The following is a 144179-nucleotide window of genomic DNA, read 5'->3' as shown; positions in this document are numbered from 1 at the left end:
CAGGATGGTGGCTGCTTCTGACTGTGCCCTGATAACTAATTTCTGATGGGCAGTGCAGCCTCCTGGGTGCGCGGCTAAGTCTGCTGGGCCCAGCAGCTATTGTTAGCTCTGCTTTCCGACATGTCTAATTCAGGACAGTCTCTTAAGCTTGTGTCTGCTGTGTCAAGAGTTCCTGTAGAGGGATCTTCATCTAATCTCCTCAGGGATATTCTTAAGTGTCTCGTTTTCCCTTTTGCTCCTGCTCGGGCTTTGTCCCTTTTGATTTGCATGCCAGCTAAATTCTCAAGCTGACAGCAGTAGCTAAGAATCTGGAGGTAACTTCAAGTATCTCTTCCATAGGAGGAAATTCCTCCTACTTTCCTCAGCTCTGCTTTGCAGAGACTGAGCAGTTGCCTTGGCTAATTACCTTAATTGTTCTGCTCAAAGACAGACATGGTGTCTGTGTTTGACTCTCAAGTTTTCCAAGGCAGGAAAAAAAAAAGCAAGAATAACCTATGGTTTCACACATGCAGTGCATGTTTTAAATAGGACCAAAACTCACAACTGAGGAACTATGTCCATGTTCAGAACAGCTTCTCCTCTGCAGCAGGTTTTCCTTACTGGGAGTAGACACAGGAACTCTGTATCTCACTACATTTTCGAAGGAGAAAAGTCATTAGAAAAAGTGACATGAACATCAGATTCCTAAATGCACCCACAAGCAGGTAAGAAAGTGCCCAAAGTATCAAGGAGTCAGAACAGCAGTGAAGTCACCAGGAGGTTGAAATTACACTCCAAGATTAAATTCCTGCAAGTCTCACGAAAATGGGCAGCTGGGTTGAGGAAGGTGCTTCTGTTTGTGCCCTTATCAAAGAAAAGGTATTAGCAGAAGCTAAATCTTATGAGATGCAAGGAATCTATACGGGAGACATAATGTCTGCCTCAGTCAGGGTACACTAGAGGCAACGCTTTATTAAACACCAGGGAATATAAGCACAAAACAAGAGGTCCTGAAGAGATCATGCTCCTTCAGTTCCTTTGCTCTTTTCATGGAACATCTCTTAGTTTTTTTTTAAATTATCTTATGTGGCTGATTCTCAGCCTTACCCATCTTGAACATTATGGGCTTTTTTAAAACATCTAAACTGAAGAAGAAATACAAAGTATTATATAGGCAGTCAATCTACCTTATTCATCAGATGAAGTGTCTGTTACCACTTGTATGTTTGTCTGCTCCTTTCCACTTATTAAGTGCAAGTAATCAAAGAAAGATAAGTAGGAGAACTGTGCTAGCAGTGTTCTTACATGGGCAATTGCTTTCTGAAGATAGCATTTATTTAATTTATGGCACTACCAAACACTGCTGGCCAGGACTGATGGGGGTATTTGCAACTACATGAAATTTAGCCAAATATGTTGTTTTGCTAAGGATGAAATGCTTCCCAGCTACATATCCATTTCAACAATTTTCTGGTCCAGATCCTTCAAGTCACTTCTTATTACAGACAGACTGGAGAATGAACTGAAAGGTTTGAGTCTTCAAGGCTACACATATGAAAATCCAGTAACAAGGGATTTATTCATCTGGTTCTGATGGGGAGCCAGAAAATATTAGTAATATCAGGAATTTATGTGAGTCAAACAACACAAAGCATTGAATGAAAGCAATTTGTTCTGAGAGGAAGCCATTTTCGCATTATTTTGCTTTTGTATCTTAGAGTTGTTGAATTCGGCCCTTTCACTAAAATTTGGGTTAAGGAAAGGCAGAGATAGTGTATCTGTCTTCCTGCTATTACTGTTTGAGTGCTCACTGAAGTGGAGCTATAGCACTTTTTCTCTTCATCAGTGTCTCAGGATAGTAAGCAATAGCATTTGAGAGGGCAAATTTTGAGTTAGGTGGATTCTTCTGTGTGAATCGACATAGTTTGCATTATCTCTATGGTTGGCCATGGATAGAGTTTGAAGACAAATACAAATGTCAAGCAGATTAGCTTTTCCAGATTGGTCACCAAATGAAAACTGAATGCCACAATATCAGTTTTCTTCACACATGCTCTTTCTGTTTACATGATGGTAAACTTTGCTGATGCTTCCAATACATGTGTTTTTTATTGCAGGTTTGAAATATTAGTGTCACATCTATTAAAGTAAGCAGTAGAGAGAAGAACTAGTGAACAGCTTTGAAACAGCACAGAAAACATACTCTTCACACAATTTCAGAAGACCAAGCTCTAACCTAAAGCCACATCTGAGCATGCATTTGCAAATACCCTTCTGAAAGCTGCCTAGATCCGCAACCAGACTCTGTTTCAGGATTTTGCCAAACAAAAATTAAACATCACAAATTCAGTATTGTGAGAAGTATGAATAACCATGGCCAAAAATAGGTCTTTGGGGATATCACTCGGTCAAAGGAACAAGGCAACAATGACTGAGAAGGGAGAAACTTCTAGGAAAACAAAGAAACAGGATTCAAGGAGTAGGAATGTGTCTTCTCTTGGGGGGGAGGGGGGAACAACACAAACAAACAACAACAAAATAATCAAACCAAAACGAACAAAAAAAATCAAAACCTAAAAAAAAAAACAAAACAACAACAACCAAAACTCAAATGACTCCTCATCCCAAATACTTAAAAAAATAAAGGATTAGTAACTGCCTGTAAAATGCAATACATTATGTGCTGATGTATAAGTAAGGAATATTGCAAAGAACCAGGAACCTTGCCATTTTCAATAGAGAATCTATGGTTTCAGAAGTTCATTAATTCCCAGTCTTGTTACCATTCGTACTTCAAAAGCAAAGGCAGACAAAATAACAGCGCTCAATACTACCAGATGGATAATCCAAATTCTGAATATTCTGAAGAAAAAACCTTCTGTATACCAAGCAGTCTTTGCAGTTATCATAAAATGTCTTCATTAACCCAGATATGACAGCAACTTTTATCTCAAAGTAAGAGTAGTTCTATCTAAAAGAAAAAAAATGCAAACCAATAGATAACGTTTCAACTGAGAAAAAAAAAATCCTTTGGAACCTGAAAGAGCAGGTTTGCAGGAGACACTAGGTACGTATCAGCCAGGGAGACAAAGGGACAGAGCTCACGTATCCCGACAACTTGTTGATGGATATGCTTGCCAAAGATAATTTAGTGCTGACCACAGAGCTGAAAGCAACGAAGTAAAAATCAATAGGCATCCAAGTGGTGCTGTGTAGAGCAGTTTTACAGAGGACAGCAGACATCAAAGTATGCAGTGAGAGTGAGCTGTGGCCTTTTCAGCCCTCAGAACTGAATTAAGTCAAATGCACATGGTTTCTTCATACAATGCTAACAGGATAGAAGGAAGACTTAAGCCCATCAGCAAGAACAGAGCAACAGATAAACCTCTTTGACTAAGGCTTAGTTTATTTAGTCAGATTGGGGAAAAAACAGTCCAGCAAAGCCCCCCTGAAACCATCACTATCCCATCTGTCTGTATTATTAACAAAGACTTGTTCCAGGGCTGAGTGGTGTTAACAAGGCATCTCTGCTCTTTTGAACTATAGGAAGGTGCACAAAGTCAGAAAGTTAGAATATTTACCAGACATAAGCAACAAAAGGTGGTGAGAAATACAAGAGGATCCACTACCAGCTTTCGTTTTGAGAACACAAATGCAGACCACAAAGTCCAAGTAACAAATTTTTTTTCTCTTGACCCATCAAGAAGTCAAACCTTATCAAAATCCTGATTAAAAGATGGTGTGCATGTGTGTAAATCACAAATGTAAAGTACATTACAGACTTCTCTACTGAAGTGTGATCCTCTCTTTCTGGCTAACCACAGACCACCACAAGAAAACAGAACTTCTCAAAGTACCATAAAAAAAGGGAAGATGTGTGTTATACTGCATGCTAAAACGATGGGTGAGATCCAGCAGTAATACAGATCTTGGCTGATGCATGAGAAAGTTGGAAAGCAGACACCAAACATCATTCCCTGACAGTAATATAATAGCATGCCCCCCTGGGACTGACGCATGCAGGGTACTGATTGGCCTGCATGTCTTTTGGGGATGCGATGCTGTTAGTGTTTTTTCAGACAAAGGAAAACTGGGAGCCCTAGAACTCATGCAAAGAAAATGGCATTATCAATATAACTTTTCAGCGTTTGGACAACCCTGGGAGCTTTCATCAGGCTTCTTTCAGAAATTACAAGAATTCACATGCCATCTGTTTGTCCCTAAAAGTGCAACAACTGATGCCATTATCAACTTTTCTCTGCCAAAAGGGATGAAATTGACTCCAGCCTGCTTCCCCCATGCAAAGATTGCTTATTCCAGCATGAACTGCATGCAAACTATTAAGCGGGAATTTGGAGATGATTCCTGCAATGTGAACTCACTCTGCTGGATCCAACAAGTTATGGCTGGACAACTGATGCCAAAGGGAATTTGGACATTTAGTGGATGCCTGAATCATCATCACCCAAAACTGTCTCGAAGCTTATGAATTACAGATGTGCAATGTCCATTCCTGCCAAACTGATGAATGCTTATGCATTAGTAATGAATTCAAATGCACAAAGATATCTAAGTTCCAAGCCATACCAACCAAGTGACTGATGGTAGAAAGCAACAGAGTCTGCAAGATCACTTCAGTGAAGATTTGGCAGAGAAAGACAAAAAAAGTGAACAATCATTACCTGAAATACCATGTTCAAACAGTGTAGTGTTATACAAGACCTGTGAGGTAAATACCCAACACACTTCCACAGGGGGAAAATACTGTGTTGTTTATTGATGATGTATTTAAACTTACCCCACTTGTGTTCAGAATCTCTTTTTTTTAATCAAAAACTATGCAATCAGATAAAATGAGGACTGTCGTCAAAAACATGCTTAGCAGCACTGAAGTACCCCACTGTGAACGCTGTCACATCCAAATGAAGTCTACAGGTAGCAACACCTGGAAGGAGCTCCAGCAACAGGAACATCTGATCTTGGCTCTCCAGCTGCTGGCTGGACAAGACACTGACTTGGACTTTGTAAGATCTCCTCAAGTGGCTTCTGTTGGTAGGTGATCCAGCTGTTAAAAAAGGGTAAATTGTCCTTTTTCCCAATTTTTCCCTACATGGGAAGACAGGCTTTGTTGGAGACAATAAGCTAGTGCTATCACCGAAGAAAAAAATAAAGTGGTCCTGCTCTCTTCCTGCCCTGATCGCTCAATTCCATCGTTGTGGTACCATGTACTATCTACTGACACAAGGGTTTGTGTAGCCATGCAATGAACCAGACTGGAGAAAATAGGTCCAGATACACCCTGCCACACACACGCCCCTCTCCTTCACAGCCTCTGAAATAATCTGAAAAGGTTATTTCCAGCTGAATCTGCTCCAGTGTTACGTTGCAGAAAGGAGAGTATGGTGATGGGAAGAGAATAGCACAAGGGTGCGAACAAGCAGCCAGAAGCATAGGAAGTGTGGAACTACTACTTTTATCAACCCTGACAACTTATTCTAGCTTAAAGCATTTGTCTGACTACAACCCTGCGATCTTCCAAATAGCATCTCATTTCAGTGTGTATATTACCATTCCATAATCCTGTCACCACTGCCTGAAGCTGGTCAAAACAGTGTAAGGGAAGAGGGTTTTCTTTTTGGAAAGGAAAGGATTCTTTTTTTCAAAATCTAAACTCAAGACTTTCTTCAGGTATTGTTAGATGTGAAAAGGACTCAATACCTCAAAACTTCTGCACATTTAGATCCAATGTGATCCCTCACCCCCAAAATATGCCTCGCCTCATTGCCCCTGACAAACATTATTTCCTAATTACCAAGCACCAAAAGTCTAAATCATAGAACATCTTACTAGGAGAATGACTGAAGAAACTGAGAAGGAAAACCCAGAATAAACCCGGGAAAGCCCAAACCAAATGAAATGATTACACTTATTCAGAGAACATTTCACTCTCATGGCTTTTTGGTGAGTAATTAACCTAGCTTCATCACTCCTCTCACAAGTTACAGAAGCAAGAGCCATCACCTGTTCCTTTCTTTTCTTGAATGCCACACACAGTTTGTTGTCCAGGTCTGACAGTGTCCAAAATGTGTGCAGATCCCCACCTCCAGTGGGAAAAGCAGCAGTCTTCACACAGTCCTAGATCCCTTATTTCTGCTCACCAGTAGTGTCACAGCAACAACTGCCAGACAGAAAATGTTAGGCCAAGGTTTTAAAATAATTTTTTTTCTGTCCACTAGCCTCCATCCCCAGAATGCTTCCATTTTTACAATGTTGTAAAAAACCTTTAAACATTTATCTTATCCTTTTCATTTAGTTCTTTTGGCTTAACTTGTTAGCTTCATCTCACTTGTTTTGACTTTTGCTATTAAAATATTTTAAACACATTATATGAAACATTTATTTTTTCCATAATTTGCAATATTTCATCCCAATACACGTTAAAAATGCATTTTTGTGTATTTTAATATAAAAAGCATAAAGAAACTAACTCGACTGAAGTAAGAATTTCAAATTTATTGAAATACAAATAATCAATCTGGGAATAAAACGTGGCATACTTACTCTATGACAAACATAAATGCTTCTGCTTTTCCCACTGATTCTGAAAATAAATATCCCTAATATTCATTTTCTGTGAATACCTACTTCTCAACCCTAAGGACACTGACTTTGGAGCAGCCATGCCTGGTACCCCAGAGCCCTGTTTGCTAGCTCAGTGGTACTGTGATGACGACCCTTTGGACAAATCAAGCAGCCTGTAGTGCTCACCCTGAGCTGGCACTCACTAGTAACAGTTTGACTTGTACTTTTTTGTAAACTTGATTGCTGGGCCAAAATTTTACATTCTGAGCTGCTGTCAATCTGCACCACTCCCTGACATCTGCATACTCATTTACTTCAGCTGAATCGAGAGTTTCTTTGAGATCATTTTTGATTGTTTGTTTGTTTTTTTTACATGTAAAGCAATCGCAAGCTGATTCAGATGCTGATTTTAACTTTCTCAGCATTCAGGTGAGGAGAGAGGTCTCATTTTAATTCAGTGACTCAAACCCACCTCTTCTGTAAAAGCTCTGTCCCAGGCAGCCTACAAGATACTATAAAACCTGGAGCTCCAATAATCACTCTTCCTCACAGTCCTCTTCAGGAACTTGCATCCACAGTGCTGATAATACCAGAAACAACAAATTCTTACCCCAGGGAGAGACCTCACATTTGGGAGAAAAACAGGTAATGCCCTTCCCCTCTGCTCCCCAGCAGAGCCTCTCTTCAACAGGAGCAGGCACGCAACATTTTCTGAAAGTGACATATGTCTAATTGGCTGAAAGGTAATATTCAAAGGCCCGCTGCTCCTCTCTGAGCTCAGGGACTGCAGCTGGCAGAGTGTTAAATCAGTTAACAGTTGGGCCCATTACTGTGCTGCACCACTGCTGCTGCTGCTGCTGTTACAGGGGCTGCTGCCGAGCTTGGCTCATTGAGCTCCTCAGTCAATGGAGAAGGCATCTCTATTGTGCACCTCAAAGCATGCTCACAGCCCCTGAAAGAGAAACAGGCCCCAAACTACTGGGGCAGATCGTATGACAGGATTACTTGCTTGTTGTTCCTCTTTCTTTCTTTTTTTTTTTTTTTTCGTCTTTAAAGGACTTCTATTGGACTACAGGAAGGAATTACGTGAGGGGGAGACCGTATTACATAGTGACAGCTGGAAAACTGGGGATTGCAGACTAGTAACAGAGCTGGGTTCCTTCTGTGCCTGCTGGACACCTACCTACGGCATCTTTTAATTAATTTGTGCGGAGAGTGATGTGCAGAACTCAGGCAGAGCAAATCCTCCCGCAGCTGATGTTAGTGGCAGGCTGCCCCCCCCACTGCGGCGAGGACGGGATTTTTTCACAAAAGCACACACAACAGCCCCACTCTGCAAACCGTAGAGCGCAGCAGTGCAATCAAGTATTCATTGTTCTTCACAGGATCCAGCCATCCAGACTGAGGAAATGTGTGAGAACTGTGATTACGCAGAGCCCTCATCGTCTAACACCTTAGCCATAGAGACCTGATTCTTGGCTGGAAAAAATTGTTTTTTCTCTAATGGTGTTGCTAGGTATCACTTAGCTGAGGAACTTCCCTAGCAGCACAACAGTGCTTTTGTAACAATTTCTGATACCTACATCAAAGCATCACCAAACAGGTGATTTATATCTACCCCTCTGCTTTTTGCAAGCATCAGCCAAGGCTACGTGTACGCATCTCAGAGGCCTGTATGTGTGCTTGCAAGACAAACCGTAGTTTACCTTCCGGTGTTGTGGCCAGGCCACGGAACCAAAGACCTCCACCAGCAGTTAAGATGAGGACAGTAACTGTTACAAAGCTATCCATGTAAGATAGCAAGAGTATCACCATCTGGAAGTTCAACATGACCCTTAGTTATTGCCCTAGAAATGCTCAGACGTTACAAATTTCTGGTAAAATATACGCATCTGCCTCATCTTAACCGTGCTCTGTAGCATCTCAAAGCTTTGAAAGTATTCAGTTTAACACTCTTGCTGTTCAAGTATCACTAAATCCACACTGTAATCTATCTACTCAGCCACATGCAGAAATCAGTATGACGGTTTAACCTCAGTCTAAAAATTGCAATTCTGTCCTGTGTAGAAATAGCGCTTTCAGTTCAGAACTGCAAACTCTGCTAGAGGCTGGGTAGATGGTGGCTTATATTACCAGTTTTCCTTCATTTTTCTTGATCAAGGGAAATTCAGGTTGTCAATTCTTAAAGGAAAGTGCTAAACTCCGCATTGTTTTGATTCAAAATGTATAGAGGCCCAGGCCTGTAAAACCAACAAAACCTACTAAATTTTTGGAAGGGATTAAAAGTTGGCCCAATTTTAATCTATTTTCTGGCTCATTTGTACCATTCTGGCAATGCAAAGGGACACTGAAGTGGATTTAAAAGCAGACTGGCACCAAACGAGTCACCACAAGAGAGAGTATAAATTTAGAGTGCTCAGGCTCCATTGTGGTAATTGTGATAAACTGAAGATAAATGCCTTTATCATAACCACGATAAATGTAAGGTAAGAGACTTGGCTTGCTGCTGCACAGCACAGCACCTCACACTCACCATGGAATAGGAACCAACACAGGCACTTACCACAAAGCAGATGAGGCAATGCAAATCCCTACCCTTGCTGGCCTTGCAGTAATTTGTTCATGTGCTTGGCCCCAGGGTGAATAAAACCAGCCTATTGTGCCAGAACATCCTGAAATAGCAACATATGCTGAAGTTGTACATTATTATTAACACCTAGGATTATGTCAGTATGTATCATATCTCATCCAGCTCCACCACACGTCACGCAGTCTCTGAGCACACAGCATTATTGTAGCATTCAGTCATTTAATTAAAACAATAATTGATGTGCAGGGTGAAAAAGAAATAGCCCTTTTTCTTACAACTCTTACAGGAGCCTACAACCTTCTATGAAAAGATGGTACAGGTATCTGATAGGATGAACTGAAAAACAAAAATGGCAATAGGATTTTTGTGTGAAGAACAGAAGAAAAGAGGATTTCAGAAACATGAGAAGTGAGGGGAAGGGAAAAAAAAAAAAAAAGGCCATCCAGAGAGAAGGCTACAGGTACAGGAAGACTGGGAGAAGGCAGAAAGGACAGGCTGTAGGTGAGGCTAAAAACTTCACTTTTTACTTTGTAGGAACTGCAAAGGGGCAACATGTATGAAAAGGATTTTGGTAAAACAGAGAAGTGGCAAGGCTGCATGGAAGGGAGAGGAACGGAAAGATGGACTGGATAGTTTTTAGCGCCGGGGCGGAGAGCTCGTGGAAGTGACTGATGTCATCCAGGGACCAAAACTGCTGCCAGATTCGGCAAGGAGAAATGCCAGGGAGTACCAACACAGAAGACAAAAGACCAAGGCATTTCACAACCTGACAGTGTTTTACACTACCGAGCAGCCAGACTTTCTGCAATCTAAAGGCTGTCACTTACCTAGTTACCACAGCACTGAGCCTAACCACCACAGCCACCTTCACCAACAAAATTCACTTATCAGGCCCTGCTCTTTTCCCTTTATATTTAACATGGGAAGAACTAAAGGACACAGCCTACCCGGCCCCCATTTCTGGTATGCAGCTCCCGTTGGCACTGCGGCTGAGCTGGGGCCCTTGGTGTGCAGTGAAGGGCAATATGGTCTAGTGATCTCAGCAGGCGAGGGTTGGGAGGTGGGCATGCCTCGGTTCTCATGCCAGCTCTCATACTTCGCTTCTCTCTCTTCAAAATGGGAATACCACCTGCCAGCCCCACAGGCTTGTCATGAGGATTGATTAACGCTTGTAGACATTTTTAAGAGGGGGGGGGAGGCTCACCCGACTGAGCTGCAAAAAGGCTGCATGTGGGCAAACAGTTTGATCACTGCTGCTATGGTTTATCATCACTTTCGCTCTACGAACTGAGGCCTACAGTTGTAAAGAGACTTGCGGCTGTCAGACACAAATACAGAACCCAGTAATTACTGAACAAGTGACTCTTAACCAAGGGAAAAGCTGCCCATCTCTAGCCTTTTGCTTGGCCCCAAAAATACCTCTGTAGCCGTGGGCTACAAGTGTTTCTGAGCCATGCCGGTCACAGTCCAGGGGCTCTTACTGAACACACTTTCTAACCACCACCAGACACGTTCCTGCCCTTAGACCTGAGCCCGTAATGCCAGCAGCTGATCGCAGGTCCCACGTGCACCTGAGTTTCGCTGCAGCCTTCCACGTTCACCCCAAAACTTATGGCCTGTGTTCTGGCTCGGCCCGCACGTGGAAGGAAAAGGCAGGGACTGGGCAACCCGTGCCCACCCGGGGCTGCCATTCCAGAGCACAGATAAAAGTGAAACCTGAGCGGAAAATGTTTGCGGTGCCACTGGCAATCAAGGGCCGGGTTGTCCCAGCAACGGGAACACTTCATCAGCTCGGCTAACAGATGGTCAGTGAGCAACAGGCAGCATATGTTCCAATAAGCACTGACATCAGCACAGATGGAGGGTGGGCAGGAGGCTGGCCCTGAAACATAACCTGACATTTCCTTCTCATTTGGTGCTGCATTGTTATAACTCACACAGGAAGATTAGCAGGGAAAAGTGAATAGCATTAGAGAATCTGCTCAGGAACCGATTACTAACACTTCAGTGCAGTTTTAGATTTTTATTTAACCAGAGTGCAACATTGTTAACAACATTCAGGGGCAGAAAAGGAAAATGCAGTGGGTTTTAACGACAGGGCTTTATTTTCATCACAGGCAGGTTTTCCCAAGAACACTAATTAACAGATTGCCACCTTCTAGGACTCTAGATCTCCAGTTCCACTGATTTCTACAGCTTTTTCTTTTACTTCTTCCATCCCTCCCCCAATAGAATGCACTCAAATGCCCCACAGGATTAAACAAACCCCCACAACACATTGTCAGAAAGGGTATAACTTTCCTCAGCCCGCAAATAAACTTTAATGATTGCTACAAAAGACAGAAAAACTTACAGCCACAGAAGAAAAAGCTCAGGCATATATCCCTGCTGATGAGCTTGCAGTAAAAAAACAGGAATCAAAGGGGGCTGTAGTCCTTGGAAATCAGCAACAGATTGATCAGGGAGAAGGAATCAGTACGCAAACAGGTTGCATACAAGTTGTATATTTATAGTCTTGCATTGAGGAGAATGGGAAAGCTTGCTGGACGGTCCCAAAATGCCCCTTTGTGACAGACAGCAGGATTTCAAGCACATACATCCAAATGATGTAGGCATACAGCTTGTGTCACAGACAAATACTAAAAAATGCAACATGTGCAGCAACAACTTTTTGTTACTTTGTGAGATACCTTTAGACAACTTTTCCTCCACTAACGTGGGAAAGTTTAGCAGGTGCCTCCCTTTAACACTAGTGGGACTTGGATGTAGATCCTTCACTTGTGTCAGCAGCAGAACAGGCCCTCCAGTGAAACCAGTCGTCAGTCCTGGGGGGACTGCCAAGCTGTTTTGGGGATGGCAAACCCTTGCATCTCTGTTCCTTGAGCCTTTCTTTGGCATGTATGAATTTGCTCAGAGATTTGCAGTCTGGATAGCCCTCTGCCTCCCCCCTATTTATTCCTACATTTTCTCCTCTGAAGCTTTACCCGGCTACTACGCAGTCCTACAACCCATTCACGTAAGGATCTCTTGCCCTTCTTCAAGCTGTAATACCTGTGAGAGGTGAATACTGTCAGCTTTGTTTTGGCAAAGGGCAGCACAGGGAGTCAATTGCCCATATTTTCAAGTGGCTTCTAATTTTGCGCACCTCAGTATTTGGCCTCGGCATTATTTAGTGACCATGCACTACAGTAACAGCAGTGTCCAGTGGATCTAAGATCCATACAGACTTCTAGAGACGGGTAGGCTGCACTCCAGCAGATGACAATGGGTGGCACAGGAGGTGGTATGTCTTGAGCAAGGTGACAGGGTAAGTAAACGACAAGGAAGGTGCAGGGGAATTAACCAGGATTCCTAACTCTGCCCCATATTGCACTGATTAGACAGAATCCTCTTAGAGCAGGCCAAATTAGATACTCATCAAGTCTGAAAACATGTGCTCAATGAGCACTCCCTAACAAACAACGTATGCAAATGACTGGAGAGATAATCACATATAAACAGTGATTTCTGCAGAGTAGCGAGGTGTCCCAAGCACCCGTTCTTGTTGCTGACTTCAATAGAAAAGCATTGCAACTCTAGTAAAGCCATTTAAGGACATTTTAAACCTAAAAAGCAAGAGTCGTTGAACCATTCTGATTCATTTCAAGGATGCCAGCTGTTTTGTGCTATCAGTGACTTTCAGCCTTTCAAAAAGACAATCTGCAAGTCTGGGATTGTATGGTCAGAAGCTCACCTCTTTCAGTGTTGTCTGGGGGGGCTCTCTTCCACTCACAGGGAATGTTCTTTCTCCTTTCCTCCATCACATATATGTGAAGCTTGTGCATATTTATTAGTTCAGTGCAGCCTCACTGTTCCTGCTACACCAAAGATTTTTTATTTCAAACATCACCACTTGGTTCTTTGGCAAATCTTCAGCTAGGTTAAAGTGGCACAGCTCTTTATGATCAACGTGCTGCTTACATGGCAATTTAGGATGGGCAGACACACAAAGTCAAAATGAAAAATTCAAAGCATGTATTTTAATTGCAGCAGTAACACAAACTGTTTACAAAACAACTGTGGGGCGAGCACAAACGGCCAGTATCTTAAAGTTAAGGACATTTAGCATGACGTTTAACAAATAAAGCCTGTTAGGATCCAGGAAGATTGGTCCAGTTGTGCATAATGTGCTCTTTATCAAAACAAACAAACAAACAAACAAACAAACCCTCTGTATCTTTATTTGCACTACTTTGAACCAAAATAAATGGTAGATAGTGCACTGGGATTTAGTTATCCAACAAGACAGGCACTGAATGTGCCATTTCTCCCCATGTATATATGTACGAGGCTGAGTCTCCACAGACGTGATTTCTCTACTAAAACCAGAAGCCTAAGACCACATGCCTAATTCTCTGGAAGATTCCTGCCTCCACATACACCAATTAATGAATCAATCTAGTTAGAGATGCAGCCAGGAACATACTCTGAACAGCTCAAAAACCCACTACAGGTTATCTTTGTAACATGCTAGGGGAAATTAAGTGAAATTATAGTTTCTACATATAATGGCCTATTATATACAACCAAGATGTAGCCAACTAACTGAGACTGCCCCTAGAAAGCACTTGGTTGTCACAGTTTGTTCCCTGACACACCAAATTACTTTAGTCAGCCAGATTTAGGGTAACACCATAGTACTCATGGAACTCATACTAACACTGTCGTTGACAAAGAAGTACTTTAGACTCCAGATGGCTTACATTTTTATTGCGTTTGCCAGAACTAACCCAATACTTACAAACAATCAAATGTGGTTATATAAATGATCATATAAATGATTAATTAGGTTATTAATGTTTTTATATTAAAAGTGTAAGTAGTACAAAATTATGTTTGTCAGCTACTAACTCAAACCACAGCAGCAGAATAGCCATACTAGCTCTGTAGAGCAATCACAACCCATGTATTCCCACGATCCCAGGTCATGTCAGCTCACTGCTGCAGTGGACACTTAGCCAACACCCTCTAACACTATTTTTTGGAGTGGATCCCACAAACAAACCCTTGGATACAGCACTTGGGACAGTGAGCTAGTCTGCAAGACTGTGTGAATGTCTCAGAGCTTCTGCCCATTTGCCAGTGTGTATTAATTACCCTTACCGAGCTAATTTTCTTCCCTGGGACTTAGCTAAAATATTGTGCGTTTTTGCTTTGAATTCTATTAAATGAAACACTAGACAACAGTGAACCTCTACAGCATGGACAACTTAATCTTCTTTAGCACGGACACAAATGTGATGCACAACCCAGCAAACACAGTACCTGACTGATTTCCTGCTTCTGGGGGATGACAGGTATACTTAAAGGGGCTGACAGTGCAGGGAAGGGAACCACACAGGGGGAAAGCAGCCCACACTGAAGGAGCACCTGCCCTTGGGATGACTGGGAAAGGAAGCACTGCCCTCACTAGCCCCTGGGCCCGGCTTCCACAGTCCTAGCAATAGCAGTTATCACAATTGCCAACACAGGAACTAAGTGAGGACTGAATGCGTCTGAACTGAACTGGAAGGAGAAACACCCAAACAGAAACACTGTTCCCTACATCACTGGCCAAGTGTCGTCTGGGGACCCTGGGTAACCACCGATGTTTGTTTTTGGGAAGAGGCTGAGTTTACCTTCATACAGAGCTTTCAGTCAAGCCAACTTCCTGACTGTAAACAAGGCATGAGCAAAGTAAGTCTGATGACGGTAGTTTTAAATTGCCTATAAAGCAGTTCACTGGAAATGTTCAGGAGCCCACAAACCAAAAAAGGTTTGAGACTCCTGTTATGCTTTATATCTTGGTAGTTTTGCTGTTGACAAGCAGAGCAGGAATCTCTGCAGGAATTCCCAGGAGATCAGGCATCCAGAAAGGGATGTGCAGTGGCAAATGCCTCAGAATCACTTCAGTGGCTGATTTATTTCCTTTTCCTTCTTCTTCTTCTTTTTTTTTTTTTTTTTTTTTAATAAATACTTGAAGGTAACTAATGAATCTAAGCCATGGTGAGGGGGCACAACAGTCTTGTCCTAGCCCAGCCAGACACTGACAGCAGTCTAACAGCCATGAGAAGTTGGAAGGCATTCTCATTTCACTATGAGGTAAATTCAACCGGGTACCACTGTCATCCCCACCTCAGACACCAGGGCTGGCCCTCGTCCCGTGTACCTGGCAGTAAAACTGAAGAGCTCTGCTTTAAGCTCCTTCCCATACCCCTTACAGATGTTACCTGCCCCAGGGGTGAACATGCAGATCTTTGCATAGCAGTGAAAGGCCAGCACGGGCCAGGCCTGAAAATGCCATTCAGAGTGTCACCAGCTGCCCTTCAGGGAACTATGCTTCATTCAGGCATGCACAGGCACCTCAGCCAAGAGGTCACTGAAACTGGCACATTAATTCAGTCATCAGCACTGTGGTCTCTGTCCTGCCTGGGCACTAGGGTGCTCCTATGAGCGCAGGGTAAAACAGTTCAGTGAGCTAAAGCAGCGGAAAACTAAACCAGCCTAAAAAATAAACGTTTCTGTTGGCTCAACATCTAGATCCAGCTTAGGATGTCAAAGGAGTGCCAGTGCCAGCACGAGGAAGAGGGCAGGTGGGACAGGTAGGTATTATCAGTTGACTTTAACTTCTGTGGAGAAGTAGCCACAAACATGTCTGAGAAGTACGTGGCAGATGCTGGGCAGTGAGTCACGTCTTGAACTTAACCAAAGAAGCTGAAAAGTACTAGCACAGGCAGGACCTATAGCAAATGCGCCCTACCTGGTAACCATCTCTGACAGGACAGACAGAGCCAGTTACCAGAAATGAAAACACAACACTCAAAGGCAGTTCGCTAGAGGCTTCCAGAACCTTTGGGATATGGAGAGCGAGGGTTGTAAAACACAGAAGGATCCTTGCTGAAAGCAGTCCCTGAAGCCTAAGAGAGATCACAGCAAACGGTGTAGCTGCTTTGCCCAGCGTCCCCAGCAATACAAGGGCTTCGGCGATGTGGTACAGCACCGCTAATAGAGGGACCCCAGCAAAATTTGCTCTGAGGAAGCATAAACAGAGCAGTTCTAACGAGGCTCCTGCAATGTTAGCAACATATTTGTGCAGGGACTGCCAGTGTTTTCAAAGCAATTGCAGGTGCCTGATCTTAATGCTAGCAAGCGCTCCTTTTTGTCTGTACTGTAGCCAGGACTTGTGAGCGTGAGAGAGATTGAATGCTTTGTAATGAAGGTATATTGTAACATTTCTCTCCAGGTGGCACTTTGTTAACAACAATTAGATCCTGATTGATCTTTGAAGGGCTAATTCTTATGTGGTTTGCAAGGGTCCTACAAGGAGCAAGTGTTGAGTGGGGGCACTTTAAAAGTATTAGTGAGGAAAAAAAAAGAAGAATAGTGCCATAAGAAATTTGCAATACAATGCCTGAGCCTCCTTTGCACCCCATAGTAATTTGTTCTTATTCCTGTTATTATCCCCTCGGGCACTAATGGTCACTTTATTAATTAGTTGAAAATTGCATTCTAGGTCAAATGGCAGCTTTTTTCCCTCCCATTGTTGCAAATTGCTAGTGGTATGGCCCAGTAAATGGCAGTGTTACTGCAAAATGGGAAAGATCCTTTGCTTTTCAAGATAAAGCCCACGGACCAGCTGCACTTTCCATGACATTTCTAAGCAGAGCATTTCCCCAGGCCTGCTTTTAAGCGGTTAGAAATTAAACAGAACTCACTGTCATTGTTAAGATTTCTAATCATAGGCTGCTACTGTATTTGCTCTCCCTCTCCTCACCCTCCCCCCCATTTTAATTCTAGCTGAGCCTGTTTTCTAAGGTGCATCTCTGCAGCGCTTAGCCCCATTTTTCAGGAAAGCAGGCAGTGTGTTTAGGTGCCTTCGTTTATGGTGCTCTAATGGAAATGCTTTAGAGACATCTGCTTCAGCAGGAGAGGACAGATGCTCAGTGACTTCTGAGAAATAAGGTCCTCTCTGTGGCATCTGAAGTCAGAGACTAAAAAATCAGAAATCACTCTTGAAAACATTTGCTGGCTTCTGAATGCAGAAATAGACCTAACTACGGTTTCAGAAAACAAAATTGGAAATTACAGATTTTGTGAAAGCTTTTCAGAAAGAAAACTCCTACTGAGGACAATAGGTGTTTAGCCTTTAAACCGGAGGATCAGCCCACCAGAAGTGAACATCAAAGCAGTCTATTTTCCATTAACTACTTTCTGCAGCCTACTGTGCTGGATGCAATCTGTCATGTGAGTTTGTAGTCCGGCAGTCAAGAAACCTATCAGAAGTCAGGTCTGGGCTAATTTCCCAGCACTGTCCCCCTAACACATCTAAAAGGATGCAGTGAATCTGAAGTCAGTTGTGCAAGACATCTAAAATAAAACATAACCCTTAATTCCTATTTTTCAAGCAATTCTGGCCTCACATCCTCTTAATCCTCTTCTGTAAAGTTACCTACAAATTGATTTATTACCTTTTCTGGTGGACCCAATATAAAACCTACAAAATTCAGGAAAAAAAAAAAACAAAAACCACAACATCCTCCCTCTGGCCTTTCAGAGATTTGACTGAAGTCATAAAGAAGAGTGAGGAAACTCTGTATGGGAGGAAGATGCTACAGAGTCTCTTATAGAAACTTCGCACGTTACCCTCACATACCTAGAATTATTACAATTTGTGGATTGACACTATTCCTTTTTGAAGGATATACCACATCCAGCTCATTGAAAGGCAAATGCATCTCAATCCCCAGCATGATAAGGCTGGACACTCATCCTCTCAAAAACTAAATGCTGAGGGCTGGCACCAGCTGTAGCCCCTAGTTAGCATTACACGGCACAGTTAACAACCCCTTGAATCACTGCGCTCCGGGAGCACAAGCAACAGAAGAGGAACATTTTTTTTTTTTGGTCTTTCAGATCTTAATTTCTAAAACAACAAGCTATCAGACTTGCTGGTTTGGGCTCTCTCTACAGACAGATGGGAGTGTTCATCACAGAGAGGGAGGGAGAGGATGGAGGATTGATCAAGCAGTAACATGTTAGTGGAAACAAATGCATAATCACAGATTTGGCATTTCTTTCCTACTCCCAACAAGCAAGTGTTAGGACACAAAAGCTGGCTCCAACTAGCACTTAACTTTTTCCTTTTTTTTAATGCTATTTATTAAACTTGCTTGAAGCAAGAATTTCTTACAGAACTATTTGCTGTCAGGAGTTAACACAGTAATCACTAATGCAAATGAATAAATGTCTGTTCTCAAAGTAAAAGGCAGGTTATTAACTACTTCCATTTGATCACTTCAGGAAATCATTCAAAATGTAACCCTTATGTAAAGCATAAATCAGTCACCGTCTAGACTTGCAGAGAGGTCACGTGAAGTTGCAACATGAAAGCAGAGAGTCAATAAAAAAAAAAAAAAAACTGTATTAAGTGTTTTGCAACCACAATGGAAGTACAGTATGCCCTAGTTTTTTAAAGTGTTTTTAAAAAACAGAGCTTTTGCTCAAGATGCACTGGCCACCATCTTAATGCTCTGTACTGTTGGGTAGCACCTGTGTAACTGCTCTCTGTCTTTTCTTTGGAAATACAGTATCACTAGTGGACTTCATGGAACCTCCCCTATTTGCTGCATTGTGGAGTCTGTTCTCTTCACAAGGAATGTAGAGGAAAAATTATAAAAACACCTACAAAATACAGGCTTTCTCAAAGACAAAAGTAATGTAATTTGCCCAAAGATGGTTAAGATTCTGAGCCAACCTTATCGCTGTATTCTGTAAGCAACACATTTAAACCTGGTGATCTTTCATATGCGTATTACACTAGCATGAATCAAACATGAATAAACTTTACACAAATTGAAAACCCTCCAGCAGAATGTAGATTAGAAGGACTAATTACACCAGAAGGCAAAGATGATTATCAAAAAGCAGCACATTACACATTCGCATCCTTTTAGACGAGCTGCATCTTCATCACAAGTGAAAATTAAGGATTTCTCAGAAAGTAAATACAGAGCCTGCTGGACTTCGGCTATTAACAAACAAACCTACCCTTGACTAGAGTAAAGATGTATCTGATAAAGGTAACTCCTGAATGGTTACCTTGAGTTAAATTTCCATATGCCATAAATGTTTCTCACACAAGCTTCTCTTTCACAAGTTTCTCATCACAGTTCTAAAAATTATGATTGCTTTCACTGAACAATGACATTTTGAGCTTCCTATGGCATATTTAAAAATCACATCTGAAGTCAGAGCAGTTCATATAGTGTGGCTTTGCTCTTTAATAAGAGTCCAAAGACCAGCTGCATAGTTGGTTACCGAATGTTTAAGATTGAGTGTATCATTCTCTGTTTAAAAGCCTTCAGTTATCAAGCATTGTCAGATGCATTATATCTAGGACTGGTTTCTGTGTCTAGTATTTTGTGTGTGTTCTGGGATGGAGGACATTAATACACTTGAAATACCTACGTATTTCAGACTAAAGTTCATGCCTAGATTAGGTACATTGCCTTTGAATATGTAGCTTTTTATCTTGTGACCAGTAGTAATAATAGGACATTCAGTAAGTGATTTAATTACCAACTATGGCAGAATAAAAAGTACCAGCACAAAGATAAAAGTCTAAAAATATAAGAAGCTGTATATATCCATCTTATTCTCTTCTTTGTTTCCCTAGATAGCGTATTTTTCAGGCTTGTGAAGGTAGCAGATTAACAAATCAAATCCTTTACCTTTGTGGGGACTAGTGAGCGCTACTTCAAAACGTAATCAATGCAGAGAGTCTTTTGATGATGCTTATTGATGAAACAATTTTGATATCAAATATGAACACCTAGTGCAGGATGCAACACTGTGTGACTGAAATTCTGCAGTCAGCACAGTTCTTTGGCCCCAGTCTCCATCCCTATTTGTAGTATATAGAGATGTGGGAGACAGAGCTTATTTCAAACGTATTAGAGAATTTTCAGTTGTGCACTACCGTAACTCTTACTCATTACAAGATCAGGGCCAGTACTTGGTTTTGATTCCTAACCTCAACAACCAAATTTTTTAAGCCTGTAGGGTTTTTTTTCTTCATACAATAAAGATATATTTTCAAGGTTAGCACAAGTGAAAAACAACAACAACAACAAAAACACAACATCAAACCATTAGTCTTTAATTCTGAAATAACACGAAAAAACACATTTATGTTGATGTGTTCTCAGACAGAATGCTCTGCCAGATGCCTCTTTGTCTTTTACAGACAACACTTCATATCATGATGTGTTGAGTCCTACAGAGCCCTAAGAGAACTACAAACTTCCAGGTAAGAAATCCTAGCCTTTGAAGACACTGTAGGTTAAACTTAGCACCTTCTGCCCTACCTAGGACTTGAAAAGCAGCAGAAGCTGGCAGAGCCCTAAGAATATCAATTGCAAGAACATCTTCTTTGGCAAGAGCTTCCAAGTTTTGAACTAGCTTTACATTTGTAGCGTGTAACTTTGAAACACAGTGTACTCAGTAGCCTAATGATGGGTGAGAAAGGTCTCGATGTCAGCTGTAAAGTCTATGAAAGCAATGAATGCAAGCACTTAACTACACTGAGATATAAAAAGACACTTTGCTGGTGTAGCTATTTTCAGTTTTTCAGGCTGTTTTCATCAGCAAGCAATCCCACAGGCCATATTTATCATTTTTTACACCGTCCAATTACTACAGTACCTATTACAAACTTTCTGACCACTTGTTCTGTTTGGGTCTTGAATCCCACTGTCATGGAGCAGCACGTGCGGGCTGCTCCACAAGGGAAGGCAAAGCAGCAGTTGACAGTGCCAGTGTCAGCAGGGCAGCGGCATCACTGGTGAGGGTGCAGTCCCACAGTACCTGAACAAGAGCTGGGCAAGTCTGATAACGGTAACCATGTTCACACATGTAATCACATGTTCTTGTCCGTAATCACTGTACAAGACCATGGTGATGAGGCACGTTCACTTCCTGGGGAAACCAGGAAGTAAGATGTCTTCCTGTTGGTCACTACTGTTGAGTCACAGCTGACTGGTGTTAATCAAATTACCAGTGTTAATCAATATTCCCTGAATCTTCTTTCAGAAGAGCAGCTAATAAACACACAATTCACGTGAACATTTGATGAAAGTCAGCTGCACTTCACACGGCTGAAGATAGTAAGCAATATAGCCAAACAAGAAATAAGAAATGCTTTCCTTGCATTTTCTTTCCTTCACAAAAATAGATTTGTTCACTTCAAATCCATGCCAGTTTTTTTTTTTTTTTTTTAAACCAATTCAAAGTATCCCTGCAGTCCATATATTAAGGTTAAGGAGACACTATTAGACTGGAAGCTTTAAGGATATTTCCTTGTATATGACAGCCTTCTACAGTCCATAAGCTTTACAGTACTCTAACCAATCTAAAGTTCAGTGAGGAAAATAGCACTTCTGTGTTTCAGCTTCCTGCTTCTACTTTGATTCCTGATGGGAAAAAAAATTTTGGCTTGGAAAAAACTAATAATAGCAGCTTCTGCTTATGGTCTAACCTTAGGAGGAAAAAAAAAACAACCAACAAACTCAGAGAAACTAACAGTTCTTCAGTGGCTGGGATAATTATTACCAGCAATTCACAATATACCACAACAAGCACAGCAAAACTCCCACTCTAACTGTATTTAATTTTGTTTATTGAGGCCAACAGAAATCTTTCCCCATATCAGAACCTAAAGGAGAAATTACTAGCAAATTCTGGCACACGGTGACATTCTTTTCAAATACACCATTATACAAAACAAGATTCCTGAAACTAAAGAACTTTCCATAAAATTCAGACCACACCATTCAAAAGGTTTTGGGGAAAGAAAAAAAAAGGAAAAAAAGAGGCAGTACAATTACAGTCAGTTATAAATCAAGATAAAAAGGAAGCGGGAACATCCCTATCACAACCGGATCCTTACAACACATATCAGACACTGCATCATGTAAAAATTATGAAAAATGTGAGCAGACACAGAGTTAGAAATTCTGTGTTGCTGCCAATTTATTTGTTTAGATGGACTGTTGCTACATGCAGGGTATGAAAGAATATATTTACTGTGCTACAAACAGAAAAAGGAAATAATACAAGAAAATAATAGTTAAAAAGTTATATACATCTGACAATACTATTCACTTTGACATAACATGTATACTAAATAGGAATTAAATTCCACTGACAGTTGGCTCAAACGAATTACCTGCACAAGGCCTAAGAAAATACATTAACTGAGCAATAATGGACTAAAACCAGCAGAGTTTACATTAGTAATCACTATACCATAAGGATAAATCTAAGTTGTGAAATAGCTATAGTACTGCTTATGAAAATAGATTTCAAAATGAGAGCTAAATTTTCTCTTTGGAATATAAAAATAGCATGTTTTCCACGTGCTAAACACTTCTGAAGACATTTGAGCATAATTATGTACTATTCTAAAATCACACATCTCAAAAGTATTAAGAAAGTCTGTGTGATGTGTAAGACTAGTGAAAATCAACAGGAGATACCTGATTGCCCTACCTGTACTCTGTCTGTCCATTTACTTGTATTTCTCAGGACTATCTAGTATAGAGTGAAATCGTGGCTCCACAAATATCTGTAAAAAAGGTATCAAAGTTGTCAACAGAGAAAAAAATTTACACGTGTGCTTCAAATAGCTGTCACTTATAAAAACATGAGTGCATTCAACGTGACTGTTAGCTTTCTCTTAATTTAGAATTTCTGCCAAAATCACACTGGCCAGAGGCTCACACTGCCACTTCTATTTTGAGGCTATCTAAAGATAGGTTTAAGGTCTGACATAAACCTTAAATGTTTCAAAAATGACTCATTGCATACGGAGGAGAATTCTAGGTATTCTAAAAGAGGACTATGTATTTGACTCAGCTCTGAAAGGCCCCAAAAGAACAGGACAGCTGCAGCAGTTTTATACATATAAACTGATTTTAAAACTAATCTAGAGTGTTTCAGCAGTGTTTTTACACTTTTCTCATTTTCTGAGACTGAGGACCTATGAAAGTAAGTCAGGTTACAGAAAAGTATGACTTTTTTAACCCTGACATTAATGTAAACACTTTAAAAATACTTTTTTGTTGTTGTTCAAGACTGGGCAATTTCATCCTCATATAGCATAAAGATTTAACAGAAGAGGCATAACAGTTTTGCCAATAGAACTAGGTGAATTAATTAAATTTCTGCAGCCTTTTAACACCTAGGACTGGCTTCTGCTTTTTAGGCATGATTTTTTTATTACAAATTTTTTAATCATTGTATAACTGTGTCAATAACATTTTTATAAAGTGCTCCAAACAATACTGTATGAAGCCTAAAATACATAAGAATTGTTTTGCTACATTCCATAATTTACTCCAGTAAGCAATAGTCTACAAAAACAATGTATATAAAATAAAACCTAACTGAAAACGATGCATGATAAAATTCTGATTAGAGCCTTCCCACCACCATTACTGAAAGTTTTTGCGATCTTCAGCATATAGCCTTTCATAAAAACGTATCTTGTTCTCTTATCCATTTTCATTCACTTCCAGTAATAAGTAGGGTCATCTGGGCGACCTAAAAGACAAACAGTTGTGAGGAGCCAAATGAGACACACCAACGTCAACACTGAAAAAATTCTAATAACAAAAAAAAAAAATACAGTGAAAAGCTACAGTACTCAAACTGCTCATGAAAGACACAAATTAATGACATGCCTGAAAGGCAAGAAATACTTAGGGTAACATTTTCAGTCTCGTTTTCAGAGCGTTTTCAAAAGTACATCTTCAGATTTACAGACGTCTCTGAAAAACCTGTCCTAATTGTTAGACATTTCTGAGCCTAAGTTTTACTATGTGAGCAAGACTCTGTGGACCACATTTTTTGGTGATCTTTATATGACTGAAGATGCAGACAGGCATCTACCACAATTTTATAAAGGTTGGAGCCCCTTGTTTCTTTTTTAGAAAAATTAAAAGAAAATGTTGATATATTTGATTTTTCCCCTCTGTTTTTCTGTTTGTATTTCTTCTCTTAGTTGTGAATTTCCTTAGACACTTCAATGGAATTTAGAGACAAAAACAGGCGTTAGACAATTTCAAGCCAGATAGAAGGCACAGAATATTTCTTTTACAGTAACACAACAGTAATCCTTAGCTAGAAATATTACATGTTCTGCAGTACGTAAAATATTGATATTTTGATAAGATACACATTTCTGGTGTAATCTACCTTAAATAGAAGTTAGGGCCTGATAAAGGGTAAGATTTTGTGGTCTGTATTATGTAGGTGATTAAAGTATCATAATGATGCATTCCAGGTTCAGTGACTTATGTACTAACTACCCTGGTCAGCATTTGTGCTTTAACCCTTCCGTTATGCAAATCTTAATGCAAGCATTAAGTTCTATTGCATCTACTACTCTCTGTTAGTAAGGATCATGAGATAGTTTTCAGATATAGATCTAGTTTTCAAATGTTTATCATAAACCTGGCAGTAATACAGTTAGAAGCATGACACTGAAATATAGATTTTGTATCAGTAAAATCTAGCATTATGATCTTGAGAACTATTAACATGATACTCAACGTTATTCAAAACAAAAAGGAAAAATTAGCCGAGACAGTGGATTTTCCAACATAAGTATTAACGCCATGGTTCTCTGAGTACCTACAAAGTTTTGTTCATGTGCAACACCATTGACATTGGTGAAAGTCCTTCGAACAAAATAATTTCCAGGTCAGGAATGTAAAGAAACTTTAGGAAGTGTTCTTACTACTCTGAGAAAAGCTTCCATGTCAAAAAAAAATCTATCACAATTCCACATAAGGTATTTTAACGCAATTTCAAATAGTTCGGGTTGTAGTAGTATTAAATAAATTGTGAAATAAATATATTTTCTGAATGCTATGTCAAAGAACATGACAACTAGAAAATCTGCAATTTCTGACTCAATAACTTATGCAAGAATCAGGTCAAAACGTCTTATCCACTGGGCACACTAAAAAGTTTGCTGATTCTTACAGAGATTGAAGAATAGGAAAGTGGAAAACTTCTAAAAGCTGACTCCTATGAAAATCTGCAAATCATATCAGATTTAAAAACATGCTCTTAACATTTTGATTCTTTTTTTTTCTGCTGCTCAGTCTTTTTTGTGAGTGGGAACAGGACATCGGGCTTTCATTTTCCTTTCATCATATACTTCCTATACAAAGGAGAAGAAAGTTTTTTCCATAACTTAATCTATCGAAAATGCTGAAGTACAAAACTGAAGATAGGGCGATTCCAAAGCACATAAACAGAGGAAATCCCATCAGTTTCATAAACATCCACTTGAGCCAGCCCAATTAAAAGACCACTACAAATCCAAGAAAAGAATGAAATTATTGAAGATTACATAGAAGGATACAATTTTCAATTAGGCTGTTGAGATGCAGATCAGTAAAGAGCAAACTACAGTTTTAAGTGTCACCCACTTTCTATGTGACTTAAGTGTTGACATTCTTTCTCTCTGATACAATTTTTACACTTCATGATTTAAAATGGGATTTGTACATAACCGCCTATTTTTATTTTTTTTTTTGCTTAATGACAGCGATTAAGCAAAGTACCTCTGATTGTTTTAACTGAATGGGTATGCAAATGGAAGACATGAGAAGGATGTTGTAAGCTCTTAAAAAACCAGTTTCTTAAAAAACACAAGTACTGTGTTTTTTACACTGTAATGCATGAAGAGGGGCTTTTGTGGTATCAATTTATCAATATAGGATCTGACAGTGCTGTTAAAAACTGCAAATGCTCTGTTCTTTCATGTTCCTTTAGTATTATATAAAATGAATTTGAAATAAAGTTAATAATTAAATAAGTTTATTACTGAAATTCAATCACAAAGTGAAGCCTACCTATTTGTTAAGAAAGGATTACAAAGATAAGTCTTTGAACTAGAATTCCGGACAGGGACAAAAAGCCTAGTTCTCCTAAGTATTATTTATTGCAGTAGTAAAGCGTGACAAGACTCAGATTCTTTCTCTCCTCAGCAATGATGTGGTTCATCCCGCACATTCAGCTGAGACAGAACTGCTTAACTAAAAGAGCCAAAAGCAACAGCAGCTTTTGGCTCTAACACAAAAGTACTGCATTTTACAGGAAGGTCATTTTGTTTCACTGGCAGGTGATATTTACAATCAGTGATGTCATCTTTCAAACTTTTCAACGGGTTTCTGTAACAATGGTACAACCCTTAAAATTAAGATATAATCTACACAAGACACAAACCACAATTCAACATGGATATTCCACATGATTCATGGTGTGCAAAGTCCTATAGAAACATATAACAAAAACGTGCAAAACTTATAGTCAGGAATATCTAATGATGTGGTCAAAATACCTCAGATCATCCAGTGTCAATATCACAAAATAACGTAGATATACTTGGATGCTACTCTGCTTCAGTTGGTACCTTTAACTTAAGTTTTAGTGATTTTGGTCTCATTGTAAGCTTAGACTTAACATGACAAGGGATTAATTAACACCCGAAATACCCTCAGCTTTGAGTTATTTCCTTTGCAGTCATATGGTTCAGTTACTCTGTAAAGTTTGTAAGAAGAAACTTTCAGAGACAAAATGACCCCAGCAATAACTATCTCACTTTGATAGGTCATCACATTTATTCTTTACCAAGGAGGAAGGTGGAATCTTCTCCTCCGGTCTGGATGTCCCGATCTATATTCTCTACCTGGAGGAAGCAGGAGAGGAGTTAAATACTGTTAATTAACATTAAAAGAGGAAAACAAGAACTTATTCAGATAGTCTGCAAGGACAAAAATGTATTTATATTTTGAAAAAACAACATGTTTCTCTCCAGTTGGTATGTAATCATGGACAGTATTTTGAGATGTTGAAGGCTAAAGCATATGATGGAATTGCTCCTCTTCTTCTCCCACAGTTCCATCAGACAGAGTTCAGGTGTTTACCTTACCACAGGCAGATCAGAAAAGCTATAGCCTTGCCAAGTCCTTTCACTATTTCTAATGTATTAGGGTATTGTCAATTTTAACCATTTATATAGCTATTTCAACTGGTCCTATAGACACTATCTTTACTATGTCTTTCTCCTATCTTCAGCTCACTTTTGTGCTTTTCCAGACAGGTTTTCAAATACGAGTATGACAATCATTGCCCAAATTACTGATATGTTTAAATAAAGTTATAGAAGTATATGACAATATATAGATAAGCTTAGACTTCCTTTTGTCTATCTTTTGTATATTGATTTAGACCTAGGTAGTAATTTGTATTATAAGAGAAATAAACGTTTATCAGTTGGACTGCTGAAGAGAGTGACAGAGATACATGGCAATAGTGATTTCCATAGTTCTTAGTGCTCAGTTTATTTTTAGCTATTTGCAGAATGAGGTGACAATGTGATTCAAAACAATATACGAGTGGTCTTAACTGATAATTAATGAAGTTATATCTAGCAACAGTTTGCACTTGGTGGGCTGTTTTAGCCATGAACCTAGAATTTAGACATTCTTTGTTACAAACATCTCTGGTACCTCAGGGAATACTTTTAAATGCAAAACACAAAAACTACCAAGACCTGTAAAGCCAAATTTTTAGATGTTTTACTGCTCAATAACAGAAGCCTAACCTTAGCTTTAAATTAGATACCTAGAATCTGTTCAACAAGCATCATAACATTCAGGCACTCAGAACAGAATATACAAAACTTAGCATGCTCATTGGGAAGTCTTCTAAATTAACAAACAAGAAACGCTGCGGATAAAACTTCTACCTCTCTGAAAGGCTTTGGTGTCCTGCTCTGTTACTTGGATGCAATCTCTCAATTTGTGACACATGGCCAATAAATTTATTAAGAGAATGATTGTTTAAAAAAAGGGCAAAACAAAAAAACAAGCTGAATTCCTGTCTCTCAAAACACAGTTAGAGAATTAGACGCTAATTACAACAGATTAGAGGTTAGTATTCACCACAAAATGAGAGATACCTAAATTTGATTCTTTGTCTGCCTGAAGGTATTGAAATTATCATTTCAAAGAAATACTGCTGCTGCTTAGGTTTATACTTTCTGGTTGGAGGCACTCTTTCCTCCACTGTTAAGTCGAGCCATTGCCACGAAATTCTTCAACATTAACTGGTAAGAGTAAGCAAGGAATGCCTAATCACTGGGTTCTTTTCTGACAGAGGATATGGATCCCATGGTTACTGTTCCATTAATTTTTAAGGCATTTTATCCAATGATTTATATATTATATGCAACAGCAGCAACTATAGCAGTATAGCATGGGAAGATAAGGGATAGGATTGATAGATATCAATAATATTACTAGGAAGTTTTATCACAAGCTATCATGGAACACAATGTCTGCTTTTTTGATCCCCCCCCTTTTTTTTTCCTCCTCTCTGTGGTGAGAGGCACACGTACCAGAGACGACAGCTACATAATGAAGCAAACCAAATACCTGTCTTAATACTAAGAAACTTATGAAAAAGGGAATTCTCTCAAAATGTCAAAAGTCTTGGCAAGTCAGTTTAAAAGGAACTCTAAAACACTGCAGGATTATTTTGTAATGACAGATATATTTTTCTAATAGATCTATTTTATTTACAACAGAGACATTTAACTGCATTTATGGCATCACATTTTAAGAGTGTCCTGAGGGTAGTAAATAAGGCTTAATTTTGCCAGTGTAGAGGAACACGTAATATTCTGATAAAGGAATTGAACCATGTTTATAACACAGTTCAGTGCACTTACTATGGAACATATTTTATGGAATTCATCTAGTGGTGAGATCTCTGGAGGTGATCAGTGTGCCTACAAAAGTGATTCCTGAATAGCTGGATTTTTGAGATGGTCACAATAACAGTGATAAGTTCTGTTTTTTGCTTACGGTGAACATGAACACTATATTTTAGTATTTGCTACCTAAACCATCAAACAATTTTATCCATGAATCAAACGACAGTATCTCACTCTCAAACATATAACAAAAGCAGCTGAAACACATTCAAGACTTTACTGTATTTATTTATTAACACTCCACACTAATCGCATCATCAATCTCCTTTCAAAACTTCATTTGGCAACACAGGAGAAATTTAGGCTCTGAAGACTTCACAAAATAACGTATCTTTCTTAGACACTTCTCTTCCTTTGGGTTATTTTCTTAATCTATGTGTATATGCTTTAATTTGTAATAATGAGGAAGTAAAACTGTGTTAATATCAGCTCAGTGGTGTTATTCACAGTGATGCTTCATTGAAGCAGCTGTTCTGTTCAAGAAGTGAGAACGGTGAATGACTCAAGATTAATTTCTGTCAAGACAAAACAGGACTTCATTTTTATTACCTAAGCAATAACCTTGAAGCTGAGACCCTGATGTAGAAAATCACTTAAAATGCGTTTAAATTTATTCCCATGCTTAAGTGTGTTATTGAAGTATGAACTAAGATTTGCAACCAAAGACTTTAAACAGACATTTCTGTGCAGCTGTGCTGACTTGTTTTAGACCTGTTACAGTTTTAAACACCATTCAGCTGAGACCAAGCACGGAAAGTTTAAATATGGCATAAAAGATTTTTTCAGAACATTGTGAGTAAATGAGGACTTCAGATAATAATGCTACTCCACTTCACCTTGTAGAGTTAGTTTCTGCTAATGGTACTACACAACTCAAACTGATAAAAGGTTTGTTACTGAATGCTGCGAGCACAGGGTAACTACATGCATACAAACACAAACTGCATAAAGAAACAGAACTGTTATATTGCTGATAGAGACAATTCCAAATACACACAAAGTTTTTACCTAGTGGTTGAGGACTTCTCCAGAGGAACCCCCTCATCTGATTATGATATGGAGGAACAAAAGAACTTCTGTGTGCTTGTTGGAACCTGGGATTAAATTCTCTTTGCTGTGTTCCTGAAAAACAGTATTTACTATCCAACTTCGTATGTAAGATTAAATGAAGAAGAAAAGAGAGCATGTTCTTTTTTGGGAAACGACATTTCTTAGATTTATGCCAAAATACTTATGCTCAATTATTAGGCTGACTACAGTTTGGAAAAATAATAAGTATGGTTCTTGTCCTCATTTCCATCTATACACATCATGATTACAAGCTGTTAACAAGTGTATTTAGAAACCAGATCAAAATTTTATGACACAGATTTTGAGACTGCAGTCATTAAAATGAAACAGAAATCTCTGTCCAAATTGGAATCACAAATCATAATTAAAATGGTTAAGTACTGCTCTCAAGCATTAGCAGACACTAACAAGGTTTGGTATCGTAAATCACCAGCACCAGTATGGTGTAGTACAACATCAGAATTGGACAGAAGTGTTGTTGCAAGATGCAGAGTACTAAACTATAAGAAAATCATTCTGTCTGTTGCAATTTGCTCAATGAATTCTGAAGGGGTAATTTTTATTCTCACTGACATCATACTTGATCAGGTATTAAGCAGGCAATAAACATAATGCCAGCATAAACACTCTATCACATGATGTTCAGCTAATTCAACCATAATGCAATCATCTGCTCATGGCTGAACCAGACCAAATTTGTAGTGTTAGGTGGTTCTGTCGTGCATAGATCGATTCCTATTGAAAGCAGAACCACACCTCCACCAGTAGACGCTGAAACTATAAAGCAACAACATATACAAATAAAAAGGTCCACAGTTTATCTAGGTTATCTATCACGTATACATTTAAAAACCATCAAAAAACCTTCCCTTTTCTCACATAAGACCAAAAAGCACTCAAGTTTATAAAGTGAAGTTGACATACAAAGGGGCGCTAAAGGTTCTTAGTGTTCTGTATAAATATTATCAAAAGCTGAGGACATACTTTTGCTTAATAGAAAAGACTAGCAGATTATGCCCACAGTCTTATCTGCATTTCAATAACATACACATTCTATGTAGTAACAACATTTTAAATAGTAATAATGGCATTTTAAAATCTAATAATTACAGCGTGATTAATTCAGTGTGTGATTGAACCCTCAAAAGCCTCAAAAATCAAGTTGATCTGTGAATGATGCTGAAAACATTTTAGATGTTTTTCACTGAGAGCCAAGCAGATCAGTTGGGAAAACTAATGTCCTTAGTAAACCAAGACATATAGCTGGAAATAAATAAGCAAGGTCTTAGGCAAAAACCCTTCTCCACGTTGCCCAAAGGCTTGCCTTTGTTTTGAACTGTACCAATCAGTCTTCAATGCCTCACTCAGACCTAAGACTATCATAGCTAAAATAGCTCCCCTGAGGGAAAGGAAGAAAAAACTGAGTCATTCAATTATTCCTATAAAAATAACTTTAGTCACTGAGTAAATAGCAGTGGTTTCTGTTACTGAATAATATTTTATTTACTGCATCTATCTCACTAGCTATGTATCTAGATGAAAATATTTCATCCAAACTTGGGTAATCAAATTCATATGAATTCTGAAAAGCAGGAGGTATTCTCTTAAATCCCTTCTTCAGTTTCTTGTAGAAAGACCTTATGATTTACTTAGTTGGACATGCTTCCTAAGTAAATGCTGCTGCAGTTAAAGGATGATTGAGCTTATCAATAATATATTGAGAAAATTAACATGATGCCAACCTGTGACAAGTCCCTTCCCTCTTGGTCTGCTCTGCATTGTTCTTTTCTTCGCCATGCAAGCCTTGCAAATGAGTGACTTTAGGTTCTGGAAGGGTGCGTACAAAGACTCCTGCAGACAACAGGGTTAACATTAATGACCGTTCTGCTTTTCTCTCATCAGGTGTAGCACAAATCAATCACAGATCTAACAACCAAAATAATTTTGAGTCCACACTCATACATGCATGAAGGTACCAGGTCTTCTGGTTCACATTTTTCAGGAAAGAAAATTAAAACGTTTCATATTAAAAGTGGATTCTTGGAGAGTTGAGTAGGGGTGCAGAAAGAATGCTTTTTCCTCTCTTGGTGAAGTTTGTTTTTCTCCTCTGCTCACATCTGTAAATTACTTTCTTCCCTATTCTATTACCCTGCATCTGCAAATATACCTAACTAGACTAGATTAGGTCTATCAACAATACAATACCTCAGGCAGAGATAATTAAAGGCTCCACATAAAGACTGACAAACTGATGGAAAAACTCACCAGTGAAAAAAATCAAAGCATCTCATACATTACAAACAAAACTTAACACAACAGTAACACATCGGCCCTAACTCCAGACAATCGTTTCCTCATAAAATATAATCTAGTCTAAAGAGATATGGAGGAATTAAATAAGCATTTACCTTGTGGGATGAAAAGTTATGCTGTCCAAAGGACATGCCGAAACTCTTTGAAGACCCAATACTAAGAGATGCAATACATCTTTAACTTTTACTGGTTTCAGGGAGCATTGAAGAAGTGTCTTAGAAGTGTTAGATCTTAGAATATTTTTCTTTGCTTATTGTTTTGTATTGGGCATGTGGAAATTGTGCAGATTGAAAAGAATTACAAAAAGGCAGATTTTTAAATATCATAATTTATTTTCATAAAACGGAGCTGATTTTTATGAGGATGATAATCCCTTTTTGCAACCAACATGGTGGCTGGGGAGCAGTAAGAATGGATTACAGGATAAGGTAAAAAGCCAATAGGTGTCAAGACTGGAGCAACTAGAGAGGTTTCTTAAGCAGAGGTAAGAGTCTGAATCCCTGAACCCCCTTGTGAATTTTTCTAGCACATTTTTTGTGCTCTTTAGAGATGGAGCCTCAAACACAACCCAGAGATATTTTTTTTCCACGCAGACTGAGTACAGTCTGCAAAGAACTCCCACTAATGGGAAAATCCTTTCACTGTATTCTTGGGAGAATAAATTCAGAATGTGTTTATGAAGGTTGGATGAAAGACATGATCAAAAAAGGACAAAATGTATCACTTAAGCTGACCCTGTTAGGTAATTTGTTTTTAATTAAAAAAAAAAATGATTGCAAACATACTCCATTAGTGAGAAGCACAATAAAAAGACTAATGAAGTGATAATATCATTGTCTCACTGCTTTATGAGACTATTATATCCAATTTTCTGTGTGGATAAACAAACTAATATGATTACTGTTATGAAAAACAGAACTAGCATAATAAGAACTTGGTATATTTTTTAAAAAACAGTATGGCTATTCATTATCATCAGAAGCTTTCTATTTTTTATTTTTAACAATTTCTAAGGCTAGATAGAGATGAATTACACAAAAAAAGTGTCCACAAATATATTAACTGCATTTAATTTTAAAACTTATTTTTTTGGTACAAGAATCTGTATTAAGCAAACGCTACGATGCTCAACATTGTTTGTACCTATGTAAATATTGATGAAAATTACAGTAGAAATACAGTCTTGGTTAAAGTTATTAACTATATTTAAACCATCATAGTCAAAGCAACAGCAATTCTGAGATCTCCTGAACTCCCTGAAGTAATTTAACTGTCCAGATCTAATGTACATAGAGAAACCCTAGGAGTTAGCAAACAAGCACGGAACACCAAAAGGAGTAACGTTTTCCTCTTACTTATCTTTCCAATAACAAAACACCCGCATAGAATAACTTTTTTTTTTTCTTCCCTCTGCATACAATGCTGTAGCTATCATCAGGTTAGATTTATGGTGCTCAAGGATAGATTGCTAACAAACAAGTGCTGAAAGATCTTGGCTTCCAGCGGTACGTTTAGCTCTGCCAGGAACTAAGGACCAATTTTATTTATTAAGTTGAATTTATAATAATAGGAACAACCAATCACATACACTTGTTGCCTTGCCAGTGTCCCTAACTAAACTGGCATCTCTTGGCAATTCTCCCCAAACCAGACTCTTGCCTTTCAAACTGATAAGCTGCAAAACTATTTTATTAGTCTGGGAACACTCTCTGCCATATATGTACCATAAAACTGTACCTAAAAAATAAAAGTTATTTAAACTGCTCTAAAATTTAATGGGGCTAGACTATTTTTTCTCCACCATGGAACAGTTTATCTAGGGTTTGTTTAAACTAGAGCATCATGCTTTTTAAAAACCTAACGTAGATATTCTAGTTGATTAAGTCAACCTCCAGCTCTGTTCTAGGGATATAAGCATATTTCTTCATCTCCCTTCTAAGACATGCTAAAATATAACTTTACCATCAGGATCTTCAAATGTTAGATAAAGCATGCTAGCTATCATACTTAATATGTCTCAGCCAATATCAATTTTATTCAGATTTATATATGTATTTTAAAACTAAATCACCAATCTGAATATCTACTCAAATGGAAAAGTAACAGTTTCACAGAGATTTATGTAGTCTTCTAGTTTTCCATTTATTCTTTAGATCCTCTACTGTTCTGCCAAAGTTCTACATGAAAAACTGGATGAACCACTGGAACAATCCAAAATCTAGTGAAATCAACGACTGATCAGTGGGAACCACAACATTTGGATAGAAGCTACAGTCCTAATCATACAATTGACTCCGTATGGAAAGGATTATCATCCTCCTGCTGAAAAAGAAATATATTCCACCCACCCACATGTGTTCCACTCATCACGCCAGTTCAGGATGTAATCTAATTAGATACAAAATTGGAAAAGCAAACTAATTATACCATGACTGATATTAAATGTACGAGGTTAATATTATTGAAAAACAAAATCCTTTTTCTCTGTAATAATTTTTTTGAGCCTCAAGTGATATGTGTAAAGACAGGTAAAAACACTTTAAAAGGTAAAACTTTCAGAAATTATTAAATGATATGGGTTTTCCAGTTCCACAATGAAAACAGAGATGCAAATCTAAGGTCTTAAGAGCTATCTACACGTTAGTAAAGACCTTCCCAAGCTCCCCTCCATGTTCTCTGTACTGGTGGGCCATGAGCCAGTTCTCATCTAAGGCTTCACTGGTGCACTAATGCAGCACGGCACCTGGTCGGGTGGACCCCACCTCTGATCATGGCCACCTTAATGCATCACGTATGGCCCATAGCCTGCAAGACTGCTGCTACCTAGCTGCCTTTACCAGTGCAGGCATATTTTAAATCCTACCAGTTTTAGGTAACATAGATAGCACGCAAACGCAAATTGTACAAAACCCCAGCTTCTGAAAAATGGAATTGAGTGTTAAGTACTTAAACACACAGGAAATTACTTGATGAGATTCTATTAAAAATATCTATCTATCTATATAAACTGTCTCTGATTTCCAGTTCCCCCTGGAGTTCATCAAATCTTCATCTCATATTTATGTTCCTTAGTACCTTTGAAAATATTACTCTTACATGCTTTAAAAACCATACCTAGTATGCTTCTTTAAAATACATTCATATGATTTTGCACAAAATCTTATAGCAAAAAGATTTCACTAATATCTCAGTATTAGAAAACTGTTAGTGTAGTTTTCATTTTTTGAAATTGACAACCATTTTGATACTTCCTTGTATTATTTTCTCAGAATTGGAAACAAAAATAAAGGCAAATTTATAGCTTCCAGCACAGTACCAGTATTTCTACCTTTTTATGTTGTTTGGTGAGAAGGATGAAACAGGAATAATTAAGAGAGGAAAAATACAAAGGAAGGATACAAAGAAAGTAACAACATTAAAATTTATGTATATAAATATGGACAAATACCTTTTTTCAAAAAAAAAAAAAAATACAGAACTATCTAAGAGAATGTAGTTACTCACATTGCCTTCCAAAAGCTCCTCCACAGAGCAACTTTGGTGTGACCGCTGGTATTTTTCTTGAAAAAGTTTTCCATCAAACACTTTCCAAGGCATCAAGTCATCCATTCTGAATGGAAAGCCACAGGCACTATTGGCCATAAGCAATGTTGTAAGGCCACGAATAAAGACAGCACCAAGATGTACAGCTCTGGAGTCCACTTCCATAAGCTGTTAGCATTAAAAAAGAACAAAAAAGTAGACTTCACAAATCAGGGAACATAAGCAATTTTAACATGACATAACCATACAAACAGCAGAGCAAATGATAAATAGCCCTGGAACTGTGACAACGATGGTTTGCTATCGCACAGTAGAATTCAAAGGATACTGTATCTAGTTTTATTAAACAAAGTGAAAGAAGTTTGAGTTAACAAACACAGCATCATACTCAAGGTTTTTTTTTTTTTTTTTTTTTTTTAAAGACAGATACATTGAAAATGAAAACTGAAACACAAAAGAAATAACTATTCTCTATAGCATTCTCAAACATTAGCAGTTTCCCAAAAGAAATTCTGTTAGTGGAATGCAAAAGCATGCGCTGGGAATATAAAAAACTGATTTGCACAGTGATCCATTGCCCTTCCACAGCTTGATCAACTGATATATGTTACAGCACTTAGAAATCATTTCAATTATAAGATTTGACAGGATGAAGTTTATTGTGCCCAGGCTTCAGAAATACTTTAAATACTTGAAAATTTCCTCTTAATGAAAAGCCAAATTATTTCTCCTCAGCACGGATGTCTCAGAAGAAATACAGGCATGGTATGACAGCATCCAGAAAAACACAAAGTGAGAAACTCAACGAGACAATTAAAACTTTTGGCCAAAATAAACTTGATGGGTGAATTTGAAAACCTGTTGTGGCAGAGTATAGCAAACTGTAGAAGTCTTGAATCTATTAAGTGGGAAACTGGGATTTTTATGCATTGTGTAGGCAGCACAAAGCTCCTCAGTGGGGAATGCCTCTTCTACAGCCTGTACCAGAGCAGCCTGTCAGGACTAGGAGGGATTCACAACAATGCGGCCATCGATACGGTAATCCACAGCAGCTGTTGTACCCTTAGAGTGCAGTTTTCCTTCAGTACAAATTCTACCAGCATCCATAACAGTCCAGAACAGAAAACACAAAGAGGTGGCTCAAATTTGTCTCAACTGTGGTTCCTGGAGAGCTGCGAGTTGTTTGTCTGAAATGCATTGGAAAGCGTTGGCTCACCATTACCAACCATAATATCATCTTATACTTGAAAAGGTTCCCAAGAGACTTACAGGTATGCACACACACACTCACTGCCCTATATATACATATAAACAAAAAGATCATAGCGTACAACACAAAATATGGTATTAAAATAGATCAGAACCTCATCCCCGACACCCAAAGTCCACATAATAAAACCAGAAAACCTTTGCTAACAACACAAAGCCACAGAACATATTATGAAAGAGCCAAACAGTAAATAGTTTAGAAGAACATAGCCAGAACCAGGTCAAAGACATAAGCTTTCTGTATTATTCAATAAGCGGAAGTCAGTTAAAACACAGACAAGGGGCAGTACAGTTCTGTTAAGCCACCTTGAAGAGAGGTGTACCTTCATTGGCTAGTTTGTTTATTTTTTTTCCTACAGTGAAGAAGCAAAGGAGGACTAAGAGGTGATGATGCAGACAAAAGATACGAGGTAGGGTGTCTTGAGCCCTGCCTATCCAGAGCCCTCTTGGAAGAGGAGCTGCCTCCAGCAACTCCAGGAGAGGTATCAAGGGGACTAGCAGGGCACTGCTCCAAGGTGACACCCAGTACCTGCAATTCACCCAAGAAAACTGCAGACAACCACAGACAAACAGAAAAGGATAGAAAACAGGACCTAATTTGAGCAGTCATTTAAAAAATGAAAGGCCCATCCTTCATCTACTGTGACACTTCATACTTCAGTAAGGAAGACCTTCTCCTCCTCCCCCGTTACCCGCTTTAAAATAAAAGCATTTTCAGGATGGGAGGCTGAAACTCATTTTCAGGCTGTGAATTTCAGGAAGTTACTGCCTCCAGCTGTTAGTAATCATCTTCCCAGCTGAGACCAGTAACTACATGCACACTTAAAACTCTCTTGCTCTGGCAAGTAAAGCAGGTTTTTACAAAGCACTTTACAATGCTGAAAGGTACTTAAAAGAGGAATGTGGTTAAATGGACCAGTATTATTTGTACTAAAGTAGATTGTAAGAGTCCATGCAGACAGTCATTAGGTTGCAGCTGAGAGATGCTTAAATCACACTGACTCAGTCATTTCTGATCACCTGGCCAATTCTCTAGACCTTCTTCAGAAACTAGTTCACGTCAGTTCATGCTTTCAGATGGAAGCTGTTTGGTTTGTGACTGAAGGGAGACTTTATGAGTGCAAATCCAGTGAGGGAGAACTACTGGGAAACTTCATAACTCCCTTTTTTGTAAACTAATCCAGCCAGGGAGTTCCTTCAGGATGTATGTACCCCGGTCTCCTTTGCAATGCAGCAATAAATTGAACTTCAAATAACTTCAATAAAATGCTTTGACAAATACTAAATAACAAGTACAAAATAAAGGTGAAGTTTTGCTGTTTAAGCTATATGGAAAATGGACATATCAAGCTGAAATTAGCAGCAGAGTCCAAGAACAACAGTTGCACGCTAATCAGCTGCATCAAATTTGGCCAAATTTGTGTTGGTATGACTCATACAACCAACGTTCGCTTTAACATAGATACTATAGATATTTATTTTTTATTCGCTGTCACACAAATCAGTATCTTCTGTCATTGGATTATCAGTAAGTACTGATAACATCAAAAAATTTAATTGCTGAAAACACACTTTCCACGACTAGCAAAAGCAGGTATTTAAGCTGCTGAAAAGAAAATAGTAAATGCTGGCATATGCAGCAAGAAATTTCCCATCTTCTAATTTAACACCTGTGTACTAGATCACTATTAATTCATACCTTTTAACATTTATTAATAGAGATTTGCTCTTACTGTCCATTTTAATCCCACTGGTAGTGAGGATGTAAAACAGCTGCTAGGACAGATTACTAATACTATATATAGAAGCTGGATGCCATCTGGGCCACAAATCTTTAAGATAAAGATTTCAAATCTTTATTTTATTTTGTTCTGAAAGCTCTAAGCATACACCCAACACAAGTATGCGATTAACCTAACTTTCTTCAATTATGTTATTCACATTAATGCAAAACAACTGCATAGATATTTGCAGAACAAGTGTCTAAATGGGAATTTGAAAAAAATTGCTTTTGATGGTGATGCACAAAATAATCAAATATAGAAAGGGACTTTGAGGTCCCAGTTTGACTGCCATCTCAAGCTGGAGATCAGTGTAGTACTGCCACTGCTACCAGTTGTTTCTTCTGCCTAAGTGAGTATGAAGCCTGAGCTACCAATACAACCCCAGCTGTGCTCTCCAACTGCAGCTGAGGCACACAGGTTAAAAAGATGAAAGAAAGTTGCTGGTGACAGCTTTTACAGGTAGAAGATTTCACTGTCTAGGGACATCAGTCCAGACCTTTCCTTAAGCACTAATGTAATGGGAGGACAGGGGTGAAGGGAAGGCTTGTTTTTTTCATAGAAATCAATATTGGCAAGACCGTGGCAAGAACTATCAACAGTGATTTCTTTATTTTAATAAGACAGGAAATACATTCACTAAAGGGTAGTTTCTATTTTCTATTTCTGGCAATGAAAAACAAAGAAAATGAAAGCACAGCGAGTCTATAACAATGAGCCCGTGCACATGGCAAACCACAGACTTGCTTTGCCATGGGAATGCTCACAACTGCTTGGTGTCTGCAATGCAAAGACGTCACGATAAGTGGAAAATTCCAAAAGAAAAGAAGCCTTGCCTTCCAGGGCATTACACCCTAGAGATTAGTTCTTATTGGAAACTCTGTCTGCTCTTTTTCCTATTTTTATAAACTCGGGACCCCAGTGAATCATTTGAGATACACCCCTGTGATCCTGCTGCTGCTACTCTTACCACCAGCTGATGACATTTGTGCGAGGGAGCCCAGGGGTGCGTGAGAACCGCTCCTCCTGCGCCGGCCGCCTCTGCTGTGCTCCTGCTGCTGCTCCTACCACTCAGGGCTGGGGAAACAAAGATTACTCTTCCAATTTGCCCACATGAAGACTGAGGAGAGAACTCCAAGGCCACAGTCCTCTCATAGCAGTGCATCAGAGGTTACTGATACCGTGCTTTACAAGGCCTGAGCTGAACTGATAACCCAATTTGAAAAGAGACAGAGAAATGTAGTAACCACATCACTAATGTCAACATTTTTTACAACAATTTGAGAAACGTCTTTGCTAGAAGAGCCATCATCAGGGAGTGATCTCAGGCCATGCCTTTTTCTGCTCTGCACAGTGCTTCAGCTTATGGACCACAAGCTCAGGCTACCTCTGTGCTCGTGTGCATCCCCACTGACCACAGTGACCACAGGCTCTGCATGCAGGAAGCATTTGCTCACAGGAGCAGTTTGCAAATCTAGACCAAAACACATTTTCAGGATGTAAAAATACCTTTGTGCTTTAAGGAAGAATTTTTAGACCCCTAAGTCTTCTTTGTGAATTCACAAATTATTTCTTTGAGAGAGGAATGAACTTCTCGTATGTGCTTCAAAAGCTGCACTTTTGTGTGATAAGAGTATGGCAAAAACAACCAACCAACCTTGCAGCTCCTCTACCTGGAATGGTAGAACTCCGAAGATTTTTGAGGGTTCAAATTCTGTTAAAAGGATGAATAGGCTCTAGCACACTTAAAAGGTAAGGGCAAGTCTCTGAATATGCCTAATGTCAGAAGAAACAATTGAAGGCCAGAAGCGTAACCAGTGGTAAAGCTCTCTCACTATCTTCATTTCTAGAAAACAGGAACAATATAGATATGGTAATAACTTCATATTTCTTTACTTTACACTTCATCCGTACCTCAACGCTCCAAATACTACATTTCATTTAAGAACTGGTTCCTTAAGTAATATTTTTAATAACATTCTGGGGATATACGTTCATTATACATATATATATTTAATATTAAATCTTGGGTTAAAGTTGTTCTTGCACATTTTTCCCTAATCTGTTGCCTTGTTCCTGTGGTTATTTGAATATGGAAGATATGAATATGGTTAACATTTTAAAATATAGATTTTAAAAGATATGACTTAAAATGGCATACTTCTTTTTCTTTTAGTTTTCCTCAAAAGAATATTTGTGTTTCTGTTATAAAAAGGAAAACACAGCACTCAAGGACAGGTTAGTACTTGCTAATTTCTGCTTAAAATTAATCAATTAAAGAATTATAATTTAAAATCAATGTAACTTGATCCAAGCAATAAACCACTGGAATTCAAGTGATGGTGATCAAAATATAAGTACTTTCCTAGTTTAACCACTTCTTTTTAAACCTACTTGAACTCACTCAGTATATTATCAGTATATTACTTCATGTATTATTGCTCTCAAACCCACCTGTGTCTTAAAAGATCAAATATTTAACCATAGGCGGTTTATGTTTGAGCAATAAAGGCAGCAGGTAGATCCTATCTCAGGAACTTGTCATTAAAACAGAAAGGCCTAGCTTTGCCTGGGAGAGGCAAGGCACCTTGTGGTTCAAACATAAACAGATGAACTGTCAAATGAGGACCACTTCACTGGAGTTGCATTTGCTACAATGGAAAGAATCGCTGAGGAAATTTTTTCAGCCTAAAGACAAGGGTCCTTGCTTGAATTCCAGGTCTTGCCTTCGGCCCTTAGCATGAATTCTCAGTGCAAGTTGTCCAAAGATACTATAAATCCCATGCATGGGAACGATATGCTGTGCTCTTGAGAAAAAATAAGCTAAACCAGTGCAACAGTGGTGATTTTAAGGAGTGTTACCCTAGAGAGAGAGGCTGGCGAAGCAGTGTGTTTACTTGGCATCAGTCAGCTTTGTGCAATAGGTGGCTGGAAGTGTAGCACTTCACCTGCTTCCTTCACCTGTCAAACTGAGGGAAGAGGGAAGTGCCAGTATTTTGAAAACACGATTCAGGTTTATTCTGATAAAAGATTATGGCTTAAGTTAAGCTCTTCCTGCTTAAACAAGGCGGGTGCAAAGGAAAAGGGAGACTGGAAAGAGGAGCAGATCCTGTGAGGGCCTCTGCTGCAACAGAAACTAGCAAAACCAGTTCTTAAACACTTTTAAGTCTTCACAGTAAATATTGGGCAGTAAACAACCCAATTGTTTGGTGTTTATACCTTGAAGAAGGTTTATTTACTGGGTTTTATCAGGAGTTTGATGTAAAGTGATACACTTGTTTACAGGAGGCCAAAAACTTCAATGCAGTCAACCTAAACAAAGCTTCAAAATTGCTTTTACCTTTAAGCACCAGATGTAATAACAGCAAAAATACTACTGCTAACCAGTCTACAACCAGATAAAAATCTCCTTTGGTTGCAGAAAGACTGCTTTTTAATTACCCGTTTCATTTTCAAAAATACCTGTCTTTATCAGAGCTCTGAAGTCCTATCTACAGCACAGCCTAGCATAACTCAAATTTCCATGATGAGGAATACCACAGTAGCTAAGAAGTTGAGCCCTTTCAAGTTATTCATACAGATATGTCATGGACAGTGCACTATCACTTGTAGAAAAAAATTAAAATAGCATCACTTTCCTTATTTAACTACAACTGTACAATTGCTAGACTCCGATCTAATGATTACACAGCTAATAGCAGTCCATAATATGTGTGACATTTACAGATCATTCAGATAAACGCTGAGTTACAGTCATCAGGCTAACCAACTGATTAACTGTGACCCTGCCAGCAGCCACATCCTTTCCACAGAAATGGATTCACTGGGATTTTAACTTTAAATACGTGTTTGTGTTTTTAGTGACGTATCTTTGAACTTCTTCACCTTTCTCTCATATAGATAATATGGGATTTATTAAGTAGCAAAATGTATTTATTTGTTTGGGACTTTGAAAACTCCCATGTTCAACATATTTTTTTTCTTCTTCTTCATATGCTAGTTAAAAATCATGGAATTGCTCCATCTGCCTTGCAACAAATAAAGTTTGCCCCTGATGGGAGACAAGTTCCTGACGGGCTCCTGGTACGCCTGCACCAGGAACCGAAGGGCTCTCCGAACCTCACAAAATCTGCAGTGATGTGCTTCTTTCAGAGACTCCTCCATCCCTATCAAACCTTCCTGAAAATAGCCAACATATTCAAAAGTTATTAGGAGACCATTATTAGAGACAACCAACTTAAAGCACTGTACAAAAGGCTGCCTTCCTTTCTTAGTTCCAGCAACTTCCCAACACAAGCCTCCGAAGCCCAAATGTCTTCCACTCCCTTACTTTCTGACCCTCACTCTGTATTTCTGTATTCTACTCTGTGTTGACTAGCTCCTTGAACAAAACATTTTAAATTAGGGGCTGCATTTACCATCACCTGCCTCTTAACCATACTCCCAATCTAAAAACCTCATCCACGCCTTACCCCAGGCCCTTTCCCTTTGTTTAATCATAGCACTAGTCCATAAAAAAGGTTTAGGAGTAAAATATCTGCCACCAACACAACTGCTCTGCAGAATATACTTGGCTACCTTTGCCACAGCAGCAGATTACATTGGCAAATGCTAACTGTTTTGGGGTACAACTCTTCCATGTGCCACCCTCTGGTGTCCTCTCTTGTGGACTTTTTTAACAGTGTACTGTGAAACTGTTGCTGTGGATTAAGACATCATTGCAACTACAAAGGAATTTTGATAGGTGGGAGTTTACTGCTAAAACTGTCCAAGGCTTAATTAGCCAAGCTAGAACTTACTTTCTCCCTGGAGTCAGAGTAGATATTCAAGACTTATTTAATTGTCTCAATGTATGACCAATCCCTCTCTAATTTTTGAGTATACACTTTTTAGGGGCTTGATCTGTTTCTGTTCAACAGGAAGACTGATGAACTTCAGCACAATTTAGATCAGGCATTAATTACTTGGTATATCTGAAGCTCAGCACCTTCCAAGAAAGCTTATGACAGCTGTTACTAACGTCACATCTGGTATAAATGAAACTGCCAGTGAACCAAGATGGTTTGTACAGGGAATTCCAGGAGAACAAATACTGTTTGCCAGCGCAATAAAGTGTTTTTCTATTCCCCCCCCACCCCCCTTCCAATTTCTTTGTATAGTAAAGCAGCTGTACCACAGGATTAGTTGATACTAAGGTTCACCTTTTGAAGTGATAGGGTACAAGGTAAACAGTTCTGGCTAACGGATTTTCCAGGTGTTAAGTCCACAGGTTGAGGAAGAAAAGAGCAGGTCTACTCTGTTTCAGGACTATCTTCAGGTCCAAAACAAATCAAACCATGGATCAACACAACAGTATCTCAGGTGACCTGTGAAAGGACCTGTATCCTATATACAATAAGTAAGCAGAAAGCTATTGCTACATAGGAAAAGATCCTCAGGCATGCATTAACTGCCCTTGCTAAAACCAATACGTACATTATTTCTTATTGTGCAGGGAACCGAATGTTGCTTGTGTTAAATGTATCAGGTGAATACATAGTGGCATAATTGAATGTAATGTACCTTTTTAGTTAATATGCATATGCTTTCTACTAGTGCTGGTGTTACTCTAGACATGCTGATTAGATTCCTGAGCAATTAAATAAATCTCCCCATGAATTGTATTTAGCTTGCTCATACCTACAAATTTTCTTTGGAGGTAACAAAACCACCTTTATAGATCTGGCATTATTTTCTGTGGGTTTTGTTTTCTCACTTATAAAACTAGAATAAAGTTGTCTTAGCAAGTGGTGCTGTCATGAGGTGCTAAGGTACAACACTGGTAAGGAATATTATAATGTATACATCATCTTTCTCTTAAAATAGCTCCACTTTTTTTATAAAACATTCTTTCAACCACATCTCAACTATTGTTCAGTTAGTGTCAAATGAAATTGTCATGAATGAAATGTCAAATGAAGATGAATGGGAGAATATATGTGCAACATCTCTCCCATATGAATGTTAAGAACACAGTAAAAAAAAAAAAAAAAAGGCAAGCACATTTGTAGAGCACTTTTGATTTTAGAACTACTGTTATTGAGATTATTGGCTGCATGAGTGTTACAAGTAAAAACTAAAACAGGAGAAAAACCTTAATTTGACCAAAGTCATAGAAGAAGCAACAGATAGGAACAGGACCCTGTCTTGACTTTTAACCCCTGGACAATGATGATGTCAATCAAGAATACACTTGAAAAGAAAGAGAGCAAATCAGTTCTTGGTTAGCCTTGCTGTTTCTGATTTCTTCAAGATGAACATCTCTACCATAGCTATTTCATAAATTCCAGTACATCCTATGAAACCCTGTAACCGCATGCCTAAAGGCTTGTTTTATCTTCTCTCTCCAACCACCTATATGTGGATGTTAGATCATTTCAGGAGAACGTTTTTGCTTCTCCCAAGTTACATTTTGCCATCTGCTTCTCCAGGGCAAGGCCAGGCAGATGTGCAGCCTGCATTCCTGCTCAGGCGTGACAGGGGCACGCAGGCAGGTGCAGGCAGCCTGAAGCAGATGACAGGCAGGTGCACGGGTGCCACCGCTTCCTGATGGCATGCTCCCTTCCCTCCCCAGCTTCAGCCCCTGCCTGTCACCTGCCCTACGGTAAGTCAGGTCATCCCTTAGAGGCAACGGAGAGCAACCCCACCTCTGCCATGCAAACACCAGCTCCAGCCCTCAGGTACCGCTTCTTCCTTCTAACATAGTATGCAAGGAAGTGAAAACTATTTGTCTTGTGAGTAAACGGACACTTAGACCAATACAAACCTATCAGGAAAATATCAGTTGATACCAGAAATTAATATTTCTTTCTCTGTAGTAACTTCTTTCTTTTTTGAAAGCTGACAGTTTGCTCAATCGATATTTGGGAGATCTTTATTACTCGCACTAGCAAAAATTACATTTCATCTTCTGCAGTATTACTGAGCATGGATTAAAAAGTAACAGTAATTTCAGCTGAAATGCCAGATTACCTTTTACCTTAAAGTAACCTTTATGCTATATAAAGCTTGAAAGCAGTTTACAACCGAAACCCTGCTCCTATTTCCTTACTGTTGAAACCTTGCTAATAAGCTACATGACAGTTAAGGGGAAAACTCATAAAAAAAAGCATAGCAAGCCCATGAGATTATGGAAAAAAATGCAAGATCTCTTCCACAAAAAGGAATATAAATCCTCTGGTTTAAGGCACTTGCTCAATGATTTTCTCCATAAGCAAAGAGCATCCAACTAAATAATTTTTTTTTATTCTTATTTTTTTCAGAAGGTAGAAGAGCTGATCTGGTCATGCTGGGGTTTGTATCCGTGCCACTGACACATAACAGAATTCACACAGTTATGTGAATTTTGATACTCGAGATTATGTCAAATGTAAAAAATGTTCAGGGAAGCAGACTCTAAAAATACTAATAACTATATCCAACTTGCTAAAGAAAAAAATGGTTGGGGAGCAGGGGAGAACAGCAATCTTGTCTGAAAGTTGAATATGGCAGCCTAAATTTTTTTTCTTATATCTTTATGAATCAACACCAGCAAAGAAAGGTAGAGACAGCTGTCTGTACAACAGGACCAAGAGAACTTGGATTTCTTCAGAACTTCGAAGGATGATTCTGAAAATACCAACAGATCTAGATACTGGACTTGCAAAAAATACCGTAAACGGTGAGTAAATTGAGCTCCTGAGATATAATTCTGTTTGCACAGATGTTTAATCTGTGCAAGTTCATAGTTCTCTTACTGCCTGTTAAGTATCAGAGCCATATACACAACTTCACATTTATTAGAGAAAATAATAGGTCTCGCAGAGCAAAGGCAGCACACTGAAGCAGGCATGCAGGCCCGAGAGGCCAAAATACAGTTAACAGGAGAAAAACAGAATATGGAAACCTGAATACATTCAGACTTAATATATGGATTTAATATAAGCAGGATTCCCAGTGTGAAACTGGTTACTCTCTGAACTTGTTTAGTGGAATGTGAAAAGTTTTCAACAATTTCAGCATAATCAGGTATTCTCTTGCTGTCTTCATTTGATGCAACTTACTCTTGATTAACCATGTAAATTTTTTGGAATGCTTAAAAACCAAACTAATTTAACTACTCGAAGACTTGAACTCTTTTTATTTGGACTGATTCACTTAAGATTTTCTTGAGGCAATGAGAAGAAAGTTTTATTTCTGCAGCTGAACAGGGACTGAACCAATCTTAGCTTGAAATCACATCCTATACTGCACTTTTGTTCCAGATTAGCCCAGAACGCTGAGAAAACCTAAAGAATGCATAATATGATAGAATGGGCTCTGAAGCAATGATAGTAAACCACCTCAGCCCACCCTTGCTCCCACCTGACCAGTTACAATCTCACCAATCATCTTAAAGACAGTATTGTTGGATGCAAGTTCTGTGGGAATATGAAGCCCTGACTCAGTAAAGCATTTGGGAATGCATTAAAATTCCTCTTTAGTTAATACCAAAAATATATCATTAAAGCATATCCTAAGAGAGTTTTATCTAGGAGATCTTTACAATATTCTTACTCGTATTTTATGTTTTCCTTAATTCAATTAGACTGCAAGTAAATAATTATTATAGGAAACAGCCATATAGGTACAGTAAACATACACAGAAATTACTTTATTTCTCCTGGAGAAATTTTTATTTTGTTTTATTTTTAAACAATTGGATTTTGAAAAATGTAGTTTGCTTACAAAAGCTGTTTGAAGTCTGTCTGAACAGTATCACATCTAATGGTGTTGACAAATGTAGCCTGGCTTGCCAAATAGGTCAAAGACAAATTCTGGAATATTCAGAGTCAGGGTATTATTTATGCTCTTCTGTTTAGATGGCAGGGGAGAAAAAAAATACTGAGTTAAAAATACAGAATAGATTTAGCAATATTCTGAAGTGTGAGTTACCCTAACTAAGATACTTACACATTACTCTAAAACATACTACTTTATTTGCATGTATGTGGCTAGGTATCCCTCAGGAAAACACTTGAGAAAAAAAGTTATCTTGTGTAATATTGATATCATACCATTACCAAAGTAATTCTGCTTCTATTGCACCACACAACAGAAAATATTAGAACCTTCTACACAACTACTATTCTTGCTAAAGCTATTTCTGCCTGTCAAACTAGTTTGCTGAGTTTTTTTTTTCTTTTTTCTTTTCCTCCAATTGTTCCAAAATCTAATGAAGTAATGCTTGTTAGTGTTTTTTTTTTTTTTTTTTTTTTTTTTTTTTTTTTTGTGAAAGTCCATTTGCAATCAAATTGCATAGACTCTCTGGAACTTACCATTTAAGATTGTCCACATTTAATATCAGTAATACTGTCCAAGTAACTGAAAGCACTTGAAAATTTGAAGATATACATTTCAGGCTTGACTTTCTTATATGTCATACACAGCCAAACAGATTCTTTTATGAGTAGCACAAAAGATGTAACTAGTCCAAAGTGGCATAACTGGATACGTTATGGCATAACTGGATACGTTATGGCAAAGCTATAAAGAGCTTGCAGATGCCATAAATACCAGCAGTAAGTGATGCGTATGTCCATCACGCATCTGCTACTAACTTTTTCTTCGTGTATTATGACATACATTTCACTCTTAAAAGCATTTACAGAACCCAAGTTTCATCTATCAGTTTCCAGGCATTATTATTAATATTATTTTTTTTAAACCAAATTTTCCAAACTGATCTTTGGCTGCGACTTTCAGAAATATGTGATTCACAGCTTTCCACCTCTAATACCAGTGTTCACATATTTGAAGAAATCCTAGAAGAAATGTATTATTTCTGTTTGTAACCCACTGTGGCCTCTCCTATTTGAAGAGTGTTCTACATGCGTTAGAGGTGAAAGATGATCTATAATTGCACTTGTAAACAACGAGGGCTAGCACGATGTAAGAAACAACACTGCAAGCACGACTGCTGGTGCCTCCTTTTCTCTACAATGGCTGCAAAGTTAGACTGATGGCTCTCTGGGCTTTCTGCCAGAACAGCACACCAGATTAAAATAGAAAGAAGGGAAATAGGCAACCTGGGGTCCAAAACTTAATTCTGACCTTATGTATAAGCTCTATGGGAGGCTTGGGCAAAACAGAACGTTAATATACCATAAAAGGGATGTACAAGGAAACTAGATAAAAAATAAAAAGAGAAAAAGAATTTACAAAAGCCCTTGTCTATCATGTGCACATTTCAGTATTTTGAAACCATTGATCTTGAAAAATAACCAAATCTTCACATATAAATTTTAAGCAGTTACTTTCTGAAAATGGCATCATGTGTATTTTAGTTATATGTCCACAGGTCACTTTCTTTCAGCATGAGATAAACTGTATTTTTATGGCTTTAACCCATTTCGTTCAAACCACAGACATTTGTTAATGAATTTGTGGGCTTATGGATCTCATTAACTATGAAATATGGATCATACATCAGAAAGCAGATTTGGAATTGAAGGCTGAAAAGATCACCACATGAGAACAGGTTCTATTTACATTTTCTCTCATGTTAACAGTAGAAGTTGTTTTCTTCTGCTCAAATATATTTGCTAATGGACTCTTGTGCAGAAACAGAGCAAAACTACTTTGACCAAATCAGTGTTCTTCACAGAATTGTTTATAAGGAGTAAACATTAATACTGAATTATTACTTAAAATGTAGAGACAAGTCCAAGATTGCAAATAAGCAAACATTTTCATAAATATTTGTAGATGCTGGCTAAGTTTAATGTAACTTCTTTGAAACTTTATTAAGTTGTTCCTAGGGATCTTGCTTAACTTTTCAGAGGAGAAGAAAAAGTATGACAAGTACTCTGTTCTTCTGTTTTCCTACTATGAGGCTCGTGTATTTATTAGCTGTGTACTAGTGTACTTGTTATAGTGTAATTATTATATTTGGGTCCTCTACTGATTTTAAACATAGAAATTTAAACTATTAAATATCTATTGATAACATGTTTCATACTTATTAAAATAAAGTTATCATCATAATTCAGTTTTGCAGATCTACAAAACAAACATAGAAATGTGTAAAAACATTTTAACTATTCTGAGGTGGAATTCTGAAAAAAGACCTGCTTAAATTGCAATTCTCAGAATGCTCGCTTTATTGATCTGTGATTATTATTAAAATATTTGTATAAAATATTCTATTAGATTTGTCTCCTGTCCTTCCAAGAGAAACTTCATAGGATATAACAAAGTTCATCTACACACCACTTTTCAGAAAAACAGAAATGAGAAACAGACCATTTTTTACTTTTCCAGTGAAGTGAGATTCACCTCATATATATATTAAAGTCAATCCTACCACAAAATTACAGGATGTTTTTGATATGAAAGAGAAAAGCTTTTTTTATGGCAATACATCCAACATGACATTCTCTCATGATATAACTTGAAAATTCAGGAGATATGCATCAAACTGCCAAAGAGCAACTATTTTCCACTTGGAGATCCAAGTCATCAAAACACAGGAAGGTAGATTAATTCAAATGTAACAAGGGAAAGTTTTCAAACTGTTATTCACCTATTCACATCCTCAGAATAGAAACAGGCCAAAATCTTTCCTCATTATTCTCTTTATAGGGATTTATTCTGGCTTGAACATCTACCAAAGGTACTACGATGAATTTCAACAGAAAGCACTAGGAAGTGCTTTATGAATGACAAGAAATAGTCTGATACAAATATTTCAGCTGCATTGCGTGAATCTTTTGTTGGTTTTTAGCACAGCAGAATGCATTTGTGCATGAAGTGCTGATATAAGCAGCAGAGTGATTTAACTTTTGAAAGTACCTGCCAATGTCAACCGTAACTCAATCCCAACATCATACTGTCTGCTTCGGTAGAGTGCATGATGCAGCATAACACCAACTTCATGTTTCATGTACTTTTATGCCAGCAGTGGATGAACAGACAATACTTGATCTTCCACAGGCTTTGTAAGTTACAAAAGTTTGTGAACAAGTTTCAATTAGCAGAATGACTAAGTACATGGTTGGATGCAATACTAAGCATCCCAAACTCAGATTTATAATTCCATAGAACCACAACATGAATGAATGAACAAAGACATCCAAATCAAAGTGAATAAACTTCCAAGCACTTTACATAATTTAGATTTACATAAATTTACGTAATGGCACCTGTAGGCGCATCTATAACCAATTGTTTCAATACTTCCTAATTACGCTTGGCTGCCTTTATGCTTTTACTGAATGACTGCCATGTCAGACTTGATAAAATAATGATATGCTCAACATTAAGTGCAACATTATGTGTAATAATGTCTTCAAGACTGAAATAAATCCTGCATTTTTGCTGTTTTCCATACTGCTTTCATTTCATTGCTTCCTTTTTGTTATACAGATCTAACATTGATTACCTAAAGAACAAATGTGTGATAAATTTGGAAGGGAAAAAAGTTATCTGTCAGAATGAGTCAATTAATGAAACTGGAATCACACCATTTTTGTTATTTTGGTCTCCGTGCACTAGAAACCAAGAGACAGTAACAGGTGTGTTTGGTTACCTTACTATTAACAAAAAAGGACTTATAAAACTCTGACATGGCCTGTTCAAAGAAACAGAGAATTCCCCGGAAATATAAACAAGATTTTCAGAGAGAAGGTAGACTAAAGTTCCAACCATTTCTGACCCTTCCTTTTTTTTTAAAGTAACCCCACAACTCAAATATCCATTGATGGATGCAGTCTGTTCTGTACACTGCTAATAGTTCAAATGCAATCTGAAGTTATGACTTTGAAAATACTCTTGCATAATCAGATATACAAGAAAAACTAGTTAGATGACTCCGTTTCAATAACCATCTAAGAACCTGCTTTTCCACATGTGAATTTAAGAAAATAGGAAAGGGAGAAAACAGATTTGCAAAGTGTATAAAATTTTTAAAAGAACTCTTGAATAACTGACAGTCATGAAATTTAGATCTTAACTGAGAATTCCTACCTTCATCCCTCTAGTCTCATGACTACACAGCACATGGAAGAGAACACGGTGAACCTCTGCGATCACTGTACAGAAAAACACTTCTACAATGTAGATTTCCTTAACCATTGTTAGTATCTTCCAATTTATTTTCAAAACTTACTACAGTTTGGTCCCAGATCTAAAAGCAGATTCTAGAAGCCCTTGTAAATATTAGGTAATCGTCTCTTTCTGCCCTTATCAATACAGTGCTATTACTAACATATCACAAGAAGATCTTTACTTAGTTGACTGCTCATATATAAAGCCTCTACCTCTCTAGCTGATTCCACAAGCATCCATGATTACATAATTCATATGGTTTCTGCTGTCTTGACTTTTAATTCCCTGCTACACATTAATAAAAAATAAGTAATAAATAAATACACTATCCTACTTTAAGACTGCACTGGAAAAATTTGATCCACAAATCACAAGATCTAAGTGATTAGACCACACCAACATGGGAAAAAAACAAACAAACAAACAAAAAACCACAGAATAGCTCTCTGCAATCCAATATTCTACAGAGTGATTCAATAGGTCTTCACTATAGTGGGCCACATTAGTTAAGACGACATTTTTTCTAGCTGGATTTATGTTCTGCCACACAAAGTAGTGCCAAACTTTATTAAATGTAGTGATTTTCAAACAACTGATGTCCTGAAACACTGTCCTCCTCAGGAAAAAGGAATGAAGCAATATATCAAGATGGGATTGAACATTAAAAAATTTCCGTTGGCTAGACATCCAGAAACCAAGTCAGGAAGAAACCTGAGATTAATTTGCTCACCCTAGGATCCCAACCACTACAGAATGTCCCTTCTATTGATTTTTCTACATGATTAACAAATATAAATATCCAAAGTAGCTATACCACATTAAAAGCCTACTATTTTCTGTGATGCTCAATTCCCATATCTTAAAAATTAAAGCAGAATTCTCCCCAGAATATTTATTCCTGAGTTACCATGAACATTTCATGTTACTCAATTATTCCAATCAATACCTGCAAACGCTCCAGCTGAGACGCTGACTTTCCTCTGAGGCAGAGAACGAGAGCCACAAATGCATTTAAGTCTTCCAGAGACAGGCTATGGACCTAAAACAGAGATGAAAGTAACATGTTATTTGAAGGCTCTGAAGAGAAACTGTTAAAATTGGCCCCTCTTTTTCTCAAGCACATCAAACATTTCTCAAGCACATCAAGACATTGATTTAAATCAATGACCTCATGGAGTTATGACAACCATGAATGTACTGTCTAGGAAAAGACACTTACATAGAACAAAAAACTTCCACAATTTGAATGAAGTGCATAGCTCACCATACCCATGTATAGCACATATACATGATTTCCACACATCAAACAAAATGCCCACCCTTCACATGTTCCCTTCTCCTATTCCCCTGAAGTTTCTTAATTACATGAATTTTCTTCATATCCATAATGCTGAGCATAGGAAAACAAAACAAAACAAAAAACCAACAACAACAACAAAAGATCACTCTATAACCAAGCCCCAAAATAAAAACCACCTCAATGAGCCACAGATGTGATGAACATTAGGATTTATTTCAAATGCTTACATGGTTACCTGTTGAAAACTTAAAATAATAATCTAAACTATTTCAATTACCTATTTTAAGTTAAAATTCAGGATTGAAAAAAACATACCTGGATTCTTTCACTAGGTTACATAGTGATGTGAGAAAAACTCAAAACTCTAAGAAAACTACATCTAAAATGCTTAAGTGAGAAAACATGAAGGAAAATTCTGTATTATTGTAACAGTTCACTCAAATTCTACCAGAAAAGGGAGAATATGGGGCATTTACTGATGTGAAAAAGTATTCTTGGATTTTGTAGACGCACATGGTCAACCTCATAGGAAAGACAGTGCCTCTAGAGCAGCTGGACTGACTCCATAACTGTCTAATACTGATCATCTGCTTCCTCTGTAAGAACAGTAAATTATATGTGTGCAACAAGACAAAATATCTGCTACAATTGTTGAGACTACAAAGAGGACCCTAAGTGAGATCCACAAGGCATTGAAATTCAGTATCAGCTGGAACTTGAGGGAAGGTTTCTCTTGCAAAAGTGAGGAAGTGTGTAATGTGGGATTACAGTACAGCTAAAAGGCTGCCTACAACGCTGCTTTGTCTGTCTTTTAACAGCTTGATTTTCAGGGAATGTTGTGCATATCCCACTTCAATCTCTGATGAATTTCTATTAAGGCTATCATTAATTACAAAGTAAGAAAAAAAAAAAGAATGAAGGAGAGAAAATAAAAATATTGATGTAAATGAACAGGAAAAAAAAAACACAAAACAACACTAAGAAGCCATCTGTGATTACTTCATACATTTATTTGCTTAAGAGTAATCTTCAAGATATAAATTACTCAACCACTATTGAGAGTTGTTTTATTTTGCTTTTCTCATCAGGCCTTGTTGCTTATCCCATTGTAAAATACTTTCCTCTCTATGAAGTTATTAAAACTTGCATAATGTAAGGGATATCTGAGAAGTTTTAAGTTTCCAATTGCTCCTTGGTATTCATTAACTCCACCTGGCTGCTAAGATCTGATAATGGCCCTCCGTCACCCTGTATTTCAAGTCAGGTGTCACCTTTGTGTAGATGGCAACACGTCTGCAAATTTTATCCATTGCAGTAACAGAAAAAGTGACTTATATCTACAGAGCAATTCTTAATACTTGCACAATTTTGTCCTAAGAAAAGTAAGTCAAAGTCTTCTTGCAAATACAACAGGAAAAAAAAATGTCCCCAAGAGAGTAGACCAATAAAAATGTTTATCAATGTCAAAACATTTCTTTAGAGAAATATTTTATTCAGTATCCCAAGTCAGTGAGTAATCACACTTGCATTGTCAGATTTCTTCTAAAAATGTAGGAGCTTAAAATATTGTTTCTATCTCCCCTTTCTTTGGAGGCTCTATAGTTTTATCTCTGAAGTGATTCACTCCTTTCGCCTTTTAAAAGACATTTAAATGTCTTTTTTATTGTCATTTTTTCACTATTTTTCTTCTCAATTGGAGTATATTTGAAAAGTACCCTCATTGAAAAAATTACTCTTTAAATCATGCTTTATATGCTGTTATGGCACACACTTTGAGGAAGCCTGGTTGGTCAGTATGCTGGTTCCTCCAAAAAAAAACAAAACAGTTTTAGGTTGGTTTAAATGATATCTAACAAAATTGTTGAGAAGTTTATTTCTCCCTCATATGACTTGACGGAAATGATGGTGGCATGCCTCTAATGGAAGCCTAATATTAGGCAACTTAAATCCCTTTGAGTTAACAATCCCCTTTAACTCTTTAATAAAAATTCAAGACTGAAGTGTAAAGACAAGAATTAGGCCACAGCTAGACAAGCATTGTTTTCTCAGCTACAAAAACAAATGGAGGCAGTATTGCCAACTCAAAGCATGGCTTCTGACACTTACTCTTGCTCTTCCTTTCAAACACACCATGAAAACAAATGGACAACAACATCAGAGAACTAAAAAGAGTTAAAAACAACTAAGCAATGAAAAACATTTTGATCCAAATCAATTTGCTAGTCTGGTTCACAGGGTAGATTGTATTTATGCTTCTCAGAGGGCAGAAGAGAATCAGGAAAATGGGACAGGTGTTGAGAAACTGGTACTGCCATGAAAAACCTTCCATCAAGCTAAGCCCTTTTAACATGATCTCTCTGCTAGTTTTCTTGCTGAAATTACAAGCTGCAAAGTTGTTTTTCCTCTTTGTTTTCAATGTTAGCCACTGGATAATAAATTCTGAAGGTCATATCCCTAAACACCTTTTTTTTTTCATTTTATTAATATGCTGCGATCAATCCATACATCTGTAGGTGTTCCATCATGTTACTCAACTTCTTAATGCCACGAAAGAAACCTTTCTCAAATAATTCGGTAATCATGCTACAAAAGGATACGTAGAATAGCATGATAAATGAATGAAACAGTGAAAACATATCATATCCAAATATAAAAAACACTTAAAGTATGTTTTTCAAGCTAAGTGCACAATTCTTATCTTGTTGAATTGAAACAGTAAGGCATGAAATGTTGTTTCATGACTTTGATCTTCAAAAAACTTTCCATTAATATTTTGCTATGCAAAGATTAAAGAAAAAAGGAGCTACATGGATCATTTGTAGAATTCCCATACATACTGCCTCAATGTGTCATCCAAGTTTGAGCAAACATACACGAAGGAAAAAGAACAGAAAAGCCATGGAGATCCTGTTTTCATGCATCATAAAACACTAATTCTGTCATTGAGGCAAGTGAAGTATGAAAAAGCAAAACAAAAGACGAAACAGTTCAGAGTAAGAAAAAGTGCAACAAAGCTTATCAGATTAGATAAAGACATTCTAATTTTCTCGTCCTCAGAGAGGAAAATCTACTTGTGAGATCACCATTTGAAAGGTGGCAAGTACAGACAACATATTAAATACCTATGAGAAATATAAATAATGAAGTGTTATTGCATTTAATCTTGCATTCCTTTTTATTACAATTAAGGTAGTCTGCAGGCTGCCAAGCATTTAGAATTATAGCAAAACTACTACCTAATGATCCCCTATTACTCAGACTTTAATAAGCAGAACCATATCCTCAATTCTGGCTTGAAATGGAATAGATTGACAAAATAGTGTGAAAAAATAGTGAGAGCTGACTAAATATTTATACTGCCTGTTTGCCCAGCCTGCATAGTCACCTGAGGGGATGTCTCCTTTTGATGACACTAAGGAAACATTAAGAAAAGCTCTAATTTGCAAACAGGTCCCCAAAAGGCTGGGACATCCCTCAGTTTACACTTTGTCCGTTAAACTGCCCAAGGGGTTTTGTCATGGGCATGGGAGAGTTATGATGAACTACTAAAAAAAAATAAGTGTTTCTTAAACAGGATGATGCATGTTAAATGAAGTAATTAAAATACTGTAATGCAGTACTATTATATTTGATCAACTATGCCTTCAGTAAAGATTATGAGAAAAATTGACCACAGGCCAACAAAAAAGAGTTTACTAGTCAATCACACCTATAAGGGATGACAGCTGAAGAAGCAGTAACTGTCCCAGTTACCTGCAGCATTAGATAGGCCACCAAGCAGCAGAATCCTGCAACAGGTGCTTCTAGAGCTTGTAGCTCTTCCATCAAATCCTGAAGATGAAAGCATGCCAGAAATGTACTGTACCGTTGCTTTTCCACTTCAGGTCCCTTGGCAAACCACAGTGTTTTCAAATTAGGTGTTCCACCTACAAAAGAAATCCATTATTTTATCTTGGCAGCATCAAGATAAAACATGCCTTCCTAAGTAAAGTTTGAAAGGAAACAACTGATCTGCTCTTGGCACTCACAAGGACCACAGAGCGACAGTAAAATGTATTTGACAAAACTTGGCATTTGAAAGAAACACAAAATATTAAGGCCTCTAATTTAACCAAGTTGTATCAAATACAGCAACATTTAAGCAGAGTGGACTGAATTCAACTGTTACAACAACACATACAACCTTGAGACAACAGATATTTAGCTTTTGCAAGAACGTTTGCCTTGAAGCGTGTGCTTTTCCTTGGTGACCCAGAGCTTTAAATGAGGTAAGTTTCATTATAAAAAATGATTCAACAGGATACAACCACATCCTTCTTCTCTCTCCTAGCAACAGTGCATCAGATCCCCTCAGGATGCTAGAATTGCCTTTCTCACAACCACCTGCTTTAAGAAACAAACTGGCCACCTACACCATTTACTGGCATGTACTCTCCACTTAATGCTGCTAGCACGATTCTTCTGCATTAGGTTCACTAGAAAGTTTGGGGAAGGAAAAAAAAATCAAGGCTATCTGACAGTTCATACTCTCTAGTCTACTGTATGAAACATTACTACAAACACATGCAAAAGAACAACCATCATTTATGTATATCTTTTCAGGCTTTTTTATAGTACCATTCACCACGGTGACTAAATGCTTAATATTTATTCCACGTTGCCACCTCCCAACTTGTGACGTGTGAACTAATGTAAAATTTGCTCCCCATTTAAATTACATTTAGTCCATTATCAAAATAAACATTAATGCATGTGAAATAACAGACCAGCTAACTGGTTATGCCTAAGAATCCCAATTAAAGACAGAACCCTACCATAAAACACTGCTGCTTCTGTAGTTAAATAAAAAGGTGTGAATTTTAAATGTGGACCAATTACGCTGCATTTGGTAACACCTTTTTTTTTTTTTTTTGTGACATGCAGCAGCTGTAGTCCAGTTAGGAACACTTGGTGATAATAAACGGTTAAAGTGACAAGGTGCTGAATCTACATAGATGCTGTTTATTTAGCCAAGAAAACTCATTTACCAAATGGTATTAATTCTTCAGAGAGGGTGAAACTAGAAAGTTCTTGGTATTTTCTTTCTTCATCTCCTTGGTGTATGTTTGTCTTACTATTTTTAAGACCAACTTTCTGTTCAAAAGTTTTAACTATGTAAAGAGCTATAATTGTAAAATCCATAAGTTTCTAACCTTAACCTTACTTCGTAGGAAAACATATATATTACATTAAAAATACCAATAGCTTGATTTGGGTTAAACATGTGGTTAGCAATATCACAAACACTGGCAGCAACAGGACCAGTATAGACAGCACCGTAAGAGATTCAGACTGCTGTTTTTGATAGTGGTAATTGTTGCATTGAGAAAGAAAATAAAAATAAAATAAATAAAAAAAGAACAGCACAGTGACTTCGAGGAAGAAATAGATATGCAAAGATAATATGCATAAAACTAAAACAAAGCCAACTTTCCCAATCAAGGCTAACCAACTGTAAGGGGAGACAATTTTTAAGTAGGTAAACTCAAAGAGTTTTGATGGCTTCTGCTTTCCCAAAAGTTCACATTCAGCCACATATGGAGAAAGACTCCAAGAATCAGTTAAAGGAAAGTACTCTTTCCATCTGTACTTTTTAAAAATGAATTGCATCCAAGGGTATACCTAATAATAGAAATTTTTCTTCCTTCAGAGTAAAACCATGAACTACATCAATAATCAAGGCTACATATCTATATTGAGAGAGCTCAACAAAAAATTCAAGACATCTTTTCCATAAACAGTTCGTTATACTTTCAGAAGTGACATCAACTTGCGCCTGGGAAAATAAGGTACTGATGAATTATGAGTTATTTACTCTGGGGAAGAAAACTTGACACTACCTCCTTTTGGAACATACCTGCCAAAACCATTATTTTTATGAAAGGGTCTCAATGCATTCAACAAATAATTAAATCCATGTCATAACCAAGAGAGAGAGAGACATTTATTAACCGTTAAATGAAAGATCAGTAAAAATGAACAAATATTCTAAAGTTTAATGACTTTCCCATGACCACATGTACAGCCAGCAACAGACCTAAATTCATACACAGCAGACCCCCAAAACAGTTTTCTGCTCTACTTGCAACCTCACTACATACTTTACAGCAATTATAAAAACATTTCTGAAAAAGAGAAATTTATTTGTAAAGGAATGAGAAATATTTTGCTTACTGAACACGTCTAAATATTTACTAAATTAACTTTAAAATGACAACAACAGCAAACCTGAAAAACAAAAGGGAGTGAAACAGAAGAAAACATGCTTAAAAGTATAACAGATACATCTTTACAGTAAAGATTAGTCAGGAGAAAATTATCTATGCTATTTGGGTCATAGGAGCCATAAGGTCCCATGAATTACAGAGAGAGACTTAAATGCTGCATATGATTATGCCTCTTCTCAACATGCACTAAACTGTGTGAAAACTGTATTCAGCAGTGTGCAATCTGTAGTCCTTGGGCACTCCCAGAAAGAGAGCATCACAAAGACGTCCATGGAAATCTAGAAGTAGTACTTGCTTAAATACAAACACAGACAAACAACAAGTGAGAGAAAAGTAATTTGTTATTTTTTCCTTTTCACTCATACATATAAAGACATTGCCATATAGGAAGCATTGTGAAAAATAAGAGCACTTAAAGGGAAGACAAATATTTATTTCATTTGTTTTAACTTCAATAACTGATTTACAAATATGGAATGCATGTGAAAGTTGTGGAATGCATTACCAATATGACATCATTGAACTTCGGGCTTATACGAAGGTGACCCTCACATTCATACCGACTTATGTCATGTCATCATTCTGTATATAGATATAAATGTATATTATTTACTGTTCATTTACTGTTTGAAGTAATAACTATTGAAATTTCATTTTATAACACCAGTAATAGAACTTTAACATTTCTTTGTTTTACATGCTCATGCAAATACTAAGCAACAAAGATCGGTTTATAAAAATGTTATAATGCTCAACAGGAATGCTCATCATTAACTTGTGAACAACCTTGGCCAATTCTAAAGATGCCTTAAATCCAAATGCAAATTAAATCTGACCATTAAAGAAGCATTCAGAAGACAGTAATTTGAACTTGAGCATACTCATGACATATTCCTTTAAGATGTAATGATTAGAAGACTGAAAGTATATCCAAACTCCTGAAGTATAAAGTAGTCTGCACGCACAACCAGCTAAAATATCCTACATGTTTTCAGAAATAAAATGGAATGCAGAATTCATACTTTCCCAGTAAAGATTTTTAAATCTCCTGTTCCATAACAAACTGCACACACATCAAATAGATTGGCTACCTTCACAAGATATGGATGTTAAACAGTAATTTCTTAGATCACAGACCTTCTAACAAAATTCATTTCTCAGAGACAAATTTTGTTTTTATTTTATCAATTTAAGTAGTGCTTTGTCAATGTGTGGGAAACATCACAACCACATTCATTCAAATGAAAGGAAACATTCCAGAAGGGAGATAGAGAACATGAGCAAGCGCAGATGACAATTCAGCAGATTCTCTCTCAAGAAAAATACACACACATAATAAACCCTGTACTTTAAATGTATTTTAAACTGCCACCTTAAAGTCTTAAGGATTCAATGTTTCATTAAAAAACCTTATATTTGATACATTACCTGCAAGCCTTTTAGATGCAAGACAGTTCTGCTGTTTTATACACAAAAAAAATCCATTTATCAGTGGGATTTTTTTTAAGACCAACGTGAAATTTATATTTAGTGATATACATTATAGTTCAAAATTAATATCAAATAATGTTTGTTCAGACTTTTTAATCTAAATCAAACACGACAGAGTCAAGAATTCACATATATTCTCAGCATATTACTAAACAATGAACTACTGAAGTACTTGCGATGATGAGGCTATTGTTTTTTCCCAAAAATATAAAACAAAGAACTCTCCCAGTTTGACTGCACCTGTAATTTTTCGAATAGTTTCTATTAAGGTTTCTTTCTTTTTTTTTTTTTTTAGTAACCTGATCTTGATTGACAGCTTTGAACTCCAACTTCCTTTAGCAACTTTTTAAAGTGAGCTCTAAATACAATCCCTGTCTGAAAAATGTGATGCGCTGTTGAGAACCTTATTTGGTGAATTAGAAAGTCATGCTGTGGAAAATAAAAGATGCATGAGCGAATGTAAGGCATACAAATATGGACTGCAAAAATTTTAGAAAAATATTTGTTCGCTGAAGGAATGACAACAGAGCACTAAAAATAAACACCAGAAGTCCTCCTCCCCTTTTTTAATAGTCTGCTAGAACAGTCCTTCATTACTGATTTAGTAAAGATTATGTCTCCGAAGATGCTGTTTTTACAAACTCCTGATATGCATTTGCTGCACACAAACAAAGTAATCTGAAATCCTATTTACTGTCAACATGAAGGTGGATTCTGTGTGTAGTATGTTGCAGGGCAGTAGAAACAGAGCACATACCTCTCCAAGAAAGGAGGAAGGTACTATACTATCTGGGAAAGAAAATTTCACAACAATAAATACAGTATATCTGCCATGCAAACAGAAATGTAACGACATAGGTATCATTTATACTTTGTTGAGTTTTTGTTTGTTTTTAAAAATGCATGCTCCCAGACCATTACATGCTGAAATAAAACAGTTCTACAGAACAGACAAATCAACTTTTACCCTGCATATTCATATCCATTTGGAAAATTTCACAGCAATTTCATGCTATCATCAAGTCAATTAGATAATCACTCTTCTAATAGCATATCAGGGCTACTGGACAGTGAAACTACTGTATATCAAATGCAGGTTTGTTTGTACTTTGTTTATATAACTCAATTCTTTCCAAACAGTTCCTTTCAAAATGATTTTGAAAAGGCTGCTATCTAAGATCAGCTGTTTTTCCTTCATACTTGAAGACTCTTACTAAATATTACAACTTTTAATCACGAAGATAAACATACCATCTTAGGATACTTTGAGACAATTTATTGTAACCACAGAAAATTACAAACAGGTAGCTTCTAAAGCCCCCCGCCCCAAAAAAAAAAAAGGGAAAAAAAGAAAAAAAAAAAGAGCATGCTCCAGCTTGATGTTTATGTTCACTACAAAGAAGTGAAGGCATTTTCCTCAACAAGGTATCACTGATATATCAATGGAACTAATATATTTCATATAAAAATTAAAAAACTTCCAGCTTCTGATCCACATGCTAGTGGTTGAATAGAGAGGGATACAGCTGTGAGAATAAAGGTAGAGGGGTTACAAGTCCAATAGCATTGTCAAATTAACAATTACAACAATTTTGCTTCTGAAATAACAAAAATAATACACTACTATTTATTTCCTATGCTAAATTGGACAGCATCAAACCTTTTAGTGATAACGGGATAAGTGACATACACCAAGCCCAATCTTTTAACTACAGTGTACTTCCTCATAAATACATTCCTAATAATACTGATTTCACAAAGAGTGTTTAAGAATCTGTACTTTACCAAAGGAAAGAAAATATGAACACACAAAACACTTGATGCTTAAGGCAGTAAAAGACACTACACAAAAACAAGTAACTGATAACAGATAACTACATTTTTTTTTTTAATTTGAAACTGGATTCTCTCTTCTGGGTTGTCTCAAGTGATCTAAAATGACCCTTTTTTATATTCTCCACCAATCTCATTAACACATTCTCTCAAACAGCTCAATAGGAGAATTTTAATACGGCCCTACACACCACTTACACTGGCCTCAGAGCAGCATTTAGAACCTTTAAGGAATTGTTTGCATTTTCGAATGGATGTTTGAATTAGCACCGGGTTTAACAAGACACAGTAATAAAATGTAGCTCAAAGCGGAATCCTAGTATAATTACATAGGGCAATTAAAAGCAATTACAGGCATGTAGCATTTCTAATTTAGCTCCTTGTTCTCCACAATCATTTTGGATACCATATCAAATATCTGATGATATATTTTCCAACCTGATTTTAGTGATGTCATTATTTCAGATTTAAACACATTTTTATTCTACCTGGAAGAGGAGGCTGCACAGGTTGTATCACCTCCGGCTGCTGCAGAGGATTTCCAAAATAGACAAACCACTCTTTCACAGAAGGACAGGCTCCACCTAAACAAAGACAGAATTGGGTGAGTAGGTCAAGTGCAAGCATTGATACTTGCGTAAAAGTTCGAAGCAGTGGTGGTCAGGGTTCTAAGTAAAAGGAAGTACTTCACAACGACTTGTTTGCTCTACTTCTTTGAAATTAAAACACAAAAGATTAGTTTTAGTATCTTTATGACAAATCATCAGAAAAAGTGAAGAGAGTTTGAATTATGTACCATAAACATGAGTTTGGAGTTGGGAACCGCAGCCAAAAATGTAAGTACAAAAGTCTGTGGAAAGCATTTGAAAACATCTTTCAGCCAACTTTAGGCCCTCCCATTCCAAGGCAGTTCAGGCAGGGTGGAGGCATCTGGTGTAGTTTAGGGACCTGCATGAACTACCTCAGCCTCTCGGGGCCACAAACGCAGACAATCCTTAATATGGTCCTCCTGCCAGTTTGCCCTGATAATTCCTGTATCAGGACTTACAACAAAGTCTTTACAGGAAGCCTTGATGGCTATCTATTTGAAAGCTGACAGCAATGGAGTCACCCCAGTCAGATGCAGAGCTTTTAGAGATCATCGTTCCAGATCTTTTATCCGGTATAAAGGGATTGTTTATGCCTAATAGCTCAAGTGGCTTCCTAGCCCTCCAAACCCCAACCTCAGCCTTGCTCAATGTAAAGATTAAGGCGTCTCTTAACTTAAAAGTTTCATTACTTGAGCCACATGCTCCCCACCCCATACTGGCTTTAAAGCTGAGCTCACATTAAAATCAAAGGGAAGGTGGTACCTTACTTCTCTGCATCACTCAGAACATGTCTGCCGTAAGGGTGTTGGGGAGAGGAAGACAGGACAGTCAGTTACCAGTTCTGATTTCTGTTGTACAAAGCTGACCTAACCAAGGTCAGTTTCCAGATTCACAGAATTGCATCTATAAATCCTTCCAACTCTCACTCAGTGTTTTTGAGATACAGGGGGTTTCAGTGGTACTAACAACAAATCCCTGCCTTTTGTCATTAATTCCCATCACTGTGCATTTTAATTCACATAGATTTCTTATGCCACAATGTGAACCCCCCAAAAATCTTTACCTAGCATAAAACATCAAAGACACACAAACAACAACCAACTCTCCAACACTCTCCTCCTCTTGTCTCCCCCATCTCAAAAACTTCGGTCACATTAGTTTCCTGACCTTGTCCACAGTTCAGTGCAGAAAATGACTGCTGGCATGAATGAGCAATAGCATGTCATGGTGCAGGGGAAGAATAACCTCAGATGGGGTGCTAGACTCAGCAATAAGAGGAGGGGAAAAGAACTTGACAAAATCTGTTTTACTGCCCTGCTTCTTCTACCTTCCTTAAGCATGGACCTGCAGCACAAACTCCCAATGAAGGTGAAGGACTGAAGAGTCAGCAACTGGACTGCAAGGGACAGCACTACACCTGTGCTTACCATGCTTTGTTGTTTGAAAACTGTTGATGTGAAGAATAAAATGAAAAATGCCTAGGCTGGGGGAAAAAAAAAACAACACATTCAGCTGCACATTCCAAGAGCTGAAGAGTCTCAAATCTTGATTATAAATCATTGCCTATGATAATGTTTTTCCGTTAAGAAAACCTTCCAATTTAATATCCCAAAGTCACTTTCAGAAAGCATTTTCATGTTTTAGCACTGTTTGAAGCCATTACGTAAATGACTCTGCTTTATCCAATCCATTCAACCTCCTAAATTTTAGCCTGGTTTCTTAAGGAAGCAAGGCTTATATAATTAGGATGTCTGTCTTTTAACTAATTGATGGACCCACTGATCTTTTTCAACTAACTCTGAAACAGCACAAAAGATTTCAACTGTATGAAACAGCAAAACATTGCATGAAACTGGTGACTCAGCTGACAGATCCTATTAGGGCACCAACTGAAAGAAAGGCAGGAAAGTCAAGTTACCTGTTCTGTCTGAATGCACTGGATGGCCAAGCAATAAACCAATAGCTACGGGAGACACAAAGCTGAGTAAAAAAAAAAAGTACATGGTATTTGGGTAGAACAACAAACAAGAGGGGACATACTTGAGAACACAATATACTGCAGAAGGTCCTGCAAATTCACAGCACATTAACCTAGCAAGAACTGAATTGAAAGGTGATTACTAAATGCCAAGTCTTCTGGCATGGAATTATCTCTGGGGAAAAAAGTAGTCTAATTTTTGAAACATTTTTTCCCCCACGATACACATATAGATTATCAGCACTGAAATTCAAAAACATGATTTCCTTTGCTTAAATAGACCCTGTATAACCTGTGAAAGTACTGCCTAGTAGCTTAAGGAAAATTTCAGCTATGTGCAAAACATTGAACTAAGAGACTGCTGGAAACGGTGTGCTCCTCTACACCTGCACCACCGCCAACTCTACTGAGCAGTCACTTGTGATAACTGGCAAAAATTCTACTAATGGCCTGTTTTTGACAGTGTCAAAGGCATGGTCAGCCTGGGCTGCTAATCTTAGAACTGGGAGTGATGCCAGGACTTCCAGGAGCTGGCCACGTGTTTAGGCCGAATTACATAACCTTGCAACTGGTGCAGGTATTTCCATGGACTGAGCTAGTGCCAAAACCCGTCGGCTTTGTTCTGAACTCTTTGTGTACAAAAGAAAGAGCTTGGCTGGTATATCAGGCTGCACTATTTACTGTTATTTTTCCCTCCTCCTCGATTTTTTCTAACAGTACAGTTGTTCTAGGAACAATGTTGAAAGTTGACAACTTATGTATCACTATAAAGCAATATTCCACCTAGTGCTCAGAAGAAGCTCTGGTAATATTAATTATATTTTTAATAAACACAAGCAACAAGTGCTGTATGATCAAGATCATCCTCCTTCCTTTTTTTTTTTTTTTTTTTTTTTTTTGGTGGGGTGAAAATAAGGCTCTTATTCTAGTAATACTTTGGTAAGTAAATGTATCCACTTGTTTACCATACATCAAACTACAGCCGAAGTGACAGCTTCACGAGCAGTTCTTTCAGCAGTCTTGTTAACTTTTTCAGGTGACCATTGATTTGCTGATTCCCACTCCCTGCTATTCCCTCAGGTTGTTTTACCACAACTGTTTGTGACTACACAGAGTCAGATAGGGAAACAGAACCAGGTTAGTTACCTGACTGCAAGAAAGTCAGGGAAGAGAAAAATGAGCTATTTTCAGTTTGTCACCATGTAGCTGCACAAAGAGCTGCACCGGCACAACTGAGAGGTTGCACAAGGACTGAAAGCAATGGCTGTGCAAGAAAATTACACTGGCAGTGGCAGCAAAATAAATGCTGGCAAAGTGGCATGGTCTATGCAGGTGATTTCAAAGGATATGATGACATCCAGCTCCTATTGACTCTTGGGTATCTTAGGCACCTAAAAATCTTAACCTAAATAAACAAAACGTAAGAGGTTCTTGTTTCAGGGTTGATGGAGCAGTTTACATTATTTTTAATATGTTCTTAACTAAAACAGCAATCGCCGCTTTTACAAAGTGTTGGCTGTTTTGTTATCCTTATTTAACACTAAATAAGATTTGCAAACTGCAAAGAGGTCAGTATCCAAACCAGGAATCTTATAATTGAGGGATCTTAAGGAATAAAAGTGGGTATACATACGTCTCCACTGCAAACTGGAACATTGTGTAGTTAGCCGACTTGATTTTACAAGAGCTACACTGGCAATTGTTTCTCTACAGCAGCAGGCTCCAGCCTAATTTAATTGGTTGCCTCCTTCCAGTAAGCTCTTCTTTTTAATGCTAATCTAAAGTAATTCTACATTATATGACAATCTACATACAGTGTTGTTTACACCTCCCCTTCCTACCCCTCACTGAACTACAAAAAAGTCAGACTTTATCCGAGTGAAACTCGTAAAAGATTCTACTTACTTTGTAGAGAACACTATTGCCTTGTAGCTCTACAAGGAAATTCATTAAAAAATAATGCTGACATTCACTTACAAATTTCCATACAGAATCTGATTAATGGTCTACACTCTTGACCTGAAAGCAACTATACACTGGAGTAAATACCAACCAACCAAACCATGAAGGACTAGGAAGTGACACAGTTAATGCAGACAGAGGTAGATACAAGCAATAAAAATGCAGATTTATTACAGTAGCCATGCAGACAAGCTCTACCTACCTTTTTGGAAAGGTTAAGGATTGGGGGTGTTCAGCATGATTTACTTTACAAAACTGTTTCTGGAATTTGAAGCATGAACTGACAGCAAGTAAAACATGTTATCCATGGTTCTATTCTAAAATCGCTTTCTTAAAAGAAGACCTCTTTCAAATTTCATTTTCATTACAATTCTAAATTAATGTTTCTATATTTCAATTCTAATCTTCTTCATCTGACCACTACAAACACTAACACAAATGCAAATCTGCCTACTACCCTGCCATCCTGCAGCAACAATTGTTAATTAGAAGTTTTGGTACTGGGTGTTTCTGAAAACATCAATGAATATCCTGCTGTGCAGAGGAACAAACAAAACCCAATGAAGTTATAATTGTCTACAAAATTTAGAGGCAATAGGCTGAAAAATGAAAGATGACAGATGTGCATGACTACTGCTGAGCTTTTTGTTATTCTCTCTAAAGGACTACGTAAACTCTTACTCAGTTTTTCTTATTTTTTCCTATTATGGTATGACTTCAATTTCTAGTTGGTGAAGGAAGTCAGGTACTTCATTTATATGGCCTTTCTAAGCACATGGTTTAAATATTAAGTTGATTGTGGGGCACTTTCATCAATACAAAAGTAAAGTGATTAACAAAGAGAAAACAGCATATTAAAAAGAATAAAAGTGCATTTTTTCAAGTCACTGCCTAAAAGCCACTGGGAGCATGAAATAAAAGCCACCACAGCTAAAGATAACATTTAAGTAATGACAGTCTTAATAGTGCAAAATTTGTACAAGGATGCACATAAAAATTTTGTCTTAAAGTAGAATAGAAGCACAGATACATACCTACTGCAGTATCTGTTTATACAACTGGATAAAGAAATCTTACTTTCTTCCACCTTGATGAAAGAATTAATAATCACTGGCATGACTGCCATAGTGCCATAACTGTATTTGCCTCTCAGATGTTCTTAAAATCATAGACTTAAAATCAACAGAAGGTAAAACGGTAACTGTTTTGTAGAAGTGTATTACAGCTGACATTAATTCATCGGGAGATACTTAGTAAAACAAAACAAGGCTTTATATCCTCTCATACTCTTAAAATATTCTAAATGTCTTAGTTTTGCTCAATCTTTTGATGATTAACAACTTTTACAACTCCCCATTTATCAACAAAAAAATACATTTTTTAAAATCTCTTGAAAAGTACTGAAAATTAACAGCATGTAGAAAAACTACAATTTCATTGTCAAGTTTTCTTTTGATTCCTTACAAACTACATCTCAGTTGCCCACAGTTTTTATCCTAAATGCCATGCAGAAGTAGCCACTGAAACAACAAGTTCAAGATTTCATATTTCAGAATTTAAAGTACACTTGAATAATGGTGTAAGTAGGCTAAACAATACCTTTTCCAGATTCCAACAAGACAGAATAAACATGCTGACGAGCAGGGCGAAAGATGAGTGCCTGTCCAGGAATCTCTGTATCGCGATCATCTTCCAAAGAGTTGCTGCACTCAATCACTCCATTACTCAGGATATTGAAGATTACGTAATTTTCAGATTGGATGTGTTGTTCCTTAGCTAACTGTTCAAAGAAAGAAGAAGGCGTTATCTCCAAAATTAAGAATGATCAAAAAGTAATAAAACATATCCATTGTTAGAGGAATCGGTACAAGTGGACAGAGTGGTCAGGAAAGGAACAAGCACTTTTTCAAAAAAACAAGAGTATACTATGTTTTCAGACACCTATCTTTTTATAAATAAGAATTCCCAGGAAACCCATCATTGCCTTTCTCTTAATCACTCCTTGAATTCTTAAATCTTGAGCGTTTTTTTTTTCACAACACCTTTTTAGAGAGTAATCATGCTTAGAATGAGTTCTGAATTCAGACATAAAAAAATGAGCTGTCCTCCATTAGCCACTCTTCTTCAAGAGTTCTTCCCTTTCTAAAAAGTGTATATACACTTCAAAAAAAAAAAAAGTACAACACTTGAGTGAAGGCATGACAAAACCCAAACTTTTCATTTCATTGTAAGACAAGCTATACAAGACAGTCCCTTTTCTTTCCTGAGAGTAGTTGGATTTGTGTACTTTACATAGTGGTGAAATTAGAATACTGAAACTTCACCACACTTTTACTTTGTGATAGCTTTTTCTCTCAAGGAAAGAAATACAGTCTACTCCAGTGAGGAAACAAGGTCTCCAGCCTTGCTGAAAAGCAGAATCACAGCATCAGGCTGCAGGCTTGCCACCCACCGGATGCAGGCACATCAAATGAATACAGGCAGCCAGGGTACCTACGGGGACAGCTGGTCTGGACCATCTTACAAACAAAGCTGCTCTCAGGTACCCTACTCTTAACTAACCTGGATTGGCCAAGTGCAGAGCCAGCCATACTTTCTACTTCCAAACCTCAAACCCAAACTACAGGGGTCTAATTCTCCTGGACCCATGCTTTATGGTGCACAGGCACAGAAGTTTCTCTGCTTGGCATTCCCTGCATGTGTCGCACTATCCGTATTACTTGGGTTGTGCCATCTACACAGCTACCTCAGTCTTTTTCGCAGGGAATTACCAGACCTCTGGCCAGAGAAACTCATCATCTCTGCAGGATCCTGGTACCTACAACCCTAGGGACTCAGGAGTTCAAAGCTGCAGTCAAACACTGGCCATTACTGATCAAAACTAATTCTATGGAAAGGTCATACTTCCCAAATAACTGCTCACATGAGCATACAATGAATGACAGGCTTCTATATAAATGGCCAGTCAACAGAGCATTTTCTTACAGCAATAAATTACTGGTTACCCAGGAAGAAATTCTTCAGTATTCCTGATGTACTGAAAGAATGTAATCTCCCAAATCCACTCTTGTATAAAACAAAACCAAAGAGTTTTCTGAGCATGATTTGAATAAAGCACCACGGAACTATTTCAGACAAACTTTCACAACTACGAGATCATTTGAAAATGCTAGTTTCTTATCATTTGCAAATAGCATACACATCTTAATGTACTGGAAAAAAAAAAAGCTGATTTCAATAGTAAAGTTGTTTTCAATGCTGTATCTTGAAAAATATTTCTAATTTACACATGCAGACAGCTAGAAAGGTATGTTCTTCTTCCCTGAGGGAACCAGGAACATGAGGCTATGTCCTTAAGGTTGGAACTGAGCTGTGTATGCCATTTGTGCGCAGTTTAGATAATGTGCAAGTCAAGTAGAATTACATTGTGGATTTCAAAATATGAAACAAAGCACACACATAACATATATAAATACTTAAACACCTGTAACAGAAAAGCAGAAGACAACATGTCTTCAACTTTGACTGTAATTTCCTTGGCTCAGGTACGAGCTTAACGTGGGATTTATGCCGTAAGAGTGAGGCATTCTTCAATGGAGCTTCTAAACATTATTATTTCCGTACAGCAGTAGCTCAGCATGATGCTAGAGAACTGCAACACTATAAATGAAAGATTAAACTGAGAAATAATGACCACTTGTCATAAAGACCACACAGTACATTCTCTTACGGAGTAAGGATATTAATACTATTGCCCTGGCTGTAATCCCACCTAGATAATTACATTCTGCCTAATTTTTCCTTGCACTTCAAGCATAAACAGTATTTTTCAACACTTCATTAGGATGTAGTGTTATTGTTTTTCTAATGATGTCCTCTATTTAACTAGTACAGTCAAAAATTACATGTATTGTATCTACATGTGGTTAACATCAAACCCAAAGACATCTGCAGTTTAGCTGAAATGATCATTGCATAGGTTTTAATTTAGCTTTTAAATGTTTCAGAGTCTTCTTGAAAAGGAAAATGTAAATTATATAATTAGAGTAATATAATGAGGAAACAAAAATAGTCTTAAAGCAAAGATGCAAGATAAGTAAGAGACAGACAAAATAGGGAGTTAGTAGATGACTAATACAGGGTACAAAAGCCACTACCTCCTGTAGCCTTTTTTTTTTTTTTCAATTAAACCTCAATATATTCTCTGAATTGCTATGAATTTGCAGAGTTGTGTTCTAGGCTTACTGCTGTTGTATGAACTCCGATGCAAGGCAGCTCAATTGGTATAAAGATTAGCCCATGTCTTGGCAGAGGAGTTTTCTATTAGCCCGGCAGGCTACCTGAGCTAACACATCCAATCTGCTAGAGCGAGCCAATCTGACTGTACGGCTTCTCACCCCATTGCCAGTGCATCTCTGCCCCCGTAGGAAGCCATACGTTAAACCTCTTAGTGCAGCCCTGCCCTTTAAGGATTAACAGGCCACTGCTTTTGGTTCATTTAAGGGCAGTGCATCTGAATGATAATTAATGTGGTCCTAAAAGCTTGAAATATAGATTTATTGGAAGCTTTTCTGTCTCCTCCACAACAGCAGTTTTAACTCCTGTGTTCTTAGCACAGCTCCCCTTTGGTACCTTGACTGTACGTGCCAGGCATAGCCCAGCAAACCACTAACCAGCTGCATCTGACTTGTGGGCTCTCAAAGCAAAAATCAAGTTATTCCATCATGCAATATAAGGAAAGCACATCCCTGTGCCCAGCTACCAGCCTAGACACATGCTGCTCCCTGTTATTTGACCTGACACTTCAAAAAGAGAGGAACCGCTGTTAATTAAGATGTGCCGCATCTGCCCGTAGCATGATGTATATAATACTCCTAATCATAGCTGCTCTTAACAAACAAAATATTTTGTTCAAGCAAATTTAATGAACTCATTACCAACTTTCACTAAGTAGTCATGACAATAAACAGACCACTGAGCTTTAGAAGACAAGGTACCTGAAAGATTTCCTTATCTTGACACATGGCTGTTTCTCCTACATCTGAGAACGTTTTGAGATGTCCCGCACTGGGAGGAATCCATGGAGACAGCTGCCCAGGCAAAAGATAGGACTCCATTCCTTTGAGAAGTAATGTCTTGTCTGATCCCAAAGGCAGCATCTCTTCCAAGTGTTTCAGGCTGCTGTACGAGCACGGAACTCTCGAGATGTAGTTTGCTACAGCCAGAAGTACGTTTGTTCTTCTGTTGTAGCTCTTATTCTTGGGTGGACAGGTGGCTAAACATTTACTCCAAAAGCCTTCCAACAAGCTTTCTGGAACAACATCATTGCCAAGCAAGCAAGCAAAGAGAGGGAGGTGTGTCATACTAAGACCCAACGCACGGCAAAGAGCTTCTCTGCAGTACATAACAGTGACCAGTTTGTCCAAGCAGAGCTTCTCAATGGAAAAATAGGGAGACGTATTATAGATGAGGTAGTCACTGTCTTGCCCAAGAATTCCTATGCAGTTATGTTGCAAACCATACGCAGCCACCTCAAAGTCTGCCTCCTGCAACGTGCACACCGTTTTTTGACCGAGTGACTTCAGGGCATACCGTGTAAAAGTAGGCAACGCAGAGGGAAGAACGAACATTCCTCTCCCCGGTTGTTTCCTGTGAGTCTTGACAAACTGAAACAGTGCAGCTATTTCCTTATAATTCTGCCGCCTCCGTTTGATCCACTCATCTCTCTTCTTCTCTTCTACCACTCCATCGAAGTAAAACACCAGCGTGATACCAGCTGCTGTAAAAGCTTTAATAAAAGCCTCTAAATTGGCAAGGTACTCCCGCCACTGGCCACCACACACCCAGGATTCTGGCGTGTACCAGTGCCTAACACAACTCATGGCATCTACTACGATAACAGGCGGGATATCTGGATGATCGATGCGATGCTTTTCCGCCACCTCTTTCAGATCTACTGTTCTGCAGGCGTCAGGGCAAACTCTTGTCACAAATCCCTGCAAGCCTTTAATGCCCATGGTTGATCTCTGAAACTCAAAGCAGCCTGAAAGAAGAAAAATAAAAACAGAATTCCAAAATGCAGCACTAAGAAATATAATACAATGCTAGTTTGTTAAACAAACAAACGAAAAAGAACATTTAGAAACTGAACAGGTATTTCTCTGCTTTTGCTAATACTTTTTTTTTTCTTTTATTAATCCTGGCCTTTAAACTATCTGACCCAGTTTTCATCCCAGCAACAAACCGGACATAAAGCCTATTTGCTTTGCCTTCCATCTCCGTTTTTTGTATCAGTGAAAACTGTAATAATCAAAATGTTTTCATCTGCATGACTTTAAACATTTCAGATGAAGTGTTAAAACGTATACGTTGCTAGAAAAACAAATACAGATGTAATTTAAAGCTTTATACCATCTCAGCTGACAATGTGCAACACAGGACTCAATGGCTTGCTTTTCACACTAAAAGTATGTGACATCTTGTATTTAGATGAAAAAAATACTAAGTAACTTTGGAAACTGGTCCTGTACCTTGAGTGTTCAAATTGCTCAGCTACCGTCACAGTTTACAGGCAGCACTCCATCCGTGTGGTGCCAGTTGCATGCAATACTGACTTCCCCAACATTATTGGCACTGTCAGTTTGCTTTGAATCAGAAACTGAATCCATTTTACCATGCTGGCATTTGAAGACATAGTTAAGTTTCATGACATATTTAAAGAATTACGGGCTTACCTATACTTGGTGAATCTACAAATTTGACTATCATGAATAGTGAAGTTATTTTATTAAACGGGATTTCTAACATGCACAGCAATTTTGAACAAATTATTTTAAAAGACGTGCAAATATTAAGTAGAAAATAAATAATTAAAAATTGAACGTCTTATTTTTTGTTTACAAAACACCAAAAGATTGAAGCATAGTCTCCAAATTCTGTGGCAGAACTTTATTTGGCATCCTGAATGAACCAATATATGTGTTCCATAAAAAGAGAGTCGTGGGATAAAATTAAAACCACAGATGACTTCTGTTTTTATTTCTAGAAATCTCAATGCAAATTAGTTTGGCAAAGCTTTGACATTAGATGTGCTCTTTCCTCTACTACAACAGTGATTTCCTTTACCACATCACCATTTTAAAGGACCTCCCAGTGAAAACTGGAAGTGACAACACTGACCTTCTCATCAAGTTTTGTTTTGTTCTTTATTCTCAGAAAATATGTTTTGCTTTTATTTTGATTTTATTTGAAAGTAAATCCTTTCTCAGTTGCACAGTGAAGACATTCAATATGCTTTAATTAATTAGGTACTTTTTTGTTGTTTCTCACTGTTGGTTTCTGACATTTCAATTACAGACTGTCTCGGGAGTGTTACATTACAATAAACATGCTTCTGATATATACAAAACAAATTGAATTCAAAAAAGTACTGTGAATTGTCAACTTTTAAAGGTATTTCAGTTCTTCTTCCTTGGAGTTTGAAATATTTAATACCCTTCAGATACAGTTTCTGAATACCATCCTCTTTAATGCAATATGAAATACACGAATTTACATACAACATAAGGCATGGGTACACAAGGTAGGGCATCGCTTTCTCAACAGCGCTACAAGGTAGGGCATCGCTTTCTCAACAGCGCTACTTCCAGTGATACCTGGGTGCCTTTAACACTTCAGCCATTTGCTTTTCCAGGGCAGCTCCACCTCTGATTGCAAACGGTTTGAGCACTGACAGATTATCTATCACTTTCCTTGGAGATCTAGCAGCGAGTGTGAAGATCTTCACCTTTCAGGCTCTAACATGAGCAGTCAGACTAAATGTTCAGTACCCAGATGCAGTATGCCATTGCAGGTCTTACTGCTGCAGAAACGTGCTGTGCCCAAGCGTTACTTATAATTCAGTACAGATTCCCGCCTTGGTGGCTGCACACCTAGAGCAGGAAGTGTGGTAAAACAACTTACTGGCTGTACCATGTTATATTAAATTGAAAGAGCTATTTCCTTTAACCTTCAGACTCTTGTATCTGAAGTATTCCTCTTGCCTAACAGTTTATGCAAGTCTGTGACACTGACATTATCAGAAAAATCTCCATGACCAGTAACAGCTTGGCGTAATCAACAGAAAGTTAACAGCTAAGCATGTAAGCAAGAATCTTGGGCGCTATTACCATTTTAACATTATCACAAACATCTGCTGAAAACGTAATAATATTAATAAAACAAATTTATATTCTTTCACTCATCCTGTTTTTGTTTCTTTCATCTAGGAGCCTCCATGTTAAGGGAAACTCGCTCTCTATATATTCTGATACTGTAGTGGATTTCACCACGATATCAGAAAAAAAAAGATAACAAGATCTACTGCCTTGAGAAGAACGTCAATAATGGTGGAAGAAGGATTAAAGCACTGGATGTTGGAACTTTCAGTTTCTTAAGAGTGGCAAACTTGCATGTTTTGTGCAACAGATGAACGTTTTAAAGCCGGATGTTTATTTTTTTGTGAAACTGAGATCTCAGGTTTACACGGGATCTCAGCTGCAAGGCTAAAAAATGTTCTTTATTCTCAGAAAATAAAATCTGCAGGAAGAAGAAGAAAACCCTCCACCACCCGAGTAATCAGCGGTGTCTTCCTTCCTTCCGATGTTTACACAAGCACCAGGATTCACGGGAGACCCCTGCTACTGCCGGCGAGCCGAACACCCGTGAGTTCACTCCGCCAGCACAACCCCCACCACGACAGGGATTTTATTGTCCCCCCCCAGCGAGGCGCAGCACTGCTGCCGGCACCCCCAACCGCCCTCGCAGAGTGCCCTCCGGCCGGGGAGGGACAAGGGGCAAAGTCCCCCCGCTCCTTTCGCCGCCGCGGCCCGGCCTCAAGGGGCCGAGCCCCCCCCGGGCCCATGCTGCGAGCGAGCCCCCGTTCGCACCCCCCCGCCCACCCGCCTCGGCCGTTAAACGGCCGCCTGACGGCACCCCCGGCACTGACCCGAGCCTGCGCTTCCGCTTCCCCGCGGGCGGGGCTGCGCGTGCGCGCAGCGGCCGGGCCGGGCCGTGCTGAGGGGCTGTGGGGGAGCTGCGGGGCGGCCGCGGGGGGGCCGCGGGCAGCGCAATGGCGGCCGGTGGTGGCGGTTTGGGGGAACGGGGTCGTCCGCGGCATGGTGTCCCCCGGCACTGTGCGGGCACCGTGGGGCTGACGGGCTCGGTGTGGCCCAGAACAACCCCGGGCAGAACGAGGGAGGGGGAGATGAAAGAGGCACGCACAGTGAAGCCGTTAAAAAAAAAAAAAAAAAAAAGTAAACAAAACACCCACTGAAGTAGTTTGAAAAATAAAAAACGACGAAACACCCACTGAAGCAGTTAAAAAAAAAAACAAACGAACAAAACACAACAACAAAAAAACAACACAGAACCCCAAGCTTCACATCCAAGATTTATGTCACCTTTTGGCTGCGCAGCCTATTGACTGCCGTGCTGGGGGGAAAACAGCAGGGTTTGATCAACAAAGTGGCCCCTGGGACCTGGAGGGCAAAACTGGGGGGGGGGTCGAGGGCAAAACTGGGGGGCCGATTGGGTTTCCTTGGCTTTGTGGTGAGCGGGGAGCCCTGCGGCAGGCCCACCTCCGCCCTGCAGGCAACAGGTGGGGGCCTGGATAACTCCACATGTTTTCAGGGGGGAAGGAGGGGGCCGGGGAGCCGATGGAGGGCTGAGATCAGATGTTACTGCCGGTGAAAAATTAAACAGAGCGGTGCTCTGGGGAGCACAGATTAATATATTTGGTGACTCTGCGCGCACAAAGCCTCGCCATTGTGGCCGTGTCTGAATGCCTGTGAATAGGACAGAGCATATGTGGCCTGTCACCGCAGGTGCCCACATCTGTTCGTCTCCAGGCAGATGCTCTCAGAAAAGGGGAGAGCATTTCCAAAAGCACGGGCCCGCCCCATCCATACCCATCCTCTGCCTCGTAATCACCTTCTGCGGAGCAGTTTCTGCCCCCTCCCTGCACATACGAAGATGCAGAGAGATGCGGAAAGAAATGGAAACAACGCAAATTGGAAGTGGCTCGGAAAGCCCTGAAAACATACGATCAGACTGCTGCCACCCCCCAAAGTTTATTAGCAGCAGGTTTTGCGCTGCAGCCAGCACACAATACACAAGATGTGCACACCGTGCATTGGGGGTTGCGGGCCACAGGGGAACAGAAAACCCCTTCATGCATGAAACGCGGTACAGTACAGCGGCACGCTGTGCTGACTGTCACAGGGAAGGAGCGGTCTGCTCTTTGGAGTAGCAGTTTGCAGTTACTCTTTGGAGTTCTGACTTAAGATAATGATAAATAAAGGCAGGGGAAAAGGAAGAGGGGGGTTCCCCATGAGAAATGGTGAACGCGGTAAGTATTGCTACTGAGGTCGGTAGCAGAGGGGAATATTTCCAGCCATCCTGCGAAATCTCATTGCCAGAGTGCAACATGTTTTTCTGAGAAGTGCTATAACACTTTTTTTTTCCCTGTGTGCATGATTTGAGCCAGCTCACGGCCTGTCCCCCCTGCTCAAGGACACTGCCACTAAGGCAACCCAGGCCACGGCTCCGCAGGGGCCTACACTGGCCTTGCCTGACGGGGCAGGTGGTGTGCTTGGGGTTGTAGGGTGTTTTGGGTTGGTTGGTGGTCAGCACAGGAATCGTGGTTTCTAGTATGGTTAAGCTCGCAAGCCTGGGGTTAAAAGGGGCAGGCGAGGCCGCTTCTGTAGCTGTAGGGCTGAGCTGTACCCAAGCAGAGCACGGAAAGTGCGGTAACTTAAGTACCACACCTCTTCTGCTGCTGAGGTGAAGAAACGGGGTGGAAGGTTCATCCGTTTCAACAGATTGGAGGTCGAGGGAGTGAGCAGGCCTTCATCCAGCCTAGGGACACCCAGGGGAAGGTGTCTTCCCCGGTTGGGGTGAACCCAAGGGCCTGGGGGATGGCAGGGAGCAAGGAAGGGGGGAGGCTCCCGCACGGCCAGCCCACAGCAGGGATGTGCAGCCCACCGCAACCTCCCGTTTCGGGAGCGTGCTCGCACACACACGAGTGGCCAATTTTATCCCTCGCAGTTTCCCACAAGCAAAATCGCGTCGGAAACGAGCCAGGGAGAAAACCCAAACAAACAAGTAGCGCAGGGGAGCGGGGGCGGCGGCGGGGGGGGGGGGGGGGGGGGGGGGGGGGGGGGGGGGGGGGCTCGCTTTCTCCTCGTGTGCCATCAGAAAAACACATATAGGGGCCACTTTGGGATTTGCCCGGGGAAGGGTTGGAGAGCAGCTGGCTGCGGTAATCTCATCGGGAGACAAAGGAATGCCCCGCCGGTCCTAGGATCACAGGTAAACACACAGCCATTGTCATGAAAATGAGGGGCTAGGATAGGGCTGGAGCAGATGATTTGCGATTTGAAAAAGGGGGCTGGGGGGGGAGGGAGGGAAGGCCCGGAGCTGCTTATCTATCATCTGGCCTCTCTGTGTGCCAGCTGAGCCACGCGACTGCCCTTTCTTATTCTAATCAGCACATGCCTTTGCAACTTTCGGCTAACCTACATGCGCAACTTGGTAATCCCCCTCCCCGCACACGGCAAGCGCGGCCCGGCGCCCCCGGGGGACCGCGGGCGGGGGTCGGGGCCCGGGGGCGAGGGACTCAGCGCCCCGGGGGGGGGGCACGGGCAGCACGGCGGGCACCGCGCCGAGCCCCGGCCGCCGGGGACGCGGCTCCCGGTTCCCCGGCCGGCCCCGGGGACACCTGACGGGGGGCTGCGGCGGAGGGGCTCCCGCATGCCTCCGGAGGGGCTAGGGGGCTAATTAAAATATTATGCACACTCGGCTACACATAGCTCCACACGTACGGCGGCGCACCGTTCGCCATATGCCCGCAGCCCCCCGGCCCGGGCGAGGGAGGCTCGCACGGCGGTGAATTCAGCGCCTCGCCCTCATTAGCAGCCCCCCCCCCACCCCCCTACCCCCCTTTGGAAGTGACTTTTCCCATAATCTGGCTTGTTTGGAAATAGCGGCCGATGGGATGCTCTCGGCTTGCAAACCCTCGCCGTGGAGCGGGGGCATCGAGCGGGGGCCGGCGGCGGGACCCCCCGGGCTGGGAGCCGCTCCCCGAGGGCAGAGCCGGGCTAAGCCGGGCCAAACCGAGCCGGGCCGGGCCGGGCCGAGCCGGCGGTGGCGGGCAGCATCGCGGGGGGAGCGCGATGCGGAGACACGCGGTTGGGAGCGAAAAAGCGCCATTTGGTTAGGAGCAGATGGCTGGCTAGGGGGCTGATCGCGTCTAAAGGCGTGTCATCCCCCTTCAGCGAGAATCCCTAAGGGCTCGCCTTGTCTTCAAAATCAATGAAAATTAAAGTGCAGAGAATGGATGAATAGTTAGACCTCGAGTCCCTCCTTTGTTCGCCTCAGCTACTGGTGGGCAGGAGTTAAACTACAACAGCCTCCTATAGAAACACTTAAGTTAAACAGTCTCCCCGTTAGCCCGGCATCTGAAAGAGAGAGGGAGAGGGGGGAAAAAAGCAGAAAAAGGAGCTTTCTGCTTGATTTCCCCAATACAGAATCGCGTGGCATAAATTAAGCCGGAGAAGAATGAGCGCCGTGGGCAGGATCCTGCCGGCTCTCACGGCGCCTTTCAGTCACGCTCAGCAGCGGTAATCGAGAAATCTGTGCCACGTCAATTTAACAAATACCCGGTACCGAAGGGGGGTTGTTAAGGATTTGGGGGCAAGTTTTTTTTTTTTTTTTCGGGGCTTTTTTTTTTTTTGCTAGGTTAAAGCCCTTGCGCGTGTAACTTTTTATTTCCACTTTTTTAAGCAAGGGGATACTACTGGACCAACTTTCTACCTCTCGTTGATTAAAAGATCCCTGGTGGTACACCACGTCTCACCGACGTGTCACCTCCAAATTTCAAGAGATGTTCCCCCCCCAATCCACTTGCTTAGTGGGGCGATCTGCTTTTTTTTTTTTTCCTTTTCCTTTTTTCTTTTTTTTTTTTTCTTTCCCTCCCCACTCTCTCCCTTTCCTGGGGATAACCCTGCAGGCAAGTTCGCGAAGCAGCGGCGAAGCCACTCGAAAAGATGTTGACGCTAGGTGGCAAAAGTAATTTACGGTTCGTGCCGCCGGGGCTGCCGGGTGCGCGGCGCCCGCCCGCTGCCCGCTGCCCCCTGCCCGCTTCGGGGGCCGCTTTCCCGGTTTCGCCCCCGGTCCCCGGACGAAAGCATCTTCCCCTCTGCCTGCCCAGAGCCTCGGCACGGCGCTGCCCGGCCGTGGGAGCGGGGGAAAAGCAAACATTCCTGCACATTTCAGCTTTCTCTGGAGGGTCGGGGGCGGGGAGGGGAGGGGGAAGAGCCTTCTCCTCGTCTACCTGCGTGCAGAGGGCTCCTTGGGCCCCGACTGGGTTTAAGGGAGGTAGAGAGGCTGGCTGCTTGATAAAGTACCTGCCTAGGTTTAGGGTGGGTGTCGCAAACGCCCCGCAGATGAACGTGGGCAGCCGCAGTCCTGGAGCAGTCAAGAAGAGCTGGGCTGAATGAACTCATTAGTGATTTTCTTTTAATTGGTATTACCCAGTGCTTTTACTTTAAGAAGTCTTTAAGATTTTTTTTTCCTAGCGCATTGTAAGATAATTTGTGATCAAGACATCTGCTTCAATGAAAGTCACATTTTGCCATGCAAATGCACGTTTCAGCCCAATAAAGTCGCCATAATAAGGCTTTTAGCACGGCATACCTACAGTGAGGTTATTGTAGCCAAATCCTCTCCTTTCGCACACAAGCTTAATCTGTGCTGAAATGATCTGTTACAATTAAAATGACATTTACAGAGACAGTTACACCTTGCATCCTAATGAATCCGCCTGCGCCTACCGAAGGTGTTTAACAGAAGGCCCCAACAAAGTGGAAAACCCCGGTTCGAGTGACATGCCAGAGTCGCCCTCAAACTTTTATCCCCCGCTTCCATCCGTCATTAAGAAGCTGCTCAAAGGGTAATCATCTCTGCTCCTCTTTCACCGCCCCAGTAAACTCCTTTTCGATGTTTTTAAGGTCAAAACAAAAGTTCTAGTGTCTGATGGATATGTAAAAAAATAATAAGGTGACGGTTGGTGTGTAAAGTCTTTTTTTTTTTTTTTTTTTTTTTTTTTTACGGAGGGGGGAAGTGCTGGAAGGGATTTCTTTAAAAAATGTGCGGACATTGTTGTAGAGGCAGTAGCGTGCGCCGAGGGGAGCTCTTTCTCTCCCTCGCATTGTGCAGGGAGCAGGTGCTGTCTACATTACCATACAGCTGAGAGCACAAAGAGCTAACTGATTCAGCCCTCACACAATAACAAACGGCCTTAATGACAGCCACGCGAACGACACACACCAAACTCACTTTTTACTAAGCTGAAGCAGGAAAAAAAAAAAAAGAGAGAGAGAGAGAGAGAGAGAGAGGGAAAGAGGTTGCTGGTGATGATGATAATAATCATACAGGGGTGTAGGACCCGGCAGGAGCGGGGAGCTCTTTCCGCCAGCGGTGGTCGTGGGGACGGGACCAGCAGCGCCCCGCTCCCGGGACCCCCCCGGGGACGGCGGGCAGCGGGCTCCGCCGGGTCCCCCCGGCCCCCCGGACCCCTGAAGCCCCCCGGGCCCGTGCGGGCGGGACGGGTGCTGCGAGCGGAGCCCGGGGCAGGGCGAGCCGGGGCCGGGTTCGCTCGCATCCCCCCCCCGCTCCCAATTATCCCGCTTATACCGGGGGCAATGCGGTGTGAGTTTAAAGGGATCGGATTTCCCTCGCTGCCGCCCGCCTCCCCCGTTCCCTTTAAAGCCCCTCGGAAGGGGGCCCGGTCGCCGGGCGACTTTCGGGGGGCACGGCGGCGCTGCCCGCGGCCCCGGGGGCTCGTTCTCCCGGTGCGGAGGGGGTGCTGCCCTCTGCCCGGAGCAGGAGGGGGATTCTCGCGGTTACCAAATTTGCAGGAATGTAAATGAGCACGTTTTGTGAGCGCGGAGGGGAGAGGGGGAGGAGGGTTGCACATTTTACAGCTCACTGACCATTTGGCGATCCATTGAGAGGAGGGTTTGGAAAAGTGGCTCCTTTGTGACAGCTCTAGCCAGATTGGGGGGCTGCTCATTTGCATCTCATTAGGCATGCAGGCGGCCGGCGGGATATAAGGGAGGCAGGCGCCCAAGGAGAGGCAGATCCTTAGCGCTTCACCCTCGGAGAGAGCCGCCGAGCCGCGGCGCAGAGCAGGCACCCCCTGCCCCCCCGCAGGAGCACCCCCGGACACTGCTGCTGCTGCTGCTGCCGCCGTCGAGACACGAGCTTGTTGTAGTTGGCCGGGATTCCTCTAAAAAACAAAAGGAAGCCCACGACGACGAACGAGAGCTTCGCTTCTTTCGCCCAAAAAAAAAAAAAAAATAAAAAAAAGAAAGGGGGGGGGGGAAATCAAGGCTCCGACGTGACCCGCAAGCCGCCGCTGCCGCTCGCCGCCTCCCAGCCCCGACGTGCGCAGGGCGAGCGCAGCCGCGCAGAGCCGCTCCCGCACCGCGCCGCACCGGGAACTACCGCGCTGCCGCCTCGTCCGCCGCCGCCTCGGCAGGGATTTCCAGAGCGCCGACTTTTTTCTTTCCTTTCCTTTTTTTTTTTTTTTTTTTTTAAATCTTCCTCGGCAAGCCTTTTCTCTGCCTCTGTTGGGAATTAAGTTGCTTTTTTTTTTTATTTTTGATATTTTTATTTTTTTTCCTGGCGAAAAGGAGGAGCACCGTGGATTGGGAAAGAAAGAGAGTTTAGCAGATCAATCGTAAACTTTTTTTTTCCTTCTTTTTTTTTTTTCTGTTTTTGCCATCCGAAAGAGCTGTCAGTCGGCGACAGGCTACACCCAGAGGTGTCAGCAGAGGGGGGAAAAAAAAAAGTCAGAGCCGCTCCTGAAAGAAGGAGACCGTGACAGTAACTCTTCCAGCTTCGCTGGGGCGAGCGGCTTTGGCCGCTTCGTGATTATTTCTTTTAATTTCCCCCGAGAGACACTTTCCCCTTTCCCCCCCGCAGACAAGACAAGGGGGAGGAACGCGAGGGCACCAGAGCTGCCCCTCCAACATGGGAGGTCGGTTCCTGCTGGCGCTCGTCCTCCTCTCGGTGCTGCCCTGCCGCCGCCAGGTACGTGAGGGGGGACGGGGGGACGGGGACCCTGACGCCCCCTCGGGGGTCCCCGCGGCGGCCGGGGGGGGGGGGGGGCAGCGGGCAGGGGGGCAGCCGTCGGGGCACGGGGCCGCTCCGCGGGCTGACGGCCCCTGTCCCCGTCCCCGTCAGGTGTCCGGCTCCGGGGTGTTCGAGCTGAAGCTGCAGGAGTTCGTCAACAAGAAGGGGCTCCTCAGCAACCGCAACTGCTGCCGGGGGGGCGGCCCCGGCGGCGCCGGGCTGCAGCAGTGCGACTGCAAGACCTTCTTCCGCGTCTGCCTCAAGCACTACCAGGCCAGCGTGTCCCCCGAGCCGCCCTGCACCTACGGCAGCGCCATCACCCCCGTGCTCGGCGCCAACTCCTTCAGCGTCCCCGACGGGGCGGGCGGCGCCGACCCCGCCTTCAGCAACCCCATCCGCTTCCCTTTCGGCTTCACCTGGCCCGTAAGTGAGGGGGGACGATGGGGGGTGGCAGGGAGGGCGACCCCGGGGTGGGGGCCGGCGGTGCTGCCCCCCGGCCCCGGCCGTGCTCACGCCGTCGCGGCGGGTTGTCTCTGCCCCTTGTCTCCGCAGGGCACCTTCTCGCTCATCATCGAGGCTCTCCACACGGACTCGCCCGACGACCTCACCACAGGTACCCGGCCCCCCACGGACCCCTCCCCAGAGCCACCCCCACTGCCAGGGAGGCACGCAGCCCCCCTTGCCCCGTCTCCGCGGTCCCCATCCCACCAGACACCCCCCTGTGAGCATCCCCCTGCCTGCTCCGGGTACCCTGATCATGCTTCTCCTCTCCACGCAGAAAACCCCGAGCGCCTCATCAGCCGCCTGGCCACGCAGAGGCACTTGGCGGTGGGCGAGGAGTGGTCCCAGGACCTGCACAGCAGCGGCCGCACTGACCTCAAGTACTCGTATCGCTTCGTCTGTGACGAGCACTACTATGGAGAAGGCTGCTCTGTCTTCTGCCGCCCCCGGGACGATGCCTTCGGTCACTTCACTTGTGGAGAGCGTGGCGAGAAAGTCTGCAACCCGGGCTGGAAGGGCCAGTACTGCACTGAGCGTGAGTGTCCACCTTCGTGTCTCACTGGGTGCGGCCGTGTCCCCTGAGCTCCCTGGGAGGTGTTTCCCTGACATCAGGCCCCATGGGAGAGGGGGAACTGAGCCGGAGCGCGTGGAGGGCCGGTGCAGTGTGCAGGCTTTACTGGTGTGGGGGACAGGGGGTCCTCAGCCTTACCACAGAAATTTAACTCAGGCAGCTCCATCTGGAGCTAATAAAATGTTAGTGCCAACATCACACTCTTGCTCGTTCACTGTAGTTGTCAAATCTGGTGGCAGAATGTTCAGCAGTTGCTTGAGGATGTATTAAAATGCATCAGGAGTCCTTTTTACACCTAGCCACCCCTTCAGCCTTGGTACATTGATATCATCGTTATGGGGGTACGTGGCTCCAGGAAAGGAAGTTAGGCCTTGGCAACATCCGTGTGGCAGGCCTAATGGTAGGCTTGTTGCTGTCTGATGTCTTGCCACCTTGTCTTGAAAAAAGTAGTGGGAGAGCCAAGATATGCCCTGTGGCCTGGAGGCTGCACATTTCTCATTTGGGGTACTCACACGTGGCCACTGACAGAGACTTTTGCACCTGGAGCCACAGGTCAGCTTCTTCCCCACTGCTCTCCTGTGACATTGCTGTGTTCATTGCTACTGACAGAACAGGACACGGGATGTGAGTTTTAAAGTGAGCCTGATCCTGAAACTGTTCAGGAATGTGGTGTACTGATGTAGCAGGAAAAGCTGGGCTAGTAAGTAGATCACAGAGAGGACAGATAGCCGGAGATGTCAGGTACCACCGGTTTTTATGAGATTACCCCCCTTTGTAGACACATAGCAGCATACAGGCAAACATACACGCAGAGCTCCTGCTGCGTTGTGTGATGGCATTCTCTGTTTGTGTATACACATATGTCTGAAGTACACGGGCAGATGATGCACTGAGTGCTCCCTTCCAGTCATCAGAGGGCCAGGTGGGCTGAGAGGAAGCAGCTATATTCTGTAAAGCAGCCTCTCTGTTTTCTTTATTTTTTTCAAAGCCCACCTACACTGTGGTCTCAGCTGAGCTGCTATCGAATGATCTCAGATTGATTATTCACACCATCAGTGGCTGCTAAGATGCTTTTAACAGTTCATGGTACGATGTTGCACAATAAACAGCAGGCAAAGGGGCTTGCATTTCCTTTGATAGCGTTTTAAATAGGATCTACAACCTTTTCCGTGATCAAAAGTGCCTATCCTGGTTATGTCAAGGGCTGGGGAAAAAGGAAGCATTTTGATAATGAGCTCTTTCGGGGCTGTCAGCACTTTTGGACGCCTGTGCACTGCCGCTCTTCCCCCAGCAAAGCAGAACGCTGTCCATCTTTCTCGACTCGTTGTGCGTGCTGCTCTGCTTTCTGTCTCAGAAAACACAGCGCACAGCAGCAGCGCAAACCCGCTAGGCGCTGGAGCTGTGTTTATGTGTGCATGCAAAAAGAATGTTTTCCTGTTAGCAAGCCGAGTTCCCAGTGGCAGATTGCTTCCCGTCTACTTGCCCTCGGCTCCATTCTTTCCAACTTTGAGGCGATCCGATTATCAGCACTGATTCTTTCTCCCCTCCACCCCCCTTCCCCTCGCATGCCATTGTCTCCGGCTGGCTTTGTTGAATTAAAACTTTGCAGTGCCTGCTTAATGAGTTCCATAACCAGGCAAAGTAATGAGCAGAAGTCCCTTTTTCCCTCCCCTCATCCTCCCTCCCGCTGGCCCGCTTACCTCTTTACCATGCCCGGACCCACCCGCCCCTGCTCCGAGCGGGGCGGGGAGGGGGGGGGGAGGAGGGAGGAAGAACTTTAGACTTATTTATTTGAATAAGAAAAAAAGTTTTTGCAGCGAAATCACGCGCGTGCCATAGATTAGCTGTGGGCAGGGATAGGCTGCCCGGCCGCCGGCACCGGCCCCATTGGCTCCGGGGCCGGGGGTATTGTTGCAGTGGGGCAGCTGCTGGGAGAGAATAGACAATAGAGCAGCTGTCTTGCACTGGCACCCTGCACACCAGCTGTCCACTCTTATCTACACACACACTTTCGGGGGATATTAAGAGGTGGAGCTGTGTGCATAGAATTGGAAAAAAGGACTTCTGACCCTCGCTGGGAAGGGAAGGGGGGCGAGGGGCTGTGGGGAAGGCAGCAATTGTGAGCCCTCTTTTGTCTGTGTGCAACTGTATTAAGAAGAATGCTCATCCCTGGCGATAAGTAAAGTGCCCAGCTACCAGGCGAGATCAATACTCCTGCAGGCTCCAGAGATTAACTCAGCTGCTATTAACTGCCTGGACCTAGCAAAAGGGGCTGGCTCCCCACCCACAAGGTGCTCTCAGGAGGGGACTTTGAAAAGAGAGGCGTTCGGCCCTGGAGCTTATGCCTCTCCCTCCTTGGTCTGTTTACAGCGATTTGTTTGCCTGGATGTGACGAGCAGCATGGCTTTTGCGACAAACCTGGGGAATGCAAGTAAGTTTTCCACTACCCCCCCCTTCTTTGTCTTTAACTTCAATGCTCTGGTGCTAAACAAGCCATCAGTCCTTCGAGGGTCAGTTTAAATGCCTTTCTTCATATTAGATGGTAATTCGAGAAATCCAGGTGATGCCGGATCAAAGTATTAAACTACAAGTCAAACATCAGTGCCATTAATATTAACCTAACAAGTTTACAGTGCTGTGTGTAAGGTTTAGCTGTTTGTTATTAGAGTAAACAAATTAACTACCTGCAACTGTGGCTCTGTCTAAGGAAGTAGAAGAAATAGCTGGGACTGATGAAAGCTGATGCTACGGTTGGACTCGGCGACTTTCTCAGACGAAGGATCACTGAAGGCTTTTAGGAAACTTGATCCCTGGCATCAGTGTGTTTGCAGAGTTTGCTGTAGGGTTTCCAAATGTGAGAAGTCGAAATCTGACAAGACTTTGTTGTCAACTTTTTTTTTTTTTTTTCAGATGCAGAGTGGGTTGGCAGGGACGATATTGTGATGAGTGCATCCGATACCCAGGCTGCCTTCATGGTACCTGTCAGCAGCCATGGCAGTGCAACTGCCAGGAAGGCTGGGGTGGCCTTTTCTGCAACCAGGGTAAGTTCTCAGTCATTGCCTGAGGATCTGTCTTAAAATGCAGAAAGAAGGCTGCTATTTCTAGCTCATCTGTGCTAGCCTAACCTTGCAAAGGAGCAAGTATCTTGACAGATTTCTCTCTTTTTTTTTTTTTTTCAATGTTTTACAGACCTGAACTACTGCACCCACCACAAGCCGTGCAAGAATGGTGCCACATGCACGAACACTGGTCAGGGGAGCTACACTTGTTCTTGCCGGCCTGGGTACACAGGCTCCAACTGCGAGATTGAAATCAATGAATGTGATGCCAACCCTTGCAAGAACGGTGGAAGCTGCACTGTAAGTCTCAGTCACTTGTGCAGTATGAAACCCCAAGGGGCAAGTTAATGTCAGTTCTACTGATTTTCAGAATCCATTTCTGGATCTCAAAGCAACTTCAGGTAAATATTTTGAACATTTCTTGTGTCTTTCCCCCAGGATCTCGAGAACAGCTATTCTTGTACCTGCCCACCGGGCTTCTATGGTAAAAACTGCGAGCTGAGCGCCATGACCTGTGCTGATGGACCGTGCTTCAACGGTGGGCGATGCACCGACAACCCCGATGGGGGATACAGCTGCCGCTGCCCACTGGGTTATTCTGGGTTCAACTGTGAAAAGAAAATTGATTACTGCAGTTCCAGCCCTTGTGCTAATGGTAAGGCCAAATACACTACAGTGACCTTCTGAAAGGAGAACAACCAGTTGCTTTGGCTACTGGTCTGGAGTTCATAATAAAGCCCAGTGATAAACCATGGGCTATGGCATGTCAATGGTTGACTTGCTGGAGGAAGTGTGCTTAAAAGTAATGGTATGGCATGGGTCACTGCTACAGATAATGTTTTCTTAAGGGGTCACTGTGGCGGGGTAACTTTGCCTGAAGCTTCACGCATAAAACTGTGGAGGATTATGCTTCTAAATGGTTTATAGACACTCTTTGGGATCTATGGATACGAAATGGCATACTAATACTAAGTATTATTATTACTTATAATCTGGCAATAGTAATCTTCCTGCTTTGACTAACGTAGTGAAGATTTTCTTTAATGCAGTCCTCCTTATTCAGTGCCACTTTACCTCTGTAATGTGAGATTGTGGTGTGAACCTGATATGGACTATCTTCATTGTCCCAGCTAAGTGAAATGTCAAAAACGGAATAGAATGGTGAATAAAAAATAGATCCGATTAAGAAATACCTTCCTTTAAAAAAATACATACTTTTATGGTGGCTCAGACTTGGCAAAGATGGGGCTAACCTCTCTAAAGGGAAGATTTTCTCAGCTGTGGCTTGTGGCGATGACCCTGAGAGCAGCACTCAGGGCACACTGCGGGGAGGGTGTGATTGCAGCCCACTCAGCCTTTGTGCCCTTAATGCCTTGCAGGAGCCCAGTGTGTTGATCTGGGGAACTCGTACATATGCCAGTGCCAGGCTGGCTTCACTGGGAGACACTGTGATGACAACGTGGACGACTGCGCTTCCTTTCCCTGCGTCAATGGAGGGACCTGCCAGGACGGGGTCAATGACTATTCCTGCACCTGCCCCCCCGGATACAACGGGAAGAACTGCAGCACCCCAGTGAGCAGATGCGAGCACAACCCCTGCCACAACGGGGCCACCTGCCACGAGAGAAGCAACCGCTACGTGTGTGAGTGTGCTCGGGGCTACGGCGGGCTCAACTGCCAGTTCTTACTCCCCGAGCCGCCTCAGGGACCAGTGATCGTTGACTTCACCGAGAAGTACACGGAGGGCCAGAACGGCCAGTTCCCCTGGATCGCGGTGTGTGCCGGGATTATTCTGGTCCTCATGCTGCTGCTGGGGTGCGCCGCCGTGGTCGTCTGCGTCAGGCTTAAGGTGCAGAAGAGGCACCACCAGCCGGACACCTGCAGGAGCGAAACAGAGACCATGAACAACCTGGCGAACTGCCAGCGTGAGAAGGACATTTCCATAAGTGTCATTGGTGCCACTCAGATTAAAAACACAAATAAGAAAGTAGACTTTCACAGTGATAACTCTGATAAAAATGGCTACAAAGTTAGATACCCATCCGTGGATTACAATTTGGTGCATGAACTCAAGAATGAGGACTCTGTTAAAGAGGAGCATGGCAAATGTGAAGCCAAGTGTGAAACGTATGATTCAGAGGCAGAGGAGAAAAGTGCAGTACAGCTAAAAAGGTATCGTTCATACTCGAGTGCTGGGGGTGGCTTTACTCTGGAGGGTGCGTGTCTTAGAGGTAGCGTTAAGCAACAGCCATCTGACCTATGTTGTCTGTCTTTGTCTTCAGTAGTGATACTTCTGAAAGAAAACGGCCAGATTCAGTATATTCCACTTCAAAGGACACAAAGTACCAGTCGGTGTACGTCATATCAGAAGAGAAAGATGAGTGCATCATAGCAACTGAGGTTAGTATCCCACCTGGCAGTTGGACAAGACTTGGTGCGCAATCCCCATCCAATGCAGGTCGGGGCAACCAAGCTGTTCTCTGTGCGGCTACAGTGATTTGAACCTGTTGAAGTCTGGCCGCCTTGAGTTTATGGTGCTGCAGATGTTGTAAAAACTTGCTCTGGATTAAGATAAGTCCAGTGGGTGCTAGAGGGACAGTGACATTTGCAGGCAAGGGTACAGCTATAGTGTGGTTGTGGTCTACTGACTCACCCCTTCGTATACTTCATGCGGAGCCTGTTCTTGCTTGGCATGAAGATGAAGTCCTGAACCTCTGCAGCCTTACTGTCCTCTTCTTACTGTTTATTAACCTCTTCTGGTCTATGTTTGTGTTTTCTCCCAACAGGTGTAAAACAGACGTGATATGGCAAAGATGTTGTTCAAAACAATTTCAAAGGAGACGTGCCCCAATGAATGCTGCTGAAAGAGGAATGGGAGATAGATTCCTTCACTGACTGCTGCTGAGAAACTAAATTCAGGCTTGAGCTGGTTCTCTACTGAAGTTAGCAAAGTGACTGCAAAATAAAGAAACAAGATGGACACCAGGCAAGGGTCTGTGTTCAAGGATTACTGTTGCACTGCCTTTTATGAATTTTATCATTGCACTATGGTCAGTTGCTTTTCTATATATATTTAAATGAATGGACTTAATTACTACATAAGAAGCATGCACTGCCTGAAGTGTATATTTTGGATTCTTATGAGCCAGTCTTTTCTTGAATTAGAGACACAAACACTGCCTTTATTGTCTTTTTTGATACTAAAATGTGTTTTTACTAGGTGAGAAAAAGTGTGTTATTTTTTTGAATCTGTAAAAATATTTTCATGATAATTGTAAAGCTTGAGTATTTTGTGATGTCCATTTTTTTATAATTTAAATTTTTTGGTAAATATGTACAAAGGCACTTCGGGTCTATGTGACTATATTTTTTTGTATATAAATGTATTTATGGAATATTGTGCAAATGTTATTTGAGTTTTTTTTACCGTTTTGTTAATGAAGAAATTCATTTTTAAAGTATTTTTCCAAAATAAATATTATTAATGATAACTGAAGTCCTATGTTTGTTTCATAACTGATGATGAACTGGACTGAACCTTGCGACCAGATATCTGACAGGTTTCTGAAGACTCATGGGGAGACGGGGCAGGACCGATATCTATCACAAAGTGTGGGGAACAACTTGTTCTATGTAGACCCTTCTTTCCCCTCCTGACTTCCTGAACTGTTGACCCCATTGTCATGCTCACCCTTATCCCAAAGGCAAATGTCTGTCAAAACTTTGAGTAATGTTTGCTCAGTCCTGTTGGGTTGTGTATATATAAACACATATGGCATCACTTCCCAAGGAAGAGCCATGCAGATGCGCTCCGTTGCAATACAAGCACGGGGCTTGTCCTGACTCCGCTCTTCATTTCTTGCAACCTCAAACACTTGCCCGGAGTCATGGGGAGTTTGGGACACCAAGGGCATGCCTTGGCCCTGGTCCTTGGTCCAGGGCATGCTCCTGGTACCCGCCCATGGGACTTGAGCTCCCCCAGTCACAACAACCTTGGGCTGGCCCTTCCCTCCCCAGGAAAAGGGGACACTGAGTTGACTGATGGCCACAACTCTCCTGACTGTGATATCTGCCTAAAGTACCAGTTGTGTCTTTAGTTTCAGCTCTGCCCTTGGTGCCTGCTACCATCATCATACTGGGGCAGTGTGTGACCCCATCCCCTGGCTTGGTCTCAAATTCCTAGGTTGTTTAGTTTGCCCTAACTAACTCTCCTTTGGGTTGTGCTTGTTAGTTAGTGGAGACCCTTTGGAAACATGCAAAGTGTTCTTCCATCTCAAGAAAAAGAAGGACAATCTAGGAAATAATTTCTTTTTTGACCCATTAAAGTCAATCCCACCCCAATTGTTGTGGGCCACCTCTCACATCCTCTGGGAGCTGATGAAAATAGTACGCTCCCATTCACTTCAGTGGAGGTGGATGTGGATGCTATCCTAAATGCAAAGGATGGGATAGCACATGTAATCAAGCAATAATGGCAACTGGTGATCTGTATCTAAATTCTATATGTGCTCACCTTATTTTAGTGTCCAGGAATGTGAGAACAACTAGAACTGTACTTCTGTGTGGGGTCGGTAGAAAACAGACTGACTGCAGGGGCTTGTCCATCTATAGGGTTGTCTCACTAAGCCAATCGTTAGACAAGATCACAGAATCACAGAATCGTCTAGGTTGGAAGAGACCTCCAAGATCACCTAGTCCAACCTCTGACCTAACACTAACAAGACCTCCACTAAACCATATCACTAAGTTCAACATCTAAACGTCTCTTAAAGACCTCCAGGGATGGTGACTCCACCACTTCCCTGGGCAGCCCATTCCAGTGCCTAACAACCCTTTCAGTAACGAAATTCTTCCTAATATCCAACCTAAACCTCCCCTGGTGCAACTTTAGCCCATTCCCCCTCATCCTGTCACCAGCCACATGGGAGAACAGACCAACCCCTACCTCGCTACAGCCTCCTTTAAGGTACCTATAGAGAGCGAAGGTACCTATAGAGATCTACCAACTCACTTCCCACGAAGTGGCCCAATAGGGTATATATCCTCTTCATTTATCCCCAAATGTCTTTTTAGGGAAGGTTTTCATAAGGACAGTGACATGAGGTACTAAAAAGCAGCCTGTGAGTGATGGTCTGAACAGCATTTTCAAGCTGGACGGTCACATAACATCCTGCTAATAATCAGTCAATAAATCACACAGTGACCCAGGCATGACAGTGTGCATGGCAGCAGGGTGCTCAGAGCAACGTAACCTCCCATTGGACAAACAAGTGTGCTCGGGCAGGTTTTATTGCTGTCTCTGCTGCTGATTTGCTTTCCAACCTTGAGCAAATTGCTTAATTTCTCTGTTTCCTCTTCTTCCTAAGCTTTTTTAGGGCCGACTTGCCTCGTGATCTGCTGCACTTTGTCAGTGCCAGGGTCTCAGCTGGGACCTCTTAATGCTGCTTCTGTATAAACAGCAGTAACAAGTGGAAGCCATTGATGGCTGAGTGCCTCTGTGATAACATTAGGTCTCCAGTGCTAAAGCAAGTGCCACTTAATGTACCGCCAGGTAAAGGTCCAGAGAAGCACGCAGCTCCTTGCTCTGGTGAAGAGGCACAGCATCAGCATTTAAGCAACTTTGCTTGAAGATAAAACGTCTTCAGAAAGCTCAGTTTGTCCCAGTGTGAGAATTGCTAGATGTGGTGAGTTTGGGGAATAAAGGAAACAGTACTGTGGGCAAAGAGAAGAGCAGGGTCTTGTTCTTCTGAAGCACCTTCTGAAACGACAGCTTTGCAGATGAGCTGAATGGCTTTTCCAGCTTCTATTCTGAGCAGAGTTGGGGCTCTTGCCACATGCAGGATTTATTTCTTGCACAGTTACCAACTCCCCCACACCTGCACGCATATACAGGGGTTCCTGGTGATCAGATTGAGGTGTGCAGTGGGGAGCGATGGATCCTTGCTCCACATCACTAGCACCTGGTTCTTTTTGGGGAAAAAAGGACGATTTGAGCAGTGCACGGAGGTCACACAGGTGGCTGTGTGCTCCGGTCTGCCCAGCCCTGTGCGCAGGGAGAAGGCCGGTCGGCTGCCAAAAAGCAGCAGGACCCCCCCTGTCAGCAGGGTGTCCAAAAGTCCTCCCCGGTCTAAAAAGAGAGGAGAGCTGGCCTGGGGAGGCCGTTTAGCCAGAACAGCTGAGAATTCAGGGCCTGATCCAATGCCCATTAAAATTAATGGAAAGGCTCCAACGAGCTGCGGGGGCACGTGGCAGCGTGCCCCCCCGGCGCAGCACATCCCTGGGGCAGCGGCACGCACCCACGCAGCGAGAAAGCCGGAGGCTGCTCTAGCCAGGTCTGTTCCTCCCCAGGGGTTCATCCCCTGGGACAGGGGTGTCCCTTCTCACTCGAGAGGGCACCCCCAGGCTCTGCCCCTACCTGAAAAGCAAGCGGTGGCATCCCACAAAGTTTTTGGTGTGGGGAGTTTTTAAGTGAGACACGGGAAGCGTCAGGCTCAGGCAGCATGTCTTAGGCTTAATTGCAAGACCTGGGTTTATAAATTACTTTAAATTGATATTTGTACTTTGTGCAGAAGGGCCTGGGCGTCAGGAAACTTGGGTACTATTCCTGGCTCCACCACAGGCTCGATGTGTGACCTTGGGAGAGGAAGGATGGTCTGGTGGTCAAGGCGCTGCAGAGGGACCCAGGAGGGCCCCCTTCTATTTCCAGTGCTCCCTCCAGACTTCCTGTGCAACCTTGGACCTGGGTCACTTAATCTTTCCAGGGCCTAAGGAAAATGGGGGCCTCCTGGTTGTGCTGGGAGGGAGAAGGTCACTGGTACTTGTGAGAGGATATTGCGGTGGTGGGGAACGTTAAAATACCCTCCAAGGCGAGTGAAGCTGTTTCCTATCCCTGCATGTCTGATTGCTTGTCTGCGAGACGGCGAGCTATTTTTGTAAAGCGCTTCAAGATGCTCGCATGGAATAAAGACCCCTATCACAATTGAAACATCCATCATTTGAGGGAGGATGAGTAAGCCCTGTGCTGGCAGCAAGCAGACATGCTGGTGGGGGCTGGATGCTGCTGTGCATAGGGCATGCGCTGTGTGCCCCTGGCCCAGGACAGATGCCACCTGAGGCAGCGTTCATGTGGGGAGCAGAGCAGAGCCCAAAGGGCCAGCAGCCTCTGCTCATGTGGTATGGGGATCCTGTCAGCTCCCTTCCCTCTTGTGGAGCCATTCATTTCACCTGGCTGTTAGGACTTGTTACCTACCTCTGTTACCTACCATGCAAGTCAGAGAAATCAAGAGCTTGGCTGGAAAAGACATAATGTGCTCTATGGGACAGATTTTTAGAAAAAAAACAAGGCTTTAATCTCCTAAACTCACTGCTCACACCCACACTGGGGATGACTCCTGCTCTGTGCCTGAGGACAGCCTAGGACGCTGCTCGCTGTAGGGACAAAAGCATGGCAGGGAAGACTGTAGCCATGCACCAGCACAAATAATCATGCTCCTGGGACCAGGAGCCATTTAATTTCCCAGCAGAGATGCACCCAGAGCATCTCACTTAGCACCGTGCTGAAGCTTGCTCCATGGCGTGGAGGAGGAATGTCGTGTGTCAGCTGTGGGGTAGCTGTATGGGCAGTGCAGACTCATGCCAGCTGCTCAGGGCTGCTATATAAACATCGCATTGTTTACACAAAAGCTTGCTCAACACGTGGGCTATATAAGACCGTGATGATCTTTTTCCTGGTACAAAACTACAGCAACAGAACGGCCAGTGTGGATGCAGCTATGTTGAAATAAAGGTCACATACAGCGCAAAGAAATTCCCTTCCCTTGTTTATTTATCTAAACTGCACTGGCGAAAGCGACTTTATGCCACTGTGTTCTCCAAAGCACAGTTGTGCTGCTATGGAGACACAGGTATAAATCAGAAGACGCACAGCTGCTTGGGCAAGGCTTGAGCACTGAGGTTGCGTGGGCTCACACAACTTGGTGCGTGCATCTCCACGGGGAGGTTCTCCAGCGCGCTGAAGGCTGAGCAGGAGAAAGGATTGGGAGGGGGTGTCCTCTGTTCTCTTTTGTAACATGAAACTTGAACTTTGTGAGGACAGCACTTTCCATGGGAAAGGACAGAGCAGGAGAAATTCTGACCAGCCCTCGGTGTCAGGAGGAGATGCTCTGCAAAGTCACTTCTATAGCCAGCTCCCAGCACCACCAGGCTCTCAGCACTGCAGAGGGTTGGTGAGCATTTCGAACCAGAATTTTTACCTGCTAGAAAATTACAGTTTTGCACAAGATTTCCAAGTTATTATTTTTAAAAAGGTTATTTTCAGTGGAGAAGCTGTTTTGCAGTTATGGTAAACTGAAATACACTCTTGAAAAGCTCCTATGGGTTTCACTTTCTCCCTAAAGCAAGATAGCAAAATGACAATTAAGTGTTTCCCGGCAGACAGCAAGTTAGCTGAAAACTTCCTTTCTTCCTCTTTTTTTTTTTTTTTTCCTCTTTAATTTCAAAAATAGAATCAATCTGGAAACTCTCTCCTATTAACAAGTTGCATATAATTTTACTTTTGATTTTGCTTTAGAATGTGAACCTTTTTAAAGCTAAGTTCTCCCCCTCACCACATCTCCTGGCCCTAATAAGTAGCACGTTAGTGGCCTGCGGAAGGCGGTATTAAACACAAGCCAATTTCATGGTTTGGCCACATGTCATAAAATACTTTCAATGGTAACCTGTACAAGGGAAAACTGGAATCCTCAGGAACAGCCGATTACATAAGGCACAAAGCATTATGAGAAATAAGCTCCTAGGGTAAAAGGCTAGTGCTTTACCAGTAATAACCTCTCTGGTGTGTTTTCAAGAAGCATAGAATCAAAATACCTCAAATGCATTTAAAAAAAAAAAAAGTATAGCAGAGAATGAGGCCTTCAGTACTTGGACCTGAGTTCTACATCCAGGACAATTTGGCTATTGCTTGTGTGTTTTCCTTTTCAAGACACTAAGAAGTTTTCCTTTATGAGGTTTTCCTTTATGAGGTTTTCCATATATGCAAACATGGGTGTTTACAAAGGCCACCTGTCTGAAAAATGTAAGCCCCTTGCTTTGCTCTGGCTTTACCTTGTTTTGAATCAAAGGGACCGTGGCATGCTCCACTGCCCGCAGTGGTGATGGTTTGGCACAGCTGCCGCTGCTGCGGTTGCGGGTGTCTTTGGAAAAGTTGGATGCCCGGCACGCTCGCTCAAAGCGAGCTGGACTGTTCAGAACATAAAATATAACATATCGTGCTTGTTGTAGCTCGTATCTGAATTTTCTGTCTTAATTTCTATATCGGCTTAAAGAAAGGAGCCACAAAAAATGTACAATCTTGTGTAAGTTCTTCTCATTTGCTTCAGGAAGTGTTATCTGGAATGGCAGTTGTGAGCACACAAACTCAGCAGACTTATCTGCGTTATCTAATTACCAGACTATAAAGTTCTGCTGACATTTCCTTTTGATAAATACAATACACTGCTTTCTTTATCTATCTGTATTAAACAATGTTCTCCTAAATCCAACCCCATGCATGTCTTTAACTTAAACTATGTTACAAAACACAAGACCAACATAAATGTTGCCACAACTTCAACAGCCATAAATGAAAACAGTGGCTTTCAGATGAAAAATATTGCCTAATGGTGGTAGGAAACCATTGCAAATCTCAATGTTTAAACTATGAGCAAGCATGAAACAGATTTGACTGATGTTTATTAAGCAAAAAGAGAAAGCTGGAAAAAGAAAAAGGTAACAGAGTGCAAATATTATAGGTATGCTTGCATTCCTGCACTGCTCCGGATGTGTTTAACTATGTGCAGAAATATATTAGTGTCTATCATAGGATTTTCAAACTGCAATTGCTAGAGCTGGCTGGGCTTTCAAAGCTCACTTCTGCATGTGCACAAGGAGAGTTTTACATGGTTGTTGACAGTGGCTGTCCTCTCCACATCTGACTGCCTGTATGGCCTGCGTGGTCACTCATTACCTACACTTGTCCTGGGCAGCCTGCTCTGGGTGTCCATGCTCGAGCAGAGGTTGGACAAGATGGCCTCCAGAGGGCCCTGCCAACCTCAACCATTCTGTGGTTTAGCGTGTGGCTATGCCCCTATCATCAGCTAACCGGGGCATGTCCAAGAACAGAGGCTGCACAAGCTTTCAGCAACAGATATGGGATGGATGCTCCGAGCTTTTTAAACCTATGTTTACAGTAAAAAATTAAAAGAGCCTGTAAGTGACAAAGCTGCATTACCACACTGGGGTAATTTGCAAATGCAGCTTGTAGATCAAAGGTAGCCATCAAGTACTGAGGATGTTCCAAGGAGCACAGTGCATTTGGTAGGAAAGATACCCTTTTTTTTTTTTTTTTGTCAGAAATGCTAAAGGAAGTGTTAATAACTGGAATAAATAACAGGTGCTGGGAACAGCTGTTACTGATTAATGACTTGTCTTTTTTTTTTTTTTTAATAGGTTTTCTGTTGGGGGGAATCAAAGGTTTTCAGTAACGTTCCATTGTCAGACATTTGAGGAATTTTTTTCCTTTTTCTAATAAAGGACTCTCCCGTTATTTCTAAGGCAAGACAGATTCAAGAATCAAGCTAAATTAACATTTGAGTTTCAGGCCATCAATAGTTGAGGAAAATCCAAGCTATAATGGTTTTCAAGTGCACAAATAAGCTTGCTTTCTTGCCTTTCTCTCTGTGTTGTGTTTTCTCTCACTCTTTTTTCTTTTTCTTTTTTCCCCCTCTCTTTCTCTCTTTACCTCTCCATCTCCCTCTTGCCGTTTACATGAGGTACCTGAAGATGGTGCTTCCAGGGCTGTGTATATCTGGCGCTGAAGTGGTCTTTTTAAAGTATATGAGGAATGATGAGATTGAATCTTACAAGAAAGGCTGGCACCGCTGCCATTTTTCAATGATGAAGTAATTTAAAAGTCATTGAGGACAGCTCAGTGAAAACATCTGCTCTGTGCCTTGAGGCCATCAAGAGAAGCAAACAAAATAGTGTGATGGAAAACAATATGGAAAATGCACTAATAATTATCATTAATTTTTATATAACAATCTAATTTTCATATTGATCTAAATCCACTTCAGAAACAATGGCAAGTAGTATAATCTATTTTTCAGCAAAAAAATGGAGGCACAGAAGTAGTCTTGGCCACTTTGAAGTCAATGGCAATGCTGGTATTGACTTGGAGCTAGGATTTCTTATAGCCCCAGCTTTCTACATCATAAAATGGTCAGAAAGCCACAGTCAGTTCCCAGATCTGTGTTTCAAATCAGGTAGGGACAAAAATGAATAGGCTGAGGAGATTGACAGTGGAGGTGATAAGGCATGTGGAAAATGCTAGGGTTTACTTATTAAAGGGAACAGGATAATATAGAGAGCAGTGAATAGAGTTCTACTTGCTTGCTGGAAAAGGCCAAAATAAGAGTACCTGATGCCATAATGTAGTTCACCCATGGTATTTAGTGTCTCTGAACTCTGATGTCATTTCAAAAGCTTGGCAGGCTTTAGAAAAGGGTTGTTGCTCATACCAATAGTGGAGATCTCTACAGCAACATTACAGAGGATAAATGAAAGCATACAAACCCTAATTTGCTGAAGCATAACATAACCATTAGCTACGCAGGACATGTTATGTGTTACATATTCTCAAAAGGCTAGTTGGTGTCCTCATTGTTCATTAAAAATCTTTGCTTCTTTCTACTAAAGTAACTATTTGAGACCATCCCCAAAGACAAGATGCAGCATTAACAAAAACAGTGGTTCAGTCTGGTTTACAGGCAGAGCTTAAGTTGAGATTTGCTTTCTCATTGTCTGGGAGTTTTCAGAAACTCATAGCTATCCTCATCTGATTTTGGCTTTTCCTTCATCTGAAGATAATGTTAACTATAACAGTATCATATTATGATTTTCATGCGGCAAGCTCCTTAATAATCGTTGATTGGTTGTATACTGAAAACATGCTGTTGAGATGGAGTCATAACTGGGGAAGAACACAGCTTTAATGTCTACACCCTCAGTTACCTATGACAGTTTTGAAGAGAAAAGCAGATACACCCGTACATATGAGGGAAAGAAGAGGAGATTATAGTTAGGCAGAAGGTAATGGTCCTCACTGACATAGGTGACAAGGGCCATTGCTCGTGACCCATGAGGAGAAATGAGAGCTTGTTCTGTGCCGTGCACAGCTGTACCTACCATGTGTGGTTCCAGGTGGAACAGTGCCACTGCATCACCACCACCACCTCTTGAGTCCTGTGGCACCAGGGCTGTGCATGGAGCAGTCACACTGCAAGCCTAGAGCTGTCTTGTGCCCTCGATCTGCATGCGAGATGTAGAGATAGTAGTACAAGGTAGAAAAGACAAATGGCTCTCATCCAAAGCAATTCTAGAGCATCCATGCAGAGCAGTCTCTATTTAACATCCACCCACTATATTTCTCATCTGTAACCACATCTAAGATTTATTTTTTTTTCAGCTGACATGACTGAAATGAAAAGTGTTGCTACATATAGATTTGCTGACTGTTATGAACAAGCCACTTCTTGGTGGTTCCAAGAAAACATCCTTGGATAAAACAGTTTCTGGGGACATGAAGTGCCAACCCTAATGGACCTATTTGGTTTTATATACTAGTTGTGACCATCCCTGACTGGTTTAAAAGATCTTCAGGAAGTATTCCCTCTGCCCAAAGAAATCCATTCCACAGTTTTCAGCATCCCTTTCTGACAACCAGGATTTCAAATCCCTTTATCTGGAGACAAACAGAAAGAGTGTGCTTGTGGTGAATAATTTGAGCTGATATTCTTGCCAGCTGTTAAGGGACACATGCAAAAAAAAAAAAAAAAGTCAGTGACATCTGGTCAACACTGATATTTCCTAACAGAAGTATTTGTTTCGGGCTGGGGAAGGGCTGGGGGGTAAAGAGAAATACCATCTTCACGCGCCCCTTTACCCCCTTTTGAAAAGTGAAAGCGATAACATTGAGCACAGCAACTGGAACAAAAATTGCAACTTACATCATGGGGAAACAGTGACATTACATTAGCCCATATTATACAATGGTTGAGCAGTTGCTTTCACACACTAAGCTTTCAACTTTAACTTTTTTTCCCCCTTAAGCTACACAATGGATTTTTTTGCTGAGTTGGAAAATATCAGGAGACAGGCAGAAAGCCTTCCTTTTGTTCCTTCATCCTGCCGAGCACCTCATCATAAAGATTTTTTCCCTTCTGCTCTGTTTTGCTTTCCCAACTTCCTTTCCCCTTTTCACCCTCCCCCACTTTTTTTTTGTCAAATAAATGTGACTAATTAACAGCAGGACTTCTTTCCACTAAATTGTAAAATCACCTCTTGTAACTTCATAAAGGTGATAACATAGCACTGCAACCCCATTTGTTCTTAGGAAGTAGGTTTTTAACTACCTTCTAAGTGCCTTGCTTCAAGTGATGGTTTTCTTGGGTCTCAGACTGGAAGATAAATTGACTTTAGTTCAAGAGCAACCTCAGCTCTCTCTCCTTCTCTTTTGGGTCTTTTCACGGAAGTACACCCAGCTCAAGTCAGTAGATAATAGAAATCCCAGAATGGAAACACATAAAAAAAGTTGTTTCCTGGGGTCAACAAAGGACAGGAAAAGAGCCAACAATTACTTAAATAAACAGTATTCAGAGAAACAAAAAAAAAAATAAAAATACATGCCTGTACAAACTGAGTTGCATATGAGGGAAGCAATGGTTTAAAGCAACCCAGTGTTCATTCTGCTGAAGTTCAACAGTGTTAGGAAAAGGAAATCAAACCAAATGCAATTCTAAGGGTACCTACCCTCAGAAAAACATCTTTTTTTTTTCCCTTCTTCTTACCTCATAATAATACGCTGCTCTTATATAACCCTTTTCATCGCAAGAGCAGTACCGACTGCAGGGTGAACATTTCCTGGGGATTAGTGACTAGCTGGAGGCTAACAACTCTCTGCTGCACCTCCAACCAACAGATCCTCTGGACTTGTCACTAACTCTTCAAAAATAATCTCCAAACCTCGGCCATTACTGCTTACTAAGATTAGGAATAGAAGAGTGGTAGAATAATTATGATTTTGTACTGAATTTTTGTCTTAGAAAAATCTTGGCAGGAAAGAAAGTAGATGAATAGCGTCTTTAAGCTGAATGCAAAAGATGCAACAGTTAGGGGGGAAATTCAGTATTTGTTTACTAATCACTATTGATTACCATCAAAATGGCAAAAAAACATCCTAGCACTTGCTGTAGAGGTTTATGGCTTCTCAGAGGAACCATAGGGTAAGTACAGGGGAGAACATGCAAGGGAAATTGCCCTGCTGGGAGAAAATGCTTGGCCTGCTGATACCAGAAAGTTCCTATGTAAGGGCCTGAGCATTCAGAGTGTGGGATGCCCTCTGCTCCCCAGCAATGGCTCAGCTGGCAGAAGAAGTTGTCCTGTGAGAACTTGTCTGCATGGTAAAATTTGATGTTCTTCAGCAGGAATCGGTGTGAAGGCAGGAGGTAGGAAGTGTGACTCTGAGGAATCTATGAGAATGGTGGGTCCAGTCCTTCCTGAGCTCCTGTGTAAGGAAGGACATGCAAGGCCATGCTATTTGTTTTCTCTATTCCTTTGGACTGTGCCTCCTATACTTCCCTCTGTGATTTCGTGTTAGAGACCGGCCCCCTGCCCACAAGGTGGATGAGATGCTCTGAGACAACCCAACTGATATTATAGACCTAGAGTCTCCATTAAAGGAAGGAGCCCTAACTCTCTTGAATAGCTATTTCCAGAAACACAAAACCTATCAGAATATATGTCAGGATCAGCTGAGCCACTCAATTCTATCTAATCTGCTTCTTCCTAATTGTAATCTTTTTTTAGGAAATGTGAGTTCAAATGGGTAAGACGCTTAAGGACAAGTGAGAAGAGGTACACTTGTGTTTCCAGTTTGCTATGGTACCACTTTGTTGTACATTGTAAAGCTTTGTGGATGAAATTTGTATCTTGCAAACCAGGAAAAAGCTTTAAGTCCTTAGCATTTAAATCCTCAAAATAAGACTTCACTGGCACACTGGTTTATTTTGCCTGTATGTGCAGAGGCTGTCTTTGACCTGTTAGAAAATCCCAGTGCACTCTGAATCAACATCAAAAGGCCCAAGAAAAGGTCCCCTTGACTCTAGTCTGTGAAATGATCACTTTTATTTTTTAAAATAAAAACAACACCTAGAAATAAGAGAATGAAACAGTGAAACTGATTAGAATACCTTAACTAGGTAGAAAGGATATATGTATACATACACATGTACATGTGCATATACATATACATACATATATATATGCATGCAGACATGCCCACATGCACCACACACATCATCATCATATGTGATCTCTCCCCAACATGTTTTTTTAATTAATAAAATTGAATTTTCCTCTTCCAGTATTTTTGAGAACTCTTATCTCTAACACAGTAATTCCCAAGGAAGCTAGGAGCAGCAAGTATTTTCCCCAGGGCCACCTTCCTAGCATTCATTTTCCAAGAAGTGTGCTTTCACAGCCAGGAGAAGAGGCTGGGACTTCTGGATTGTGGTTCTCACACTGACCTGAAAAGAGAATGAAATATTGGGATAACTGCTTTGCTCCAGTGTTCCCATATCCAAAAAGAGAATTGTTGGATTTTTGTTTATTGTGGTGTTGTGGAGGCAATCCTGAACATCAGCACTTCAGTTATTGCCTCCAAAACAAAGTAGGAAATAGCAATGGTATTGGATGGTATCAGGAACCACGTGGCAACCTCACAGAGACACCAAACAGCCCTTCAGAGAGCAGCCAGTACTCCAAATACAGTATAATCAGCATTTCAGGTGCAACGGCTTGGGAAGAAAAGTGTTGCATAATTAGGTGAGCATAAGTGGTGAGGTTCAGCAGTGAGTGGCAGTGAAAGCCTTTTGGACTGCGAGTTCTTTGAAAGTAGTCAGAACTATTTATTTAAATTGTTGATCTTGTGTGGTTGAACTACAGTGTTATTGTCACTGAAGAAGCACTGGATTATAGAGTGTCACAGGTCGGCTGAACATGAGAGGAGAGTTAGCAGGTGATCTGAATGATAAGAAACACTTCTGTGGTAGAGTAATGAAAATGAATTTAGTCACATCAGGAAGGTTGCTCAGAACTGAACTTCACTTTATGAGGATCAGCCTAAAAGGTGTGCCAACAGCTAGCCAAATATTAATCTTATTTAAATGACTCATTCAACAATAGCACCTAGAGTCACCAATGAAGGATCAGGTTCACATTATACTGGTATTAACACACAATAAAGGTGTAGGGTGGGATTGAAATGACCTCTTCCAGCACCTAATACAAGAGCCAAACGAGGCTGAGGAACAAATATACGAATTCAGAAACCCAGCTCCCCATTGCTGAGGAAGTACCTAGCACTATCTGGCTTTTGAGCTCTGGTTCATGAAATACCCTGGGCACCTGAAATTCCCTCATTGCCACAGGAGCTGTGGGCAGGCATTGGCCTCCAAGCCAAGCTTGTTGAACTTTGGAGACACTTTTATCCTCCACCTGAGAACCCAGAAGGGGTTGATCTCTGTGTGCCTGGACCTTGCTTTTTGTGCCCCAAGAGTATGGAGGTCCTTACAAAGGGTGCTAGCTGTAGTGGCGCATGGGGCTGCTTACCTCAGTCAGCATACAAATGTGGGCAAAAAAGGTGAGCATAGAAGGAAGGATCCAGAAACAGAAACAAAGTCAAATGACTTCTGTGAAGTTCAGATCGCAAGTTCTGAAGGACAAATATGTGCTGAAAATAGCCTGCTGGGGACAGTTTGGCAGTAGTCTGTGACTATACCATTGCCATGAATGCTCAGGAATGAAAGAGTTTTGCATAATGAGCACATTAGGCTTGTGTGGCTGCTGACCTTTCAGAACCTCACAAGCAATGGAGGATTAGAGGCTATTTTGGGTCACAGAAGGTCTTCAACTGTAAGGTACTTCCCATTTTTCTGTTCCTCTTTTTTTTTTTTCCTTGATGCTTTCTGATACTCAGCTGCCGTGCAGAGAGCCTGACACGACAGTGAGGTCAGCTTCAGCAGGTAAGATCAAAGTCAGGAGGCAAACGCAGCCTCACACTGTGCTCTCTGGCCAGCCCTTTGTCGTTAATGGAGGCACAATCCAGCGACTGCTGCAATGCTTGGCACATAACACACTTCTTGTGGTACTAAAACCCTCCAGACCAATTGTTGCAGAAACAGCGATGACCTCTGCTCCTGGCCATGGCCTGTCATCTTTTTGGCGATTTCAAGGAACAAAAAGGAAAAGTGTGTGTGTGTGGAGCATGCTGTATTGTACTGTAGGTGGACGGGGTCAGGCCGCGTGTGCACTTACAATTAGTGGTGTGTAGTGCACGCCCGGAGCAATGTGCACTTACAATTAGTTGAATTTCACTGTGTTGGAGATGGAAGCTGACAGGCCACCACACAAAACCTCCCCGCAGCCAGACTCATGCTGAGATCCAGAGCGGAAAGGGATTTTAAGTGAAAGGCTTTGAAGGTTTTAAATATGGAGGCAGTGAATTCATGCACTGTTTACCTTTGTGGGCCCAGCTTTGACTCTTTCATTTTGTTTTAATGAAATAGGTGGTCTCCTGTAATTCCTAATTATTGCAGAACACCAGTCCTCTAAACCCTGTAGCTTACAAGGTATGAATATTCACTGTGGCTCACACAAATTCTGTAGAGGTCACGATATTGTGGTATTTAGATAGAAACAGCTTGAAACAGGTATATCGTGACACAACTGACTATCACAGGGGCTTACCAGCTTCTGCAAAATCATGTGCTGGTGGCTCCACTGCGGTACTGAATCAAATGCACCAGAGGTCTGAGCCACTGTGGAAATTTTTCTGTTTCTGACTGAAAGGGAGTTCTTCTGTTTGCAGGCTATTCCTTCCAGTGTTGATATAATCTCTGAAAAGAATAAATTTTTCAGAGGAAGGCCTGAGTGCGATTCACCTCTGAATGAGGTTTCTACCTGCCCCTGAACACTTTGTTCTGATTTGTATTCTAAGACGTGAGGATATATAACATACAAATATTTTTTTGTTTGCCAACTGATGCTATATGAATCACATTCTTCTTAATATAATTCCTTACCCTTCTGTGAATCACAGACCTTTTATTCCACAACATGCTGTGGAAATGGGCTCATCCCACAAGCTCTCCATCACTCCTTGCCCATGGCAGGACAGTCAGCCCAGCTCTTTATCCACAGCAGCAAAACTCATCTTGTACCTTACTGGCAAAGCTCTGAGCAAAGTGAGCTTAACTTGGATTAAACAGAGAAAGGATCCAAGGGAGTATGAGACTCCAGCCAAAGCCCAGATAGTTTAGTAACACCCATCTCTCACTTGTTTTATGTGCTTGTTCTTCACCCTCCTGCCTGATGACTGACTCAGGCCAAGGTGGGACCAGTACCTGTTAGAACATCGCCTGTTCCCACTCCCTTCCCAAAGATTTCAGCTAGTGGGAAGGCAACAGCACTCTTTTAGATTTTGGAGATACCATGACTATTTGCACTCTCTTCTGACATGGAGCTACAAGGGAATTCAGTGTGCACACATAGCTTTCCTAGCAGCCAATGCTCACTAGTATCCAGACTGAAGCTGTTAAAAGTTTCCATTCTCTTTCTTTTAGTAGAAGGTACATGTGTTGATGAAGACCACTGCCAGCCTTCCACAGATTGTCTCTGGCTGTGGTCTGTCTGACAACGGACACAGAATGACAGGAGCTCAGAAGTGCACCACATGAGAGAGCATCTTGTATTTTTACTGCTCCCACTTTGAAAACTGAGGTGTTTCTTTTCATAGTACTCCCTCTGCCAAGTAACAGGGATTCCTGATGTAGGTGCTAGAAAGGACATTTGCATATATGTGAAAGAGGAGCATATATGGCAAAGACTTAGTTGCACAAGATGTGACTTGCAAAACCAGCTTCCTCCTAATCTTTTTAGGCATCTTTCCTTCCTTGTCCCTACCCCACTCACCTGTGTCCTATAGCTGGAATATCACACCATTTGCTTGTGAAGTGCAATGTCTGGAACAGCTAACTCAGATGTCAGAAAACCCACTCACAGCATGGATCCCTCCACCTTGAGGATGCTTGATGGGACCTCATTCTCTTATGCTCTGTGCATCTCTGAAAGGGGAAACAGATACTGAAAGGTGGATTTCCCATTTTGCAAGGCTTCATTTCACAGCTTTGCCATCAGTTCTGACTCTTGCTGGAGACGATCTCCCTCTTGTCTGTAGCAGCAAGCACAGATTTACCTTGCAGAAAATATCTGCACAATTTGGGTAGGCTTTAGAGGACCTGTTGGTTCTCCCAGTTAGCTAGACCATCCTGGCACAGATGGACTGTTATCTTTGATCTCCCATGGCAAAGTCATCTTTCCCAGGGGACATCTGAGGGAATCAGGGTGGCCATAGCTTAAAGTGTAATTGAAAGCGCCCATCATAATATCCTTCTCATAATACATTATCTCTTCACAACAGGGGAGGTATCAGCTGCTCAGAGAAACACTGATAAAATACATGATTAAAACAGTCCTCTCGAGGGCATTAGCTTTTATTAACTTCTTGAAGTTCATCTTCTATTTCCTCCTTTATTATTCTAACATCCTCGATTCAGCTCACTTTCTCAGGTTTCCCCTCACGTGAGCTTGTTTCATTAAAACTGAAATTCTCTGAAAATGTTATTAAAGTCCTTTTGATATACCTGTGTGTGAGTGGGCCATGATGCCCTTCCACGGACATCAGTGGAAATTGGGTTTAGGCCTCCTTGCTCCTTTCTTGCTGGTGGAATTATACCTACAGACCCTCTCCCCCAGGAACTGGTCTCTTTGGAGTCCCAGGCTTGCACAGAAACCATGGGGCTGCCAACAAACAGCTGTATCATCATATCAATTCTCGTGAGAAGTCTTTACCACTTCAGAGGACTCTCCCCTGCCCCTAAATCTTTTGTTGGTTTGAAGAGCAGATGTGGTGCAGGCAACACTCACCTGGAGGAGGGAGCAGCTGGACAAGAGCAGGAGGTGGTCCAGACCTATTCTTTTTAACATTCTTCAGCCTTTTAGCTGGGCTGGCCTCAAAAAAGTACCAATTACTGCCACTTGTAGCAATGGTCATGATGACGGGGAGAGCTGTCAGCTGGGAAGTGGACTGACACAACCAGTTCATTTCACATAGGTCAGCAAACAGCCATCAGATTAAAATGATTTTTGTTCACTATCGACCTGGGCTCGATTGGAACCAGTGACCCAGAGATGAAAGGCTCAGAAAGAAGGGTTTCTATTTTGTGTATGGTCACACATCACTTCTGTCTCCACCTCACTCATTTTCTTGCCCCAAACTCTTTCTTTTCTGTCTTATTTTTTTTTTCTTTTCTCCACCCCAAAAATTATAAATCCATCCTCCACTCTTTTAATTGCAATGCACCATATGGGGATCTGTTGAGGTTTTGTTAAGGCTTCAGTAATCTATTAGTCATTCTTTCCTTTGTGTTACAAAAGATCTATCCTTCAAGAGGCAAGTATTGATTTCATCATTTCTGCAGCTTGTTTGGGGGGCAGTTTGTGAACTAAAGCAGCGCCTGGTTTGAAATCAACAATAATAGCATAATATCATTAACAATACCAGGAATGATATTACAGAGAATTCTTCTTGCAAATACAAGGAAAAGTTAAATGAATGGGAAAGCAGATACACCAGTAGTCAAAATCTACTTTTGGGGATAAAGTAATGTTCTCTGGGGTCTGAAACTTCTCTATTTTTAAAACATGGGCAACCCTTTAATTATATCTTGTCACCTTTTCCTCTCCCTTTTTTTTTTTCTTTTTTTTTTTCTTTTCTCTTGACTACCCTTATGACATACAAGTGAAGCTTTTTTTTTTTTTTTTTAGGGGAAAACATAATGTTGGGAAATGAATATGCTCAAAAAGTATTTTAGTGATAACGTACTGTTCCAGACCATCTCCATTTATTCCTTTGTTTGAGAGAGCTTTCCTCTTACTTATGCTTATGTTTAAGTCCTACTCTAACAACAGGAGCTCGAACATTCTCCTGAGTTAGGATCTTTGTTGCTTATGAATTTCACAAGATGGTCACAAAACTTGGCTTCTTTTTAGCACAAGGATATTTTTTTCTTTCTATGCCAGAGACAAAACAAAAATGGAATAGATGGGACTCAAAAGAAAAAAGATAGAGCTTATAAAAAGTAGACCAATAAACATGTGGGACTCTGTAATGGCTCTCCTTTCTATGATCATGACATCAGCACACGTTTTTTAAGGTTGGCAAAGAATATCTACATTAAAGTATTACATTCTCTGTTCTCCTAAATAAATAGTGCAAATATGGTAGCTCACTACTTAAATCAATGTAATTTTCAGGCATTCAGAACAAGGCATTTTCACAGGGATTGTACTCTTCTGTAAAATTCATTATCTGTGATAAACTAGTCATTATGATTAAACATGTAATCCATCCCCTAAAAAACTGGTTATTATCATCCTTGCTACATTTGAGCAGTATCATCATCATCCTCACTACCATCATTACCATATGAATCGCTGGTAATAACTGATTTTGTTGGGATAATTGCTTCTTTGTCATGTCTGCTGTTGAGTTTCCAGTACATGGGTGATGGTTGAAGATCAGGAATGGGCAGCAGGAGGAGTCAATCCTACAAACCTCCCTGGAAACACTATATCTTAATTCCTCCAGATATTTGCATTTAACCCACAGAAGCTTGCAGGGACCAGTCCTTTTTCTGAAGTTTGTATCAGTGACCAGATAGAACTGGCTTCAGGTATTTCACTGTCATGACTATCAGAAAGGTTTCCTAGCATCTGGATGAGCTCCTTGACTTATGTTCTACACAGCAGATAAGATGAGCTGATTGTTCTTTCTGGCAGCCTTTCATGTATTTGAATACATTCATCCTGCTGTCCCTCAGACTTTTCTTAATGTGACCACCCCAATCTATTCAGTCCTCTCTCTTCACCTTTGGGTTCCCTCCAATCTGCACAAACCTTGCTTCAGCGGTGATACTCAGATTTGCACAGAGTACCAGTGATGAGCTGAATTCAGGATGACTTCATGTATCTTGCAGGCTAGACTCCAATTGATACACTCCACCAGGGTATTTGGACTTTTCTTGCCTGCATGGCATTGTGCTTGTCCAGCTCTAGCCTGCACCTTTATTTGTGAAGGGCTGCTATCCAATCAGTTATTTCCCATCCTGTATTTGCACAGTCCATTACTGCTGCAATTCCAAAGGAGTGGAATTGCAAATTCTTATACATAGTGCCTTGAACATCTCACTTAGGAATTTCATCCTGATTTAACCATCCATTTGTCCAGTTTTTCAAATCAGTTCAAAAGCTAGTCTGTCCCTTAAGAAAAAAACTGCCTGTCTGCAATATAAATTCAGTGCTCTGCTTCTGAAAACTTGACAGACCTACAGCTTGATCCATTTCAGATTATCAGTGAAAACTATCAGAAAGAGTTTGGATGAGATCTGCTTTCACAATCAATGTGTCCACTCATGTAATACTGGGTGATATTCTGTAGTAACATCTAAACCACTTTCTTTCCCAAGCCCTTGGTGAGCCCTGTGTTTCCCAGCACTAAAATGAGCAAGATGTCATGGCAGGGGAATTTTTATGAGCTTACCCCAAAACAGTGAGACTCCTGGTTGTACAGGTTGCCCTCCTCTATGTGCAGTTAAAAAGAAATATTTTCTTTCTCTAACCAGTCAATGCTACACTGATATGAAGCATGAGATTTTTTCAGTGTCTGAGGTCTGAAATTTTTGACATTTTTTGGTTCAGGAGTACCTGTGCCCCATTCAAATATTCTGGCTGCTTCATCATCTCTTTTTCTCTCATATACCGACATTACCTGCTGTAAAAACAATATATCTTTACATTTATAACATATAAAAATATATTTAATATTAGATTTATTTATGAAAACAGATAAAGTATATTCTTGTGTTTATACAAGCCAAATTAAGATAGCGGTGACATCATTCGTTAGAAGAATACAGTAACTGCAGTCTGATACAGTCCTGGCATGGGGCTGGCACATGTGGCTTTACCAGTTGTTTTTCTTATGAAGAACACCATTTTGTCCTTGAAAAACTGCTATTCTAAGTTATGCTGCCTCTTTCCCTGGAGAATTTACTTCCAGCATTATTAGATTTTGACCTCTGTTTTTCTATACCTAGAATAAACTCTAGAAACAGGATTGTCTTCTGATGAATTATACAGTATTATTTTTCACTCAGCCAATGGACTTTGTTTTTTACGCATCTCTCATGTACACAGACAGACTGTACAGAGTAGGTTCCTGTATGGCATGATGGCTGTGTGACACTTTACAGATAGCTCACTCTTCTTGTTCAGTGGGGTAGCTGGACCCATGGCAGCTCCAAACTGGAAGCTGTGGTTAAAGGGAGACTGAGCCTGTGCTAAGAAGTCCTGCTGAGAGATGCAGGAGAAACTACCGTGGATCCATGCAACACTAATACTGCAGCATGGCTTCTAGAACAGTTTCCTTGGTTTTGACTAGGATGGAAGGAGTTTGTGCTTGCCTGGAGTGTGGGCAGAGTGAGCTTGTGTCAGCCTACAAAGTTTTTTGCAGCCAAACCCTAAGACAGTGATGCAGAGTCTAGGTATTTCTTTAATTTGTTCTGATTCATTCCAAAAACTCTGGCCGCTGGAGCTTTTCTGAAATACTGGCTAACCAGTTGTTTTCCAGTCTGTCTTTGAGCGTGGTACACCAGCAGCAGTCCACTGAGCTGGCTTATGAAACAAGCTTCCCTTCAGAGTAATTTTGGCTTAAAGATGAATGTTTAGGGTACCTGGTGACTGACAGAAGTGTGGATGGCTGTTAAAAGTCTTTGATCCAGAAAGCCTGGTAACTTCCACGCTGAGAAAATCTCCAGACTCTGGATCGCTCATTTCTTCTCCAACCAGTAGCTGGTTTGCAAGACCACAAAATCTGGTACTGTTCAACAGAGTGCTGATGGCTAAATAGAATGGGTCTACAAATAGGACTCTGTAGTGCTACAGAAATATGAACAACAACAGGAGATGCAGCACACATCATGACTAATGATGGAGTAGTTACAGCTTAGGAAAGTGTTTATTGCTGGATGTTGTGCAATTCTCTAAAGATGTTACACATATCAACAAAGGCTCTTTATTACTTTGTTTAGTTCCTTTGCTGGCTTATTCTTAGGCACAAATTCTGTCTACAAGATATTTCTGGGTAAACCAGGGATTGTATGGTATGTGGACCAAAACAAATTGTGTGAATGCTGGTAAATGAAAATTGCAGAGTTTTGTTCAGTTTTCTTGACTATCTGCTGTGAAAGGAAGCTCACTGTCTCTGGCTGCAGTGTTAGGAATAAAAAATTGTGCACTAATAATAATAATAGTAATAATATAGTAGCAATAATACAATTTTTGTTCTTTCCTCATTGATTTGCAAGAATAATTGGCTCTAGTGTTTTATATAATACTATGTTGGGATGCAGTTATTGGCTATGGGAGGCATTACTGCTGGACAATGTGGTGACTTTTCTTAAAATCTAATAGTTTCCTCTTTCAGGGCAGTAGTTTTATTTAAAATTTGGCATCTAGTGTGTGTACAGCATCTTGGCTCCTGTGTTGTCTGATCTTTTTTTTTTTTTTGGCATTGTTTCTATGAAGCTCAGATTTAGGGATCTGGCACCAGAGCCCAACATGTTTCTCCTCTCACTTATCTCCCACTGCTCCCACCAGCTAGACTGGAATAAGAGATAATGACATCCTGCATATTCTATGTGGGGGACAAAAGTGTCCTAGGGTAGGACTGACAGGCCTTGTGCTCTGTCAGTCTTCTCACTGAGGAAAATATTTGACTTGCAAGTAGGTATTGAAATCCTGTTTAGAAAAAATCATATCTTTAAAGAACATGGGTGAAAATGAGAAATATGTATTTATGTATGTATGTACATACAATATTTACTTATTTATTTGAGTTCTTACTTGAGAATAGAGGACAATAATGCTGTCAGAAACAATGTTTCTTCAGTGAGGAGTAAGAACTTTTACCTACTAGGTGACACAATACGCCTTTCTGGTTAAGAAACAGCTAGCACCATGTGGACTCTCATGCTTGTTTCACAAAGAACTATTCAAGGAAGCGGATTTTACTTGAGGGTGAGAAGGAGTGGCAGTAGCCTAAACCAGCTGTATGCCCTGCCTCCCTCACATCTTTTTTTCATTCAGGGGGTTTCCAATGTCCATCAGTCCAAGCAGAGAAGTGTCTCTGGCCAGCTTCCCAGCCATTGTTCAGGTGTGGTATGACTGCAGTGTACCAAGACAGTCCTGCTGGTGACCACAAACCTACCATGTACCACATGGACCTATATATCAGCCTGGGATTTCCTGAATGGGTTTTGATGCCTTTTCTGCATGTTTCTGCCTCACATGATCTGGTCATGAGAACACAGTGGTGCAGCCTGCAGCTTTGTACATCTGAAGTTATTGATGTGTTGGTATATATCTCCTTCTGTCTGGGAAAGAGGACATCTTTACACAGAATGCCAAAGAGTTTATTTGTGATTTCTTAGATTTCTGTTAGGGAGTCTATCACGGTGTTGATATGCTAAAAATGCAGTACATTTTTATATTTTCTTCAGACAGAAGTGCTATTTTGCTATAACTGTACGCTTATGTTAAGAAGAAACAACAAAGCATTGGCAAAATATCTAAAGCAGCAGTCAGAAATAAGAAATCATAAAGAAAAAGATAAAATAGAGAACAAAGGATATAATAAGTGATAAAGTGCAGAAAATTGGTAAGGGAAGTCTAAAGTCAGGAAAATCCCTATCTGGAGTTGCTGAAGACAATAGAAAGGAATTCTTCAACTACAGTAAGAACAAAAGAAATCCTAATGGTGGGATATAAATATTATCAGCTTGAGATTACAAAATAGACTTCCCATAATGTGGGAAAACAGGTTCTCCATAGCTATTTCTGTTCTTTTCTTGATGTATTTTTATTTTATGGTGTCCATGGAAGCTCCTTTCATATACTGGGTTACTGTAAGGAAAGCAAGGTGAAGACTTTTAATGATAATGATTTATAAACCATCAGGGCTCAGCAACTTATATCTAGGAGTTCAGAAATCATTGGATAAGGAAATCTTCAGCTTGTTGATGCTCATTTTCAGTGAGTTGCAGAGTATTGATGTCATGTAGGATTACCCAAGTAATGATGGCCCAATTAGCCTATCATTTATGTGTGTGTGTGGCAATAATACTTAGACTGGTATAGATTTTAATTAATAAAGAATTAAGAGATGGAAATGTCTTTGGATTCACAATCCCAAAGAAAGTGGATCTTTTTAACTAATTGTCAACTACTTCTTCAGTGAAATTCCAGGTTTGACTTTTGAATGTAACTGCAGAGATACAATACATTTCACAGAGCCTTCACGCTATGGAAGATGTTCCATGGAACAAATTTAAAGTTTAGACTAACGTTCTTTAAAATATCACTAGATCAGATGATAAATAGAGTAATAGTTAGATACTGGCCTGTGTTGAAGAAAAGTTGTTCCTGGGCAATTCAAGATTATGTTTGACAGCAGCCACAGGCAAGCCTCATCCTGTTCATCTTGGAGTAAAAAAAAAAGTGTCCTGCTAAATACACATATTCATATGAAGGTTAGTAGAATGGCTAAGGGCAGAGCAGTCATATGGCACAATATGATCAAGGGTCAGACAAACTGAAAGTTGTTGCCCTCTTAGGAGCAAAGAAGGTGGGCCACTCCTTGAGAAAGTGAGGCCACCTCCTGGACTATAGAAAATCTGGGGAAGATTGGCACTCACGGAGGACAAGCAGCCTGAGCTTGGCTATGGCAAAGGGTTCAAAGCAGTCCTTGGGTGCATGTGGAGGATTAGCAAGTAAGAATAGGCAACACTAGCTGAACACCAGAGAAAGGTCAAGAAAGTGGCTTCCAGTGAACACCCTAAGGGGTTCAACCTGTTTAAATTATTGAAAAGAAAAAAAAAAACAACAACAAAAAACAACAAAATGTAAAGAGACAGATGGCAAAGAAATCTACATACTTTCACAGGATGAAAATACCAGGTTCACAAAGGCTCTTTTACTCCATGAGAGCAAAGTTGAGCAAACCCAAATATTGAACTAGGCCCACACAAATGAGAAACCAGGCACATGTTTTTGAAGAGTGAAGGTCAATAACATACTGGCACGAACTGCTATCATGAAGTGGTAGTTTTCCATTTTTTGATTCCATCTCATTAGGATAGGACAGGTGATCTGTTTTAATCAAGTACAGGTGATTAGGCTCAGTATTGGAATAACTTGGTGAAATATGATGGCATATGGCATGCAGAAAATCAGAGCAGAGGATGTAACAATCCCTGCGGTCTTTGACTCTGTGAAATTATGAAATCTGTCTGATCAAATTCAGTGCTAGCAAAGCACTGACCTCCAAATCCAGTGTTAGCCCAGGAGAGTCTTTAATGTCTTTGGACCCGGGCAGATAAACCAGCTGTTAGTGCAGGCTTCGCAAGTGGATCCTGGAAATTCATTGAACTCAGTCAACTTGGACAAGTTTACCATATCAACCAACTGGTGGGAGGCTGAAGAAGTGCTGGTAGGCGGCAGCAGATGGCTACTGCTCAGCAGTGGCTGCATACAGAGGCAGCAGTAGGGCCAGATCTAGCAACCGGGAAAATCCCTGGAAGCAGTCTCACTGGTTTGAGTTGGCGTAGGATGAGGCAGAACCAGGGTCCTGATGTTTCTGCTTACTTACAGAGGGACAATTCAAATCCAGAGGAAGTGGTACAAGGTTTATACTAGTTAATATAAATACTATATACCTGTTGAAAGCTCCTCTATGAGATGTCACACATACCAGGCTTTCAAATATTTAGCATGTTATAAACTCACAGATTTAAATGTCAGCTTTGCAGCTATCTATGAAACAGCTGCCAGTCTTTGACTACTAAAAAAGTGGGGTCTGGTTTTGAGTCAAGTTGCCCTTGCCAGAACCTCCCAAGGACTCTCCCTCCTCCTCCATTTTTCATGCCACCAAAGTATTAAAACTAACCAAAGCTGTCTCCTTTATCAGGCTGTTTGTGTCTACACAGAAAAAAAGTGAATGAGTTGAAGGTAGGGCATCAGCCACTGTGTTGGATTTCCTGTCTTTTGTTGTCCGCCTGTGTTACAACACCCAGACATGATTTCCAGGTGGGAGTGGAGACTGGTATAGATTTGTATTTATTAATGATTTTAGTGTATGTGAGGGATAGTCACTTTTGTGCACAGGTTTTTTTTTGTTTTCTTTTTCTTTTTTTCCCGTTTTCCATTGTCTTTGCTGCCGCAAATACTTGCGCCTGGAGAAAAAAAAGTATTAAACCAGGGGAGCAAAATAGATCAGCCTCTATCAATTGGCCTGTTCAGCAAAGAAGGAATAGATTTTACTCTAATCTGTACAATTAGCATAACAAGAGAAATGCTGGAGCAGTTGTTAATAACAGCAAAGAGGTTGTTTAAGTCAAGCATGTGTTTCAGCTCCACGGGCTGATTAATCTTGTCACCTTTTTTTTTTTTTTTTTGTTCTGAAAACTTTTCACTGGAGGCAGAGGGGAAGAGAGGGGGAGGGAAAAATAGCCAAAAAAAAAAAAAAAAAAAAGGCAGGCAGAATAGCCATGTCCCCGCCTTCAAACCTGTCTCTGTGTCTACCCTTACTTCTGCCTGGATTAGTCGACATAAAGCTGTTTTCGACAGCCAGGGCCCTCAATGGCGAGTTAAATTTAGACAGATTGTGAGGAGTGGAGAACACGGGCCTGAGAAAAGGGACCCGGCTCCCGCCCTGACCCCTCTTTGTTCCCCCGCCGTGGTCACCTGCCACCCTGCACAAAGGCCTGCGCCGCCGCCGCCACCCTGACCCGGCCCGGCCCCATTGGCTGCCGCCATGGCTGTTGCTGGGGAAGGCCAGGGGAGGCCGGGGAGGGCCATGGAGGCTAAGGGAGGACATGAAAGGCTAGGGGAGGCTGAGGAGGCCAGGGAAGGCCAGGGAATGACAGGAAGGCTGGAGGAGTGCATCCCAGCAATCCTGGGCCCCTGCCCACCCAACCATGTGGCACTGGTATTGAGGTGGTAGGGCCATCCAGGCAGGGGCCCGCCACATGCTGGCACCTCGCAGGCAATGGGGAAGATGGCGCTTAGGGCTGTGAGGCCTGCAGAAGGATCTGGATTGGGACGCTGCTGCCAACACTGGGTGGCCATTCTCCCCTGGCTTGCCATCTCCCCCTCCAGTAACCCCTGCCCTATCTAAGTAAATACATCTCGTGCCTCTGATTCATATTATTTTAATCTTTGTTTTGCATGGTTGGAGGTGTAGCTACTTTGCTAAATTAAAAACAAACAAACAGTGGGTGAGTGAAAGCAGCCTCTGGCACACGTGTGTTATCAAAACCTACCTGCACACAGACTTTTTTTTTTCTTCTAGTTTGCAAAAGGATCTGCTGACAATAACATTGGAGAGAGGAAAAGAGACAACAGATCTTAGGCTAAATACCATGCTTGTCCAAATATCTGTAATAAAGGAATTTTGTCCATACATGTTTCTTCCACTGAAACAAACAGGGTAAAAAAAACCTCTGTCTCTGTGCAAAATTTTCTGATTCAGGAAAACATTTACACACATGCTTTTCTGTAAACTTGCCAGTGCTCCTTTTCATTCAGTGAAGGTACTGGCATGCCTGAAGGTAATTCTGTTTTATAACACTCATGACGCCTGGGCCGATGTCATTGTCCACCTCTTGCAGAGCAGGGTATTCAGCCAGAGTGTAGCAGAGAGAAGAGCTAGTCAAAACAAGGAGAAATGGATTCCCTATTGTTGGCCTGAAATAGGAAAAAATAGCCAATAAAGCTTATAGAAGCAATTTTATACCATGAGAGTGTAAATTTCTTTATGTTGAAAGCAGTGCATTTGTACCTCCTTAACACCACACTTGGGGTTTGGTTTCCTCTTCTACTGTATTTTAATGAAGTTCTCATCAAGGGGATAGTGCCCTTCACAGCAGGTTTTACCTTGTTTCAATGTGTTGCAGGACATAATAAACAGACATCTCCTCCTAGAAAGCAAGCTGTCAGTAAAGGATTCTGTGTCCTGATGGAAATAACAAAGGTTGCAGTGGTGCCCCAGGGAACTACCAACTCAGGCACGGTAGGTAAGCAGTTGAGCTTACGCAGCCAGCTTGGGAGGAATCTGTAGCTTGAAATCTGTAGTTTATAGCATTTGCATATTGTGGCTTCACTCTGATTCTTTTGCAAGCCATGTTATCTGGCTGCTTTGATAATTTGATAATTTTATTATTTTCCACCAATGAATATTAAGTGTTTCATAAAGCCAGGTCACACATTGTACCTGTGGATTCCTTCACATGCATTTGCTGTCTTCCTTCTTCTTCTCCTTCTTCTTCTCCTTCTTCTTCTTCTTCTTCTTCTTCTCCTTCTTCTTCTTCTTCTTCTCCTTCTTCTTCTCCTTCTCCTTCTTCTCCTTCTTCTCCTTCTTCTTCTTCTTCTTCTTCTTCTTCTTCTTCTCCTTCTTCTCCTTCTTCTCCTTCTTCTTCTCCTTCTTCTCCTTCTTCTTCATTTTTTTTAATCATGACTTTCTCCATGCAAATTTGTGTATGCAGATTTTGTAGCTGTCCTGGAGACTAGGTGCTTCATAAAAGGTCTCGCTGCACTGTCTTTGCTTCCCCAGGTTCATCATCCCTTGGTGACAGAAAAACTTCAACTGAGTCACCCAGCCATTGTTTGCCTTCTATCTGCTGCCTCTGGAAATAGAATTTCAGGATGCAGAGAGGAACTCAATCTTTGATTCAGAAAGGTATCTTTAATGGTCTTACTGAACAGCAGCTCATCAGATTTATGATCTAACATCATACCTGGCTTATCCTGTCAACTGCCTTATTCTCCCTAGCCTTTTACTAGTGCAGAGAGGATAGAATGTAAACCTGTTCCAGATCATACTTCCTCATTTAAATTGATGACAACACTGAAAATTGACTTTAAATAGCTAGTAAAGATATGAAAGCATGATAAACTGGTGCCAAATAGAGAGGTATGTCTGTACAGTACTTGTTCATTTTGATCATTCCATGCTGGGACTGCAGTCGGCATTATTAGAGCAGCCACTGTGCAGGAGAGGGTTATGTCCCTGCCTTCACTGACTTGCTGTCCTCTTTGTCCTGCCCTGCTCTGCAGCAGGTCAGATGATCTGGTCCCTCATCTTCGCTTATTTAATGGGGATGTTGTGCCATATTGCAAGGTTGTCCTTAGTTCCCTTTGTGAGGAAGTGGAAAGGGTAAAAACACAGTTCAAATCCCTGGCAAAATGGAATCACAGATAGATAGATAGAGAGTTAGATAGATAGATAGATAGATAGATATAAAATAATGCAATTTGCCCCTTCCTTGGAAGCCCTTCTCCCTGGAAAATATAATATAGATGATGCAAAATACAACGCAAAATGAGGCTAACGGGGGAATAGTAGACAAATATAGTCTTTTAAATAGTATACCAATATTTGCTCTGTCATTATGTACTGTATTGCACTTCCTGGTGGTTCTTCATTGAAAATCAGAAGTGGATGAAAGGAGAGGTGAGGATTTTTGAGGAACTTCATTTGAAAAATCCATCTTCGCAAGTTCCATGTTTCTTTTTTTCTGTCTCTCCAGTGTTTCAGTCTGGTCTAAGACAGATCCTTTTCAAGGTATTTCAGAAATCAGCTAATTATTGTTGCTTCTAGTGTCATCCATCTTGCTTACGTTAAATCTTGCATAAAAAGGATTTATGGTTCAATACATAATAAATAGCCCCAAAATAATGAAAAGTTAAAAAAAAAAAAAGAGATACAAGAAGTATGAATGCATTTGAGTGATAAAACATCACTCACATCCTACATATTTTAGGGAAATGTATTTGAAATTCTGTTATAGGTACAGAAATTATCATAAATACAGCTGTAAGTGATAACTATATTATTTGAAAGGCTATACTACTACAAATGATCTGGGGGAAAAGGGAGGGGCATGTATGTGTAAGAGATGTGTCTGTTTTAAATCATACCAAATTCTCTATGAGAACATTTCTGTGAACAGAAATAACTTAAACGATCCAACGGCTAGGAACCTGGTCATCTTTTGAGCAGTTTTTGGTCAGAAGGTACGTCAGGGCAATAACTTTGCAGGAATTGTAACATGGTTTTACTAGTAACATCTGTTGCGCTTTCTCTCTCTGTGCCCATAGTGGGCTATTCTGAGCTGACACCAAGGATATTGTCGTGAGTTAAAAGTAGCTCTCTGGAGACTGGACTGCTCTGTGCATCCAGTCTCTTACTCTAAAAGTTCCCAGGAGAAGCGCTTGACACACTAACTGTTTGACAGAAGGACAAGGCAAGATGACAGCTTGGGACGCCTATGTCTATCAGAAGTCTCAGCCTGTATCCCACTAGCAGAGGGTATTTAAAGATCAGACACATAAATAATAGCATTCACACACATTTGGTTACAATGCTTAATAGCCGTATCAGGAATCAGGAGAAAAAACAATGCATCCTTTATAGCATTTTAAAGGAATTAAAACTGCTAGTTAAGACTTTTTTGCTTTTGCCTTTTTGTTTGTTTTTAAACCTCCAATTTACTTAGCGCTAAAGTGTCATTATTCTAAAAGCAATAAAAGCAACAACAACAACAAAAAAATATGTTTCACTTTCCCATCCATTGTAAGCCCTGAAGGTTTTCATTCCAAAAATGGTCCAGGCTGCTTCTTTTTATTTTAATGGTTTGATGCATAGGAAAAGGGTTAACTGCATAACTCAATCACACAATATCTTAGATTACAGATAGCCTGCAAGAAAAGGTTTTGCAGCGTGGTAATAACTACCACTGCATCGTGGGAACAGGCTGTGGCAGACAATGATGGAATTGACAATGGTGCATACAAAGGCCACCTTTGGGAGAAACCATATCTCACAGCATGCTGGGAAAAGTGAGAAATAGTAGCAGATGCTGTCAGGACTATAAGCAACAGATGCCTCCTGGCCAGCGTTCAGCCAGTACTACCAAATCACACCATTCATAAGCAGGGAACATTTTTTTTTTCTCCTTCTCTTTGTAGGAGGGAGGTAGCAAATACAAATATTGCGGAGGAATTAAAAACAGCAGATGGTGGCAGCAGGATTTGATGAGATCAGGGTCAGGTATGGGTATACATTTGGTAGTGGCATTAATCATCCTTTCCCTTTGGGAACTGAAAGTTCAGGCCACTAACACAGCATTAAATTGACCACCTTCAGGTTATGTTTTACTTACCCAGTCACCCTCAATACCCCCTTGTCATCCTCCCCCCACTTCAACAGCATGGCCACATAGCTCTCTCGCGTGAGGCTCTGGTAGATTTAAGAGAGTTTAAAAGAACATATGTTCAATATTTGGTTAATTCAATTTGTGCTTAAATCATTAATAAGCTAGCCAATCCTGAACAGGAAACGTTTAAAAGCCTCCTATTAAACTGACTGCATTATCTCTCTGGCTCTTGTGCTAAGCTGGTTGTTTTCACCTACAAATGCTCTCTGTTTATTATCGGCTTGAATGTATTTGGTCACCTTTCATCTCCCATCCATTGCTTAAGACCCTTTTTATAGTTCGAATCGGGAGAGCTCCAAAGGAAATGAGGAGGTAAATAACAGCTCCCCTGGAAAAAAACAAAGTTGGAAAGTGTAAATGAGCTTTCTCACGTGTGTCACTCAGTGCATTGGGTTCAATACAGTCAGATCATTACAGGAATGTGAATGAACAGTTCATTTCAGAAAGTGACACAGATTCCTTTTCAGAAGCTTGTTGCAGACTTTAGTTTTATTTCAAGAGTGGTTTGAACTCATTACAGGTCTCTGCGAGGACTTGTCAAATCTCTGCGATCATCTTTCAAAACCAAAACATATTTTCTCCTAGTCATTGCTCTATTACGAGTTTGTTTAGTAAACAGGATGGTGATGAAGGTGTAATCATTCTTCTTGTAGGGCAGTGGTTTTCTTTGGCAATTAGGAGAACACAGTCCAGTAATTAGATGATCTGCATTCTAGCATTGTCTCTGATGCTCATTTCCTCTCCTTAGGAAGGTGATATTTTTTTCATTCCTCAGTTTTCTCTGTTGTGAAATAGAGATTCTCATTGTACCTGCATCAAAGGAGTAGTGTGGATGCTTAAATTATTCTCCACTTGCCTAGTGAGCTTGTGGAGTCTTTGAAAAACATGCCCAGTAGGCTTGTTGTGCCAGATGCCAAAGCTTGATGGTTTGGTGGTTGTAATGTGAAACTTTGACACTTAAAATGTCAGTTCTGAAACTCAGGGTGCAGGAGAAGTGAGGTATGACTTCCCTTTACTGAATTTTTTTTTTGATGCTCAGGACCTGGGCTTGTGTGGAGTGTTCTAGGAAGACCAGCATTGCCCCTGCACTCTGACTTTCCAGGCCAGTAGATCTTTTTGGCCACCAAAAGCATTGATTTTCTAAAGACATGACAGAGAACCTGACAACAAGTTGTGGGTCAAATCAGGTCCTGCAGTCAAACCATTAGATTCTAAGTGACATGATGTTGTAGATATTTGCACTCTGCATGATGAACTTTTACATCCTCCTAAGAGGTTTTCCTTTTAACTCTTACTCTAAAATTCATCCTAATTATCAGTGACTGAGGATTTGGAGTATATTGTATCCATATGTTGGGATAAACTGGAGATTAGAGAAGCACTAGCTAATTTATTAATCTCTCTGCTGCATAAATAGGCCAGGATGAGCAAGAATGAAGAAGATATTTTGTGGGTGGCAGAGGAAGAAAATATTCCCAGTCTCCTTTGCATAAGTTTCCTTCTCTTAGATTGCTATCTTCAGCATCATCAGATTCATTTGCCTCAGGGTCTATGGCTTGATCTTTCTCCTACTAAAGCCAGTTGACTCATCACTACTGAAATGGTAAGAAGACTGGGCTTTCATTATTCAGGATACTCATCTACTGTAACTATTTAACAGAAGTGGAATTTATGTGTCCAACAGGAGACTACATTGGCAATAGATGTTAATTCTTACTTACTTTTGCATACAGGATACATGAAAAAAGCTTTTGCTCAATTAAAAGTTTAAAATGAATGAAAGGGCATGATTCTTCAGGCTAAGTTATTTCACAGAACTCTGAGCCATGTGGGACAGCTACATCACTTAGTCTGGCCTCCTCATTATCAGAATTTTTTTCATTTTCCAAGTTACTTCTCTTAACTCTGTTTGCATGTATGCTTGCCTAAAGCATAGCTTGTGCTTGGCTGATGCATGTGTGTTTAGCTGACAAAACTCACGGCTTTGCGACATTCATAATTAAGATAAAGAAAAAGCAATAGACATCTGTATGGATAAGAATATTATCTACATTAATGCTATTTGCTCTCAAATTATGAATGATAAGGGTCTTCTGGGACATTAAGATTCAAGGTTTCTACAGTTACAAAACTGAGAGCTTTATAAGGGATTTTATTATTCTTTTGAAGGCTCTGGCATTGGCCAGTGTATTTAGGATGCTGGCAAAGTTTTGATGGATAAATATTTATTCTGTTACTGCTGTGATATCCTGCTCAACTGAGAAGGTATGGCAGACCTCTATTGGATCTTGTTGGATGAAATATTTGTATCAAAATCTGGGCAAGCACTCAATTTACAGCTACCAGCAGCTAAATGCCCACAGATTAGCATAATCAAAGATAAAGCTTTTATTGGATGGATATGGTTCCTCTAACTGAAAGAAATCAAGCAACCATATTGGCTCTGACTTCTTTGAAGTCTTGAAGTGCACATGATTTTGTTGTGCAAAGTGCCGGATTGAAGGTGAATTTTTTGTGGAGTCCAAGCCAGACCTTTATCTCCCAGATGTCTGGATAACAAACTAAATCGACCCCTGAACCAGACACTACAGAGCCCTGTAAATATGAATTTTAATGCTGCTGTCTTGGAGTCCGTGTTTAGTTATGGAGCCAGCTATTTAGTAATGGGAAAAAAACTCTCTGTGAAACTGGGCAATCCTGAACCTTGAACTGAAATCTTGCAAGCAGGTTATAGATTTGCTTTCCTGAAATACATTTTCTAGCAATAAAATGAAACACTTCAATATGTTCACTAAATGATCCTATTACATGTTACCCTTTGATATGCTAAGAAAGATGGTATGCATTAATTACATGCTACTTGACCCTTAAAAAGACTCGTTCCAAGGACTGGCAGCAAAGAAACTTCCCAGCAGAGAAGGCAGAGCCATGCCCAGGGCAGTGCAGGGAAGCTGAGTGTTGGTGTGGATGTGGGCAAGGCATGGCATGGGCACACTCCAGACAGGTGTGGGAAGGCATCTTCAGAGTCTATGGAGCAACTTGCACTGCAGTGCTCTGTGATGCTGCCAGGGTACAATCCTGCCTGGTCCTGCAGACCTGCACATGTTGAGATAGGGGTATAAAGAGTCAGCTCCTCAAAGATCTGGCGTGACTTTAAGAATAGTGACTGACCTTTTAACTTACTTGGGGGCTACCCAAAGCTTTTAGCACCTCTGCAGATCAGGCCATTGACTGAAATTCTACTAGCTGGATGGAGCTCCAGCCTTCCATACCTGCCTCTGAGGATCATCAAGATCCATTCTTTTCATTTCCAGATTGTAAAGAAGACGACTTGTTTGGGAACATATTTTTTATTACTAGCCCTTTGTATGTGGTCAATGCAGTTGTCTTTCACTGCTCTTTCAACAAACTTTGAGAGCTGTGATCAACGATGAAAGCAAAAATTAAAAAATAGATCTTTCAGAGCCTAATCAAGCTCATGTATTTGTTTTCCTGCTAGACTTGGGATAAATCTTTTCACCCAATAGGAAGTTTTTTGTTTTAACTTTCTGTCTCAAGGAGCCAATAGTCAAACTTCTCCCAGTGCCCGCAGGTTCAGCTGTCATTAGTCCTTTCTTCTGAAATGACTAATTTCCATCACTCCATGTCATCCATGAATGGGAAAGTAATCAGCACCATTTAGAGGGAAAAAACACTTGAACTGCAGGATCCTTTTTTTCTCTGTTGGCTGATTGTGATTTCATATCTTTTATGTAAAGCAGACTTTCAGAGCTGTTACCTATTTAAGGAATTTTTCAATTAACATTTTTTTTCTTCAAGAGTGACCAGGGCCTTTCGATTCCACCACAAAGGATTGGCTTACTTTTCATAAAACACTGTGCTCAGCTCAGTTCCTTCATCCTGAAGGTCTTTTATTTGGCAGTGATAATTTAGCTTAAACCCTCACCAATCAATAGCTGATCAATGCACAGCAGGAGAGGATTTCTATTGAAAACCCATTACACTTCAAGGGACTAAAAATTTCTCATTTGAACAAAAAGTGCTCCAACCTTATTCAAAATCTGTCTAATTGGCTCTTGGTTAAAAACAAAAATAAGCCTAAAAGGGAAGAAAGTTCTGTATGAACCTTAAGGAGAGGCTGAGGGTAAGGGCTGGTCCTGAAAGGTAATGAGAACCTTTAGCTTTTGAAGAACTCCGTCTTTCAGGATTTGAGAAGGTTGGGCTCTAACATTAAAGTGCATTTTATGAAGAAGGTCATAGTTATTTGTAAATGTTTACATTAGCATTGATTTTTCTTAAGTGTAAAATATATTATTTCCGAACAATAAGTCATTCAAAACACATAGTTTTTCTGCCTTCATGAAATGGGATAAAATCAAATTTCAAACAATGTGAATATTTATTTATTATTTACCAATCTATTGGTTGTTGATTCTCCTAACTAGAGAATATAATCACAGGGTGTAAATACTGTAAAACTGTCCTCAGCACTAATCATAATTTTCCTGCAGAACGATCCTCAGCTTTTGTATATGCTGTGAACCTGATCTGGTACTATTGACATCACGGGGAGCTTTGCCATTGATTTTTGTCTTATTGCTTCTCTGTTCAGCCACGATTGCAGGACTGCACTGATATGGTCTCACTGCCACTTGTAGGGCTGTTTGCCAAAACACTCTCTGCACACTCCTGTTTTGGAAGGTGCTGGCTGGATCCTGGTCTGACTTCCCACAGTTTTGTCTCCATCTCTTTTCTGCTCCTTCCTTCTGCTGTTTCTTCCCACTGTCTCAAGCAGGTGAGGTGAGAGAGAGCTGTCTTCTCCTCAGCTGCAAACGCACGCACTCCTGGCAAGGCAAGTAGCTGTACCTGTGACCCAGCTGCGTGACTGCTGCCATACAGCAGCAGTGGCTACGTGGCGGCCTCAGAAGGAGCAGAAGCACCATGAGCACATCTGTGCAGGTGGAGCCCCAAGGAAGCCTTCTGCCAGGGGAAGAAGTGACAGTCACAGGCTTCTCAGAAGAGGGGAATTGCATTTCCCTGTGTGTTCTGCAATGGGAAAGGAACACCCTGACCACCCACCCTCACCCCACCAAGCAGCAGATGCTCAGGTTCTGGGTTTCCTCTGTCCAACCAAATTAACCCAGAGGCCCCAGAGGGCTCTGGTATCTTCTTTAGCCACTCCTGGTGTGGGTCTCCTGTGTTAGTGACCACATCAGTGACCAGAGCTGTCCTCCCAGCTCCCCTCCTGCCCAGCAGCACCCCATCCTGCCATCGTTTGGCCTTTGCCCTGCTGCCTTGCAGGAAATCCAGCCCTTTGCCAGACAGGGTCCCTGCGCTATTTAATTCTTCCTTAATCCCCGTGGGTGGGGATGGCACTCAGTTAGCCACACAGGCCTTTGTCCTAGCCATGTGCACTGAGTCATCTTATTTTTTGTCCCATCCCACTTAGACATCAATAGATGAAACTGCTTCCTGGGTGCCTATGGTTTAACATGGTGAGAGAATGCAAACAGTGTCATGGACACCTGATTAGTAACTCACATCATCTGTCCCTTGCAACACGCTCTTTCCTCATCAGTGGTTGTTTCAAACAGCAAAGAAAGCACGGCCATGTTGGAGCTGTTGGATTCTTACATGAAGGTGAAGTTGAAAAGGTTATCCTTGGAGAAATGTTTTTCCAATTCTTATGCTACCTATTTTTATTTTCAAAACTTTTTAAAAATGGTGAACACCCCAAATCCTTGTCAGAACATTATGATTTTGCACAATTCTTTTCCATTTTTTTTTTATTGGAACAGAACAATAATTTATTTTTTTAAAAACTAAACACAATGTATTTTCTTTGTGATAAATAACTAAATATGTTGTTATAAAAATATTTTAAAACAGAAATTAAAAAAAAAAACTTCAACCAAAAACTTTGTTAAAACTTTTGTAAACAAAAAGAACGTCTGAAAAATATCCTAGGAAATCATACAAGAATGTATTCACTGAAAATTTTGTAAAGCAAAATCAGTTTTTGTTTGCACACTTTTTTAGTGAAATAATTTCTCTGAATTTTGGTCAGAAGTGTAGGGAGGCTTGAGAAGTGTAGGGAAGGCAGACTGAACCTTAGAAACTAGGAATGGAAAGTAGCTTTTACCTCAGTTTGTTCTTCCCTTTGTGGAAGATGAAGGATTTTTCATCTTCCTTCCACATCTTCCTACAGAATGCTTTGTTCCCCACCAGGACTATTTTTCACAGAATTAATTATGGACATAGAAAAAAAAAATCTTGTGATTGTTATCAATTTCACTCTGGCTAATCAAATACAAAATAAAGGAAGCAGAGCACTCTGCAGCGTTAGAAGTACTCTAGGAAGGTAAAAATATTTAGGTTGATTTTAATTCGGTTAATTACAATTAGTTTCTCTCTCCGTGAAGTTTTTCACTTTCTATGCCTGTTGCAGACTACGTGCCAAGATCCCCTCTGCGACAGCTCACCTAATGTTTTAGTGGGGGGCCACCCCTGCTAGAAGACCCTATTGTAAATGAACCTTTAGAACAGAGTGAATGCAATGGCTCGTACATTTTCTATCGATTTGCAGAGTTTTTTTTTTTTTTTTTTCTCACTGAAATCTGTGTAGGTGGCTGGAAACCCTTTTTAGGAGAATGAGCACGCAAGTGACTGTTAAAAATGAAGTGTGGTGCAGTGTGGTTTCATTGAAGAAACCCCAGCTCCACGGCACAGCACAGCGCACTGCTGCTCCGCACGGACCTGAGCAGGTTTCTTGCCCTCCTGCTCCCCTTCCCTGCGCTGTTTGGGATTTTTCAGGCTGCCTTCCTCCAAAGCTGCCTCCCTGGGGACAGGGGCTCTTGGCTGCCTTTGAGGGGTGACCCTGAAATGCTGGGGAGAGCCAGCGTTGCTGCGAGAGGGCAGTCATGGCCATATCGTGCTTAGGCATCTCTAAAAACCTTTCCTGGAATGGCTAGTTGAACGTGAAAAAAAAAAGTCTGAAACTCCAGAAAGCCAGAAGAACCTCCTCTTACTCATTATGGACGTGCTCCTCTGCCACTTCTCTAAGGGGAAGTTAGATGAGCACCGACAGTGCCTCAGAGGGGTGGCTGTGGTGAGCAGGAGTGACTTGTAGGGAGGGCTTACAGGAATCAGGCCTCACTTCTGGTCCCAGTCATACTGGTTTCACTCCAGGGCAATGCTACGCCAGGGCTTATCTGGGTTTAATTAACAATGGATAGCAAATATTTCTGCTGCTCTAAATTCGAGTGGAACATGGAGCTACTCCCCCTTCACCCCAAAATGTTGACAAGAATTGCTTTTTTCTGCTGGTGTGCAGCTCAAACCGGCTCCCCTACTTTGGCCTGAGAGATGGACTTTGGCTGCTTGGTGTGGCATCAGTACCTGAGTTTCCATCTCAGAAGCATTTTCTTGAAAAGCAGCCCTTAACCATTAACAGGCAAACATTAGGCAAAATGAAGAAGCATGGAAATCTCGGAAGGAATCCTGTTTTCAGACTTCCAGATCCGCCTGCAGAGCATCTCAGAGGATATAGATCCAAATAACGGCACTATAATAATAACAATAACAGGAATAAAAATAACATATAATGTCTACTTTTCAGTAATGTGCACAGGAAATCACACTATAAAGCTAGCACTTGAGCAACATTTGCAGGAAGTGAGACTTTGCAGGCTGTCATTTTGGTACTCTCTCTCTTCCATGCCACTTCCTCAGTCATTAGCCAAAATTTATTTTGTAGGTAAATGTTTTGCTTTCTTCTGCAGAAGAATGGTGTGCTGTCATTTCTGCCTTTCAGTTTTCAGCTTCAGCAGCAGTGTTGCAAAGCCATGGACATTTCTAGGAATGTATTCTTCCATATTGATGTAAAATGGTGACTGTCAGCTTTGTGCTTAGTTTTCTATACACGGGAAAGATTCCCAGGGGATTAGCCTAAAGATCTCCAATGACCTTTGAGAAGTAGATAAACAAGCATAAGGAAGAGCATTTATTTTGACAAGGCAAAGTTTTGGCACCTTTCCTCACACTCCCTAACCTCTTACACCAAGGGCTGACTTGAGCAGGCTCCTGGGACAAGGTGCTATTCAAAGGGGTGAACTGAAAGCTTTCTTACTTTAGCCCCAAGGAGTTAAAATCCGAAAAGGTGCATTGTGCTAGCGGTCCTTTCATAACCCCTGCCTCTTCAATGATAGCCATTTCTCCTTATTGAACCCTTTCTACTCCTTTTCTTCTCTGTTCCTCTCTCCTCCTTTTAAGGCTCCTTTGAGCAAGCTCTGTGCCTCTTATTTTTCTTTTCCTTTGCCTGCTTCCTCCCTCTTATTTATTTAAAACATTCCCTTGTTCTTCTGCTCTCATTTTCTTACTGCCTCTAACCCCCCCTCCCAGTGTTATTCTCCGTTGTTTTTTTCTGTGTGGGTGTGAGCACATTCTCCTGCCTTATCAGCTCTCTGGCCCTTTCTCCGCAACATCTGAGTGGATGCTGGAATGATCTTTAGCCAGAATCTCCCTAGGGGTCTCAGTCCCAGGCTCCAGAGCTTCTGAAATGAGATGGAAAAAGAGAGACACCCTGGCAGCAGCTTGTCCCTAATGGCCAGATGGCCAGCACTCGCATTAATACAATATCAGGCATTGCTGTAGTTCTGCCTTGGAAACTGCTTGCCTGTGCTGGCATCTTCTCACACTCCTCTGACAGCCATGCCAGTCCCAGCACCCTCTTGGGAAAAGAAATGGAAATGACCACGTAAATACTTTGAATTCAAGTCACTGTGCAACGAGAATTGTCTAATATTTTCATGCGTGAATGTTTACGTTATCCCCTCCCCCTGCAGGCTCCCCCTCCATCCCCCTCCACTTCCATTATACATTGTCCTTTCCTGTATGTTTTGCTGATATTGAATTCAGCTCCCTCGCAGCCTGGGACTGATGTTTTTGAATTTACCCTGGCTTTCATGTGTACATCCTTTCACACTGTGCTTTGTCGGGTGGGAGACCAGCAAGCAATTGCACATGTCAGGACTGGAAGGAGCCAACTATCTACAAAGGAACAATCGGTTGTTAATGTTTGGCTATGGTTAGATGGAGGAACAAGCAGGCAGTTGCTTTTTGTGTGTGTGTGTGACCTTGTAATACCGTGGGGCTTTGCTTTGTGTCATGCCATTCCCAGAAAAATACGGATGTGAAACAGAGCGTTTTGTGGCTGATGGCAGGATCAGAGGAGGCAGAGGTGGAAAAAAGCTGTGAAGCGCATCTTGCACTTACCACCACTCTTCCTTCTCTCCCCAGGAGCACGTTATTCAGCCCACCTCAGTTGCCAGAGCAGCCCCTTGGGCCTTGCTCATGCGAGTGGCTGACCCGAAATCGTGCTGAGCACGGCGCAGCGCGAGTAAGGGCTGTGGGGTCCTTCCTTCTGGCCCTGTGCAGGGAATGATGCCGCTGCGCTCCGGCTGTGGTGAGCTCAGGCTTGGCCTGCTGTAGATAAGGGTGGGTTTGGTGTCACTTCGATGTCCAAGCCGTAGTTGCTCGCCCAGCTGTGCCTGCCAAGGTGCCTGCTTGTCTGTGTAGTGCAGGAGCCAGCCCTTGTGCCAGATGGATTTCCTAAGCCACGGAGTTGAGAGGCGAAATGCGAGGCACATTTCTGTTCGCTGTGGAGTCCCTTGTTCTTGTTGCAGGGGGGCTGCTCAGGTGGACATCTCCTTGCTGGTGCGAACAGGGACACCACCCAGTGCTGTGCCTGCAGCTTTGTTTGCTTTTTAACCTCTGCTCGTCCCCTGCTTGTCTGTCTCCCTTACAGCTCTCTAATCTTTCCTGGTTTTCTTTTACGTGGGGTAGAAAGGGGAGGGAGACTTAATCCTATACTGCTTCCTTTTTATTCGGTGCTTGTTTAAGATCTGACCCTGTTCCCACTGAAGTAAATTCCACCCCCCCCCCTCAAGTTCAATGAAAACAAGGCTAGGCCCTTAAAACACTATTATTATTAATTATGCTACGGTGACGATAATTTCTACTGCTATGACTACTATGCCCACTGCAACTACTACTAATATTGTTAGTATCACTATTATCAACTAGTATCAACCTATACTATGATTTATTACCTATTTTTGCTTGCTTTGGAGCACCTTGTAAAAGCTGAGAGCAATACGTGCAGTTTAAAGGATTTCCAATTTCTGGCTGAAAAGACAGAAAGTGTTTCGGTGGGAACCTTTAGCCAGGAAATTACCTCTTCTGCTAAAACAGGCAACAGCATTTAGTTGAGTTTACATCTAGGAAGTGAACAATGTCTGGAGTTAAAAAAGACGGAGGCTGAAACAAATGGAGCTTGGCAGATCTGGCACAGCTTTGCGGAGACGTTCACAAGCTGTTCCGGCGGCTCGGACGTCGCAGGTTGAACCAGACAGTGCTATCTTTACACCTGGGGAGACACAGTGAGGGGGGAGAGCAGGTGGCCCAGCCCTTTATGCACAGAGGGTTGGTAAATATTTGTCGGCAAACAGGGTTGGCATTAGCGCACGAGTCTAAGCGGGGCTTCATTAAACACAGTTTCTGCTTCAGGTCGTTAATTCATTTTAATTGTGCACCCACACTGGAGCTGGAGGGGGATGCACGAGGGGGATGCCGGGAGGTGAGGGGACACAGGGATGCCCCCTGCGCCCAGCCCATGTACCCCTCGCCTCCCTCGTCCTCCCACCCGAGCGGCAACGAATTTTGCGCAGGACATTTCCTCTGGGATTAAATAATGCCTGGCTGGGGTTAATGGCACTTGGCTGCGCTTCATGTCAGCAGCTCCACCTAGCTGGTCATTAATCCGTGGCCTCAGGGGAAGCCCTGTACTTCAATTATCGTTGGATTAATGAGATTAGATCTCGCCTGTACCACTCAACAGTTAATTTCCTCATTTGAATGTTGAAAATTGTGTGAGTGATAGGGAAAAAAAAATATGCTCTCCGATAAAAAAATGTCTCCTCTCCTTTTTGTAAGCAGTGCTGTGGGCCCTCATTTGGTTGAGGCAGCACTCCTGAGGAGACAGCAGGCACTAAGGGCACAGGTAAGTGCAGAAAGGTTAAGGCCTGCGTTAGAAGCAGAAATGAGCCTGGCCGTGGTTGTTAGAGCTAGAGCAAGAGGCCGACAGTAACTTCCACTTAACTACCGATCAATATTAATGGCCATGGAGGGAGCAGCAGCACGGCCTGGGCAGCGCGTGAAGCAGTTCTCATGTGCATTAGGACATAAGTACGCAGTATGGCATCCTCCTGTGCTGGGCTAATCTGGTTACATTATCCAAGACAGCTAAATATATAGGTAATAAAAGCGTATGCCAATACTATCATTGACTTGGACAGCTAATATACAACTTAATTTCCCTTTGTAGTGGGAGATAACCTTGAAGCAAGTGGTATTGTTTCTATCTGTGGATTGCTGAGCCTGGATACCTTCTGTTCCTGGCTTTTCTCCAGGTATAGGGTACATTTAGTCTTAATCTCTAATGTTAACATATGTGCGCCTTTGCAAATATGTATCCTGAAACTACTTGGATTGTTTTCTCTCCGTGCTGGCCTCTGCCTTCACATTTCATGGCTGACAATTAAAAGTGGTGTGGCTGCCCACTTTTCCCACTTCTGTGTGACCTTGTGCTGAGGAGGGTGCTGCTGGTCCCCTTCCACACCCTGTGTTTGCCCCGACCCTCCTGTCCTCTGTCCTTTGCTGTCGGTGGGCAGGGGCAGGAGATGCTCCAAGGACTCTGGAGTGCTACACAGTGCTGCAAGCTTGCCCCCAGCTTTCCCAAGACATATGAAGGAAGCTCACTGATTTCCTTAAACTTCTGAAATACAATATGCGCCTAATTTTTTTTTTTCAAAAGCCTAACTAAAGACAGATATATCCCCATTGCAAATCAAAACTAGCAGCTTCTGTCCAAAGACTGGATCATATTAAGTATGAATCCACAGAGGAGTAGGAGCAAGAAATTGAGACTCCTTCACTGTGTATGCGTTGAAAAGCAAAGGCTGCAGGGTAGGTTTCCCTTTGGTGCTGCATCTCCTCCTAGCCCTTGAAGCCTTCATCCCTAGTGGGGTGGTGGCCACCCCTGGGAGGAGGTGGATCGAGGGCACTGCCTCTGCTCGGCTGTTCCCCTTCCCCAAGGCACTGCCCAGACTGATGGGGGCACGTGATGGAGTCCCATGGGACCAGCCGTCAGAATGAGAGTTAGGGCAGCATAGCCCTGTTTATACCATCCTCAGCAGGGTGGTCAGAGATTTAAGAAACACTTGCATTTCCCCAGTTTTCCACTATCTTATCTAAAAGGCTGCTGCTGAATAAGCTGCTTTTGACACCAGTGGGGAAAAATGGAGTAAAGTTCACAGGGCCAGAGTAGTGAGGCTCTGTGCTCCCTCCTTCTTTGTGCATGTGATGCTGAGATCCCAGGGCAGTGGAAACCTTGCTGGGGCTCTGCTCACAGAGGGAGGAATAAAAGGACAGGAGGATGGGCTACTGACCCTTTTATTAATATGAAAGACATGGGTTAGAAAATAGCAGCAGGTAACCTGCAGGCATTACGGGGTCTCAGTAGTGGTGTTATCCACTATCTGTACCTCTGATGATACCACTACTGGGGACTTGTATTCATTAGAGGAAGGTTTATTAAACACCTCAAAATAGTTACAGAATGACTAATTTAGGCAATACCAGTCATCGTCTGAATTACGCCAAAAGCACACAGGTCTGTATCCCACATATATACATACGTAAAATGATTCTGTCTCCTGTAACCAGATGTCCCCATTATCCGTGTAAAGGATAGAGGGCATCGTGAATTTTTCATGCAGAGTGATTTCCATTTAAGTGCTGATCTGGATAACATTGATCTGTAGTCCCCTGGTCGTGCTATTATTCTTTCATAGAAATGAGCAGTTTTGATTCTTCCAAGGGGAAATATATATTTTTTTTTGCCTCCACGTTGGTGTAATGAATGGGACACACACACAAAAAAAGAAGTTGAATAGAGTAGGAAGCCTGAATGTGACCTAACAAATAGAATAGTTTTATAGAGAGCTTTTTAAAAAATGCAAAACATTGACCAGAAGTATCGTTTAGAAAAATGATACATTTGATTATTATAGTTGTAACAATGAGCTTTAGTTACAGGAGTGGTAAATTGAGTATCTCACTGGGGACAAGGCTGCAGATTAGACTTCAACTTGGAAATGATATACATTCACGTAAGCTAAATTTGATCCTGGCCTGACTTTGTAATGTGGTCATGGTGCTAGTGGGGGCAGGGAGAGCAAGAAGAAAAAGGGAGAGAGAGAGAGAGATTATAGGGTGTGCGGACCATATAATGCCCGTGTCTGAATCTGATCCACCTGAGGAACCAGCAGGATGATGCAGTGGGGGTCCACCTTGTCACATTTATCCTAAAATTCAAATAAAGGAACTGTTTACAGCAAAATTGGTTCTGTAGCAGAGATGTATTTTGTTATAATCCTCCTCAAAGCCAGGTGAGGATGGACAAGCATCCACCTACAAGTACTTCACCTGTGCATCCAAACTTGTAGCAGACATAGGGGGAGCTGCTAAAACAAATGGAAAGGTGACAAGACTCTGTGATGGAGAAGTAAGGCGAGCACTCTGCATCCCACCTCAGCATGCTGGCAGGTTGCAAATGGTGGGGAAGATCAGGTGAGGAGCAACTGGGCTTTCAGCCTGTCCCAGCCCCCAGATCAGGTGGTGAGCTGCTCACTGCACTGAGCACCCGGGTGCTTGGCAGTGGAGGGCGAGCTCTCACCAGTGTTGTGTGGCTAAAAACAAGCCTTGGTGGGAGATGGCTCAATCTACACTTGCCCACTCATATTATCAGCTCTTTACTGTCTTGCTTGAAGATGGGCTGAGGGGAGCAAAAACCAGCAGTCAGCTTTCCCAGGCCATTCTTTCTGGGTAGAGATGACAAATAACCATCTTGCCTTATGACTGTGCCCCATATCCTGTGAGGTGAGCTGCTGCTGAGCAAGGGGGAACGGCATCTGTGAGAAGCTCCGTGCATCACCATCAGCCTCTCTTGGGTGTTAGTCACTGTTCCCGGCACTGGCTGCCCCGTGTCCAAGCCGAGCACCTTCTCCAGCACCCGGTGCATGGCTTTGCCTGCCCTCCTGCCACAGCACAGCCAGGGTGGAGGGCTCTGTGGTAGGACTGAAGCCTGTAGCATCCTCCTGCAGAGAGAGAAGAGGGCGCAGCACATTTAGTCTCTTGCTCTTTTGTACAAACATCCCCTCAAATCAGCGGATTTGCTCACTTCCACGAATTTTTCCACTTTTGCTTCCTGTGCCGAGAGCATTGCTCGACAGACCCTTTGGTGCCAGGTAGCGAGGGGGCCAGGCAGTAAGATGCCTCTGTCTCCTCCCCCACCCTCCTTTCTATTTTTGGAAGCCACCAAATTTTGCACAATCTGTTCAACCCATCTCCAGAGGTAAAAGACAGAAACAGTTGCCAGTTATCCGGGGCTCAGTGATCAGTGGTATCAATGCAGTCCCTTCATTTGCCTCCTGGCTCTGGCTTCCTGATCGGTATGGCCGTTAGCAGAGACAATGCCAGCAGAGCAGATGCAGAACTACAAACCACTGAAGGATGAAAGGGAAAGAGAAAAGTCTGTTTATTGCAGCCAGCTCTTAAGGGGGGGGGGGGAAAAATGACCCGAACTCCATCCAATTAAATTTTCTAATTAAACTGAGGACACACACATACTTTGCCTCTCTCTCGTTCCCTTTCTGTGTGCACCCCCATGCTTTCACAGCGCGGGTCCTGCTGCGGAGCTCATCCTAACAGTTCCTAGTGGAGCATGCTGGAACAAAGCAAGAGGAAGCTGGTCAGGCTGCAGAAATGGTAGTGAGAGTTTTTTTTAACGGGGAAACTTCGCCATCTCAGCAGCACTGTTTGAAGGAAAAGCAACTGATGGGAAAATAGAAAACAAACAGGAAGGAAAAGAAGAAGCGGAAAGTGAAATGGGTCAAGCCCCCCTCCCTCCCCTTTTACTTACATAAAATTAAACAAACCCTCTGGAAGACTTAAACATTCCCTGTGCTGATGCAGTATGCTGTTGCTTCTTCTGTAGGTATAGGTATGTGTGTGGCTGGAGAAATCCTGACACAACTAGCTGGAAGTCCTTGGCCATGCAGGTGGCCCTCCCCACTCCCCACTTTGGTCCTGCCATCGGTTGGGGATGGCTGGGGTGATGCACTCTTGGAGCCAGGCTTTGATCTGGGATAACTTTCTTTAAATAGGGCTTGGAGAAGCCAAGGTCTTGGCAGAGCATTGGTGACCCCCCATGTGTTTCTTTTGAAACAGAAAAATGGTTGGGTGTGTCTCTTAACAAAGGGCAAAAGCACAAGATCAGAGAATTTAGAAAAATGGGAGCTATAGTGATACACTGGACAGTAAGCACATCCAAGTGAAGCATGAGACCCTCTGGTTGTTCAGCTGTACTTTGAAACTGTCAAAAATTACCTTGAATTCAGACTTTAAAGAAATCATAGCCAAAACACAGTCTATGATCTCAGGCCTCATTTGACAGCCTAACAAAAAAGCATCTGTCAATATGAACATCCCATGAGTTATCACCATAAACATGCGGCATGCTGTTCAGAACGGCAACATGAATTTTACAGGGTAACACTGAGACACCAAGAATAAATGAAAATCCAAATTAAAGTGTTTCTAGCCTCCTGAGAATAGCGGAGGCCGTGGCAAGGGTGCTGAAACCAGCTCACAGTAACACCCAAAGCTACAGCTGAGGTAATCCCCTGGTCACCTCCAGCTCTTTCCTGTGGGAGGTCCCAGTAGCTTGAAGAGGTCCTGTCCCTGTGGGCGAGCCAGGGGGCACCGAGGGTGGTGTCTGCAGGATGGGGCCGAAGCCTGGCAGGATGTCTGCACCACAGTTGGTGATGCCACTGTGATGGAAAGGATGACCTAATGTTTACAGAAGATTTGGGCTGGGATGAAGGTTAACTGGCAGGAGTTCACACGAGTTGGAACAGGGAGCGATAGGTTACAGACAACATTCAGAGAGGTTGAATAGAGTTGTATCAGTCTCACCAGTTATGGTGTACAGGGAGCTATTGCTTATGAATCACACTCAAAAGATACCATTGGATGCCAGGGTGCCTCTGTATTACGGGGTAGCATCTATGGTGAAGAGCCCTCTTGGGTTTGGTAACAGTGCTTGGGTGTTCATCCAGGGTGATGGATGAACCTTCAGGGGAGATAAAAGTTGGGCTGGGGATAATGCACCATGATCTCTGAAGGCAAGGCTAGTCCATGGTGGCCAGCCTTGACTCTTGCTTTTTTTCTCTGCCTTGGTCATCCCTTCTCACAAGCACTGTGGATGGGGCAGGGATCCAATACCTGCACAATCCAGAACCAGACAGAGCCCCGTCTGAGCATGGTATTTCTTGGTAGCTGACCTAAGTGAGTGACTGTGGTGTTCACATCTTTTGGTTCTGTTCCAGCAAACAGAGAGCTTGAGGTCAACAGTTCTCAGTTTGGTAATTTCTAAATTGAACGAGAGAAAAAGCTTAAAACTTGCAGGTTGTGGTCAGCTCTGTGTACAGGATTGACACAACAAAAAGCAAAACTGAGCAATCATCAGCAGCAAGCCTTCATTACTGTGACTTCACATGGGTAACCAGGAGTGAAACTGATACAAACTCAATACCTACTCAGCCTGTGGTACACAAGTGTTCTCCACAAATGTTGCTTGCTCGATCTTTTTGTCTGCCATTCATATAATCTTTTGCCTGAGCGTCTGTTCATGGAAAGCTGTAAATGATGTCTCTTGACCCTGCTTTCAGCATTATCCAGCCACCGGGTATGAACATCTTTCAAGGGCTGAAGGTACTTCAGAGCTCTCTTGGGAGAATTGTGCTATCACTCAGGATGTAGCCTTGCAAAGGCTGCTGAGATCCTAACCAGGCTAACTTTTCTGTAAGTCACCACATACTTTTGCAGCTCAAGATAAGAATTCTCCTGCAGTGCCCAGTTATGTCAATCTGTGAGAAATGGTCTCAAATGAGAAAAGCAGCTGTTGCTGACTGGTACCCATGCAAAGAGTCAGATCAGAGGAGAAACTAACAGTTGACCCAGTTTTCAAACCAGGACCAATCTTGGGTGCTAAATCACTGCGTCTGAACATCCAAATGAGTGCACTGGTCCTTAAGTACCTATTGCACTGATCTAAAAAAAGCTTGAGGAAGGTGCTGCAGGCCACGGTGCTGAGCTTCACTGTCTGGATCTGAAAACTGTGCATTTCATCCCAGGAGTGCAGAAGCAGAAAGGATCTCTGGTCGTTGTCTGCTCCAGTCTCAGAGCATCACTTGTGGCAGCAGTTTCCCTTGGGCAGAGCCTGAAGAAGAGAGCTGGGGCTCTCATTTTGGAGGGGATGCAAAGTCTGTAAGCTGTGCACAGGGCTGGGTGAAAGGGATGCAGGAGGAACCAGGCAGAGTTTGGGTGGTATGACCTCCTGCCCAGGGAGAGAACAGAAGCATCAGTGGTCATATTTAATGGCAAAGACATTGAACAGCTGGCTGGGCTGGAAGGGGTTTTGGCTTAACAGCCAGTTCATGGGACACGATCAAGCAGCCTCAGTCACCCTTTAGTTGTGGAGTTCAAGTTGCTCATGCTCCCAACCTACCTGACTTTCCATACCCTACTTTGGTTAGTGGGGAAATAAGTGTCTCATTTCCTCTGCCCCGTGGATGTGGCACAACTGCAACTTCAGGAGGGCTGGAGGAGAGCAGAAGCTCTTGGGGCACCCCTGGGCTTCCCGAGGACCTGGTCTGCTGCCAGGAGATGCCAGGCCAAGGTGGGCAACTGATCCTGGGGCTGCATCACACCCAAGCAAATAGTAAGGGGCTGTGCTACTGACTATTTTGTTAAACTGTGAGTTTTTCTTGACTTGACTTGATCTTAACTTTTTTTTTTTTTTGTTACAGCAGTATTTGTTACATTTGTACAGATCAAAAGTAGTGACTCACTTATGTACTTTCTGTGAAAAATCAGTACCGATGGTTTTCAAAGAAAGACAAATACCTCCCCACGTACCTTGTTATATTTCATTCAATCTGAAAAGAAATTTTGCTTCCATAGATCTTTTACATCAGGTTTCTCTGTGGAAAGTGGAATGTGCTGACGTAGTCTTCACTTGTAGACCTTGGGAGAGGTCCAAGTGCCATATACTAGAAATCATTTCTTTAGAGGTTTCCAGTCCAAAATGCATAACAAAGCTTACTGCCCAGCCACAAACCACCCAGCAAACACACCAACATCTCCTGCTTCCAAGTCCCATGGAAGACCCAAATGCACAGATACCTCTGCAGGCAGCAGCATCCCTGTAGGAGGTGTGGGCGAGACACCTCTGGCTGGCAATGTGGCCCAGATTGGAGCACTAGCACTGATCTAGCACTGATCAGCACCGGGGAGGGCCATGACTACTTTCCTCTGGAAAGGCAGACCTTCTTTCCAACCACTGATGCCAAGCTAATTGGCACCAGGTGGGAGGAAGGGTGAAGTATGTGGTGGGGATGATGGAAGGGGTCAGGTCTCTTTGTGGTTCCACATTTCCAGGGCTGGCTCAGCAGGCTGTCAAGTGCTGTGACTTCCCCTGTGTCACAAACAGAATGAAAATACAAGGTGGTGATCCTTCTGCCAGGTAGGAACTTTAAGGGATGGGATATAATCCCACATATATGCAGACAGACTGCAGCTATCTTCATTTCCTCAAACACCTTCCTAAATTCAGTCAAGGATTCAAGTACTGAAAATCTGCCTTCTAGGCTCTAGCTTTGTTGGGTGCAGAACTGAGGGAGGATGTTGGTCTATTTACATCTTTTGTTGTTGTTGTTGTTGCAACTTTTAAAACCCTCGAGGCCCATTAGATGGGATCTTCAAAGGTTCTGAAAGGAAATGAGATGTTGAGTTTTCACCTTAAGCTCCTTTGAAAGCTCCCACCTGGAGTCATTTAAATGTTGTAAAAACACGTAAAACAATTCATTATAAAGGTGTCTTTTAGCTGCCAGAGTGCTGGTGGTGGTGGTGGTGATGGTGAGATGGGGGGTGGGTCAGTCTGAAATTTAGGGGAGAGAAGAACCACCAAAAGGAAGTAAACTTCTTGGAACATTTCGGATGGACTGTGCTTTGAGGAAATAAATGAAGCATTTTCAGATGATACCTAGCCATGCAATACCTTTCCTGTGTCTTTGAGGATTCCCAGCAAAACCTCTGCCCTTGTGGCTTAGAGTAAATCTAAAGCTAAGCTGATCAAAAGGTAATGTCATGTAGGTCTTTGGATTGATTTTTTTTCCAACTGAAGTGTCTTTGCTTGCCTTCTGAGAAACGTGCTCCTGGTAGGAAGCTGAAGGGAGCTCTTTCAGGGTGGAGTGCAGGTCGGTATGATACAGACGAGGCAGTTCTGGAAGAGGAAGACTGAAGATCTTGTAGGGGAGATTCTGGTAGTGCAGGTTCTTGGATAATCTCCATCTGTAAAATGTGCAGTGTTTTTTTTTCATTCATGTGGATGAGGAGAATTTCACTCCAGGCACTGCTTCCCACCACACATTTATGCGATGGCTGACATTGTGGGGTTTTGCTCTTGGGTAAAGTCTCTTGGCAGTGGAAACGTGCAATAAAATAGTGGCCAGCGCTGTGAGCGGTGGAACCACACAGACCTGGATCCCTACAGGTGGTGTCTGGAGGCTGAGCCCCTGTTTGGATTCTTCAGTGTCTAATGATGGCTGAGAGACTCCACATGGCAGACTCTTTCTGTAGCAGGCCTTTCACGAATCCTGTGAGAAGGTGATGCATAAAACACCCTTATCCCTCTGCCAAAATTAGTTGAAATTGGCCTATGGATTCAAAAGTTGTTAAACAGAAAGTTGACATGACAGAAACAAGCAAAAGCTGAACTAAAAGGTAACTTCAGATGTTAAACATGTGATGCAGGGTGATGTTCGTTTTTCCTGTATCCGTTAAACCATACATTCACTTTGCAATGCTGTTCTTGTGACTGGATATCTTTTCTGCATGACCCATCAGCTGCAGAAATGGTATCCATGAAGGTATTTGAAGAAGCAGAGCACGGAGACAAGAAAGGTGAAAAATCTTTTCACAGAGGGAGTTGCTCTCACATGCATGCCTGTGTCCCACACCACAGCGGAGATTACAAGTAAATAGGAGCTATTCATTTGCTAACCAGAGTTTGATCCGTCTCTGGATCCCAATCGGCAACTGAGCCTCACCAAGTCCCTGAAACACTGTTGGCATTGTTTACTCTATGCGGTACCAGGGAAAAGCTGGTGTTACTGTTATTTAGCACCAGTGCTCTCCAGGCTGCCAAAATCCTCATGCCAAAAAAGAAAGGTCATTTGAACCCCAGTGTCTGACAAAACAAGCCCAAACTGTCTACTGTGGGAACACACTTTTTCTTGGCTGATCCCATTCTGCAGCCAGAATGGGGAACGGCAAGCTCTTCCCCTCCTGCTGTGTTTAGAGGTGAGTCCTAAAATCCCAATGAATCATTTTGTTTGTCCTGTGACGCCTTTTATTTTTGAACAGACACTCTGCCTTTTGTTAATGACAAAGAAATGGCTCCTTCCATCTCCAGTAAAGGAGTTCCTTTTGCAGGCAGCGCGTGCGTGCAGTGGCTGGCGGAGCAGCGGCAGGCTGGGCACCAGAGCTGCACTGGCCCGGCTTGGCGAGCAGAAGGTGCTGGTTTCAAACTGCTCTCTTTTTCTCCAGAAGTCTAAATCAGTTTTATGCATTGCTGATGAAACGTTTATGTGCCACGCAGTAGGAGTCACAGCCCACAGAAGTCTGCTCCTAACTAGCTGTATGCCTCTCCTTCTGATTCTCTGAACAGCAAGGCTGGGTTAAAATGATTGATCATGGGGAATAAAGGTTAGACTCCTAAATCCATATTTTTTAGTGCCGAGTGCCTACAGCTCCCACTACTTAGAGAGGACACAGTGACTCTGAGAAAACAAAGCTTGCCTTAGGCAGCCACAGGATCGCTTTGCTGCGGGCAGGAAACTGGAGCTCACGAAGTTTCCACCTTCTACATATAAAATAGTGTGTGAACATACTCCCGATGGCAATCATACTTCAGGGGAGTAATCTGAGGCAATTCCTAAAGCTAGGAATTATTTCTTGGTGAGCAGCAAAGATCTTTTTGGGGGTGAATGCTGTGAAATAACAAGCATACGTGTCTGGGAAAAACCCTGCCTCGCCTCACTTGGCAAGGCTTAAAGCATTATGGTGCTCCTTTGGTGTGGACAGTGTACAAGTGGGCTTCAGAGACAACACTCCCTATTTGCTCTTGTGCATCTGAATGGTCTCTGAACTAGTGTCAGCTTGTCCCCTTCATGTAATATCTAAATGGTGAAAGAGCCAATAACACCAGTAAGAGGGCAAAGGTATTGGCCTGGTGTTTAAAACACAAGTTTGTTTTATCTATATACTTTGGGTCTGCAGATATAAATCTAGGCAAAACCAATACTGCTTCCCACCATTCTGAAACTGATAAACTGAACTGTTTGCAATGCAGAAGTAGCTGATGCATGTAGTGTATGGTGCTTCTTATAAAAACAGGGGTTTACTTGGAAGGACACTCAACAAATTTCCTTTTCTGCTAATCAGGCTAGCTGCTGTATGCAATTTGACTTCAGCTCCTCAGCTTTCTTGATATGCAATGTACAATATTGTGCATGAATTTTGAAGCCTCCTGGGGTATCTGTGCTTTGTAAATGTAAATATGATCAATACTGTACAAAGCAAAGGAACAGAACTGCAGTTCTCTATGACACGAACAGCTCCTGCTCTTTTTATGTACATCTTGGTCTTTATTCATGGATCCAAAAATAATCCCTCCTTCCTCTCTTTGGTGGTGCTGGCGGGCTCTCTTCCAACGCCATGTACACTCATTTACATTTGCAGAAAAGTCTTTCTATGATAAAGAAAGCCCATAAGAAATAGTAGAGTGACCTCCAGGAGGATATCTCCTCATGGTGGTGTAGGCAGTGCTATCAGACAATGACCAAAGCGTTGGGGCTGTAGTGGCTTATTTGCAATGTCATACAGCTGAGTATGGGCACATTTTTGGTGACCTCAGAGGGGTCATGTAGATTCCCCCCTTGCCTATAGATGAAAGGTAATAAATATTCCCTTGCTTTGATATAGAACAAAACAGTAAATCATTCTGGTCAAAGTAGCAACAGATCCACACTGTGATGGATCCTCACATGGAACTTATTCTGAAAGAATAGATGAGCATAACTAAAAGGAAGCTCCCGTTATGAAATATATGAAACAGCTTGGCTTCCTAGTTGTATTTCTTTCACAGATGACTTCAGTGAACAGAGATTTCAGAAAAGAGAACAAGGCTGAAGAAAACCTCGCCCTGAGTGCCTAGCTGCTCTCCGTACATATTCTTGAAAAACAAAGGCTCTTTCAATGCACATGGACAGAGAATAAAAGAACAAACAAGATGGTGCCCTGTATTTCAAAAGAGTCTCTTTGCAAATGCTTCTTATCTACTGATGGCTAATATTCTCCAGCTCTGCCTTCCCTTCCAGGACGAATGCAATAACACTAATTAGGAAACGTACCTGCAGCTTACAAATGAGTGTACCCAAGGCTGTCCGCATAAAGACCTTTGTGAGTGAAGACTAGGTTGCAACCATCAGTGCCTGCTCACACATAATTGCCAGGCCCTGGTGCCGCACTTTCTATGCCTGTTGAGGAGTGTGTGTGTCGTG

At 41.6% G+C, this 144179-nt stretch overlaps 2 protein-coding genes across 4 annotated transcripts; one reads left to right on the top strand and one right to left on the bottom strand.

Annotated features, from left to right (window-relative positions):
• Nucleotides 1–23438: 23438 nt before the first annotated feature.
• FAM120B (family with sequence similarity 120B) lies at nt 23439–83131 on the bottom strand. Of its 2 annotated transcripts, none has more exons than XM_035538640.2 (11): nt 82555–83131; nt 72520–73565; nt 69122–69302; nt 63481–63576; nt 57156–57328; nt 53049–53141; nt 35910–36116; nt 31835–31943; nt 30030–30143; nt 26873–26930; nt 23439–23770 (listed from the first exon to the last, which is right to left on the bottom strand). In XM_035538640.2, the coding sequence occupies exons 2-11, from the start codon at nt 73537–73539 to the stop codon at nt 23758–23760; spliced, it is 2064 nt and encodes a 687-aa protein (XP_035394533.1). In that variant the 5' UTR covers nt 73540–73565; nt 82555–83131; the 3' UTR covers nt 23439–23757. The 2 variants fall into 2 exon arrangements, with proteins under 2 accessions (XP_035394533.1, XP_035394532.1); XM_035538639.2 differs by lacking the exon at nt 82555–83131 and adding an exon at nt 76509–76569.
• Nucleotides 83132–83160: 29 nt separating this feature from the next.
• Nucleotides 83161–91322, top strand: DLL1 (delta like canonical Notch ligand 1). Of its 2 annotated transcripts, none has more exons than XM_035538637.2 (11): nt 83161–83656; nt 83810–84121; nt 84251–84311; nt 84477–84734; nt 87141–87201; nt 87681–87811; nt 87960–88129; nt 88268–88484; nt 89209–90001; nt 90112–90229; nt 90616–91322. In XM_035538637.2, exons 1-11 carry the CDS (start codon nt 83597–83599, stop codon nt 90619–90621), a joined length of 2187 nt encoding a protein of 728 aa, XP_035394530.1. In that variant the 5' UTR covers nt 83161–83596; the 3' UTR covers nt 90622–91322. The 2 variants fall into 2 exon arrangements, with proteins under 2 accessions (XP_035394530.1, XP_035394531.1); XM_035538638.2 differs by having other exon boundaries at nt 90115–90229; nt 90616–91270.
• The last annotated feature ends 52857 nt before the right edge of the window (nt 91323–144179 follow it).

Source organism: Cygnus atratus, chromosome 3, assembly GCF_013377495.2.
Source record: "Cygnus atratus isolate AKBS03 ecotype Queensland, Australia chromosome 3, CAtr_DNAZoo_HiC_assembly, whole genome shotgun sequence".
In the NCBI taxonomy this organism is placed as follows: Eukaryota; Metazoa; Chordata; class Aves; order Anseriformes; family Anatidae; genus Cygnus; species Cygnus atratus.
The sequence above is the reverse complement of the archived record's forward strand: the minus strand, read 5'-3'. Positions and strand labels throughout refer to the sequence as shown.

What these genes read in the sequence shown, in the direction of transcription:
- FAM120B (XM_035538640.2), bottom strand. Translation starts at nt 73,539, where the DNA reads ATGGGCATTAAAGGCTTGCAGGGATTTGTGACAAGAGTTTGCCCTGAC. An exon ending in CTTGTTGGAATCTGGAAAAG is followed by an intron (nt 63,577 to 69,121) that starts GTATTGTTTAGC and finishes GTCTTTGTTTAG; the next exon opens with GTGGAGCCTGTCCTTCTGTG. An exon ending in CTCAGCTGGAGCGTTTGCAG is followed by an intron (nt 36,117 to 53,048) that starts GTATTGATTGGA and finishes TAATGCTAACAG; the next exon opens with CTTATGGAAGTGGACTCCAG.
- DLL1 (XM_035538637.2), top strand. Translation starts at nt 83,597, where the DNA reads ATGGGAGGTCGGTTCCTGCTGGCGCTCGTCCTCCTCTCGGTGCTGCCC. An exon ending in TGGCCTTTTCTGCAACCAGG is followed by an intron (nt 87,812 to 87,959) that starts GTAAGTTCTCAG and finishes AATGTTTTACAG; the next exon opens with ACCTGAACTACTGCACCCAC. An exon ending in TTCCAGCCCTTGTGCTAATG is followed by an intron (nt 88,485 to 89,208) that starts GTAAGGCCAAAT and finishes AATGCCTTGCAG; the next exon opens with GAGCCCAGTGTGTTGATCTG.